Source organism: Triticum urartu, chromosome 4 (genome assembly GCF_003073215.2).
Source record: "Triticum urartu cultivar G1812 chromosome 4, Tu2.1, whole genome shotgun sequence".
NCBI classification, from domain to species: Eukaryota; Viridiplantae; Streptophyta; class Magnoliopsida; order Poales; family Poaceae; genus Triticum; species Triticum urartu.
Genome location: NC_053025.1, coordinates 142,209,864 through 142,354,042, shown reverse-complemented (window position 1 = coordinate 142,354,042; position 144,179 = coordinate 142,209,864).

The window sequence follows — 144,179 nt, the reverse complement described above, 5'->3', positions numbered from 1 at the left end:
TGCCGTCCGAGGATGGGTGGATGGACCCCTCCAGGGAGGCCGCACACTCAGTGGCGATAGAGCCGAATACTGACTTCACCTCCTATGAGACATGTGTTGCCAGACCCTTGGATTCTTCCCCGGCCACAGGCTCCGAACCGCCTGCGTCTGTGCCTATCGAATCTGATCGGGCACCGATCATGGAGTTTAGCTCCGTGGATATCTTTCAGCACTCGCCCTTGGGCAACATGCTACATTCATTGAGGTCTCTCTCCTTGCCAGGAGACCCTTGGCCGAACTATGTCTGGCTTGAGTCGGAAGCGGACGACGAAGAAATTCATTCCCCACCCACCACCCACTTAATAGCCAGTGTCGATGACTTAACCGACATGCTTGATTTCGGCTCCGAAGACATCGACGGTATGGACGACGATGCAGGAGAAGAACAGGAACCACCGCCCATAGGGCGCTGGACTGCCACCTCATCATATGATATATACATGGTGGACACCCCCAAAGAAAGCGATGGCAATAAGGCAACGGAGGATAATCCCCTCGAGAAGCAATCTAAGCACCGGCGTCATCAGCGCTGCTCTAAGCCACGCCGTAGCAAAAGCAGCGATACCGGCACAAGAGGCAATAACACTGCGGATAGTGCCGAAGACGAAGACAATCCCCTCCAGCCAGGCTTCGAGCGGGAGGATGGGCAAGCTAGCCCTAAGGAACAGGCGACAGATGGAGAATCAGGGGATGACAATTACATGCCCCTCTCCGAAGACGAGGTGAGCCTTGGCGACGAAGAATTCAACGTGCCTAAGGATCCCGTCGAGCAGGAGCGCTTCAAGCGCCGGCTTATAGCCACAGCAAAAAGCATGAAGAAAAAGCAGCAGCAGCTTCAAGCTGATCAAGATCTGCTAGCGGATAGATGGTCCGAGATCCTGGCAGCCGAGGAATACGAACCCAAGCTCCCAACCAAAAGTTACCCAAAGCACAGGTTGCTACCCCAACTCGAGGAGGAAGCATTAAAGCCTACACTACCAGCGTATGATGCGGCTGACCGGCCACCTCGTGGCCGAGACAAAGCGGCATATCAGCCCGAAGTCAAGCCCGCACCCCGTCGCCAGTCAAACAAAAACACCAAGGCCCGGGGCTACAGGCAGGACCTGCGAGACGTATTGGAAAACAAAGCAGGACATACAAGATCGATCTTCGGATCACGGGGCGCGCCCGAACGCGTGACGACGACCGTCACGCCGGATATACTAAAAGCAAATCCGGCCGGGTCGAATACAGTTGACAAGACTCGTATGAACTGCGTCGTGATATAGCCCAGCGCAGAGGCGCCGCACACCCCCTATGCTTCACTAACGAAGTAATGGATCACAAATTCCTGGAAGGGTTTAAACCCGTGAACATTGAATCATATGATGGTACAACAGACCCCGCGGTATGGATTGAAGATTTCCTCCTCCACATCCACATGGACTGCGGTGACGATCTACATGCCATCAAGTACCTCCCACTAAAACTCAAAGGGCCGGCTCGGCATTGGCTGAATAGCCTGCCGGCAAACTCCATCGGCGGTTGGGAGAACTTGGAAGCCGCATTCCTTGACAACTTCCAGGGCACTTATGTGCAACCACTGGAAGCTGATGACTTGAGTCACATAACCCAACAGCCCAGGGAATCAGCTAGGAAATTCTGGACTCGGTTCCTAACTAAAAAGAACCAAATTGTCGATTGTTCGGATGCCGAGGCCTTAGCGGCATTTAAGCATAACATCCGCGACGAGTGGCTCGCCTGACACCTCGGCCAAGAGAAGCCGAAGTCCATGGCAGCCCTCATGACACTCATGACCTGCTTTTGTGCGGGCGAGGACAGTTGGCTGGCTCACAGCAACAACACATCAAGAAATACGGGCAATTCAGATGCCAAAGATAGCAACGGCAAGGCACGTCGCAACAGACACAAGCGCCGCAACAACGGTGACAGCGCCGAAGACACGGCAGTCAATGCCGGATTCAGTGGATCTAAATCCGGTCAGCGGAAAAAGCCCTTCAAAAGAAGCAATCCGGGGCTGTCCAGTTTGGACCGCATACTCGATCGCTTGTGCCAAATTCACGGCACCCCCGATAAACCAGCCAACCACACCAACAGAGAATGTTGGTTGTTCAAACAGGCCGTCAAGTTGAATGCCAAAAACAAGGAAAAGGGGCTACATAGCGACGACGAGGAGGAGCCCCGGCCGCCGAACACAGGAGGACAGAAGAAATTTCCTCCCCAAGTGAAAACAGTAAACATGATACACGCAACCCATATTCCCATGCGGGAACAGAAGCATGCACTAAGGGACATCTATGCGATGGAGCAAGTCGCCCCAAAGTTCAACCATGGTCTTCTCGTCCGATCACTTTCGATCGCAGGGACCACCCTACCAGTATCTGTCATGGCGGTTCTGCTGCATTGGTCCTTGACCCCATCATCGACGGATTTCACCTCACTCGAGTCCTCATGGACGATGGCAGCAGCCTGAACCTGCTCTATTCGGATACAGTGTGCAAAATGGGTATCGATCACACTGGAAGTGGTCTTTGGATCCCCAGACAACTTCCGAAGCGAGGAGTTGATCTTCGATATCGTCCCCTTCCGCAGTGGCTATCACGCACTGCCCGGACGAACCGCATTCACCAGATTCAATGTGGTACCGCATTATGCATACCCAAGCTCAAAATGCCAGGACCTCGCGGGGTTATAATAGTTAATGGAAACACAGAACACTCGCTCTGTACGGAGGAGCACACTGCGGCCCTCGCAGCAGAAGTACAAAGCAGCCTTCTGAGGCAAACCGCCAATTCGGCGATAAAGCCCCCGGACACCTTCAAGCGAGTCCGGAGTACCCTGCAACAGGATCGCCTGGCACGTTCAGAGCTCGCCTAGCAATTCGGCCTCCGTCCTAGTCCCAGTCAAGCGGCGAAATTTTTGCCACACGTACATAATTACGCACTCAAAATACCATGGGCATAGGCAGAGGCACGGCTATGGCACGGCCCACAATGCGGCTCAACCGCCTTAGGACCCGTATATCTTTACCATTTTCTTCCTTTCAGGCCCCTATTCTCTGAAGGCCCTCTCCGATAGCCTGATTATCGGACCCATCACGGGAAGGAAACACCAAGGAAGCAAGAAGCTTTGACGTACAAGGGAATACCCAGGTGGTCTCTGATAACGATCACTATACCTGTTTTACATGGCCACACGCAGCTTGCCCTTGGATAGGACATGTCACATAGTCCTATTTTTGCTTATTTACACTACTTTATTACATACGCTTTAACGTATCATTTAAATAACAATGTACAACGTTAGCTTATTATTGCATTTCTTCATCTTTTTTTCCCTATCTTCTTATTTATGACAAATTGCACACGTGCATTCTGGTACGTCCAGTGCACCAGGGGCTTTAGTGTACCCCATAACATGGCACGAAAAGTCCGAACACTTTCGACAGTGCGGCACCCCGAACTTATAGCATTATATGCATCAGCTTCGAATCATGTCTTGGGTCAATAGCTGGGTTTGCCCGGATCCCATGTTTTGGTACCTTACGTTCCGCTATATCGGCTAAGGTAGCACTGGGAGAACTACTCCGATTGTGTCCCGGTTCTTCCGGACGAGCACCTCAGTAGAGAAAGCCGAAAAGTGACTGTCATGATGCGGCGAGAGCTAGTCGCTATTCGAGAGGTCTCAAATCCTTAAAGATTTTTTTCGCTTCGGGCGAGGAATCGGCCTTGTCCGATTTAGGCATATATAGCGCCCCAAGTTCATCCTTCCGAATACTAGGGGCTTCGCCAAAATTTAAAATTGTAGACTTCTATGGCTAAGTGAGAGTGATAAAGCTGTATAGTCCGATTGCCTTGTTCGCTGCGCTAAACACCTCCTTAAAGGACCATTTTTTGGATAAAGAGTGTTTAGGATTTATCCCGAACACCTCACTACTAGTTACATGGGGGCAGAAGCTGACGACTGGCCAACTCTCAGATTTTATAAACGGCCGCACAGAAGGTAATATTTTAAATCAACAAGCGTTATATAGCGCACATGAACTCGTTTTCATATTACAGGATCACATGAGTACATTCATTCGAATATTACATCCTTAGCACATTCCTCCGCCACAAGGCAGGCACCCTATAGGACACTGTCATAATACTTTTCGGGGTGGCGATGCTCCTTGCCCTCCGGTGGCCCCTCCTTCACCAGCTTCTCGGCGTCCATCTTCGCCCAGTGCACTTTCGCACGGGCAAAGGCCCTGCACGCACCTTCAATGCAGAAGGACCGCTTTATGACTTCAAACCATGGGCGGGCATTCACAAGCCGCTTTACCAGGCCAAAGTAGCTGCCAGGCAGGGGCTCGCCAGGCCACATCCGGAGTATGAGACCCTTCATGGCCAGCTCGGCCGCCTTGTGAAGCTCGACCAATTGCTTCAGCTGGTCGCTCAAGGGCACCGGATGTTCGGTCCTAGTATATTTAGACCAGAACAACTTTTCCATCGAGCTCCCTTCCTCGGCCCGGTAGAACTCCGCGGCATCCGATACGCTGCTGGGTAAATCTGCGAACGCTCCTGGAGAGCTTCAAATTCGGGTAAGTAAAAGGAAAGTTTCCTTCACATGCTTGCTTTGCATAATGAATTCCTTACCCGCCGCTATCTTCTTGACCGCCTGAATCTCCTGGAGGGTCTTTTGAGCTTCGGCCTTGGCATTTTGTGCGTTCTCGGCGGCCTTTGCAAGCTTGGACCCTGCGTCTTAGAGTCATGCTCCAAGGACTCGTATTTTTTGACGAAATCATGGAGCTCTTGCTGAACCTCGCCGACTCGGGCCTCTTGCTTCTCGTGCTCGATGCACTCCTTGGCCGCTCTGTCTTCGGCCTTGGACAACGCCTTCTTCAGGGTCGCCACTTCGGTCATGGCCCCTAGCAAAATTCATGATGATCCTATGATCTAACAACCACTTTTTTATTTATCAATATACAGACGGGGTATCACTTACCTTTGTTCTCTTCGAGCTGCCTCTTGGTAAGGCCAAGCTCTTCCTCGGACCGCTCAAGGTCCCGCTTCAATCCGGAGACCTCCGCAGTACGAGCGGCAGCGGCCAGAAGCGAAGCCTGCTTATTCACATAGACAGATTCTGGTTATACTCATGTGATTGTTATTTGATCCTCTGTTCGGCCTTTCTTTGCGAACACCAAACAGAGAATCAGGGGCTATTGTCTATGTTGTGATATTTTCTCATAATTCGATTACTTACCTCAAAGCCTATTAGGAGGCTGGCACGGGCTTCGGTCAATCCGCTTTTGGTGGACCGAACCTTCTCGACCACCGCACTCATGATAGTGCAGTGCTCTTCGTCAATGGAAGCGCCATGAAGCGCTTCCAGCAAGTTGACCGATGCCTCTGGATGGACAAAGGCCATCGGCACAGACGGCTCGCCCCCCTTAGCGAGGGGTCGCCTGACAGGATCCGGGCAAATGGGTGGAGGGGAAATCCCAGTCTGCGGATGAAGTGGGTGAGGAATACAACCCTCTCATGGGTTTCTGGAGTAGGGACGATCTGCCCCACGTCTGGGAGTCGGTGCGCGATGTCTGTGGCCAGGTATCTGGCTTCCCGGAGCTTCGTAATGTTCTCCTCCATTACGGAGGAGACGATCCACTTGCCTCCCACTTCGGACATGTTTGGAATGGCTTTGCGGAAAAGATGAGAACTTGGGCGCTGGAGCTCGAGTGCGCGAGAATGGATGGGAAGGGGGAGAAGAAGGCATGGGTGAAAAAGAGGAATCCTTGTCCCTTTCTAAAGGCGATAGAAACTGTGCGCCTCCCTACTTGCCCCATAAAATCGCTTATTCCCCAAGCGCCGCGATTGATGGCATGGTTGGGTTACCCATATCTGTATTGATGAGAATCCCGTGATAAGGGGAACACAATCTCTGCTTCGACAAGACGTGCCAATAAAACCGCCTCGCAACACGTGCAGTGGCAGGCAGGGAAAAACGGTTCGTAATGACTGGGCCATGGTAGGGTGTCACGTTATAAAAAGTTGTCAACAGATTAGATTTGTGGAATAATATACTCTCTATGATGGTATGTGGAATTTGTTTTGCAGAGCCGGACACGATCCTTGTGTTCAAAATCCTCTATGGAGTATTCGGAGAAGGAACCTGCCTTGCAATGCCGAAGACAATCTACGCGCTAGACTCGTCGTCATTGAAGCCTCGTTCAGGGGCTACTGAGGGAGTCCTGGATTAGGGGGTCCTCGGACAACCGGACTATATACTTTGGTCGGACTGTGGACTATGAAGATACAAGATTGAAGACTTCGTCCCGTGTCCGGATGGGACTCTCTTTTGCGTGGAAGGCAAGCTTGGCAATCGAATATGTAGATCTCCTCCCTTGTAACCGACTCTGTGTAACCCTAGCCCCCTCTGGTGTCTATATAAACCGGAGGGTTTAGTCCGTAGGACAACAACAATCATAATCATGGGCTAGCTTCTAGGGTTTAGCCTCTACGATCTCGTGGTAGATCAACTCTTGTAATACTCATATCATCAAGATCAATCAAGCAGGAAGTAGGGTACCCATCGAGAGGGCCCGAACCTGGGTAAACATTGTGTCCCCCGCCTCCTGTTACCGTCAGCCTTAGACACACAGTTCGGGACTCCCTGCCCGAGATCCGCCGGTTTTGACACCGACATCATGCTTTTTGATTGGCTAGAACCCAAACCCCACGGATCGTACATCTGCACCGTTGGATTCTCCTTGATCAAACGGCAATCCTCATCCCTTTCGACAACACATGTACATGTTTTCAAATAGCCCCTCCCAAAAAATGTTTTCAAATAGCACATGGTTCACACACCAAAGCCGTGTGTCTACCAAACCGTGGCCGATGCCCCCCCTCGATGTGCGCACGATCTGAGTCGTGCGTTCTGATTGGCCAGAACCCAAACCCCACGGATCGTATGTCCGCACCATTGGATGCTCCCAGATCGAACGGCAATCCTCATCCCTTTCGACAGGAAATGCACTCCGGCTAGGAATTGATTTATATGCCAACATGCACGGTAAATGCCAAAAAATGTCTTACATATAGCACACAAGACCTGAAATGCGCCAGCAAATCAAACCCGTGGTAAAATTGTGATTGGTTTACGTGGCAAATTTAGAGGCAAAACGATGAACTCACGTCTTCATTTCAAACAAAATTATTATGTTTGTGCACACGGGTGCTTAGAGGCAACCGTTTGCATAGGCCTTTCCGTGCAAGCGGCGGTCGGGGATATTTTTCACCCTTTTCACCTAGGCCACCAACACCCGGAGTCCCCAACACTCCCCCACCATCTGCCCGCGTTTCACTCAACTAGTCCACCCAATCTCCTTCGCCAGCTCCCCCTCCCACCAAATCTACAGCAGAACCCTCTCCGGCGCAGCCGTGCTCACCCCAGCCGTGTGCCCACTCTTCGGCGTCAAGACTACATCCACTTCTATTCCCAACACGCGGCGGCCCGCGCCTCGCCGTCTTCGTTTGCTAGTCATCCACCCTCGAGCATATCGATGTAGTAACCCTCGCCTCTCCTGTGGTCCGGCCGGGTTTGCATTAGGAATCATGTTAGTTACTGCTCTCCATCATGGTGAGGCACATTTCCTCGCAATCCCTCTTCCAATTTTGTTCTGTATGTTCCCAAATTGGCTATAAAATAACGGAGAGCGTATATATGTTCATTATCTACCTTCCTTACTACATATAAGTTGTATTTGTTCCAATAAGTTACTGCGTATTTATAGATCGCGGGCGCCCGAGTCACACAAACTTAACAAATTAACCGTACATTTTCTAAGTTATTGCATGGCATGTTTAGAAAGCTTGATACCAAGTTGTTAGTTTTATGCTTATCCTCCTTTCCCGAGTTTTGCATGTGTTCTCTGTAGATGACGAGTAGCAGCGACAACACTCATTCAGGCCATGTATCTTCATCTGATTAGGACAACCCTGGGTCTTCAGCAGATTGTGAGGGATCAAGTAGTCCTGAATGGGATAGAGCTGCAGCAATTACCCTTCGGGTCAGGACACAGAGGAATGCTCCAAGGAAGCCACACACCAGCCTAAAGGTGTATATGAAGTAACCAAGATTGATTTAAAGTCCTAGGATCCAACTAAACCAGATAAAGCACGCATGAGGTTCAGGAGTCTGTGTGGATTTGTTGGCAGGGAAAGCCTCAACATTAATCTGCCTGGGTTTCAGAAGGCTGACCCAGAAACACGGCGAAGGATAGTCCGGGAGATCATGGATCACTTCAACGTTCCAGAGCAGTGGAGAATGCAGGTGGAACACGCTGCACTGAAGAAGGCTAGGGATGATTGGAGAAACTGGAAGCACGTGCTGTACAAGAAGTACTTGAGTGAAGGCAAGGACCCAATCCCCGCAAACCCCCAAATTACAAAGGCAGACTGGACAGAATTCAAAAGGGTCAGGGCAATTCCAGAGTTTTCTGAGAAGAGTTTCAAGCAATCGGAACTTCAGAAGAAGAACATACACCCGCACTGAGGGAGTCCTGGATTAGGGGGTCTCCGGACAGCCGGACTATATCCTTTGGCTGGACTGTTGGACTATGAAGATACAAGATTGAAGACTTTGTCTCGTGTCCGGATGGGACTCTACTTGGCATGGAAGGCAAGCTAGGTAGTACGGATATGGATATCTCCTCCTTTGTAACCGACCTTGTGTAACCCTAGCCCCCTCCGGTGTCTATATAAACCGGAGGGTTCTAGTCCGTAGGACAACATACAATCAGACCATAGGCTAGCTTCTAGGGTTTAGCCTCTCCGATCTCATGGTAGATCAACTCTTGTAATACTCATATCATCAAGAATAAATGAAGCAGGATGTAGGGTTTTACCTCCATCAAGAGGGCCCGAACCTGGGTAAAACATCTTGTCCCCTGCCTCCTGTTACCATCCGCCTTAGACGCATAGTTCGGGACCCCCTACCCGAGATCCGCCGGTTTTGACACCGACATTGGTGCTTTCATTGAGAGTTCCTCTGTGTCGTTGCTGTTAGGCTTGATGGCTCCTACTATCATCGATAGCGATGCAGTCCAGGGTGAGACTTTTCTCCCCGGACAGATCTTTGTGTTCGGCGGCTTCGCACTGCGGGCCAACTCGCTTGGCCATCTGGAGCAGATTGAAAGTTACGCCCCTGGCCACCTGGTCAGGTTTGGAAGCTTAAATTACACGGCCGATATCCGCGGAGACTTGAACTTCAACGGATTCGAGCCCCTTCCTTGTGCGCCATGCGGTCACGATGAGTATGATTTAGCTCTACCATCGGACCGTATTCAGGAGATCGCACCGGCAGCCGCTCCGAGCCTCAATTCGGAGCCAGTTGCGCCATCCATGGACGGGTGGATAGACCCCGTCACGGAGGACGTATCCTCAGCAGCGATCGAGCCGAATATCGACCTTACCCTTCACGAGAGCCATGTTGCCAAACTGTCGGATCCTTCTCCGGCCACGGACTCCGAACCGCCTGCGCCCGTTCCTATCGAATCCGATTGGGCGTCGATCATGGAGTTTATCTCCACGGATATTTTTTAGCACTCGCCCTTTGGCGACATACTGAACTCATTAAGGTCTCTCTCCTTGTCAGGAGAGTCTTGGCCGAACTACGTCCGGCAGGATTGGGATGCGGATGACAAAGAAATTCGCGGCCCACCCACCACCCACTTAGTAGCCACTATCGATGACTTAACCGACATGCTCGACTTCGACTCCGAAGGCATCGACGGTATGGACGACGATGCGGGAGGCGAAGAGGAACCACTGCCCACAGGGCACTGGACGCCCACTTCGTCACATGACGTATACATGGTGGACACACCCAAAGAAAACAACGACGAGGAACGGAAGGACGCAGCGAAGGGTTGTTCCCTCGAGAAGCAGTCAAATCGGCGGTGTAAACGCCACTCCAAATCCCGCCTCGGCAGAAATAACAATCATATAGACCCAGCGATAGAGCAGGGTGAACCATCGCCCGACCAGGGCAACACGGGGAATCAAACCGAACAACCCGACTCCGTCGAAGATAACAGTCCGAACGACATCACACCGGACAGGCGCCAGGAGCAACATAATGCCCACCAAAGGCTTGTTGCCACGGTGAGGAGCCTGAAAAAACAGAAGCAAAGGCTCAAGGCTGCACAAGACACACTCAAAATCAAATGGAGTGAAGTACTCAACACTGCAGCGACGTACGGCAATAATCGCCACACCAAGAGCTATCCGAAGCGAAAGTTGCTACCTGAATTTGATGAGGAGGCCATAGATCCTCCACAATTAAAAAATAAAACGGCCATCCGATCGCATAGACAACCTCATAGCCAACATAAAGCGGCAAACGATGCCGCACATAAACCAGTACGCGATCCGCGTAAGGGCTCGCATCAAAAGGACGGCGCAACCAGATCCATCTATGGACCACGCAGGCGTGCTCCAACATACAATGCAACACAACAAGCATCCGAACACCACGGTACGCCCAAATACAGGGGTGCCGCACACCCTCTATGTTTCACCGATGAGGTGCTGGACCATGAATTTCCAGAGGGATTCAAACCCGTAAACATAGAGGCGTACGAAGAAACAACAGACCCTGGGGTCTGGATTGAGGACTACATCCTCCACATCCATATGGCTCAAGGATACAATCTCCACGCCATCAAGTACTTACCCCTCAAGCTCAAAGGGCCAGCTCGGCACTGGCTTAAAAGCCTCCCCGAAAACTCCATCAGAAGATGGGAAGAGCTCGAAGACGCCTTTCGGGCAAATTTTCAAGGGACATATGTCCGACCACCGGATGCAGACGATTTAAGTCATATAACTCAACAGCCCGGTGAGTTAGCCCGAAAACTTTGGAACAGGTTCCTCACTAAAAAGAACCAAATAGTTGACTGTCCGGATGCTGAAGCCTTAGCAGCCTTCAAGCATAGCGTTCGAGACGAATGGCTTGCCAGACACCTCGGTCAAGAAAAGCCGAGAACAATGGCAGCATTAACAAACCTCATGACCCGTTTTTGCGCGGGCGAGGACAGCCGGTTAGCCCGATGCAGCACCAGCGACCCAAGTACATCCGAAGTCAGGGATGGAAACGGGAAATCACGACGCAGCAAGAATAAGCGTCGGAATAAAGAAGACAGCCCAAAGAGCACGGCGGTAAACGTCGGATTTAGAAGCTCTCGGCCAGGGCAGCAGAAGCCGCCCTCCAAAGGCAACAGAGACAAATTGTCCAGCCTAAACAAAATTCTGGACCAAATATGTCAGATCCATAGCACCCCGGATAAACCTGCAAATCATACCCACAGAGAATGTTGGGTCTTCAAACAGTCCGGCAAGCTCAATGCCGAACACAAGGGGCAGGATACACCAAGTGAATACAAGGACGAGCCTTGCAAGCAAAGCATAGGGGAACAGAAGAAATTCCCACCAGAAGTCAAAACAGTCAACGCGTTACACATGATAAAAGGGAGAAACAGAGCGGCACCTTTAGAGGAACATGCCCCAGGGCCTATCACCGCGGAGCTCCGCCACTGGTCGTCCCAACCGATCACCTTCGACCATCGGGATTACTCGGCAAGTATGCGGCGTGCAGGATGGGCTGCCTTCGTATTAGATCCAATAATTGACGAATACCACTTCACCCGAGTCCCGATGGACGGCGGCGGCAGTTCAAATCTGATATATCAGGACACAGTCCGCAAAATGGGGATAGACCCAACAAAATTTGCCGCAGCAATGCTACCTTTAAAGGAGTAATGCCAGGCCCGGAGGCTCACTGCAGGGGCTCCCTACTACTAGAGGTTATATTCGGCTTCCCCGATAACTTCCCCAGCGAAAATTTAACTTTCCACGCCGCTCCGTTCCAAAGTGGCTACAAGCACTACTCGTATGCGAAGCTTTCGATCGCTTTAATGCAATACCGCATTACGCTTCCCTCAATCTCAAGATGACCGGTCCACGTGGCATCATTACAGTAAATGGAAATATTGAGCGCTCCTTGCGCGCCAAAGACGGTGCGGCCGCCTTGGCCGCCGCACACTAAACGGCCTCACCAACTCAAGCATTTGACAGGTCGTTAAGACCACAAACACGGCTAGACGAGTCCGGCTCAGCTATATGTAATGAATACAGGTTTGATGGCTATACCCCTATTACAATACAAGGGGCTGAACGCGCGTGCAAAAGTGGCAATAAGGCTCACCTTTACTCATTTTCAACTATATATTGTTTATTTAGTATAACTTAACTTTTGCACGACAACTTTTCAATTAAGTTCCTCTCTTTTTCAGATGACCATCGTGCTACACCCGTCCAGGATACGGCACAACGAAGACACAGGCGCAGACGTGCAGCAGGGACCCGTTCCAAGGATTCTTTGTAGATTAAGACCCTGCGTAAACCTTTTTTACTGTCTCTTGTTGATTTACATCCCTCAGATTCTCAGTACAACCGAGAAGGATGCTGACGTCTTGGCATGTGGCCATGCCAGAATAATGCACGTACCTGGACACCAGGGGCTTATTACAAAGGGTACTGTTTAGACCCGGTTTACACCATAAAGACCGAATACCTTAGGGAGTGTTCGGCGTCGCGAGTTTGGCCTTATATGCATCAGCTCCGAATCATGTCTTTGGTCAAATGTTGGGTTTGCCTGGCTCCTGTGTTTTGCTGCCTTATGTTCCACTCTATCGGCTAAGGCGGCACCAGGAGAACTACTGCGATTGTGCCCTGGTTCATCCGGACGAGCACCTCAGTAGAGAAAGCCGAAAATTGACTGTCATGATATAGCGTGAGACTGATCAACCACTCGATGACTTATTGGAATCTTCGGGATTCCTCCGCATTAACGAAGGGCCGTTTCCCAGCCAGGCATGTAAGCACCCCGAATCCGAACGAGTGCGGAGCCACCAGGGACTATATAGTAGCCCCATTGTCAAACTCCTATGGCTAAGTGAAAGTGTTAAAGCATTATAGTCCGGTTGCCTAGTTCGTTGTGCTATCACCTCCTTATTAGGACCAAGACGTTGGATTAAGTGTGAATACGCGTCTTCTGCGAACACCCCCCGCATTATATGTGTGGGGGCTGAAGCCGACGACTGCAATCTTTCAGGTTATATATATGTATACATAAATGGTCGCACAGGAGGCATCACAATACTTTCATGCAAAAGTATAAATACAGCCTTGATAAATTCAATAAAACATTGTTTTTACAATGGGAATACATGTCACTCAAATATAACATTCTTCGAGCACTGGGCCTCTATCGAACGAGCGCCCTCAAGAACTTCTTCAAAATAGTGCTCGGCAGCCACTCGGCCTATGGCCGAACCCTGCGCCGCAACAGTGGTGGCATCCATCTCCGCCCAGTATGTTTTGACACGGGCAAGGGCCATCCGCGAGCCTTCTATGCACGCCGACCTCTTCATCGCATTAATGTGTGGCACCGCACCAAGGAACTGCTGCACCAAGCTAAAATAGTTGTTCAGCTTTGGCCTTTTCGGCCACAGATTATCCACGACAGACCTCATGGCAAGTCCGGACAATCTATTGAGTTCGGCCCATTCGGCAAGCTGATCAGTCAATGGAAGCAGACGCTCTGGAACGTTAAATTGCGACCAGAACAGCTTGTCCACTTCACGATCTGTTTGATCTCGGAAGTATTCGGCCGCATCGACAACGCTCGCTGCCAAGTCCAGATATGCGTCGGCCGAACTCCACAGCCGATCCAGAGGGGCATACCGCGGATCGCCGAACTTCCTCTGCAGCATAAAGGGCTTCCCAGCCACAATATCCCCGGCTTCATGCAGTTCCTCCTTCTTTGATCTCATTGCAGAGCGGGTGTCTTTGGTCGCCATTGTGGCCTTTTCGAGGTCCGTAGCCTTCGCCCGGCTTTATTCTTCAAGAAACTGGTAGCGGGCGGCAGTGTCTTTTAACTTCACAGCCATTTTGGCCATTTTCTCTTTGCTCTTGCTATGCGCAGCCTTCTCGGCTCTCAACTCTTCGGCCGCCTTCAAAGTGGCCGCGTTACTACTCCTTGCTTACTCCTTGGCTCGGGCAAGCTCCGCCCGTAGGGCCACCACGGTGGCAGCTCCATCTGCAGTCACAACATATTAAAGTTACTGGCATCACGCTGCTCTTACTACGTGACATTCAGTATAAACATCACCTACCCTGTGCCTCGTCAAGCCGCTTGTTAACAAGATCGATATCAGCATCCGTCGCACCCAGTCGCCGCTTTAGTTCAGCAACCCCATCAGTCCGGCTAGCCACCGGAGCTTCAGACACCTGCACATAATGGCGGTCTGGTTATTACCTGGGACTACGATCCTCTATTCACCGCCGTTTTCGATGACAACTAGAGTCTCAGGGGCTACTATCTACACAGGGCACACCTAAAAATGTGCGGTTCTACCTCAAATGCATATCATTTCACGTACCTCAAAGCCCATCAGTAGACTCATAAAGGCTTCATGCAACCCGCTTTCGGCGGACGAAATCCTTTCAATCACCGTACCCATTAATGTACGGTGCTCTTCTGAGATAGTGGCTCGCCCTAGCAGATCCCTCAGTGCGTCCGACCACATACCAGACGGTGTCGGATTCTTTTGGTTGCTCTCTTCAAGAGCCGGATACTGGGGACTTCGGGCGACCATAGGATTATCTTCAGGCCTCACCGGATCCGGGGTTACCCTCCGCGACGACACTTCAAGGTTGCCCGCTTCTTGAGCTGGGGAGTCCGGGGGAGGCGTTTCGCTCTCCATCATCTCCGAAAGAAGATCTCCCAAAGACGAGCTCTGCTGAGAAGGGCTCAGATCTGAACTGCAAGATCAATGCTTCGGTTATTTTTCTCAGAAGTAAGGTAGTATATCTTCGCTATTAAGTACTTTTTTATTACTTACAGCTCGTTAGAGGGCTGATCCCCGCATGGACTTTGTGCGGCAAGAGCACCCTCCGAGGCAGGACCCTCTGGTGGAGTTTTCTTCTCCCGTTTGGACACCTTGGTTTCTGGATCTTCAGAGGTAGTCCTCTTCCTCCCCCGGGGCGATGGAACGTCAGATTCTTCCCCTTGGTTATCCTCCCTCACGGAGGAGCTCGTTCCCTCGGTTGGAATAGGTAGCAGTGGAGGCCCGCTTTTGCCCCCTTTATTCTCCCCTTCGTCTTCCCTTGAGGGCACTGGGCAAGGTGCTGGCTCGAGCATCTTTTCCAGCACCGGATTGTCCAAGCCTTCGGGAAGGGGAGCCAAACACCGGATCATCTTCGCCATTGTTATCCAGTCCTGGTCAAAGAGCGATTCTTCAGAATGATGTGATGATAAAAGAAAGACAGTGTGTTCGACTAGGGGATTACTTACTTGGGCCGCGGTGCGGTTGCTGCTCAGGCCCACGTCCTCGGTGGTGTCCGGACACTCTATTTGGGGTCCAAAGAACAACTTGTACATCTCCTCGTGCGTCAGGCCAAGGAAATTCTGAATAGCGCGCGGTCCTTCAGGGTTGAATTCCCACAAGCGGAGGGCCCGGCGTTTGCAAGGCTGGACCCGATGAACCAACATAACTTGCACTACCATAATCAAACTAAAATTACCTCGAAGAGGACTCGGATGCGGCTCTATAGTGTGGGCACATCCTTGGCTGGACCCCAGCTCAGCCCCCTGCTGATCCATGACATCAGTTGTGGTGGAGGGCCCAAGCGAAAGGCGGGGGAAGCTACCCACTTGGCACTTCTGGGAGCGGTGACGTAGAACCACTCCCGCTGCCATAATCCGGACACCTCTGGAAAGGAACCCTTTGGCCACGGAGCTCCAACGATATTTCTTATTAATGCACCTCCGCACGCTGCATGCTGCCCCTCAACCGTCTTCGGCTTCACATCAAAGGTCTTGAGCCACAGGCCGAAGTGAGGGGTAATGCGGAGGAAGGCCTCACATACGACAATAAATGCCCAGATGTGGAGAAAGGAATCTGGGGCTAGATCGTGGAAATCAAGCCCGTAATAGAACATGAAACCCCTAAGAAGGGATCCAGAGTGAGGCCTAGTCCTCATAGGAAGTGGGAGATGAACGCGACGTCTTCATTGGGTTCATGAGTAGGGACGACCTGCCCTCGGGCAGGCAGCCGATGCAAAACTTCGGCGGTCAGGTATCTTGCCTCCCTCAACTTCTTGATATCCTCTTCCGTGACGAAGGAGGGCATCCATTGGCCCTGGAGGCTGGATCCGGACATGATTGAAGGTCTGAAGCACCTGACCTGGGCTTTGGGTGTTAGAACTCGAGGCGGGGGAAGGATTTGATTGAGCACGGGAGGAAAAAAGTAAAAGCCTTGTCCCTTTATAAAGAGGGTGAATATCAAGCATCCTCCTCATGGCCGTTTGGGACTTTCCTAAAATCTAGGAGTCCTAGGCACGGTTAGGTTATCCACACCCATATTGATGAGAATCCCATAATAAGGGGGACACGATCTCTGCTTTGACAAGACGTGTCAAGAAACTGCCTCGCGTTATGTGGGGGGCTAGTTAAAAGAAACGGTTCGAATAATCACCAGGCCACGTCATGATGTCATGTTGCCGAAACATGTCAGCAGATTAGATTTGTGGAAATATTATTCTCTCTACGGGGGTATGTGGAACTTATTTTAAAGGGTCGGACACTATCCTTGTATTCAAATTCTTCCGTGGTATATTCAGAGGAGGAACCCGCCTTGCAATGCCAAAGACAACACTGCGCGCCAGACTCATCGTCATTGAAGCCTAGTTCAGGGGCTACTGAGGGAGTCTTGGATTAGGGGGTCTCCGGACAGCCGGACTATATCCTTTGGCTGGACTGTTGGACTATGAAGATACAAGATTGAAGACTTTGTCTCGTGTCCGGATGGGACTCTACTTGCCGTGGAAGGCAAGCTAGGCAGTACGGATATGGATATCTCCTCCTTTGTAACCGACCTTGTGTAACCCTATCCCCCTCTGGTGTCTATATAAACCGGAGGGTTTTAGTCCGTAGGACAACATACAATCAGACCATAGGCTAGCTTCTAGGGTTTAGCCTCTCCGATCTCGTGGTAGATCAACTCTTGTAATAATCATGTCATCAAGAATAAATCAAGCAGGACGTAGGGTTTTACCTCCATCAAGAGGGCCCGAACATGGGTAAAACATCGTGTCCCCCGCCTCCTATTACCATCCGCCTTAGACGCACAGTTCGGGACCCCCTACCCGAGATCCGCCGGTTTTGACACCGACACCCACCATATGGGGGTGGCGGGATACTACGGCATGAAACTGATATGGGAACAGGAGGACAAAGAAGCAGTAGCGGTGGGTGGGAATCCGGCCTTTAGTGAAATCAGGGGCGAACACGCCAGAGACTACTTGCAGGCACGTGCAAAGAGGCGTGATGACGGAACTTATTACTTTGAAGACGCATGTGACGCCTGATACGTCTTTGTCGTATCTAGAATTTTTGATTGTTCCATGCCAATATTATACAACTTTCATATACTTTTGGCAACTTTTTATACTATTTTTGGGACTAACATATTGATCCAGTGCCCAGTGCCAGTTCCTATTTGTTGCATGTTTTTTGTTTCGCAGAAAATCCATATCAAACGGAGTCCAAACGGGATAAAAACTTGCGGAGATTTTTTTGGAATATATGTGATTTTTGGGAAGAAGAATCAACACGAGAAGATGCCCGAGGGGGCCATGAGGCAGGGGCGCGCCCTAGGGGGTGGGCGCGCCCCTGACCCTCATGGCCACCCCGTAAGGAAGTTGGTGCCCTTATTTCGCCGCAAGAAATCCAATATCCGGATACAAATCGTGTTAAAATTTCATCCCAATCGGAGTTACGGATCTCCGGGAATATAAGAAATGGTGAAACGCCAGAATCTGTAGCGCAGAAACAGAAGGAAACAGAGAGACAGATCCAATCTGGGAGGTGCTCTCGCCCCTCTATTGCCATGGAGGCTAGGGACCAGAGGGGAAACCCTTCTTCCATCTAGGGAGAACGTAAAGGAGTAAGAAGAAGAAGGGGGCCCTCTCCCCCTCTCTTTCGGTGGCGCCGGAACACCGCTGGGGCCATCATCATCACCGCTATCTACACCAACACCTCCGTCATCTTCACCAACATCTTCATCACCTTCCCCCATCTATCTACAGTGGTCCAATCTCCCACAACCCGCTGTACCCTCTACTCGAACATGGTGCTTTATGCTTCATATTATTATCCAATGATGTGTTGCCATCCTATGATGTCTGAGTAGATTTTCGTTGTCCTATCGGTAATTGGTGAATTGCTATGATTGGTTTAATTTGCTTGTGGTTATGTTGCTATCCTTTGGTGCCCATCATATGCTCGCGCGCGTGGATCACACCACAGGGTTAGTTGTATGTTTATAGGACTATGTATTGGAGGGCAAGAGTGACAGAAGCTTCAACCTAGCATAGAAACTGATGCATACGGGATTGAAGGGGGACCAATATATCTTAATGTTATGGTTGGGTTTTACCTTAATGAACGTAAATAGTTGCAGATGCTTGCTAATAGTTCCAATCATAAGTGCATAGAATTCCAAGTCAGGGATGACATGCTAGCAGTGGCCTCTCCCACATAAAACTTGCTATCGGTCTAGTAAAGTAGTCAATTGCTTAGGGACAATTTCACAACTCCTACCACCACTTTTCCACACTCGCTATACTAACTTTATTGCTTCTTTACCTAAAACAGCCCCTAGTTTTTATTTACGTGCTCTTTATATTCTTGCAAACCTATCCCGTTACACCTACAAAGTACTTCTAGTTTTATACTTGTTCTAGGTAAAGCGAACGTCAAGCGTGCGTCGAGTTGTATCGGTGGTCGATAAAACTTGAGGGAATATTTGTTCTACCTTTAGCTCCTCGTTGGGTTTGACACTCTTACTTGTCGAAAGAGGCTACAAAGAAAAAATAATACATCTAACATCGGTTAGGTTGTTCCTAACAAGACAAATACAAGACTAATTTTGTACAAAAAATTTAAGTGTCCTCAACAAGAAGCAGGGACCAACCTTTCCGGATACTATGTTTGCAGACACATGATCTCCATCTGCAAATCTGCTGATAGTTGTGACGATCCTCGTGAATTAGTACCAGTATGTCTATCTTAATTGATATATTCTACTCCACTCATATGGCACATTCTGATCTTAAAAATACTGCAGCTCATCTTAAAACCGAGGACCCCTGAACTGCTCCCGGCTGGTGAATTGCTGATGGTTCGGAGATTTATCAGTGACTTCTTACTGGATCACTACATCAATCCCACTAGTGATAATGAAGATTTCAGCATGCGTTCTCCTGAAACATTGAGTAAGAGTTAGACGTTAACATATAGCGCACGTATCCATTGTTTTCCATTTGATGAGGTCTTCGTATTTCGTACACTATGATTAATTATGTAATGCATATATGTGTGGACAAATCATTGGAATTTAGCTACCATATGTTCAATTGCAATTGTTGTGACATCTGATGAATGTTCTTCCTGTGGACACTATTTTTTCCAATGAATATTGTGGCGAATTTGCTTTTTGCGTGTCGATTCAAAATGGGATATTTTTGTTTTAACCTGGCAATTGCTCCGCACACGGTTCAACTAAATGAGTGTGTGTGATCCACATCAAAAAGCATACGTCAATCGTAGCGGAACCGTCGGTGATACACAGCAGATCGCAAATGATTTGCAGCGCTACTACGTGTGCGTAGGTTCTCCGGAACCGTTTGTGATAATTGTGTTATCGCACACGAGAACTGGGAGTAAACCGTGCCCAATGCAAAATACAATCCCAGTCGTAATTTTTTTGGAAACGTGTGGGATCCCAAACGAAAAGCACATGTCACTCTTGCGGCAACCGTCGGTGATACCTAACAAATCACAAACGGTCTGTAGCACTTGTATGTGTGCGAAGGGGCTCCTGAACCGTTTGTGATAGAACATTATTGCAGACGGTAATTGTTGGAAAATGTGTGCGATGAACTCTAGCATGGCAGACGGGTTACACAGAAAACTCATGTGTGATGGGGCACAAATCGCACACAGTTCATATGTTGGCCCGTGTGCCATACATACTATTTCCCAAACGATTCCTTATGACAAACCGTATGGTTTCACTGCGTCATTAGAAACGCTTAATCACCGATACCACATGTGCGAAACAATTTAGTGTGTGCTGCATCACACACGATTACATTTTGGAAGGCCTCTGGATCACTGCTCCATATCCTCGACGGTTTCTGGGTCGTGTGGGAAGGACACCCTATCGCACACACTCACTTGGCGACGGTTGCAAATGTCGTCGCAGAAAGGGGTTAAAAACCGTTTCTTTAGGACCGACGCGTACCAGTGCCTCTTCAGTAAAGTAGGGGTCGCGCATAGCGGCCCTCCGGCGCTGATGGTTCATGGCACACTCCACTTCGGAGTTGGTGACAGATACATTATCCGAATCCTCGGAGAGAGGAAAATCCGGCATTTCTTCCGCGTCAGCTCTAGCCCTGGAGGCAAGGTCCGGGGTCGGATTATTGGGCGTATGTCCGGCACGTCTCCGGATATAGCCCGGCGAACGCTCTTCCTAAAATATGGTGCACTAAGGAACATCACAATTCGGTATGATTGCCATGAGGCATATTAGAAACCATACCTCTTCGATGAAGGCTGGACATTGTCGTCATCCACCCTCCTTTTCGAAGACCCGCCTCGTGCGCTCCCCCCCCCCTTTAAGGGATACCTCTGGTACGGAGTGGCGAGATGAGCGCCGCCCCTTTAAAACACAAGACAGTGCAGTGGGTGAAGCGCAGTGAGAAAACTCTTTTTGAGGAGACGTCTTCACGGTACTTACGTGGGAGGAAGGTAGGAGGCCGGGGTAATCGGCTATAATGGCAACTTCCATGCCAGCGTAACTCGCTTGGTAGAAAACCCCCTCCTTGAGCTCTATGGGTATATCCGGATCCTCTTCAAAACCGGGATCCAGGCCCCTATTATGGTCCTCCGGCTGTGGGGCGGGGCTATAGATCTCTGCGACAACTTTCCTCCATTCCTATCAAGAAATGGTGGGGTTAAGTTCAGTTGGGCACTTCTACCTCTTGAGCTTGCCTTGGATTTCCCCAAAGAGGAAGGGATGATGCAGCAGAGTAGCGTAAGTATTTCCCTCAGTTTTTGAGAACCAAGGTATCAATCCAGTAGGAGGCCACGCTCAAGTCCCTCGTACATGCACAAAACGATAGCTACTCACAACCAACGCAATTAGGGGTTGTCAATCCCTTCACGGTCACTTACGAGAGTGAGATCTGATAGATATAATATTTTTGGTATAGAGATGCAAAGTGAAAAGTAAAAGGCAAAGTAAAAAGCAAAGCAAGATTAAAGTGATGGAAATTGATATGATGAGAATAGACCCGGGGGCCATAGGTTTCACTAGTGGCTTCTCTCAAGAGCATAAGTATTTTGCGGTGGGTGAACAAATTACTATTGAGCAATTGACAGAATTGAGCATAGTTATGAGAATATCTAGGCATGATCATGTATATAAGCTTCACGTCCGTGACAAGTAGACCGAAACGATTTTGCATCTACTACTATTACTCCACTCATCGACCACTATCCAGCATGCATCAGAGTATTAAGTTAAAAACAGAGTAACGCTTTAAGCAAGATGACATGATGTAGAGAGATAAATTCATGCAATATGAAATAAACCCCATCTTGTTATCCTCGATGGCAACGATGCAATACGTGCCTTGCTGCCCCTTCTGTCACTGGGAAAGGACACCGCAAGATCGAACCCAAAGCTAAGCACTTCTCCCATGGCAAGAACTACCAGTCTAGTTGGCCAAACCAAACGGATAATTCGAAGAGACTTGCAAAGATAACCAATCATACATAAAAGAATTCAAAGAAGATTCAAATATTATTCATAGATAGACTTGATCATAAACCCACAATTCATCGGTCTCAACAAACACACCGCAAAAAGAAGAAGATTACATCGAATAGATCTCCACGAGAGAGGGGGAGAACTTTGTATTGAGATCCAAAAAGAGAGAAGAAGCCATCTAGCTAATAAATATGGACCCGAAGGTCTGAGGTAAACTACTCACACTTCATCGGAGAGGCTATGATGATGTAGAAGCCCTCCGTGATGACGGCCCTCTCCGGCGGAGCTCCGGAACAGGCCCCAAGATGGGATCTCGTGGATACAGAAAGTTGCGGTGGTGGAATTAGGTTTTTGGCTCCGTATCTGTTCGTTTGGGGGTACGTAGGTATATATAGGAGGAAGGAGTACGTCGGTGGAGCACCGAGGGGCCCACGAGGCAGGGGGCGCGCCCTAGGGGGGTGGGCGCGCCCCCCACCCTCGTGATCGCCTCTTTGACTCCTTGGAGCAGGGTCCAAGTCTCCTGGATCACGTTCGGTGAGAAAATCACGCTCCCGAAGGTTTTATTCCGTTTGGACTCCGTTTGATATTCTGTTTCTCTGAAATACTGAAATAGGCGAAAAACAGCAATTCTGGGCTGGGCCTCCGTTTAATAGGTTAGTCCCAAAAATAATATAGAAGTGGAAAATAAAGCCCAATATAGTCCAAAACAGTAGATAATATAGCATGGAGCAATCAAAAATTATAGATACGTTGGAGACGTATCAGGCATCACCAAGCTTAATTCCTGCTCGTCCTCGAGTAGGTAAATGAAAAAAAGAGAATTTTTGATGCGGAGTGCTACTTGGCATAATTTCAATGCAAATCTTCTTAATTGTGATATGAATATTCAGATTCGAAAGATTCAAGACAAAAGTTTATATTGACATAAAAATAATAATACTTCAAGCATACTAACAAAGCAATTATGTCTTCTCAAAATAACATGGCCAAAGAAAGTTATCCCTACAAAATGATATAGTCTGGCTATGCTCTATCTTCACCACACAAAGTATTTAAATCATGCACAACCCTGATGACAAGCCAAGCAATTGTTTCATACTCTAACTTTTTCAATCTTCACGCAATACATGAGCGTGAGCCATGGATATAGCACTATAGGTGGAATAGAATGGTGGTTGTGGAGAAGACAAAAAGAGGGGAAGATAGTCTCACATCAACTAGGCGTATCAATGGGCTACGGAGATGCCCATCAATAGATATCAATGTGAGTGAGTAGGGATTGCCATGCAACGGATGCACTAGAGCTATAAGTATATGAAAGCTCATCAAAAGAAACTAAGTGTGTGTGCATCCTACTTGCTTGCTCACGAAGACCTAGGGCATTTTGAGGAAGCCCGTCATTGGAATAAAGAAGCCAAGTTCTATAATGTAAAATTCCCACTAGTATATGAAAGTGACATAACGAGAGACTCTTTATCATGAAAAGCATGGTGCTACTTCTTTTTCTCTCATTTTTTATTTTTTATTTGGGCCTTTTCTTTTTTTTCTTTTCTTATGGCCTCTTTTTTTTCTCTTTTTTTGGGCTTCTTTGGCCTCTTTTATTTTTCGTCCGGAGTCTCATCCCGACTTATGGGGGAATCATAGTCTCCATCATTCTTTCCTCACTTGGGACAATGCTCTAAAAATGATGATCATCACACTTTTATTTTTCTTACAACTCAACAATTACCACTCGATACTTAGAACAAAATATGACTCTATATGAATGCCTCCGGCGGTGTACCGGGATATGCAATATGACAATGATGGAGTGTGTCATAATAAACGGAACGGTGGAAAGTTGCATGGCAATATATCTCGGAATGGCTATGGAAATGCCATAATAGGTAGGTATGGTGGCTGTTTTGAGGAAGGTATATGGTGGGTGTATGATACCGGCAAAAGGTGCACGGTATTAGAGAGGCTAGCAGAGGTGGAAGGGTGAGAGTGTGTATAATCCATGGACTCAACATTAGTCAAAAAGAACTCATATCTTATTGCAAAACTCTAGAAGTTATCAAAGCAAAGTATTACGCGCATGCTCCGAGGGGGATAGATTGGTAGGAAAAGACAATCGCTTGTCCCCGACCGCCACTCATAAGGAAGACAATCAATAAATAAATCATGCTCCGACTTCATCACATAACGGTTCACCATACGTGCATGCTACGGGAATCACAAACTTTAACACAAGTATTCTTTAAATTCACAACTACTCAACTAGCATGACTCTAATATTATCACCTCCATATCTCAAAAAAATTATCATGCTTCAATCTTTTCTTAGTATTCAATGCACTCAAAAGAAAGTTTCACAAATCTTGAATGCCAAGCATGTTATTATTAAGCAAATTACCATGCTATTAAGACTCTCAAAATAATTTAAGTGAAGCATGAGAGATCAATAGTTTCTTTAAAACAAATCCACCACCGTGCTCTAAAAGATCTAAGTGAAGCACATAGAGCAAAATTATAACGCTCAAAAGATATAAGTGAAGCACATAGAGCAAAACTACAAAGCTCAAAAAGATATAAGTGAAGCACATAGAGTATTCTATCAAATTCTAATTCATGTATGGCTCTCTCAAAAGGTGTGTACAGCAAGGATGGTTGTGGCACACTAAAACACAAAGACACAAATAATACAAGACGCTCCAAGCAAAACACATATCATGTTGGTGAATAAAAATATAGCTCCAAGTAAATTACCGATGGAAGTGGACGAAAGAGGGGATGCCTTCCGGGGCATCCCCAAGCTTCGACTTTTTGGTGTCCTTTGATAATCTTGGGGGTTCTATGGGCATCCCCAAGCTTAGGCTCTTGCCACTCCTTGTTCCATATTCCATCAAAAGAATTCACCCAAAACTTGAAAACTTCACAACACAAAACTCAAATAGAAATCTCGTGAGCTCCGTTAGAGAAAGAAAACAAAAGTCCACTTCAAGGTACTTTAATGAACTCATTCTTTATTTATATTGGTGTTAAACCTACTGTATTCCAACTTCTCTATGGATTATAAACTATTTTACTAGCCATAGATTCATCAAAATAAGCAAACAACACACGAAAAACAGAATCTGTCAAAAACAGAACAGTCTGTAGTAATCTGTAACTAACGCAAACTTATGGAACCCCAAAAATTCTAAAATAAATTTCTGGACGTGAGGAATTTATCTATTAATCATCTTAAAAAAGAATTAACTAAATAGCACTTTCCAAATAAAAATGACAGCAGTTCTCGTGAGCACTAAAGTTTCTGTTTTTTACAGCATGTTCAACAAGACTTTCCCCAAGTCTTCCCAATGGTTCTACTTGGCACAAACACTAATTAAACCCAAAAAACACGAAAAAAAGAGAGGCTAAATAATTTATTTATTACTAAACAGGAGCAAAAAGCAAGGAATAAAAATAAAATTGGGTTGCCTCCCAACTAGCGCTATCGTTTAACGCCCCTAGCTAGGCATAAAAGCGAGGATAGATCTAGGTATTGCCATATTTGGTTTTAGAGAAAAAGAGAGCAAACTTGTCATCTATGGAATTAATCTTTCTATTTTTGCAAAGTACATGTCCATTAATGGTAGAAGAAAGATTAAGAATGTTGCAGAAATTGGCATCTAGGCTAGCTTTTATCTCTTTAATAGATTCGTTTTGGCAAGAAAGCAAGAGAGATGTGATTTCAGATTTCTCATTAATGGGGTGCCCAAATATAGTTTTCATCCTCTCATAGGTATCTATGGGGTCCCCTTCAAGAAAACCCCCCTCGAAAATAGAATCTAAAACTTGTTTGAACGAAGCGGGTAGCCCAACATAAAAGCTTTTTAAGTAAACCTCGATTTGATATTGGGGTACATAGCTAGCCCGGATCCTTAATAGCCTATCCCAAGCATCTTTCAAAGATTCATCAAGTAAATAACGAAAAATTCCAGAATCATCTTCATCAAAATTACTAAGGTTCTCATTGATAATTCCGGCAAGTTGTTCCATAGCATTCTGATTTATGAGTTTAGATAAGATAGCAGGATTTTCTAAAGCACTAGAACTTGGAAGAGAATCCCCAATTCTTTTTGGTTCTGACATGGCGAGGGAAAAGAGGCAAACAGAAAAAGATAGGGAGGATAGAGAGAGAGAGGGGGCAAATAAAATGGCAAGCGTGAAGCGGGGGAGAGGAAAACGAGAGGCAAATGGCAAATAATGTAATGCGAGAGATAGGGATTGTGATGGGTACTTGGTATGTTGACTTTCTACGTAGACTCCCCGGCAACGGCGCCAGAAATTCTTCTTGCTACCTCTTGAGCTTGCGTTGGATTACCCCTAAGAGGAAGGGATGATGCAGCAGAGTAGCGTAAGTATTTCCCTCAGTTTTTGAGAACCAAGGTATCAATCCAGTAGGAGGCCACGCTCAAGTCCCTCGTACCTGCACAAAATGATAGCTACTCGCAACCAACGCGATTAGGGGTTGTCAATCACTTCACGGTCACTTACGAGAGTGAGATCTGATAGATATAATATTTTTGGTATTTTTGGTATAGAGATGCAAAGTGAAAAGTAAAAGGCAAAGTAAAAAAGCAAAGCAAGATTAAAGTGATGGAAATTGATATGATGAGAATAGACCCGGGGGCCATAGGTTTCACTAGTGGCTTCTCTCAAGAGCATAAGTATTTTACGGTGGGTGAACAAACTACTGTTGAGCAATTGACAGAATTGAGCATAGTTATGAGAATACCTAGGCATGATCATGTATATAGGCATCACGTCCGTGACAAGTAGACCGAAACGATTCTGCATCTACTACTATTACTCCACTCATCGATCGCTATCCAGCATGCATCTAGAGTATTAAGTTAAAAATAGAGTAATGCTTTAAGCAAGATGACATGATGTAGAGAGATAAATTCATGCAATATGAAATAAACCCAATCTTGTTATCCTCGATGGCAACGATGCAATACGTGCCTTGCTGCCCCTTCTGTCACTGGGAAAGGACACCGCAAGATCGAACCCAAAGCTAAGCACTTCTCCCATGGCAAGAACTACCAATCTAGTTGGCCAAACCAAACGGATAATTCGAAGAGACTTGCAAAGATAACCAATCATACATAAAAGAATTCATAGAAGATTCAAATATTATTCATAGATAGACTTGATCATAAACCCACAATTCATCGGTCTCAACAAACACACCGCAAAAAGAAGAAGATTACATCGAATAGATCTCCACGAGAGAGGGGGAGAACTTTGTATTGAGATCCAGAAAGAGAGAAGAAGCCATCTAGCTAATAACTATGGACCCGAAGGTCTGAGGTAAACTACTCACACTTCATCGGAGAGGCTATGATCATGTAGAAGCCCTCCGTGATGACGGCCCTCTCGGCGGAGCTCCGGAATAGGCCCCAAGATGGGATCTCATGGATACAGAAAGTTGCGGCGGTGGAATTAGGTTTTTGGCTCTGTATATGTTTGTTTGGGGGTACGTAGGTATATATAGGAGGAAGGACTACGTCGGTGGAGCACCGAGGGGCCCACGAGGCAGGGGGCGCGCGCCCTAGGGGGTGGGCGCGCCCCCCACCCTCGTGACCGCCTCTTTGACTCCTTGGAGTAGGGTCCAAGTCTCCTGGATCACGTTCGGTGAGAAAATCACGTTCCCGAAGGTTTTATTCCGTTTGGACTCCGTTTGATATTCTGTTTCTCTGAAAGACTGAAATAGGCAAAAACAGCAATTCTGGGTTGGGCCTCCTATAAAAGTGGAAAATAAAGCCCAATATAGTCCAAAACAGTAGATAATATAGCATGGAGCAATCAAAAATTATAGATACGTTGGAGACGTATCAGGCACGGCTCCAGAGGAGTATTAAGTAGAATTACCGAGCGAAGGCTTAGCCAGCTGGGAGGGTTGTACATGGAAAAGCCATCTCGGCACTTAAGGCGAGTGAATTCCTCTTTCTCCCCCTTAAAAAGATCAGACAGCATGGCGGCCAAGGCGGCGAAGTTGTCCGGACCTTTGCGTCCGCTACGTGATGCGTCGTCTTCTCCGCTGTAATACCACATGGGGAGTCCTCTGGATTGGAGTGGCTGAACACCCCACGTTATTGAAATTGACATTAACTCAATAATGGATAGTCCGGATTGGGCAAGTGCCTTTTTCTTGTCCATTAGCCTCTGAACCTCTGCATTGTCTTCCTCCTCGAGGCTTCGGGGGCGCCAGTTGTGGCGCTTCTTTAATGGAGCATTGGAAAACGCAGGTAGGCCTCGTCGGATTGGGTCGGATAGAAAGGCATCTTCAATATAAAACCTCTCTGATGGACACTCTTCGGATGCCTTCTTTGGAGTGCCGAATAGGTATCCTGTCCTGGCTATACGCCACACTTCGGCGCCGCCCACCTCAAATATGGATCCCTTTTAGGACCGAGGGACGAGGCAGAAAAGCTTCCTCCATAATTGAAAATGGGCCTCACAGCCTAGGAACAACTCGCAAAGGGCGACAAAGCCCGCGATGTGCAGAATGGAGCCTGGCGTAAGGTTGTACAGTTGGAGGCCATAGTACTCCAGGAGACCTCAGAGGAAAGGATGGATAGGAAATCCAACGCCTCTTAATAAAAAGGAAAGAAGCACACCTGCTCCCCTTATGAAGGATTAGGGAAATTTTCTGCCAAGGCTTCGCTAGTAAAAGAGGTTAATCTCGCCCGAATGGGGACTAGATCCGCACGGGGGAGATATCCCTGCATCTGGAGCTTGGTGAGCTGGGCGTGGGATACAGAACAGCTCTCCCAATCGCCTTTTTGCGGGCCGTGGGAGCGGGAAGAAGAACTGGGAGCACTAGCGTGTTTGCGTTGTTTCTTGTGGCAAGCTCTGAGGATTTTCTTCCTCGTATGGAATGGCATCTGAGATTTAATCTCCATAAATAGACGCCTTCCCTGCACGGCCCTAGTGTTATGTGTAAAAATGCTTGGACCCTTCGTATTTGTCTGACACGTGGGAGCTGGAGTGGCGATGGCGCAGAAGACGAGAGATATAACATTTAATGTAAAGTTGAAGACCAAAGACCGAAGATGTAAAACCGAATACAGTCCTTTGGTTCAGATGCTTGGAGATGTGCGGAGGAGGAACCCGCCTTGCAATGCTGAAGACAATTTGCGCGTCGGACACGTCGTCATTGAAGACTGGTTCGGGGCCTACTGAGGGAGTCCTGGATTAGGGGGTCCCCGCGCGTCCGGTCTATGTAACATGGGCCGGACTAATGGGCTGTGAAGATACAAGATAGAAGACTTTCTCCCGTGTCCGGATAGGACTCTCCTTTGCGTGGATGGCAAGCTTAGCGTGCGAATATGAAGATTCCTTCCTCTGTAAACCGACTTTGTACAACCCTAGCCCCCTCTAGTGTCTATATAAACCGGAGGGTTTAGTCCGTAGAGGCAATCATAATCATACAGGCTAGACATCTAGGGTTTAGCCATTACAATCTCGTGGTAGATCAACTCTTGTAACCCTCATACTCATCAAAGTCAATCAAGCAGGACGTAGGGTATTACCTCCATCAAGAGGGCTCGAACCTGGGTAAACATTGTGTCCCTGTCTCCTGTTACCTTCAATCCTTAGACGCATAGTTCGGGACCCCTTACCCGAGATCTGCCGGTTTTGACACCAACAGGTGGCGAGCCACTTCAGGCGAGTTTCCCTAGTCTGTCCGCTATCTGCGCTGATTCAATGCTCCTGGTTTCCACGGCCTCCTAATATGGGCAGTGGAACAGCTTGTTCCATCGCACATTTGGGCAGGAGGAAAATGTTGAGTGGGCTAGACTGCGGGCAGCCCTCCCAACCGTGCCGCCGTGATATCTAGACACCGTTTCTTGGAGCCTCACTCCTTCAGGTGAGTTTTCTGTGAGCTCAGCATATCAGACACTATGTCGTTAGCCCACCATTCCCTAGTTTTCTCCTTTGTGGAAGGCCCCATTGCCCTTGAAGATTAAGATTTTTGTGTTGCAACTATTAGAGAACGCCTACCCTCGAGGACCGAGGTTCTTAAGAGGCACGACCAGGGTAATGGCCTTTGTCCGCTATGCATGGTCCCATAAACCAGGACCTACATCCTATTCTCATGAATGGGAGCACGGGCCCTTTGTACTTTCATACGCGAGGCACTGGGGCCCAAATGGGAGGCACTGCAGAGTTCCTTGAGACCAGAGCTACCCAACCTGAGTGGCATCATCACTTATTTTGGTTAATATTTGTGGCGATGTCGTGGACATTATAGATGACACGTAATAAAATGGTGATTGAGCGGGTCTTTCCATGGCAAGCCTCTTACCCATTCTTCAAATTCCTTATTTTTTTGCAGCACTTGCACCCGCTCTCTAGGTAGCGCGACCACGACCGGCTCGGGATCATACTAGATGCGCTTCTGGCTATTGTGCACCGCTTATCTTCTTCGTAGGACCGCATGTTGGCCACCACTCAGTGTCTTTTTTCTTGTTTCTCTTATGCTTTCTTTGGGCGTTGTTGTGTAGTTGCCCCAGCCATCATATTTGCTATGACATTTGTATGTTAGTTGTATGGATGGTTGCTTTATCTAAAAAGCGGGGCGAAAACCTACTTTGAGGAGGAAGTAAGGTCATCTCCAATGAGACCCGCAAATTTCCTCTGGCATTAGTCCATGGACAGAGAGGGACCAGTCCGAGGACACTCGTGAGGGAGGCCGCCATCCAACGCTGTCCTATATATGTCCGCCAGTAAATTTAAATTCAAAGGCACTCTGATCCACACAGCACGCCAAATCACACCAGTGTCGGATCGCATGCCTGATCACAACCAAAAAGAGGCAAATATGATTATTTTTACATGCCCGAATCTAAAAGAACACCAGTCCGTGCAATTCTGCCCTGTTGGACCAGCAATCCCAGCCGTGTGCTCCCCGATCAAGGTGGTGCCATCGCTGCCGCGTAGGCAGCCTCTGTCTCCGCGTCCGCATACGACTCTGCCGTGTCCTCATTCTTTGTTGCCGCTAACTGATCTTTCTACCACTGCAACATCTAGTGGACGGACTGCACGATGATTCTTGCATCGGCATCCAAAGAGTCCACATTCAAGGTGAACTTCTTGGCGGCCTTCGCATTGGCGGTGATCTTCAACTTCTCTTCCTTGAGCGCGGCCTTCCTTCTTTGATTGCAGTCTCCTCTTTTTGAGCTTGAGTTTATTGTCCATCGCCTCCATCAATAGTTTGAACTTCTCGGCCTTCTTTTCCTCCTTCATGTCTGAGCGCTTCTTGCATGCCTCCTCCTTCTTTGCCAAGATGTCCTCGAACCTATCCCTGAGCTTGGCCGCCACACTTTCTCACTTCGCCCTTTCCTCCTCCCACTTCTTCCCTCGTAAATTTCTTTAAACCTTCTTTGGCGGTTCTTGGGTTGGGTTGGTAGGGTCACTTGTTTATTCCTCGCTGGCTTGGGCGGCGGTCTTAGCTATGAAAAGGTTCCACTTCAGTTGCCCATTCAACTTCAACCAACGATGCATGACAGTGAAGGACTTCTTCTCCAACTTCTTGTACACCACACAAGCATGAGTAGGCTACAAAGTGAAACATTGTCGATAATGCATATCCATCTAGTGAGCAACAAAACAATACATGTGTGACTAGTGATCAACAAAACTAAGGATATCCGACTATTGATCAACTCGCTCGGTGATTTGTGCACCGCTAGGCCACCGTGCGATGAGATGCTTCAAATGCCCACAATACTTGGACACGGCCTCTTAGATGCTTGATACATCTCCTTCATATCTATAATTTTTTATTTTTTTCATGCCAATATTCTAAAACTTTCATATACTTTTGCCAACATTTTCTATTATTTTGGGGACTAACATATTGATCCAGTGCACAATGCCAGTTCCACTTTGTTGCATGTTTTTTGATTCGCAGAATATCCATATCAAACAAAGTCGAAACACGATAAAAATTTACGGGTATTTATTTTTGAATATATGTGGTTTTTGGGAAAAAGAATCAACATGAGAGGCCCACAAGCTCAGATGTCGCGCCCCCTACCCTGGGCGCACTGGATAGGCTTGTGGGGCCCTTTTAAGTTGGTTGGAGGTGTCCTTTGGCTGCAAGAAAGATAATATCTGGATAAAAATCCCCTCAAAATTTCAGCACAATTGAAGTTATGGATCCAGGAATTTAAGAAATGGTTTTCGGCCAGAAAGCAGGGACGCGAAATAGAAGAGAACAAAGAGAGAGATCCAATCTCGGAGTGGCTCCTGCCCTCCGAGAGCCATGGAGTCCATGGACTAGAGGGGAAACTCTCCTCCCATCTAGGGGGGAGGCCAAGCAAGAAGAAGAAGGATGGGAGCTCTGTACCGCTCTCTCCCGGTGGCGCCGAAACGCCACTGGACAATCATCATGACGACGATCCATACCAACAACTTTGCTGCGTCATCACCAACTCCCCCCCCCTCTATGAAGTGGTGTAACACCTCTTCTCCCTGCTGTAATCTCTACTTGAACGTGGTGCTTAACACTATATATTATTATCCAGTGATATGTGGCAATCCTGCGATGTTTGAGTAGATTCGTTTTGTCCTATGGGTTGATTAATGATCGTGATTGGTTTGAGTTGTATGTTTTATTTTGGTGTTGTCCTATGGTGCCTTCCATGCCATGCACACATGGGGGATTCCCGTTGCAGGGTGTTGCGATACGTTCATGATTCGCTTATAGTGGGTTGCGAGAGTAACAAAAATTTAAACCCGAGTAAGGGGGTTGTTGCGTATGGGAGTAAAGAGGACTTGTTACTTAATGCCATGGTTGGGTTTTACCATAATGATCTTTAGTAGTTGCGGATGCTTGCTATACTTCCAATAATACGTGCATATGATCCAAGTACGGAAAGTATGTTAGCTCATGCCTCTCCCTCATATAAAATTGCAATAATGATTACCGGTCCAGTTATCGATAGCCTAGGGACAAATCCTTCTCTTGTGTTACAAAAAGCTTTCACTAAACAAACTAACTTCTATTATCTTGCAAGTTATTCGTAGATTTATTATCGCAAAGTACTCCTAGTTTCATTCTCGCAAACTTATCCTATTATACGTACAAAGTACTTGCAGTTTCATACTTGTTCTAGGTAAAGCAAATGTTAAGTGTGCATAGAGTTGTATCATTGGTTGATGGAACTTGAAGAGAATATAAATTCTACCTTTAGCTCCTCATTGGATTTGACACTCTTACTTATCGAGAAAGGCTAGAATTGACCCCCCCCCCCCTATACTTGTGGGTTATCAATGATGTACCATCGATGGTTGAGGGACTTCCATTCACGGTTGCAGATGACCATGTCAGAGTAGGGCGTGAAATGCTTGTGTTCATGGAACCATATCTGAATGATCCTCTAAAAGGTTGTGCCCTTTTGCTCCGTGCCATGGATCAGATCAATGCTAGTGGCCAACCATTCATCGCACAACAACTTGTCCTCATGCATGTTGAAGCTTCCTCCTCTACCCTTCTTTGGATCGTAGGCTGTATCATTCGGATCATCGTGCTCACCCTCCTCCTCATCCTCTCCATGTCTGGTGGCCCAATGCGGTTGTTGTTGTGTGCCATCGCCGATCCAGGTGTAGGACTGCTGCGTGGACGTCTGGGTGCAGGACTGCTACTGTTGGTAGTTGTCGAACTGGGTGGGATCCGATTCTTCCACCTCTCCGTCCTCATAGGCCCCTCCTACTCCCTTGCCTCCATCGTGGATGATGTCGAGCATCTCCCTATCTACGTCGTACCCTAGCTCCCCCACTCTAGGCATTGCAGCCAACAGCATGCGGGCACCCATCTGCTCCCTGCTCGCCACCAGCACACGGACAAGCTACAGCGAAGAATACTCAAATAATAGTGGTGCAGCATTAACGTTGATGATGTAAGGCACCATATCGGCAGGGGTTCCGAGCTGCTTGGCGGCGTAGTAGTACGGAGGCTTGTAAGGCTCTAGCCACAGCACTGTTTGTATTGTGGGCGCACCCATCTGACGGTGTCCACCATGACCACCTCGTCCATGATGACCTCCACTCCCAACACCACCACTAGGCCCACCAGTGGCCAAAAGCTTCTCGAGCTTCTCCACCTTTGCGGGCTTTGCTTTAACATGGAAATTTTTCCGCATCGCCGAGCTGATCTTTCGGGTGAGCGTGATGCTTAAATCCTCCGGCACCTCCGCTGGCTCCATCTTCGATAGGTTCTCCAACGGTTCCATGCATCGGCGGCAGGAGAAAGGAGAGGGTGGGAGAAAAGAGCGGGAATTGGTGGAGAGCGGCGGGGATGGAAGAAGAGAGTGGGGGATTTTGGCACGGGAAACAATGCCGGATGCTCCAAAAGCATGGGATATGCCTTCTTTTTGTGTGGGCCAGGGATAGAGAGCGATGTTTCGCGTGTCTAGACTCCTCGAAATAGGCTTTTGCCCGCTTTATAGATAAAGCAATGGTCCATACAACCAACATCCAACCTCTGAATCATGAACAATGACTGAGGCAATAACACAACCACTAGCAAAAAGGCCCGTGAATTACAACGGGAGAAAAAAATCCACTCATATCTCTAGCTGGGTCGGTTGGACAAACTATGCGTGGTCGGTTGGCAGGTTATGAGATCGAACCCTCCCATTGGCGATATTTTTTATTTTTCTCTGGACCTGGGCCACAGTGCGCCACCAGATGGGCTTCCTCCGTTGGGCTAAAACAGGTGGCAAGTAAAGAAACCAAATAGCACACGTGAAATTAATTGAAGTGGGACCAAACGAAGCAGACCAAACCAAGAATACCACCTCCCTTTAATAGTAGGTATAGATGTCCAACAAATAGAAGAGAAATAAGAAAAAAACTAGTGGATGCCGACACATGGCACTATGAAGACACAAGTCGACGCGCTGTAGCCAGTAGCGCACCCAGCATGAGCCCCAGACGATCTCGGCCTCGCCACCTAGACAGCAAGTGCTAGTGTCACACGCCTGCCTCGGGAAAACCCACTCAATCACCATTTTATTACGCGTCCTCCATGAAGTCCATGACATTGCCCCAAAGATAAACCAGAATAACCAACGATGATACCCAGGGTGGGTAGCCCTGGTCTGAAGGAACTCCGGAGGTCCTAGGCCTCCCAGTCGGGCCCTAGTGGATCGCGGACGAATGTCCACATGACCCAAGGAACCACACAAGAGAATAGGGTGTGAGTCCCGGTCTCAGGTACTACTCATAAGGGGCGCAAGCCATCACCTGGCCCATTCCTCTTAAGTACCTCGGTCCCTGAAGGGATGCAATCTCGTAGTAGTTGTCACACAAAAATCTTAATCTTGAAAGGTAAAGGCGCCTTCCACAAGGGGGAAAGCCACGCGATTGTAGGTGACTGGCATGATTCCTGATATGTCATGTTCACTGAGAACTCACCCATTGGTGATAGGTGCCAGGACACAGTGTTTGGATATTCTAGCAACACCGATGGAAGGGCAGCCTATAGTCTAGTCCACTCGTCACTCTCTGCCTGCCCAAAAGTACGATGGAACCAAATATCCCATAGGCCAGATCTAGAGGCCGTGGAGACAATTAGAAGTGAGTCCGTGCAAATAGAAAACAGGCCCAAAATGTCACCCTAAGTGGCTTGGTACCCATCCAGGGGTCCAACCAAGACTGAGTCCCATCCTCATTCCCTATAGAGAAAGAAATTCCTAGATAGGGATGACAATTTTATCCATGGATTCGGGTACCCATGGATACCCGACAAGGTTGGGTAAGGGTACGGAGGGCCTTTCTGCTCGTGGATCCATAGGTCTGGATACCCGTGAACAGGTGCATTAGGCATGGTTATATTTATTTTCTGCTCCATGGATATCCAATGGATACCCATATGATATGTGTGCCCATACGTTAGTGACACTAGACTATCCACAAATTAGATTCACAAAAATGCAAAAGCCCAGCCCAAGTTTCCTAATCTTCTACCGTATTAACCTGACCTAATTATATTAAACCTAAACCTAGCCTGACTGCCTCCCGTCCACTCCTATCCCCTGCCCAAAGCCGTTCCATGTGTGGCGGTGCTCTGCGCCACAATCACCACTGTGCCATGCCACGCCGCCTCTTCCTCTCTTCCTAGCCGTTCACCCTCAACCACCATCACTGACAGGCAAGGTGTCGACTGCCCATAGCTGACGGTGTTCTGGGAACCTGGGTACCTAGACTTGCCTGCCTGCAGCCCACGGCATGGCCCTATCGATGGCCTGGTATGGCCCACCTTCAGCACCTTCAAGACAAGACCCTCACGAGGGGCCAAGCCTCGTGAGGCGGATGACATCAAGACCTCCGGAGGGGAGCAGCCTCCTCAGGTTGGCTCCCGAGGAGTGGAGATTCCTATGCAGGTGCCCACCCCATGAGGTTGAGGTGACGCCAACCATGACGACCAAGGCCAGGCGGGCGCCAGCGGGCGCAGAGCAGCAGGGTTCCTCTTTGGTTCTAAGGAGGCAAGCGCAGACGTGGGGTCCCGAGGAATCACCCAAAGGTTTCCATTCCCGTGGAACAAGACCAAGACCGCCAGGACGGCAGGACGGACATCATCACCGAGCCCACCGCGGCGTCACGACCAGAAGCTTTGCAGGTAAAGACCACCTTTCATCAGGATAGGATGTACTTCTTGTCCCCTTCAAAATTGGCCACTATGCAATCCCTTCCCTCCTTCGTTTGAAGAAAGAGGACCAAGGCCACTATAAATATAGCTTAGCCACCACCATAGAAGGGGAGAGACTTCTCTAGCTCACACGCGCACTTGAATAGACCTCATGAGGTTGTTCTTCCTCTATACTAGTTCATCCTCAGCCCCCCGTGAGGCTAATCCACCACAAAGCAGGAGTAGGGGCTTACACCGCAAGGTGGTCCGAACATGGGCAAACTGTTGTGTCTATTTTCTTCCTTGTTCATTGAGCTAGGCCGTGGGAGCGACGAACTCGCTGACTGGTGAGGTTGAGTTCTTCGCACACGCCCCAGAGTTCGAACCTTTCTTGGGTTTGCGGAGCCCTGAATTCGACATTTGGCGCGGCATGTAGGGGTGTGTCGAAGCTTCTCTTCCACCGTTCGTTCCGCCGACGTTCCTATAGCCGGAGCCCGACGTGTCCGCACCGAGCGCCGGGCCGCTCGCGTCGCCCAGACGGCACCTGTGGGTGACCGCGTCCCTCGCCACTCTCCCTCCCCGGTGGCTAACGCCGCCACTGACCCTGCTGCCCATGAGCGGTAGGATTTGTTGCTGCCACTATCCGTGCGGCACGACGGCCGCACCGCAACTTCATCACCCACTCCGGATGCGGCATCGTCTTCTAACGGTCGTCGTGGGCTAGCGAGCGCGCAGCCTGCGTTGCTCATGACGACTGGCTTGCCCGCATCACTGAGCTCGACAACACCGTCGGCGAAGCCCCGGCGCCATCCCGCTCGCCGCGTCCTCCGCCACACCTTGCGGGCGACGTGGGTCACGACGCGCCTCCTCCTCCCATACACGGCATGGGTCCCGAGCCAAGGCGCGAGGCACCCCAGCGCGACCCACCATGTAGGATCGCGGCGTGCGATGAAGAAAGTTGCCTGGTGGTGCAGGAGCCACAGGGGGTGGGGCGGCGCTTCCAGCTCCACCACGTCAAGACCGCACGCCACCAGAGACGGTGGCGCGCGCGCGCCAAAATCAAGCTCCGCCGCTGCATCTGGCCCCTGTGTGTGGGGCGGATTGTCGTGCTTTCACTCCGGAGCTGCGCCACGTCATTTGGCCCGACAAGTTCAAGCCGGATCTGCCTCCGTGCTACGATGGTACTCCTGACCCTGCTGAGTTCCCATGGCGACAAGGTCATGGCGCTCAAGGATGGCACACGCTCGTGGCTCCTGAACCTCCTGGTGGGGTCTATCTCCTCTTGGGACGAGCTGCACGAGCGCTTCATTGCTAACTTCCAGGGCACTCGTGACCGCGCTCCCGCGGCAGGCGACCTGCAGCTCATCAAGCAGCAGACGACGAAACCTTGCACTATTACATACAGCGCTTCACCAACGTTCGCCTCAAGATCCTGAAGGTGTTGGATGAGGCCATTATTTTGGCGTTCACTGATGGCGTCCGGGACGTTAAGATGAAGGAAGGCTCGCCATACACGAAGACCTGTGTTCAGCTCTGGATATGTTCAACATGGCAACCAGGTGCGCGAGGGTAGAGGAAGGTCGCCTCTCCCTCCCGGGCTCCCCAAGGTCGATCCTAAAGACAATAAGGCCAAGGCTAAGGACGCAAAGCGCAAGGGTCCTGCTGTGCTCGCAGCCGAACCTAAGATGAAGCACGGCGACGACCACCCCGAATCCTCCAGGGGCAGCCGCCCTTTCTGCGTCTTCCACAACGTCCACAGTCACAACACCAATGACTGCCAAGAGCTCAATGCCATCCGCGATGGGCACCTTGGCCGCCATCGCGAGCACAACGTCGTGGCTACGGCCGCGGAAGAGGCTACGGTGGAGGCTGCTGGGACAACCGCGACCCCCACCAGGACTGGCACAATCAGCCATGTGAGGACTGCTGGCAAGGTCAGCCTCACGACGGCCCCTGGAGGGACCAGCCTCATGAGGATCGTCCTCAGGGTAACGATGGCCTTCCTCCGATGCCGTCGCCGCCAAGAAGGAACAACGACCACCGCCAAGATGATGGGGTTGGGGGCTTCCAAGAGCCTCACGCCATTGCCTGCATCTTGGGTGGCGCTCAGGCTCCCGCCTCTCATCGCATCTTCAAGCAGTTCACTCGTGAGGTGAACGCGGCCATTCCCAAGCTCGAGGCATCGCGTCCCCTCAGGTGGTCCAAATACGCCATCACGTTCGACTCTGCGGACTAGCTCAAGTGTTCAGCCACCACGAGTGCGCTCCCGATGCTCTGCTCGAGGACCATCAGCAATGTTCTCATCACCAAGACACTCATAAACGGTGGAGCAGGGCTCAACGTCCTCTCTGTTGAGACGTTTGAAAGGCTCCAGGTGCCCTACGACTAGCTCCTCCCCACCACGCCCTTCTTAGGGGTGACCGACGGCTCCACCGTTCCCCTAGGGCAGATTTGTCTCCTTGTCACCTTCGGCAAATGCGACAACTAGCACAGCGAGCTCATCGACTTCGACGTTGCCCACATTCGCCTCCCATACAATGCCATCCTCGGCTATCCGGCCCTCGCCAAGTTTATGGCGGTGACTATACATGGCTATAACGTTCTCAACATGCCAGGAAGAGGCGGCATCATTACAGTCGCTGATGTCTAATATGCAACTTTATTCTTGTAGACACGTGTTGGGCCTCCAAGCGCAGAGTTTTGTAGGACAGTAGCAATTTTCCCTGAAGTGGATGACCTAAGGTTTATGAACCCGTGGGAGGCGTAGGATGAAGATGGTCTCTCTCAAACAACCCTGCAACCAAATAACAAAGAGTCTCTTGTGTCCCCAACACACCCAATACAATGGTAAATTTTATAGGTGCACTAGTTCAGCAAAGAGATGGTGATACAAGTGCAATATGGATAGTGGATATAGGTTTTTGTAATCTGAAAATATAAAACAGCAAGGTAGCAAGTGGTAAAAGTGAACGAAAACGGTATTGCAATGCTTGGAAACAAGGCCTAGGGTTCATACTTTCACTAGTGCAAGTTCTCTCAACAATGATAACATAATTAGATCATATAACAATCCCTCAAATTGCAACAAAGAGTCACTCCAAAGTCACTAATAGCGGAGAACAAACGAAGAGATTATTGTAGGGTACGAAACCACCTCAAAGTTATTCTTTCTGATCGATCTACTAGTTGGGCTATTCCTATAAGTGTCACAAACAGCCCTAGAGTTCGTACTAAAATAACACCTTAAGACACACATCAACCAAAACCCTAATGTCACCTAGATACTCCAATGTAACCACAAGTATCCGCGGGTTTGATTATACGATATGCATCACACAATCTCAGATTCATCTATTCAAACCAACACAAAGAACTTCAAAAAGTGCCCCAAAGTTTCTACCGGAGAGTCAAGATGAAAACATGTGCCAACCCCTATGCATAAGTTCACAAGGTCACAGAACCCGCAAGTTGATTCCCAAAACATACATCAACTAGATCACGTGAATATCCCATTGTCACCACAAATAAGCACATGCAAGACATACATCAAGTGTTCTCAAATCCTTAAAGACTCAATCCGATAAGATAACTTCAAAGGGAAAACTCAGTCCATTGCAAGAAGGTAGAGGGGGAGAAACATCATAAGATCCAACTATAATAGCAAAGCTCGCGGAACATCAAGATCGTGCCAAATCAAGAACACGAGAGAGAGAGAGAGATCAAACACATAGCTACTAGTACATACCCTCAGCCCCGACGGTGAACTACTCCCTCCTCGTCATGGAGAGCGTCGGGATGATGAAGATGACCACCAGTGATGGTTTCCCCCTCCATCAGGGTGCCGGAATGGGTTGCCGATTGTTTTTTCGTGGCTACAGATGTTTGCGGCGGTGGAACTCCCGATCTAGGTTTATTATTGGGGGTTTCTATATTAATAGGAATTTTTGGCATCGGGAACAAGTCAGGGAGGTCCGCAAGTCAACCACAAGGACGGAGGGCACTCCCTCCACCCTTGTGGAGGTCTCGTGGCTCTTCTGCCCAACTCTTTTGCTTCGGGGGCTTCTTCTGGTCCATAAAAAATCACCGTAAATTTTTAGCTCATTTGGACTCCGTTTGATATTCCTTTTCTGCGAAACTCAAAAACAAGGAAAAACACAAACTAGCACGAGGCTCCCCAAATCAATTGAAACATATAATTATTCCGCTATAATTATTCTTTATAACATATATGTCATCACCATAATCATCATAGATAGCAACTTTGTTGTCACAATCAATTGAAACCTCTTCCAAAATAGTGGATTCATCACTAAATAAAGTCATGACCTCTACATATCCACTTTCATCAATATAGTAATCATAAATAGGAGGCATGCTATCATTATAACAAATTTGCACATCAAATCTCGGGGGACTAAAAATATCATCTTCATAAAACATATCATCCCCAAGCTTACGACTTTGCGTATCATTAGCATCATGGCTATTCAAAGAATTCATACTAACAACATTGCAATCATGCTCATCATTTATACCAAACATTCTATTGAATTCTTCTTCTATCAATTGAGCACGATTTTCCTTTCCATCATTTTCACGAAAGATAATATAGAGATGAATAATGTGAGACAACCTTAATTCCATTTTCTTTAGTTTTCTTTTTATAAACCAAACTAGTGATAAAACAAGAAACTAAAAGATTCGATTGCAAGATCTGAAGATATACCTTCAAGCACTCACCTCCCCGGCAACGGTGCCAGAAAAGAGCTTGATGTCTATTACGCAACTTTATTCTTGTAGACACGTGTTGGGCCTCCAAGCGCAGAGTTCTGTAGGAAAGTAGCAATTTTCCCTCAAGTGGATGACCTAAGGTTTATCAATCCGTGGGAGGCATAGGATGAAGATGGTCTGCCTCAAACAACCCTACAACCAAATAATAAAAAGTCTCTTGTGTCCCCAACACACCAAATACAATGGTAATTTGTATAGGTGCACTAGTTCGGCGAAGAGATGGTGATACAAGTGTAATATGGATAGTAGATATTGATTTTTGTAATAAGAACAATAAAAACAGCAAGGTAGCAAATTGATAACACGGAGCACAAACGGTATTGCAATGTTTGAAAATGATTCTTAGAGTCCGTACTTTCGCTAGTGCAATCTCTCAATAATGCTAATCTAATTTGATCATATAACCATCCCTCAAAGTGCGATTAACAATCACTCCAAAGTTCCTATCTAGCGGAGAACATAAGAAGAAATTGTTTGTAGCTATTCTTTCCGATCGATCTATCCAAGAGTTCGTACTAAAATAACACCAAGTTATTCTTTCCGATCGATCTATCAAGAGTTCGTACTAAAATAACACTAAGTTACTCTTTCCGATCGATCTATCAAGAGTTCGTACTAAAATAACACCAAAGCAAATTCATATTCATAATACTCAATCCAACATAAAGAACCTCTAAGAGTCCCCCAAGATTTCTACCGGAGAAACAAAGACGAGAACATGCATCAACCCCTATGCATAGATTACCCCAATGTCACCTAGGGAATCTGTGAGTTGAGTGCCAAAACACATATCAAGTGAATAAATATGATACCCCATTGTCACCATGGGTATTCATATGCAAGACATATATCAAGTGCTCTCAAATCCATAAAAGTATTCAATCCGATAAAATGAAATCTCAAAGGAAAACTCAATTCATCACAACAAGATAGATAGGGAGAAACACCATATGATCCGACTATATTAACAAAGCCCGCGATACATCAAGATCGTGACATCTCAAGAACACAAGAGAGAGAGAGAGAGAGAGATTAAACACATAGCTACTGGTACAAACCCTCAGCCCCGAGGGTGGACTTCTCCCTCATCATCGTGGTGGCTACCAGGATGATGAAGATGGCCAACGGTGATGATTTCCCCCTCCGGCAGGGTGCCGGAACGGGGTCTAGATTGGTTTTCGGTGGCTATATAGCCTTGCGGCGGTGGAACTTCTGATCTAGTTTAATCCAGAGGGTTTTTCGAATATTTGGGATTTTATAGGGCAAAGAGGGGTGCGGGAGGCCACCGAGGTGGGCACAACCCACCTGGGCGCGCCTTGGTGGGTTGTGCCCCCCTGGGCACCCCCAGGTGCTCCTCTGACCCATTGGTGGTCTTCTGGTCCATAAAAAATCCACAAAAAGTTTCATAGTGTTTGGACTCTGTTTGATATTGATTTCCTGTGATTTAGAAAAACAAGCAAAAAACAGCAACTCACACTTGGCACTGGGTCAATAGGTTAGTCCCAAAAAATGATATAAAGTTGCTATAAAATGATTGAAAACATCCAAGAATGATAATATAATAGCATGGAACAATCAAAATTATAGATACATTGGAGACGTATCAGTTGCCTGCGACGAGAAGGATGCGGTGTGCTCCCTCGAGCGTGCCTACCAGGCCGCAGCAGTCGAGAACTCAGACGACGAGGGTGCCATCCATCCACTTGAGGCCGTTCCCAAGAAGAAGAAGAAGCTCCTCCTTAGGGGCCCTTAGGAGGCTGGGGCATCCGACGGTCGTGCCTCGAGCCCCGCGCCCATCGCTAGGGCGCCATCCTCTCTTGCATAGGAAGGCGCGTATGGCACCCCTCTCAGGACGGGCTTGGGGGGTCTCCTCTGGAGGGCCTCTGACCTGGCCAGCGTCACGAGGGAGGTGTTCAGGCACCATGTGGAGGCGTGCTTCAACGTGCACTTCCGTGAATAGGGCACGAGGCATCCGGCGCTCAGGAGTTCATCGCCAAGGCAATCGAAGAGCTTCAGGAGGCGCGAGCCATGCGCGGTGAGTGCCGCCCCGCATCGCTCAGTGCAGCTGCGGCCCCTGACACGGGTGGCGAGCTGCGCGTCTTTCGTCAACATCCCAGGGCTCAATAGGGCCGCTTCTCAGGAGCTCTTCTGGTTGTCCTGCGTTGGACGGAGCGGGGTGATGTCTACTATGCAACCTTATTCTTGTAGACACGTGTTGGGCCTCCAAGCGTAGAGTTTTGTAGGACAGTAGCAATTTTCCCTCAAGTGTATGAAGAGATGGTGATAAAAGTGTAATATGGATGGTAGAAATATTTTTTTTATCTGAATAAATAAAAACAACAAGGTAGCAAATAGTAAACGGGCACAAAAATAGTATTGCAATGTTTGAAAATGAGGCCTAGGGTCCGTACGTTCACTAGTGCAATCTCTCAACAATGCTAATATAATTGGATCACATAACCGTCCCTCAACATGCAACGAAGAATCACTCCAAAGTTCCTATCTAGTGAAGAACATAAGACGAAATTGTTTGTAGGGTATGAAACCACCTCAAAGCTATTCTTTCCGATCATTCTATCCTAGAGTTCGTACTAAAATACCATGAAGCTATTCTTTCCTATTGATCTAACCAAGAGTTCATACTAAAATAACACCAAAGCAAATTCAGATTCATAATATTCAATCCAACACAAACAATTTCAAAGAGTGCCCCAAGATTTCTACTGGAGAAACAAAGACAAGAACGTGCATCAACCCCTATGCATAGATTACTCCAATGTCACCTCGGGAATCCACGAGTTGAGTGCCAAAACATATATCAAGTGAATCAATACGATACCCCATTGTCACCATGAGTATTCAATTGCAAGACATATATCAAGTGTTCTCAAATCCATAAATGTATTCAATCCGATAAAACGAAATCTCAAAGGGAAAACTCAATTCATCACAAGATAGAGAGGGGAAACTCCATATGTTTCGACTATATTAACAAAGCATACGATACATCAAGATCATGACATCTCAAGAACACAAGAGAGAGAGAGAGAGATTAAACACATAGCTACTGGTACAAACCCTCAGCCCCGAGGGTGGACTACTCCCTCCTCATCATGGTGGCTGTCGGGATGATGAATATGGCACCGGAGGTGATTCCCCCTCCGGCGGAGTGCCGGAACGGGGTCTAGATTGGTTTTCAGTGGCTACAGAGCCTTGCGGCGTCGGAACTTCTAATCTAGGTTAACCCTGAGGCTTTCTGAAATTTTTGGGAATTTATAGCGTAAAGAGGGGGTGCGGGAGGCCACTGAGGTGGGCACAACCCACCTGGGCATGCCTGGGCCCCCAGGCGCGCCCTGGTGGGTTGTGCCCCCCTTGGGGCACCCCCAGGTGCTTCTCTGGCCCATCTTGGATGTTCTAGTCCATAAAAATTCTCCAAAAAGTTTTACGGTGTTTGGACTCCGTTTGATATTGATTTTCTGTGTTGTAAAAACAAGCAAAAAACAGCAACTGGCACTTGGCACGGGGTCAATAGGTTAGTCCCAAAAAATGATATGAAGTTGCTATAAAATGATTGTAAAACACCCATCAATGATAATATAACATCATGAATACTTCATAAATTATAGATACATTGGAGACGTATCACGGGGGCTGCCCCCGCAGCTATGTCCTCTTGCCGTCCGGCCTGCTAAACATGGTTGCCACACATCAGCGCTACATGCTGGGCATCTTAGTGGCTCACGAGGCCAGGCGCCAGGAAATCCTGATGGGGGAGGCATTGGACCCTCACGAGCCTCCCGAACCTCTAGAGTCCCCCGAAGCTCAGGAGCCAGATGGCTCGTGAAGAACGACCTCTTCACCGCGCATCTTCAGGTGCCCCAACGCTTCTTCAATGACGGTGCCAGGTTACTTTTTGGTTTGTTCAATCGTGGGTGCCCCTCGGGCTGCATTATCCTCGAGTTATTAGGGCCATTCTCGGCAGCCTGTATCATTTTGCGCATGTATCAGAACTGGCCTTACCCTTTCATGTGTTGCTTTATATTATCACCTGCATGTCTGGTGCCTCGCCACCATGAACCCCGTGCGCCCTCACAAACCCGCCCATGACCGCCTCATGATTAAGGACTGGCACAACGTCTGTGCTCGGGTCTGTCCCTGCGGCATCGCTAAACCCAAGTGGTCGAGCTCTGTCTCACGGGCCAGCTCCCATGTACGTCACCTCCCGTGGTCCTTGGTGCCTTGTTCTCTCATGAGCTAATCGAGAGTGGACGATTCATTTAGGGTTGTTGCATGAGAGACTAGACACGACGTGTGTGCTCAGGTCTGTCCCTATAGCATCGATAAAACCAGTGGCTGAGCTTTGTCTAGTGGATCGGCCCCGTTCACGTCACCTCCTGGGGTAGTTGGTGTTTAGCCTTCTCATGCGATGTCCTCTTGAGATTCACTCGGCCTAGGCCACCTAAACATCTTGCAGGATCCTTACAAATGTTTCGAACCAAAATTCAGGCGTAACCCGCCTTGAGGTAGGGCCTCATGAGTCTCGCGCTGGCTCACGGGCGCCCATACACACCTCCTCCAGTCCTGCCATGCTAGCCATGTGCCAGGACGGGGTTGTACACGCCCCGGAGTCTCCCCTCAGAGGGAGCTCCCACCCACGCACCAGTGGAAGCCCCATGCTCCGCGCTGGCGGATGACACGGTCGAGGAGCGGCTATGCCCATGCAAGAGTGGAAGCACCATGCTCTGCGCTGGTGAATAAACAAATGAGGGCACCCTTGTGGCTGGAGTAACCTCAGGAGGGCCACTAGGCTCGCTGCCCGGCCTCAACGCGCCGCTTTCCCCATGGGAGGGCCGCGCGAGGGGGCTAGGCACAGGGGTTGCGCCCAGGTCACGCCTGGCGCATGCCACCTCACCAGGTCTCTCGCACCCCCTCCCAGCCAAAAACTGGCGAGGAAAGGTATGGGGGCTTCGGATTAACTCAGACGCTGCTCACATTTCCTTCAGGAGGGTTGTTCGTACGTCAAGGGGGACTCTGGAGCATCGCGACTCAGGGGCCTCACTGTCATGTAGCCCCTTACCCCTTGGTCTCGTCCTAGTGATCCGGACGCCCCAATGGCGGTTGAGGTATGCGCGGGGCCGGGCCCTGCCGACGCAGAACGCTAAGGCAAACAGAAAGGAAATCGAGCACGAAAAGGAAATCGCAGAGTCCTAGCAAGTTATTACAAAACATAAATGTCCCATAAATTCAAGTAGAAGTTCTCATGGCTCCACGAGGCACGGTAAATGTTGCATGGTCAAACTAGGAGGAAGCGCCGCCATCGCCTTGGTTGCTGCTGTCGCCCGCCGTGGGGAGCCCGTTGTCGACAATGCCGCAACCATCTTCACCGCTGGCCTTGGTCGCCGTAGCCGCGGGGTCGGGGACGCAGAGGAACTTCTTTAGTAGGGCTTCCACCTTCTCCTTCACGGCCCCGGCGGCAGCATTGCGGGACTCAGGAGCCACGGGCTCAATCAGGGTGCTGAGGTCGAAGCTCAACTCCCGAATGAGGACGTGGCTGAAGACACGCGTCGCGGCCGTGGTGAAGAGCGTGTGGCATTCCCCCTCCACCATGGAGTCCACTCCAGTGGCTACGCCTTCAAGCGCTTCGACAAGCTTGAGGAGAAGCCCAACAAGGCCGTCTTTCGGAGTCGCCAGCGCCCCTCGTACCCGTCCCAGTAAAGGGAACGCGACGCCGTGTTAGACCTCAACTCAAGGGAGACGAAGGCTTCGCGCCCCGTGGCTGCCGCCTCCTCGGTGACGGCGAGGGTCTTCTCCCTGGCCTCCAGCCGGGTCATCTCCTCAGAGACGAGCTTGGCATGGGATGCCTGGGCACTATCCACATCCTCCTTCAGCTTGACCAGGCGGCCCTGCTCCACAGCCTGGTCCTTGGCCGCTTGGGCCAGCTCGGCGTCGCGGTCGGCGAGCACAACCTCCTGGGCCTTGAGCTCCTCCTCCCGCTCTTGGAGCCGATGGGTGTGGGCAGCCTGCTTCTCGTGGAGGGCCTTTAGTCCGGCTTCCGCCGTGTTGCAGCGCTCCTTGGTGGATGCTGCGTCAGCCAGCGCCACGTCGTGAGCCGCCGTGGCCTCGCCGAGCTCCTTCCTACCCTTTGCGGCGGCAGCCTCGACCCGGCCCTAGGCTGCCCTGACAGATGCATCGGCCTGGAGCCACCGAGAGATCGACTCCATGCGCCCCGTCGCCAGGCACCTGTCGATGCCTTGAAGGTCGCTTCGAAGCTGGTCTAGCGCGGCATAGGGTTCCTCCAGAGCACTGGGCCTGGCGAGGGGGCCGCAGTCCACCAAGGCAAGGGCCTGGGGAGGAGGCGGCACCGGTGCCTAGACTGGCGTCGCCATAGCAGCAAGGGCCGCAGGTGGCTCTCGAGACCTCGAACCCCCTGAGGCTCCATCACGATGCTCTGAGGGCCTGTTCCATCACAGGGGAGCGCGAGGCGACCTCCTCCGACTGCGCTAGGGTCCCCATGGCCGCAGTGGGCGGTGTTGGCTCTGGCATCCCGGCTTCCTCCTTCCTCTTCTTCACTGCGGTCTCCACCCTGGTTGCCAGGAGGGGAGTGTTATGGGCATGACATCAAGGATGACAAACAAAGGGTAAAGTAAGATGCTCACTCGTTAGTGGCGATGTACACCCTCTTCCTAACTGGGGCCAAGGCTCCTCCAACCTTCCTAAGTACGGGCTTCGTTGTGCCCTGAGGATTGGCGGGGTGCACGGTGATTGGCCTCGGCGCGGTGGCGATAGACGGCGAGGCTGGGGCGTCGCATCGAAGAGGTGATTCCACCTCGCCCTTCTTCGGAGTCGCTCTGCATAGCCTCTGCAAGGGGGTGGCCCCAGACCTTGTGATGATCCCGGTAGAGCGCGGGGATCCCTCGACTAGGGGGCTCGGTGGCGGCTTCGTCGTCGAAGAGGCCACGGAGACGCTCGCTCAGCAACGGAGGAGAGGTCTCCGCCGCATCATCCACAGTCGCCTCGGAGTCCTTGCTACCTCTTGAGCACTGTGTTGGTTTTCCCTTGAAGAGGAAAGGGTGATGCAGCAAAGTAGCGTAAGTATTTCCCTCGGTTTTTGAGAACCAAGGTATAAATCCAGTAGTAGACTACACGCAAGTCACCTTGCACCTACACAAACAAATAAGAACCTTGCAACCAACGCGATAAAGGGGTTGTCAATCCCTTCACGGCCACTTGCAAAAGTGAGATCTGGTAGAGATAAGAAGATAAATTTTTTTGGTATTTTTATGATATAAATTGAAAGTAAAGATTGCAAAGTAAAATAAATTGGAAACTTATATGATGGAAGATAGACCCGGGGGCCATAGGTTTCAGTAGTGGCTTCTCTCAAGATAGCATAAGTATTACGGTGGGTAAACAAATTATTGTCGAGCAATTGATAGAAAAGTGCATAATTATTAGAATATCTATGCATGGTCATGTATATAGGCATCACGTCCGCGACAAGTAGACCAAAACAATTTTGCATGTACTAATATTTCATAAGAACAGAGTAACACATTAGGCAAGATGACATGATGTAGAGGGATAAACTCAAGCAATATGATATAAACCCCATCTTTTTATCCTCGATGGCAACAATACAATACGTGCCTTGCTGCCCCTGCTGTCGCTAATAAAGGACACCGCAAGATTGAATCCAAAGCTAAGCACTTCTCCCATTGCAAGAAATATCAATCTAGTAGGCCAAACCAAACTGATAATTCGAAGAGACTTGCAAAGGTAACAAATCATACAAAAAAGATTTCAGAGAAGAATCCAATATTGTTCATAGATAATCTTCATCATAAACCCACAATTCATCGGATCTCAACAAACACACCGCAAAAAGAATTACATCGAATAGATCTCCAAGAAGATCGAGGAGAACTTTGTATTGAGATCCAAAGAGATAGAAGAAGCCATCTAGCTAATAACTATGGACCCGAAGGTCTGTGGTAAACTACTCACACATCATCGGAGAGGCTATGGTATTGATGTAGAAGCCCTACGTGATTGATTCCCCCTCCGGTGGAGCTCCGGAAAAGGCCCCAATATGGGATCTCTTGGGTACAGAAGGTTACAGCGGTGGAAATAGGGTTTCGTGGTGCTCTCCGATGTTTTTGGGGTATATGAGTATATATAGGCGAAAGAAGTCGGTCAGGGGAGCCACGAGGGTGGGGGGCCTCCCTGCCTCGTGGCCTCCTCGACGCTTCCTTGACGTCCACTCCAAGTCTCATGGATTGCGTTTGTTCCAAAAATCACTTCCTAAAGGTTTCATTCTGTTTGGATTCCGTTTGATATTCCTTTTCTGTGAAACACTGAAATAGGCAAAAAAAATAGCAATTTGCACTGGGCCTTTGGTTAGTAGGTTAGTCCCAAAAAATAATATAATAAGGTATATTAAAGCCTATTAAACATCCAAAACTGATAATATAATAGCATGGAACAATCAAAAATTATAGATACATTGGAGACGTATAAGCATCCCCAAGCTTAATTCCTGCTCGTCCTCGAGTAGGTAAATGATAAAAACAGAATTTTTGATGTGGAATGCTACCTAGCATAATTCTCAATGTAATTTTCTTTATTGTGGCATGAATGTTCAGATCCGAAAGATTCAAGACAAAAGCCAAGCAATTGTTTCATACTTTTGATGTTCTCAAATTTTTTCAATCTTCACGCAATACATGAGCGTGAGCCATGGACATAGCACTATAGGTGGAATAGAGTGGTGGTTGTGGAGAAGACAAAAAGGAGAAGATACTCTCACATCAACTAGGCATATGAACGGGCTATGGAGATGCCCATCAATAGATATCAATGTGAGTGAGTAGGGATTGCCATGCAACGGATGCACTAGAGCTAAGTATGAAAGCTCAACAAAAGAAACTAAGTGGGTGTGCATCCAACTCGCTTGCTCACGAAGACCTAGGGCATTTTGAGGAACCCATCATTGGAATATACAAGCCAAGTTCTATATTGAAAAATTCCCAGTAGTATATGGAAGTGACAACATAAGAGACTCTCTATCATGAAGATCATGGTGCTACTTTGAAGCACAAGTGTGGTAAAAGGATAGTAACATTGTCCCTTCTCTCTTTTTCTCTCATTTTTTCCTTTTCTCTTTTTTTGGGGCCTTACTATTTTATGGCCTTTCTCCCCTTTTTCGTCCGGAGTCTCATCCTGACTTGTGGGGGAATCATAGTCTCCATCATCCTTTCCTCACATGGGACAATGCTCTAATAATGATGATCATCACACTTTTATTTACTTACAACTCGATACTTAGAACAAAATATGACTCTACGTGAATGCCTCCGGCGATGTACCGGGATGTGCAATGACTCATGAGTGACATGTATGAAAGAATTATGAAGGTGGCTTTGCCACAAATACGATGTCAAGTACATGATCATGCAAAGCAATATGACAATGATGAAGCGTGTCATAATAAATGGAATGGTGGTAAGTTGCATGGCAATATATCTCGTAATGGCTATGGAAATGCCAAAATAGGTAGGTATCATGGCTGTTTTGAGGAAAATATATGGTGGGTTTATGGTACCGGCGAAAGTTGCCTGGTACTAGAGAGGCTAGCAATGGTGTAAGGGTGAGAGTGTTTATAATCCATGGACTCAACATTAGTCATAAAGAACTCACATACTTATTGCAAAAATCTATTAGTTATCGAAAAAAGTACTACGCGCATGCTCCTAGGGGGATAGATTGGTAGGAAAATACCATCGCTCGTCCCCGACCGCCACTCATAAGGAAGACAATCAATAAATAAATCATGATCCGACTTCATCACATAACGGTTCACCATACGTGCATGCTACGGGAATCACAGACTTTAACACAAGTATTTCTTAAATTCACAACTACTCAACTAGCATGACTCTAATATCACCATCTTCATATCTCAAAACAATCATCAAGTATCAAACTTCTCATAGTATTCAATGCACTTTTTATGATAGTTTTTATTATACCCATCTTGGATGCCTATCATATTAGGACTAATTTTATAGCCAAAGCAAATTACCATGCTGTTATAGATGACTCTCAAAATGATATAAGTGAAGCATGAGAGATCAATAATTTCTATAAAATAAAACCACCACCGTGCTCTAAAAAGATATAAGTGAAGCACTAGAGCAAAATTTTCTAGCTCAAAAATTATAAGTGAAGCACAAAGAGTATTCTAATAAATTCTGATTCATGTGTGTCTCTACCAAAAGGTGTGTATAGCAAGGATGATTGTGGTAAAATAAAAATCAAATACTCAAATCATACAATACGCTCTAAGCAAAACACATATCGTGTGGTGAATAAAAATATAGCATCAAGTAAAGTTACCGATGGACGAAGACGAAAGAGGGGATGCCTTCCGAGGCATCCCCAAGCTTAGGCTTTTGGTTGTCCTTGAATTTTACCTTGGGTTGCCTTGGGCATCCCCAAGCTTAGGCTCTTGCCACTCCTTGTACCCAAAACTTGAAAACTTCACAACACAAAACTCAACAGAAAATCTCATGAGCTCCGTTAGTATAGGAAAACAAACCACCACTTAAGGTACTATAATGAACTCATTATTTATTTATATTGGTGTTAAACCTAATGTATTCCAACTTATCTATGGTTCATACCCCCCGATATTAGCCATAGATTCATCAAAATAAGCAAACAACACACAAAAAACAGAATCTGTCAAAAACAGAACAGTATGTAGTAATCTGTGGGTTACGAATACTTATATAACCCCAAAAATTCTGAAATAAATTGGCGTATGTGAGGAATTTGTCTATTAATCATATGCAAAAAGAATCAACCTAATCGCACTCTCCAGTAAAAAATGGCAGCAAATCTCGTGAGCGCTAAAGTTTCTGTTTTTACAGCAAGATCACGAAAACTTCCCCCAAGTCTTCCCAAACTTGGCACAAACACTAATTAAAAGCATAAAAACACATCTAAACAGAATCTAGATTAATTATTTATTACTAAACAGAAACAAAAAACAAGAAACATAAATAAAATTGGGTTTCCTCCCAACAAGCGCTATCGTTTAACGCCCCTAGCTAGGCATTGATAATTTCAATGATGCTCACATGAAAGACAAGAATTTAAGCACAAGAGAGCATCATGAAACACGTGACAAACAAATCTAAGTCTAACATACTTCCTATGCATAGGCATCTTATAGGCAAACAAATTATCATAGCAAGCAAAAACTAGCATATGCAAGGAAGCGGAAAGAAACAATAGCAATCTCAACATAACGAGAGGTAATTTAGTAACATGAAAATTTCTACAATCATATTTTCCTCTCTCATAATAATTACATGTGGGATCATAAGCAAATCCAACAAAATAGCTACCACATAAAATATTTTCAACACGATCCACATGCATGCAAAGTTGACACTCTTCCAAAATAGTGGGATTAACATTAACTAAAGTCATGACCTCTCCAAACCCACTTTTATAAAAAAAATCATAATATTGAACATTCTCCAAATATGTGGGATCTAAAGTTGACACTCTTCCAGACCCACTTTCAATAATATTGCAAACACTATTATCAATCTCATATTCATCATAGGGCTTAAATAAATTTTCAAGATCATAAGAAGAATCACCCCAATCATGATCATTGCAACAAATATTAGTCATAGCAAAACTAGCATCCCCAAGCTTGAGGTTTTGCATATCATTAACACAATTGACATTGAGAGAATTTATAATAACATAATTGCAATCACGCTTTTCATCGAAGGAACTATCAAGTATGGGTGCAATAGCAACGATCTCATGTTTAACATAAGGAACTATAGCAAATTCATCTTAATAAATATTGGTAGCATGGCCACAAGAATAGCAAGCATCATGTTCATCAAGGGATATTTCAATCAAATCATCAGAATCATAATTATCTATAGATTCATGCATATCATTATTTTGTTCTGAAGCAACGGTCCGCGTCATCTTCAGTTCACGATTGAGGCTCAGATGGAGACTGATGAGATACAGGCTCTGGCTAAGGTTGACATCCAGGCTCTGGACAAGCGATAAGAGATACTTTCTGAAGGATCCAGCTAAGAAAATGAAATGGGTTAGTGGGAACAAGCAGCTGCTTGTGTTTCACCTCGCACCTAAGCATCACGTTCCTAGGGACAGAGACATCTGCGCTCGGTCAATGCCTACCTCAAATGTTTGCATCTATAGAGTTACGAATTGCCTAGGGTGAGTGTTCCTTCTGCCCCAATGGTCTACCAAAATTCTTTCAACAAATTCTTTGACATAGACAATATGAGCATAGTTTTCATAGTAATATTTAAGTATGTCAAAATTTTCAGATTCCTAGAGAGTAACATCATACTTTTCAATCAAAGAAGCAACTTCATAAGCACCCTTAAAAGCAACAAATTCTTCAATTTGTTCGATATCATAGTAACTATAAACACCCTTTGCATAAGAAGGTAAGATTTCATTATCATTAGACTCACATAGGTAGGGGAGGTGTTTTTTAGGGTTCTTAGAGCAACAAGTAAAATCATAAATTTCACAAAGATTCCAAGCATAACACAACAATCTGTTTATTTGATCCCATAAGAGTCTCCCTTTTTCAGACAAACGGTGACGCACAAAATGAGCATGCTCATCTAAAGATTTCCCATCAACTAGGCTAGTTGGGGTTTTAGCACGAGCGCATAAGGATCGAAGATGATCCAAGTAGAACACTTTAAGTGGATCCATATCAATAGATTTTTAGCAAGTAAAGATGCAAGTAAATAGAAGGCACATGGAAACACAAATAAAGATACATATGGGAAGAAGGAGAAGAAAAGGCAAAGGTTTTCTAAAATCGTTTTAGAAGTGGGGGAGAGGAAAACAAGAGGCAAATGGCAAATAATGTAATGCAAGGGATAAGAGTTTGTGATGGGTACTTGGTATGTCTTAGCTTGACTTGACTTTGCGTAGATCTCCCCGGCAACGGCGCCAGAAATCCTTCTTGCTACCTCTTGAGCACTGCGTTGGTTTTCCCTTGAAGAGAAAAGGGTGATGCAGCAAAGTAGCGTAAGTATTTCCCTAAGTTTTTGAGAACCAAGGTATCAATCCAGTAGGAGACTACACGCAAGTCACCTTGGACCTACACAAACAAATAAGAACCTTGCAACCAACGCGATAAAGGGGTTGTCAATCCCTTCACAGCCACTTGCAAAAGTGAGATCTGATAGAGATAATAAGATAAATATTTTTGGTATTTTTATGATATAGATTGAAAGTAAAGATTGCAAAGTAAAATAAATTGGAAACTTATATGGTGGAAGATAGACCCGGGGGCCATAGGTTTCACTAGTGGCTTCTCTCAAGATAGCATAAGTATTACGGTGGGTAAACAAATTACTGTCGAGCAATTGATAGAAAAGTGCATAATTATGAGAATATCTAGGCATGATCATGTATATAGGCATCACGTCTGCGACAAGTAGATCGAAACGATTCTGCATCTACTACTATTACTCCACACATCGGCCGCTATCCAGCATGCATCTAGAGTATTAAGTTCATAAGAACAGAGTAACACATTAGGCAAGATGACATGATGTAGAGGGATAAACTCGCAATATGATATAAACCCCATATTTTTATCCTCGATGGCAACAATACAATACATGCCTTGCTGCCCCTGCTGTCACTCGGAAAGGACACCGCAAGATTGAACCCAAAGCTAAGCACTTCTCCCATTGCAAGAAAGATCAATCTAGTAGGCCAAACCAAACTGATAATTCGAAGAGACTTGCAAAGATAAAAAATCATACATAAAACATTTCAAAGAAGAATCAAATATTGTTCATAGATAATCTTGATCATAAACTCACAATTCATTGGATCTCGACAAACACACCGCAAAAAGAATTACATCGAATAGATCTCCAAAAAGATCGAGGAGAACTTTGTATTCAGATCCAAAGAGAGAGAAGAATCCATCTAGCTAATAACTATGGACCCGAAGGTCTATGGTAAACTACTCACACATCATCGGAGAGGCTATGGTATTGATGTAGAAGCCCTCCGTGATCGATTCCCCCTCCGGTGGAGCTCTGAAAAAGGCCCCAGGATGGGATCTCTTGGGTACAGAAGGTTGAGGCGGTGTAAATAGGGTTTCGTGGTGCTCTCGGATGTTTTCGGGGTATATGAGTATATATAGGCGAAAGAAGTCCGTCAGGGGAGCCACGAGGGGCCCACGAGGGTGGCGGGCGCGCCTGCTCCCTGGGCGCGCCTCCCTGCCTCGTGGCCTCCTCGATGCTTCCTTGACATCCACTCCAAGTCTCTTGGATTGCGTTTGTTCCAAAATTCACTCTCCCGAAGGTTTCATTCCGTTTGATATTCCTTTTCTGTGAAACACTGAAATAGGCAAAAAAACAACAATTTGCACTGGGCATTTGGTTAGTAGTTTAGTCCCAAAAATAATATAAAAAGGTATATTAAAGCCCATTAAACATCCAAAACAGATAATATAATAGCATGGAACAATAAAAAATTATAGATACGTTGGAGACGTATCAGTCCTCCTTCCCCTTCTCCTCGACGTCATCACTAGAGAACACCATCACCGGAGAGTTGGGGAGTGCAGGCGGCACAAGCCCCAGCTCGTTGAAGACGGCATCACGGCAACCAGCTCCGCCCCGTCACCACGGTGGTACAGCGGCAGGTAGGCCGCCGGGAGGCTGCCCGGGTCCTTCTCCAGCAGGGTGTGAAGGGCCTTGTCCAGCTCCTCACCTATCAAGCTCTCTAGGCGCAGACGGATGTCGTCCCTCGCGCCCTTGAAATTCCACATGGGATGCGAGTGTGCCTGGAGCGGGGCCAGGCACTGCGTCAGGAACTCCTTGATGAGCATGGCCCCCGTCAGCACCCCGAACTCCATTTCCTCCTTGATCTTCCTCATGACCGACGCTGCCCAGGGGTCGGTGAGCTTATCATGACTCCACTGGTCCAGCTTCTCCGGCAGCTCGGTCAGCAATTCCAGCCGTGCATGGAGGCCCCTGGCATCCATGAATACCCACTAGCGCCAGAAGTTCTCCACCTTCTTCCCGGCCCTCATGAGCGCGTTGCCGGTATGGACCGTGGAGAAGGAGATGCAGGCGGAGCACTGGTTCGGGACGTTCATCCGGAGGTATAAGAAATGGCGGAGGAGCACGCCGGAGGGCATCACGCCCACGAATGCCACGCAGTAGAAGGTGAAGATGGATAGGAGAAGGATGGAGTTGGGCTGCAGATGCAGAGCCTGAATCTGGTAGTGGTCAAGGACGGCGGTGAAGAACTTGGAGAAAGGCAGGACGAGCCCTGCGAAGGCGCTGTGGAGGAAGAAGGGATAGAACCTGGCTCCCAGAGCCCCCCGCTCGGCGGAGCCGGCCAGAAGCACCATCTCCCTCCCCTCGTTGTCGTTGCTCGCCGTCAGCGGGAGCGTGGCGGTGAAGTGCTTCCTCTTGGTGATGGAGGACATATCAAGGGCCGGGGCAGGAGAACAGGAGGAGCTCGCGGCCTGCACGGCCGATTTCGCCTTCCCAGATGCCATCCGCGAAGGACTTGGAGAGAAAAATTCAGTAGATCTGGAGGCGGTCTTGGCAGGAAGAAAGGAGATTTGGAGCAAAGTGAGAAGGCAATGAAGGCTCCAGGGCGGGCGCTAGTCTTTTGTCAGCCAGCGACAGTTGCTGAGGCAGCATGGGGAAGTGGAGATGCCCACGTCCCATCAAGTGCCACGCGTCAGCTGGGACGCAGGCGATTGGGGCCCGCGACGCTTCGCCCTTGCCCGTTGGCTTCGCCTCGAAGCCAAGTCGGAGCGCGCCTTGGGCCCGGGGGCTAATGTCGGCGTTCTGGGAACCAGGGTACCCAGACTTGCCTGCATGTGGCCCACCGCCTGGCCCCATCGACGGCCTGCTACGACCCACCTTCAACACCTTCAAGACAAGACCCTCACGAGGGGCCAAGCCTCGCGAGGCGGACGACATCAAGACCTCCGGAGGAAGCGGCCTCCTCAGGCAGGCTCCCGAGGACCGGAGATTCCTATGCAGGCGCCCACCTCATGAGGTTGAGGTGACGCCACCCATAACGGCAGCACCATCAATGGTGAAGAAGGTCGTATCCGATGCTCTGTCCCTCATGACATGTATGAAATTTTATATGAACTAGCTCCAAGTCATGGGAAGGTTATATCAGTTTAGAGATCACTTGACTAGGAGTTAACTGAATAGGGCTTACAGCTCACTAAGATCCTATAAATAATCTAGCAACATCTAGACTGAAGACTAGAATTAGCCGACTAGGATCTAACTGGATGTACAGTGTACTGAACGTGTGAATGTGTCAATGAACGTGATGAATTAATTTGATGTTTGTAAGGCTTTGCATGGTGATTTTTCTATGCCCATGGAGCTCCATGGGTACCCGGGTATCCAACGGGTTTGGGCACGGGCATAAGTTATGCCCATGGATACTTTGATGGATGGGTAAAGGGCAGGAAGATGGGTCATGGGTTGGATTTGGACCAGCTCCACCCGGTCCAAACCCGACCCATTGCCATCCCTATTCCTAGACGAATGTCTTTTTGATGCTTTGGATAGAACGCCAAAACTGGGATCCTCCCGTATGAGAACAAGCCAGGCTCACCTTTAAGGTATTTTGCCCGAAGAAGCTATGTCTGGACTCCCGCAAATCCACCCAAGTTTGGCTCCGGTTTGCGGGAGAAAACACATCCGAACTGTGCCATGGACCGATACAGGACTGTGTTGGATGGTTTCCGTTATCCTGACAGATGTGGGAGATTTACGGATCAGTGTTGGAGATGCCCTAACATCGGTTAAAATGCTTGAACTTTTTATGACCTGTACGTTTGTGTCTTTAGTGTATGCAACATATCATGAAGAACAAACATGTTGTGTCGTCCAAGTCGTTGCTCATTTGTTGTTCTCACATATGTAGTAATGCCTCCTTTCTATTTTATAGGACTTATCTCAACTTTTTTTTCAATTTGAAGGGCTCATCACCATCTCATTTTTAGTTTCCAAGGCGCATTAAATCTTTGCATGTAAGAATTAAAAAGGAACACACCAACGCATGTAATGTTCGTACTCACCTAGTGGCCAAGTATGCATGCATTACAACTAAATCCAAATTAATGCATGAGTTTAATTGGGTTGTTTTGTAAAGTACGAGATACATCCCTCCACTCAGACTAGCCACAATGGGGAGTAACTTAGAACTATAACATGCCTATGTTACTAGTCTATGTTAGTACCTCTATAGTGGGTAGTAACATATGTGTGATGACATGCAACACTTTATTATTAGGCTATAGACTTATCTTGCCTTGATATGTGTGATGTTCATTATACTAGTAGTAACTAATGGCTATGTTACCACATGCTTTTTCTTATTGCTTATCACATCATCTATTTTATCTAAATATGTGTGATGTTACTTTCTATGTTACTTTCATTATGGGTCGTCTTACAAAATGCCTTGGTCGTTGATGAGGTTTCAGATTTGAGTCCTATAAACCTGAAAGGAGGGAGTAATAATATGGATGTGTGTATCCTGTGATGCAAAGGCCGGGTAATCCTTTTTTTGAAAAGAAAAAAATGAATGGAAATGTATATGTATACATAGGCACGGACATTTGTTTCAGAAAGTTTTTACAATAAAAGCATTATTTAGAAGCACATCCTTCTTGGTGCCAGACATGAATCACCCTGGATAGATACTGCTCCGATGATTATATCTAAAAGAAAAGAGACGAGGATTCCCTCATCTCCTTAATATTAGCGGGTCGTATTAAGTTTCGGAAAAACTTGGCTGTGGCTCCTCCCGTAGAAAAAAGAAAGACAATGTTAGCTGAGACGTAACCATGTGCACGCACAATCAACCATGTTTGCATTCTTTTTTTAAACTAACCATGTTTGCATTTGAGAGGCCTGACCGCGCACCACACTGTAGTACTAGCGCCGTACGGATACAAAGGCCTAGCTGAAGAACAGTGGCGTCCATCACTGCCGTTAGGTGAAGCGTTTATGTCCTCGCGTAGTCGCGTGAGTGCATTTGCTGATCCTCAGAGTGCAGACTGTACTGGTATTACTACGACGCTGGACAACGTAAATGCAGTAGGTCTCCTTTAATCAGTACACCTGCATATGCTGCCACGAGCAGCGCGGTGCGACGAAGAGGAGCATTTTGCAGATTGTAGAATGGGGACTAGAATTGCAGGTGGGAGATCGCTTTGTGAAATTATTGACATTGTAGAATGGGGACTAGAATTCCAGTTGGGAGATCGCTTTGTGAAATTATTGACAAGATTACAAAGGAAATGAGCATGCAAACTGGCAGGGTCGCATTGCCAACAACAGTGCTGCGCATGAGTCCATCCATCCATCCATCCAGGGATCAATGCGGTCACGCGGAGTGTGTGTGTGTCAGTCACAGCGACGCAGAATTGCTTGATGCACGATGCAGCTGGCGGCTAGCCTGCCTAGCTGCTGCGCCGCGGCAGTGGCAGTGGCAGTGGCAGTGGCAGTGGCAGTGGGAACTGGGTAGCGGCGGCAGCTAGCTAGCCACCGGGGAGTGTGGCCGAATAGGGACGAAAGGAGCGGCGAGAGGCCGGGGCCGGGGCAACGACGAATTCCAACGAACCCCGAGGCCGGGCACCGCATGCATGCATGCGCTGAAACGAGGTGGGAAGAGGGGGCAAGAAAAGGCGGGACGCTTTCCACCCCGGCCGGAGTCGATCGGCAGAAACGAGGGGAGGGCGCCACACCTACACATGCATGGACATGCATGCACACGACGGAGGTTGAAGACAGCGAGTGAGTGGCAGAAAGCCCGGTCTCGGGTCCAGTATCCCACAAAGCTAACCTACCTACTCTGCTACCTTTTGCTAATCCACCCCACCCCTCGTTTCTTGCGTAGTAGACTGTAGTAGTACTTAAGTATGTACTCACCCCCTTAGCTGTCAGCCCCAAGAGTCAAAGCTTGAACTCACCGGGAAAAAGCTTCTTCAACAGATTCATCACCGGGTATACTTTTGAGTTTTCTTTTCCTCCTTTTCTGTTTGACTTTCTGCACGAACAGCAGATCGTATTTTTGTACCCATGGATGGAAGGAGAGAGAACAACTGCACGTGAACATCCTAGCCTCGTAGGCAATGATCGCTTGGTCCAAAAGTCTACATGTAAAAATTGTGGATCCTACTCTAGGGGCCTCTTTGATTCAAAGGATTCCTAAAGAAATTTTGGAGTTTTTTTTTCACAATAGCTACATGTGAGTCGTCTGACTTTTAAATTTGGGTTAGTCAATTTTGAATTGAATGGAGAAACATCCGGAGAGGATGAATAAACTCGACAGAAGGAAGAAAGAAGCTCGCCGGCAGGCTACCCCATCATCTATCTTAGGGTGGTGAAGGAGGGGGGAGCAGCACGACGGTGGTGGGGGGCGACAACACAGTGATGGTGCAAGTTCTTCGGGAAAAATCGCCGTCATCGCCAGGGCTAGAGGTATGGCCGGGACGGCGGCAGCACGGCGGTGGGAGGAGGTTCCGGGGAGAGCGGAGCAGCGAGGCTGCACGGGAGCGCCGCCAGCCACAGGCGGTGGTGGCCGACGATTTGGTCGGTGGTCCATGTGGGTGGCTGGAAGAAGACGCGTCGGGAGAAAGAAAACGGTTCACTAATAGGGAAATGCTTATAAGTAGGGCACCAGTAGTAGCGCTGGAAACAAAGCAAGCAATGCGGCTAATTAGCAGTAGCGCTGGTTTGAGACAGCACTACAAGTAATGTTTTAGCAGTAACAATGTAAAAGTAAAAGGTGCTACTACTAAGTGGGACCTAACGAGCCCATCGACGCTAGCTGTAATAGCAGTAGTGCTTTTTTTAGAGCACCGCTACTGCTAATGGGCCCCATTTAATAGTAGCGCTTTTTATGGAAAGTGTTACTACTAAGTAACATAGCAGTAGAGCTTTCAAGAAAACAGCGCTACTGCTAGGCGTGGCTGGTGTCACCTTTTCACCCCCTCCCCCCCCTCCCCCCTTTCCCCTCTCCCCCCTTTTTCCCCTCTCCCCTCATCATTGTTGCCCTTCTCTCTTCCTCCAACCTCTCTTCTCTCCCCATTAATGCCCCCTCCATCATAACTCTCCTTCATAAATGGCCTTCTCATCTCTAGCTCCATAAATGCCTCCTACCTCATTTATTTGGCTCTCCCTCCATTCCATAGATATAGATCTAGCTAGCTCATCTCTCTCCCTCTCCATTAGTTACCTAGAGTCATCTCTCCTCCCCAACAACTAGATCGAGCTAGCTATTTAGCCATCCACACTTTCGATCCCTATAGGTAGCGAAAGGCCTCATCCAGTCGGTCTCTCTTGGGAGATAGGTGAGTAAAAAGTTGTTCATTTTAAGAATAGGAATATGTGTGTTCGGGATATGGAGAGATTTGTGCGAGTGACATGCCCCCGAGTTGCTTATGTTTTGTCGAAATGTCGATTTATTTCCGTTTCGGTGAATTTCGAGCAAATTCGATATGTCCTATTTTTAGGCAAGGTCATGCCAAAATCGATATGTGTTTACTATAGGTTGCTCGTATTTTGCTAATTATGCCTCTTTGTTTTCTTAAGTACATTATATTGCATATTATCGTTCAATTCATCAACTGACGATGTAGGTACATAAATCAGAGATGGCGAAGGACTGCTACGTCATGTTCGTTGGGAGGGTTCCAGGAGTCTACGACCATTGGGAAGACGCTCATGCCCAGGTGGACAAGTACCCGGGTGCTCGCCACAGAGGGTTCAATAGCAGAGCCAAAGTGGAAAGTAGTTACTTGAGGTGGACGCTCCGGCAAGAGCGGGGGCGGAACATCTGTTGCCTCAAGTACTACATAGTCGCGGTCTTGCTCATGCTGATCGCACTTCTCTTCTACATCATGGTTTAGATAGAGATGATGAAACTTGTGTGTGTGCCATGACCATGTGGTTGCACTTATTCGAGACATGACATGACTTGTGCATCGCTATTTCCGAGATGTGATGATATTTGTGTTGAATGATGATGATTATGATTATGATGATGATGGTATGACGAGGCTGCTGCATGTGTATGATATAATGAGAATAGTGTATGTTTATTGTGATATGATGAAACTACTGTATAGAGCATGTACAAATGCATCACAAATACGTAGAGGGGGTACGAATCTGTGAAAGCAGGAATACTAGCAGCAGCATTGGAAGGCATCTAGCAGCAGTGCTGGATTAGCAGCAGCGCTTTTTCTGCAGCGCTACAGATAGTTAGCAGTAGCGCTCGTCAGTATCGCACTACTGCTAACCATACTTACCAGTACCGCTGCACTAACCAGCATTACTGCTACAACTTAGCTGTAGCGTGTTAGTAGTAGCGCTAGACCTTGCACTACAGCTATAGGTATTTCAAGCGCTACTAGTAGGCTTTCTCCTAGTAGTGGTTGGAGGTGGAAGATGACTTGGCGGCCGTTAGATCAGAGATCGAGGGCGGAGAATGATCGACTGTCCCAAATTGGGATTTGAGTTGACTAACACATAGCTAGTCCCATCTTTTTGTATGTAGTTTGTTTGATTCGTAGGATTGTAATTCATATAATTTGTTTCATAGAATTCATCTATACTATTTTTTCTAGGAAATTTTTCAACCACTAAACTCATCTGAAGAACCTATGTTTTATTTGTGCACAATCAAATGATCATACTAAGGCATCCATTGGTTCATGGATAGGAAAATCATATGAAGTGAGATGACATGCTTCTCAATTCCTGCAGCAAAAAAGATGTCATTTGATTCATTGAATAGATTTTTTTCCATTGAGTCTTTTTATGAAAAGGAGGATAACCCCTGACCTCTGCATTGAGCGATGCACACAACCATATACTATTTACTATTCAAATCCAACAGCCGAACAACAACGAACCAGAGAAAAACAAAAAGAAAACCCTAGGCTGCATGCCTTGTGATAGTAATTCCATCAGGCGACCACTAACCCTATGATAAAAGAAAAACTCAAAATGAAAATACACAACTCCTAGGCTATGCCGTCAAGAAGGAATCACCACACGTGCACCGATGATGACGAGGCAAACCAAAGGTTGATCTAAGAATTCTCACCCCAAAGCCAAGCTTCGATCCACCACCTTCAGCAAGGACACGACATAGACGCGCGTCAACATGGCCTAATTAGAGATCTTGTGTTTCCATCGGAGTGCGCAAACTCGTCGTTGGAGCTGTATCTACATTAATCCTTCGTCTGGCTGCCGTCGCCTCAATAATCACATACCTCGGGAGAAGATGTCGGAACACAAATACTTCACATACCAGCTCGCCTCTCGTCCCTGTCACACCACCTTCAATCCAACAACAACGGGCAAAAATATGGCACCTCCGTTAGAGTCACTATATTTTGCAGCTGCTGGCACCAGGCATGACTTGATGTCCCCGCATGAGACATCACGCATGGCACCCGTTGGCGACTACACCTACCAGCGACATGTATGTCTTGATAGCTCCAGAAGAGTTGCATGTGTCACCTACTGAGCTGCATTGAACCCGATCTGTCGGTGGAAGGGGCGTCCCATACCGCCAACTGCCTTAGAGAGTCTGTCATCACCTCGAGACCCAGCCTCCCTGTCGTCCACGCGACCATGGAGGTCGCCGCCGTCGACGATCTAGGGCCACCGCCCCAAGTACCAAAGTCGAGCATCGCCATCGGCACCACAACTGCTGTTGCGCCATGCCGCCCATATTACAAAACCACATGGCCGCCGCCACCAGGGCGCCACAACGAGACCGTTATCGAATACGCCAATAGATCTAGAAGCCTCCCGATATCTATCACGCTCAACCGCGTTCCTATCTCCACAACCCATGTCTACAATAGGGAGAGTCGCCGCCCTAGCCTCTTAGCCGCCACGGCAGGAGCAACGACACCCACAACCCTGCCTTCCAGCAATACCGCAACACCCACCCACCGTCGTGTTGGAAATATGCCCTAGAGGAAATAATAAAGTGGTTATTATTATATTTCCTTGTTCATGATAATTGTCTATTGTTCATGCTATAATTGTATTAATCGGAAACCGTAATACATGTGTGAATACATAGATCGTAATATGTCCCTAGTAAGCCCCTAGTTGACTAGCTCGTTGATCAATAGATGGTCATGGTTTCTTGACCATGGACATTGAATGTCATTGATAATGGGATCACATCATTAGGAGAATGATGTGATGGACAAGACCCAATCCTAAGCATAGCACAAGATTGTGTAGTTCGTTTGCTAAAAGCTTTTCTAATGTCAAGTATCAATTCCTTAGACCATGAGATTGTGCAGCTCCCGGATACCGTAGGAATGATTTGGGTGTACCAAACATCACAACGTAACTGTGTGACTATAAAGGTGCACTACGGGTATCTCCGAAAGTGTCTGTTGGGTTGGCACGAATCAAGACGGGGTTTTGTCACTCCGTACCACGGAGAGGTATCTCTGGGCCCACTCGGTAATGCATCATCATAACGAGCTCAATGTGACTCAGGGGTAGCCACGGGATCATGCATTATGGAACGAGTAAAGAGACTTGCCGGTAACGAGATTGAACGAGGTATGGGGATACCGACGATTGAATCTCGGGCAGGTAACATACCGATGGATAAAGGGAATTGTATACGGGATTGATTGAATCCCCGACATCGTGGTTCATCTGATGAGATCATCATGGAACATGTGGGAGCAAACATGGGTATCTAGATCCCGCTGTTGGTTATTGGCCGGAGAGATGTCTCGGTCATGTATGCATGGTTCCTGAACCCGTAGGGTCTACACACTTAAGGTTCGGTGACGCTAGACTTGTTATGGGAAATAGTATGTGGTTAATGAAGGTTATTCGGAGTCCCGGATGTCACGAGGAGTTCCGGAATGGTCCGAAGGTGAAGATTTATATATGGGAAGTCCAGTTTCAGTCACCGGAATAGTTTCGGGGCTTATCGATATTGTACCGGGACCACCGAAACGTGTCCGGGGGTCCACCGGGTGGGGCCACCTGCCTCGGGGGACTTTAATGGGATGAATACGGGAGGGAACCATCCCCCTAGTGGGCTGGTGTGCCCCCCAAGGGCCCAAGGCGCCCAGGGTTGGAAACCCTAGGGGAGGGGGCGCCTCCCACCTTGCTTGGGGGGCAAGCCTCCCCCTTTGGCCGCCCCCCTCTAGATGCATCTAGGGGGGCGGCCCCTATCCTTTCACCCTATAAATAGAGAGGGTGGGAGGGTAGCCACACCCCTTCCCCTGGCGCAGCCCTTTCCCCTCCAACACCTCTTCCTCCTCCGTAGTGCTTGGCGAAGCCCTGCCAAAGAACCACGAGCTCCACCACCACCACGCCGTCGTGCTACTGGAGTTCTCCCTCAATTTCTCCTCTCCCCTTGCTGGATCAAGAAGGAGGAGACATCCCCGGGCTGTACGTGTGTTGGATGTGGAGGCACCGTTCGCTCGGCACTTGATCGGATCTTCCGCGATTTGAATCGCCGTGAGTACGACTCCATCAACCACGTTCTTGTAACGCTTCCGCTTAGCGATCTTCAAGGGTATGAAGATGCACTCCCTCTCTTTCTCTCGTTGCCAGCATCTCCTAGATTGATCTTGGTGACACGTAGGAAAATTTTGAATTATTACTACGTTCCCCAACACGTCGTGCCTTGATATGTCTCTAACGTCTCTGTAATTTTTTATTGTTTCATGCTATTATATCATCAGTCTTGTATGCTCTATATGACATTTTATATCATTTTTGTGGACTAACCTATTAACTTAGTGCCTAGTGTCAGTTCCCATTTTTTTGCCTATTTGTGTTTCGCAGGAAAACCATACCGAACAAAGTCCAAATACGACGAAACTTTACGGTGACTTTTTATGGACCAGAATAGACCCTAGAAGCTTTGGGGGTGGCCATAAGAGGTTGGAAAACATAGTGGAAAACAAAAATATTGCCCTACGATCACCAAGGAACACTAGGAAGATACAATGAATGGTTTGGATCAGATAGTTACCGACTCTGAGTTGTAGCGGAATATGACGAGTCAGTGTAGATCATACTTGGAGTCCCTCAAACCGTAGATGAACAATCCCGTGAACCGCCCATGAATAGTCCCTCGAACGGAAGACAGAAAGCATGGCCTTTCTACGAGTTGCAAGCGTCCAGTCTTCACGATCTGGCAGCGCTTCACCGTCTAGAGCTAATCATCGCCGGAGAATTAGAGGAAGGAGATTAGAACCACACTGGGCTTCTAGTTATGAGGATTAGAGGATCTAGTTCTAGCTCTAATTGATCAACTATGACCAATTAGAACTAGAGCTAGAGAACTAGAGGAGGCTCCAAAACTTGTGTGTTCAAAAGTGCCCAAGACCTAAAGTATATAGGTTGCGGGGGGAGGGGGCCTACAAGGGGTGAAGGAACTCTCTCCCTTGCGCCGGCAAAATGGAGGAGGAGTCCCCCTTCAATTCGGCCTGCCCCTCCCCTTTCCATGGGGAGAAGAGGATGCCAGCCATTTCGGGCCCAAGTGGCCCTAGTAGTCTTCCACCTCTTTGCCTTTTAAGGCATGTTGATATTAAATTAAATATAAATGCCACCTAACTATTATTAGAGCCTTAATATCAGTATTTATACTAACGAATGCTTATGAACTAATGCCCTTTAATATTGCGACATCAATATAATTAAATCACACGTTTCATATTTAATGATCTACATGAAAGTTGTTATTACATCTCTCTTATATACCTATCATTTTTAGACTAGTCTCATAACCCGTGCACATTACCACTTCCTATTTAAAAGACTCTAAAAACGATTTAAGTGAAGCATGAGAGTGCAATCATTTCTATAAAATATAACCACCACTGTGCTCTAAAGATATAAGTGAAGCACAAGAGCAACTGCATAGCTCATAGAGTATCCTAACAAATCATGATGAATTTGCGTCTCTCTCAAAAGATGTGTCCAACAAACAATGATTGTGGAAAACTAGCAAGCAAACAAAAAAACTATGGCACATGATGCTCCAAGTAAAACTCATATCATGTGATGAATAAAAACAATATAGCTCTAGGTAACATACCGATGAATTGTGGACGAAAGAGGGGATGTCATCCAGGGCATCCCCAAGCTTATATGCTTGGCTCTTCCTTGAATATTACCTTGGGGTTCCTTGGGCATCCCCAAACTTAGGATCTTGCCGCTTCTTATTCCTTCATCCATCATGATCTCCCCCAAAACTTGAAAACTTTAGCACACAAAACTCAACAGAAACTTTGTGAGATCCGTTAGTATAATCGGCAAATCATAAACTTTAGGTACTATAGTAAACTCATTTATAATTATTCTTGCATAATACCTATTGTATTCTAACTTCTCCATGACTTATACCCCCGATATAATCCATAGCATCACTAAAAAATCACACTATGCAATAAAAAACAAAATATGTCTAAAACAGAATAGTTTGTAATGATCTGAACAAAAACTATACTCCTGTAACTCCAAAAAATCCGAGAAAATCATGAAAACATAGATAATTATTATATTAATATTCACTCCTGGAATCAGGATCTTTGCCATCAGCCAGCTGACGGCAAAGAAGGTCTTTGTCATCATCTTATAGAAAAATGATGGCAAAGAAAGAGTTGCCGGCAAAGATCATGTTTGCCGTCAGCCAACTCTTTGTCGTCTGCTAGCTGACGGCATAGAAGCTTTATCATCTGCTAGCAGACGACAAAGAGGGTGGGTGGCCCACTAATGAGAACGACCTAACGGCCACTTTCTTTGCCGTCTGCTAGCAGATGACAAAGAAAGTGGCCGTTTCAACGACCGTCATCTAGGCTCTTTGCCATCTGCTAGCAGATGGCAAAGAGCTGCGACCTAAATAAAAATGGGCCAGCACCCGTGCCCCACCCCTCTCTCTCTCTCTCCCCCACCTCACCTGTGCTGTCGCCCCCCCCCCCCCCCCCCACCGCCCCTGCCGCCCCGGCTCCCCGCCACGCCGCCCCGCCGCCCGCCGCCTCCTCCACCACCGCCGGAGCCAAGGTGAACTTTCTTTCTGTTTTTCTATTGTTCTTTGTTGTTTAGGTTTAGGTGTTATTAATAGGTTTAGGTTAATTAGTGGTTGGATTAGGTTAGTGCTAGGTTTAGGTTTAGATAATTAGAAGAAGAAGAAAGTTGAAAAAAAGAAGAATAAGTAGAAGAAGAGGAAAAAGGAAAAAAGGAAGAGGGTCATGGATCGTCCGTCGCCGAGGGGATAGATGGTGGAGCCAGCGGGTCCAGCCGGTCCCGACGCTGTCGCCCATGCCGAGAATCCCTCGGTCTGAGTGCTGACCCGTCGACCGTGCGTCGCCATACCAAAGGGCGCCCGGGGACGAGCGGGTTAGGGCGTTCCTCGACGTTGATGGAACCCTAAATAGCAAGTATCGTCGGTGCGAGATACATGTGGCCGTCGGTGACAAACACTAGATCCACGTCTCACAAGTGATGCCGGCGTCCGGCGTCCTGCAACAATAGTTCTCAAGGTCGATGGCGGTCGAACACCTATGCAAATTTGTCTTGCAGCCTGTGCGATGACGATTAAAAGCCAACTGTTGAAACTTGAAACACCCAAACTGACTCAAGTCGGTTTGGTTGTTTCAAGTTTCAAAACTTGGCTTTAATCCTCATCGCAGAGGCTGCCACACAAATTCGCCAAGGTGTTTGACCGTCATCGGCCCCCAGAACTATTATTGCGCGCGGGACGCCGGGCGCCGGCGTCACTTGTGGGAGATGGATCTAGTGTTCAACACTGAGCGCCATATGTATCTCGCACCTATGATACTTCATATTTAGGGTTCCATCGACGCCGAGGAACGCCCTAACCAGCTCGTAATGTTGTAAATATTTAGTTAGGTTGACGGGAAAAACAATATTGCTATGTTACTAATCTTTCAATTTAAATGTGCAGTTTTTTCATCACTGCGAGGGTCTAGTGTTTGACGAGGGTCCGCTCCTGCGTTCGTGGGTGAGCACAAATGACATCTCCTCCTCCCCCTTCATTTGCTTTGTTCCAGTCTTCGTGCCGACGAAACTTGCTAGTTATAGGTGTTGAATCATCAGTATGCGTGACCACTATGCGTCTCCCGTTCGAAAGGGTTACATTTATAAATATGCATGCATTTGCATATTTATAACCGTGATTCTTTCGAATTGTCCAATGTTATCCATGGACAGCCGATTATGTGTAGATTGGGTTCGTTTTCCCATATCATCTGCTCCAGATCCGATGCAGAATTTCGTCAGTGCCTCCCTGTTGTTCTTCGGGTACACATCATCTCTGCGCATATTACCTAGACGTGTATCAGGAGAACATCGGGGAGATGTTGCCGAAATTTTGCGTCGGATCCGGAGCAGAGCATGGGAAAACGAACCCAATCTACACATACTCGGGTGGGATTAAGATCTATTGTCGGTGTCAAAACCGGCGGATCTCGGGTAGGGGGTCCCGAACTGTGCGTCTAGGGTTGATGGTAATAGGAGACACGGGACACGATGTTTACCCAGGTTCGGGCCCTCTTTATGGAGGTAATACCCTACTTCCTGCTTGATTGATCTTAATGAATATGAGTATTACAAGAGTTGATCTACCACGAGATCGTAATGACTAAACCCTAGATGTCTAGCCTGTATGATTGTGATTGCCTCTACGGACTAAACCCTCCGGTTTATATAGACACCGGAGGGGCCTAGGGTTGTACAGAGTCGGTTTACAAAGGAAGGAATCTACATATCCGAACGCCAAGCTTGCCATCCACGCAAAGGAGAGTCCCATCCGGACACGGGAGGAAGTCTTCTGTCTTGTATCTTCATAATCCTTAGTCCGGCCCATGTTACATAGTCCGGACGCCCGAGGACCCCTTAATCTAGGACTCCCTCAGTAGCCCCTGAACCAGGCTTCAATGACGATGTGTCCGGCGCGCAGATTGTCTTTGGCATTGCAAGGCGGGTTCCTCCTCCGAATACTCCAAAACAGCCTTCAAACACAGAAAACGTGTCCGGCTCTGCAAAGCGAGTACCAGGCACACACACAGAGAGTATAATATTTTATGAGTCTAATCCACTAACAACTTTTGTAGCGTGACATCACGTCACTACTCGGTCATTATTTCAAACCTTTTTTTAGCCTCCCGCTCCATGTTTCAAGATGTGGTTTTATTGGCACGTCTTGTCAAAGCAGAGATCGTGTCCCCTTATTGCGGGATTCTCATCCATACGGGCGTGGGTAATCCAACCGCGCCGTCTGCACCGCCCTTGGGGAATAGGCGAGTTTGAAGGCGAGTGGGGAGGCGCTTGATATTCGCAGCCTTTATAAAGGGATAAGGATTTCACCTTTCACCCACGCCCTCTTCCTCTCTGCCCATCCATTCTCGAGCTCCAGCGCCTAAGCTTCCATCTCAAAAAAACACTCCAGCCATGTCCGGATCTGGAGCGCAGGGCAAGTGGATGGTTTCCTCCATCAAGGAGAAGGACATCACCAAGCTCCGGGAGGCCGGGTACTTAGCCCAGGAAATCGCCCACCGGCTTCCAGCAATGGGGCAGATCATCCCCACCCCGGAGCCCCATGAGAGGGTGGTCCCATTCGTCCGCGGACTCATGTTCTACCATGGGCTAGATTTCCACGATCTGGCCCCCAACTCCTTCCTCAACATCTCGACATTTATTGTTGTGTGCGATGCCTTCCTCCACATCCCACCCCACTTCGGATTGTGGTTAAAGATCTTCAATGTGAAGCCGAAGGTGGTGGGCGGTTAACACGCAGAGTGCGGAGGCGCCATGGTGAGCAAGATGCCAACCATCTCATGGCCCAAAGGTACCATCGTGGAGACCGTCAAAGGGTGGCAATAGCAGTGGTTCTACGTCACGGAGCCTCGCGACACCACCTGGGCTGCGGCTTCCGAATTCTAGTCCGGAGCCCCGATGCGGCTCACCTCTTGGCTAGAGAAGGGCCTAGACTGGTCTTCGTCGGATGAGCTGACAACGCTTCAGGTGTGCATCAGGAGCATGGTAGACAAGAGCATCAAGCTTGTCAATGTGATCCAGGTGATGCTTGTTCGCCGGATCCTTCCGTGACAAAGCCGAACTTGCCATTTGTGGGAGTTCGATCCAGCCGAGCAGCAGATCTTGCAATAGTTCTTTAGCACTATGCATGAAGACATTTGGAAGGTGCTCTTTAAGGCCAACAAGACGTGGCCGGCGACGACCGAGGACCGCGGGCACGACCTGGCCCATCCTGCCAGTCTGGTAAGTTTTTCATATTTCAAGGTGTATCCTTTACTTGCATACTCAAGGAAGACGCCTAAGCTTCCCCATTTATTTTTTCAGGGCTGGAAAAAGAAGGCGGAGCGGATCTAGTGTCCGGCTCCGCTGCCCGAAAACCCAGCAATCCCTCTTCTGACGAAGATGCTGGTTCTGGCACCCTACCAAGCGTCGGAGAAGAAGGCCAAGAAGAAGGCCAAGGAGACCAGGAGTGGTCTCCGCCGTAAGGGCACTTCGGACGTGACATTCGAACACGCCGAGACCCACTCCTCCCACACCGAGGACGACGAGGAGGAGGAGGAAAGCAACTCTCCCCTGAAGGGGGAGGAAGAAAAGGGCGGCCTCCACGCATCTGGAGGCAGTGGCGTCCAAGAAGGGGAAGGTCTCCCCCGCGGACAACTCCGTGTGGGACATTGATAGAAGCTGCGAGTGGCGCCCCAGGGATAAGCCCCTAGCCGAACCGTAAGTACTCAAAGACGCACACATATATCCAGCTCCTTTTCTTCATGGTTTTAATATGTTGAATTATGCGCTGCAGTCCGGCTCGTTCTGACCTCCAGCGATCCTCATCTTCGGGGAATTCGCTGGATCCAAAGGTGATGGACAGCGGGTCCCTTCTGGCGGCCTCTTCTCCCAAGGACATGGATAACACCGAGGTGCTATCCCGAAGGACCTCCCCAGGCCAGGGAGAGACGCAGGAGGCCGTCAGGGTGGCGCTAGAGGGTGAACCCTCGGCCGTAAGACACACGGGGGAGCAAATCCCCATGGAGACTGGCGATGGGGGCCATATCCAATCCGGCCCCCAGCCGAATACAATTCCGGAGACCTATACGGTTTCGGAATCCGGCAAGCAGCCTCCTTCGAAAGAAGGAGGTGCATCGATTCCACCGGTGACGTCTATCCATCCAGAGGCACCGGATACTCTATTGGAAGCGCCGCGAAGTGCTTCCATTGTTGCAAAAGGAATGTCATAGTATAGCCAGTCCGCAAAGAGGATTCAGTCCGCAAAGAGCGAACTGACCGAAGCCTGCACAAGCCTTCTAACAGGCTTTGAGGTATGAAAACGCAATTTATGCAAAAGGAATGTCATAGTATAGCCAGTAGCCCCTGAGACACTGTCCGGTGTTCAAAAAGAAAAGCCGGACAGAGGATCAACTAATTTTCGCAGGAGACTAACCATATGTGTCTATGTGAATAAGCAGGCGTCTTTGCTGGCTGCAACCTCTCATGCTGCTGAGGTCTCCGGACTGAAGCAGAGTCTGGAGCGGACCGAGGAAGATCTTGGCCGCGTGAAAAAACAGCTGGAGGACCATCAAGGTATGCAATGACCTTGTGTAGATTCAGAAAGGATGAATGATTTGTGTTGACCATAGTGCCATGATATTTTGTAGGAGCGGCGACCGAGGTGGAGACCCTCAAGAAGGCGCTGGCCGGAGCCCAGGAGAGAGTGGCAAAGGAACAAGCTGCTCGCGAAAAACACGAGGCCAGGGGTGGTGAGGTCCAGCAGGAGCTCCAGGACGCCATGAGGAAGAGCGAGTCCTTGGAGCGCAATATTGCGGATCAAGAGTCCGAACTTGCCAAGGCCCGCCAAAGCACACACGATGCCCGGGTTGAAGCCCAGGCGCCCTCCAGGAAATCCAGGAGGCCAAAAAAATCGTGGCGGGTAAGGCCTTTATTATGCAAAGCAAGTATCTGAAGAAAAGGTTCCTCTTACTGACCCAGATTTGGAGTTCTCCAGGGGTGTTTGCGGATCTGCCGCGTAGTGTTGCCGATGCTGCGGAATTCTTCCGAGCCGAAGAGGGGAGCTCAACGGAGAAGCTATTCTGGTCGCAATACCTTGTGCCAGAGCATCTAGTGCCCTTTAGCGATCAGCTGAAACAGCTGACTGAACTACATAGGGTGGCCGAACTGGCCATGAAGGATTTGATAATCCATCTATGACCTACCGAAGCCATACCCAACAGCTACTTCGGGCTCGTGAAGCGACTGATCAATGCCTGCCCTCGACTTGATTCCATCAATCGATCGGTCTGCATTGAAGGTGCGCGGATGGCCTTCGCCCGTGTCAAGGTGCAGTGGGCGAATATGGACGCCATCAAGCTCGCGACCGAGGGACCACCGGTGGGCAAGGAGCACCGCACGCCTGAGCGGTATTTTGATGATGTCCTGAAGGGATCCCGCATTGTAGAGGGCCAGTTTTCAAAAGACATTAGCTTTGAGTGAAGTCATTCATGTTATCCCTTCCTGTATTATCAAACAGAGCCATTATGTAATATAGTGTTTGTTGTTTGAAAATTTTACCTCCTGTGCGACCGTTTTGTTAAATCTGGGAGTTGGCCAGTCGTTGGCTTCATCCCCCACGTAGGTATTACGGGGGTGTTGGGGGTGGAATCTAAACACTCTTGATCCAAGAGTTTGGTCCTTGAAGGAGGTGTTTAGCGCAACGAACCAGGCAATCGGACTATGTGGCTTTATCACTCTCACTTAGCCATAGGACTTTGATAATAGAAATGTAGGTGCATCCCCTAGTTACTATTTAATTCGGACTAGGGGGTTGTAGACACCTGATCGGGTAGAGGCCGATTCATCGCATAATGCAGAAAAAATCGCAAAAGATTTTTAACCTTCGAATAGCTGACCAGCTCTCGCCGTATCATGACAGTCAGTTTTCGGCTTTCTCTACTGAGGTGTTTGCTCGGATAAACCAGAAACACAATCGCAGTAGTTCTCCCTTTACTACCCTAGCCCATAGGATGGAACGTAAGGTAGCAAGCACAGGAGCCGGGCAACCCAACTATTGACCAAAGACATGATTCGGAGCCGATGCATATAATGCTAAAATTCAGGGTGCTAAACTGTATTGTAAAAAGTGTTCGGACTTTGTTGCCGTAGTATGGAGCATAATGAAGCCCCAGGCGAATTAAAGCGTACCAAAGTGTACGGGTGCAATCGATAAGAATAGCGAAATAAAATGAAGTAGTAAGCTAGTGCCACGTAAGTTGGGCCGCAAACTGTTTCCATTATAGTTTGATTAATATGTCAAAGCGTATTTGTACAAATAGTGCGATAAGCAAGCTAGCTTTTTAACATGCCAAGACCAAGGGGGAGTTGCATGCGGGTCCCGAAAACAGGTAGAATGATCATAGCTACCTCTTGAGCACTGCGTTGGTTTTCCCCGAAGAGGAAGGGATGATGCAGCAAAGTAGCGCAAGTATTTCCCTCAGTTTTTGAGAACCAAGGTATCGATCCAATAGGAGGCTATGCGTCAGTCCCTCGTACCTGCACAAAACAAATAAATCCTCGCAACCAACTCGATAAGGGGTTGTCAATCCCTACACGGCCACTTACGAGAGTGAGATTTGATAGATATGATAAGATAATATTTTTGGTATTTTTGTGATAAAGATGCAAAGTAAAATAAAAGCAAAGTAAAAAGCAAAGGAAATAACTAAGTATTGGGAGATTAATATGATGAAGATAGACCTGGGGGCCATAGGTTTCACTAGTGGCTTCTCTCGAGAGCATAAGTATTCTACGGTGGGTGAACAAATTACTGTTGAGCAATTGACAGAATTGAGCATAGTTATGAGAATATCTAGGTATGATCATGTATATAGGAATCACGTTCGAGACAAGTAGACCGACTCCTGCCTGCATCTACTACTATTACTCCACACATCGACCGCTATCCAGCATGCATCTAGAGTATTAAGTTAATGAAAACAGAGTAACGCCTTAAGCAAGATGACATGATGTAGAGGGATAAAGTCATGCAATATGATGAAAACCCCATCTTGTTATCTTCGATGGCAACAATACAATACGTGCCTTGCTGCCCCTACTGTCACTGGGAAAGGACACCGTAAGAATGAACCCAAAGCTAAGCACTTCTCCCATTGCAAGAAAGATCAATCTAGTAGGCCAAACCAAACTGATAATTAGATGAGACTTGCAAAGATAACCAATCATATATAAAAGTATTCAGAGAAGATTCAAATATTGTTCATAGATATACTTGATCATAAACCCACAATTCATCGGTCTCAACAAACACACCGCAAAAATAAGATTACATCGAATAGATCTCCACAAGAGAGGGGGAGAACATTGTATTGAGATCCAGAAAGAGAGAAGAAGCCATCTAGCTACTAACTATGGACCCGTAGGTCTGAGGTAAACTACTCACACTTCATCGGAGGGGCTATGGTGATGATGTAGAAGCCCTCCGTGATCGATGCCCCCTCCGACGGAGCTCCGGAATAGGCCCCAAGATGGGATCTCGTGGATACAGAAAGTTGTGGCGGTGGAATTAGGGTTTTGGCTCCGTATCTGATTGTTTGGGGGTACGTAGGTATATATAGGAGGAAGGAGTACGTCGGTGGAGCAACAGGGGGCCCACGAGGGTGGAGGGTGCGCCTGGGGGGGGGGGGGGGGGGGGGCCCCCCCCCCCCCCGGGGGGGGGGGGGGGGCGGGGGGGGGGGGGGGGGTAGGCGCTCCCCCTACCTCGTGGCCTCCTCTTTTGTGTCTTGACGTAGGGTCCAAGTCTCCTGGGTGTTGTTCGTTGAGAAAATCACGTTCCCTTCCGTTTGGACTCCGTTTGATATTCCTTTTCTTCAAAACCCTAAAACAGGCAAAAATTAGCAATTCTGGGCTGGGCCTCCGGTTAATAGGTTAGTCCCAAAAATAATATAAAAGTGGATAATAAAGCCCAATAATGTCCAAAATAGTAGATAAAATACCATGGAGCAATCAAAAATTATAGATACGTTGGAGACGTATCAATCATCAAGAAGAACATCTAGAGATTACCCCACACGTCTGTACTGCTTGCCGTCTTGGTGTATCTATCCTTCGAGAGGACCGATGATCAGGCCATCGGGAGGGGTCTGTGAAAGAAAAGACTAAAAAATGGTAAAAAGGAAAAGGAAAAGTATGTATGGGAGCCGTATGATGGACCACAATCGAGTTACGCCTCCGTCTATGCCCATGGTATTTTGAGTGCGTAGTTATGTACGCGCGGTATGTACGCCGCCATTTGGTCAGGACTGAGACGGGGGCCGAATTGCTAGTTGAGCTCTTGACGGGCTGGACTGTCCTGCTGCAGAGTAGTCTGGACTCGTTTGACAGTGTCCGGGAGCTTGGCCGCCGAATTAAGGTTCTGCTTGATAAGGCCGCTCTGTACTGCTGCTGCTAGGGCCGCGGTGTGCTCCTGAGTACGGAGGGAGCGCTAAGTGTTTCCATTGACTGTTATGACATCGCGTGGTCCGGACATCTTAAGTTTGAGATAAGCATAGTGTGGCACTGCATTGAATCGAGCAAATGCAGTTTGTCCAAGCAGTGTGTGATAGCCACTGCGGAAGGGGACAATGTCGAAGATCAATTCTTCGCTTCAGAAGTTGTCCGGGGATCCGAAGACAACTTCCAATGTGATTGAACCCATGCAGCGGGCCTCTACACCTGGTATTACTCCTTTAAAGGTAGTTTTTGTGGGCTTGATCCTTGATGGATTGATGCCCATTTTGCGGACTGTATCCTGATAGAGCAGGTTGAGGCTGCTGCCACTGTCCATGAGGACTCGCGTGAGGTGGAATCCATCAATAATTGGGTCAAGGACCAATGTGGCTGAACCACCATGATGGATACTGATCGGATGGTCCCTGCAATCGAAGGTGATCGGGCAGGACGACCATGGGTTGAATTTTGGGGAGACTGGCTCTATCGCATAGACGTCCCTGAGTGCACGTTTGCGCTCCCTCTTGGGGATATGGGTAACGTATATCATGTTCACCACTTTAACCTTGGGGGGGGGGGGCTTCTTCTGTCCCCCTGTGTTCGGTGGACGGGGCTCCTCGTCGTCGTCCTCACTCTGCGACCCCTTCTCCTTGTTTGCGGCATTTAACTTGCCGGCCTGTTTAAAAACCCAACAACTTCTGTTGGTATGATTGGCTGGTTTGTCGGGGGTGCCGTGGATCTGACATGGACGATCAAGTATGCGGTCCAAGTTGGATGATCTTGGATCGTTCCTTTTAAATGGCTTCTTCCATTGCCCGGATTTGGAGCCACTGAATCCGGCGTTGACCGCCATGTCATCGGTATTATGATCGTTGTTTCGACGCTTGTGCATGTTGCGTCGGGGCTTGCCGTTGCTATTTCTGGCTTCGAAGGTGCCAAGTTTGCTTGAACTATTGTTGCTACGGGCTAGCCAGCTATCTTCGCACGCGCAAAAGTGGGTCATGAGTGCCGTGAGGACTGCCATGGACTTCAGCTTTTCCTCGCTGAGGTGTCGGGCGAACCATTCGTCGCGGATGCTATGCTTAAAGGCCGCTAGGGCTTCGGCATTCGGACAGTCGACGATCTGGTTCTTTTTAGTTAGGAACCTAGTCCAGAATTTCCTAGCTAATTCTCCGGGCTGTTGAACTATGTGACTTAAGTCATCGGAACCCAGAGATTAGACGTATGTACCTTGGAAGTTGTCGCGGAAGGCGTCTTCCAAGTCCTCCCAGCAACCAATGGAGTTTTCAGGCAGACTGTTCAACCAGTCCCGAGCTGGTCCCTTGACTTTTAGCGAGAGGTATTTTATGGCATGAAGATCATCATCGCGGGCCATATGAATATGGAGAAGAAAATCCTCAATCCATACCGCGGGATCTGTTGTTCCATCATACGATTCGATATTCACGGGTTTAAACCCTTCTGGGAATTAGTGCTCCATTACTTCATCAGTGAAGTAGAGGGGGTGTGCGGTGCTTCTATATTGGGCCAAGTCGTGACGTAGCTCGGATGGAGTCCGTCTGCGGTTTTCGGCCCGGGCGTGATTATGCTTGTCATGTCTGGCTAGATAGCCGTCACCGCGCATCGAGGCACGCCCCCGCGATCCGTAGATCGATCTGGTCTGACCTGCTCTAATGTCCAGGTGTTGCCGCAGGTCATAGTTATATCCCCAAGCTGTTAGATCTCTACCTTTATGGCGAGGTAGTATGGGTTGGTGTTTGGCTTGAGTTGTCGTTTTGTCCCGGCCACGAGGTGGTCGGTCAGCCGCATTACGTTCTGATGGTGCGGGTTTGAGGGCCTCGTCGTCAAATTGGGGTAGCAGTTTACGCTTTGGGTAATGATACGTCTCCCTCGTATCTACTTTTCCAAACACTTTTGCCCTTGTTTTGGACTCTAACTTGCATGATTTGAATGGAACTAACCCGGACTGACGCTGTTTTCAGCAGAATTGCCATGGTGTTATTTTGGTGCAGAAATAAAAGTTCTTGGAATGACCTGAAAATCAATGGAGATTATTTTTGGAATATATATAAAATACTGGAAGAAGAATCCACGTCAGGGGGCCCACGCCCTGTCCACGAGGGTGGGGGCGCGCATACCCCCTGGGCGCGTCCCCCCAGCCTCGTGGGCCCCCTGACGCTCCACCGACCTCAACTTCAACTCCATATATTCGTGTTTGGGGAGAAAAAAATCAGAGAGAAGGATTCGTCGCGTTTTACGATACGGAGCCGCCACCAAGCCCTAAACTCTCTCAGGAGGCCTGATCTGGAGTCCGTTCGGGGCTCCGGAGAGGGGAATCCGTCGCCATCGTCATCATCAACCTTCCTCCATCACCAATTTCATGATGCTCACCGCCGTGCGTGAGTAATTCCATCGTAGGCTTGCTGGACGGTGATGGGTTGGATGAGATTTATCATGTAATCGAGTTAGTTTTGTTAGGGTTTGATCCCTAGTATCCACTTGTTCTGAGATTGATGTTGGTATGACTTTGCTATGCTTAATGCTTGTCACTAGGGCCCGAGTGCCATGATTTCAGATCTGAACCTATTATGTTTCCATGAATATATGTGAGTTCTTGATCCTGTCTTGCACGTCTATAGTCACCTATTATGTGTTATTACCCGTTAACCCCGAAGTGACAATAATCGGGACCATTACCGATGATGACCGTAGTTTGAGGAGTTCATGTATTCACTATGTGTTAATGCTTTGGTCTGGTATTTATTAAAAGGAGGCCTTAATATCCCTTAGTTTCCAATAGGACCCCGCTGCCACGGGAGGGCAGGACAAAAGATGTCATGCAAGTTCTTTTCCGTAAGCACGTATGACTATATTCGGAATACATGCCTTCATTACATTGATGAACTGGAGCTAGTTCTGTGTCACCCTATGTTATAACTGTTGCATGATCGATCGCATCCGACATAATTCTCCATCACCGATCCAATGCCTACGAGCTTTTCATATATTGTTCTTCGCTTATTTACTTTTCTGTTGCTACTGTTACAATCACTATAAAACCAAAAATATTACTTTTGTTTCCGTTACCACTACTATCATATTACCTTGCTACTAAACACTTTGCAGCAGATATTAAGTTTCCAGGTGTGGTTGAATTGACAACTCAACTGCTAATACTTGAGAATATTCTTTGGCTCCCCTTGTGTCGAATCAATAAATTTGGGTTGAATACTCCACCCTCGAAAACGGTTGCGATCCCCTACACTTGTGGGTTATCAAGGCTATTTTCTGGTGCCGTTGTCGGGGAGCAGAACTCTATTCTTTGAGTCACTAGGGATTTATATCTGCTTATCACTATGAAGAACTTGAAAGATCAAAGAACCAAGATTTTTCCCTCAACTACGACGGGAGGTAAGGAACTGCCATCTAGCTCTACACTTGATTCACCTTCTATTTTGAGTAAACTTGCGACACCTACACCTGCTATTCATTCAGATATGTCGCATGTTATTGATGATGCCATTTCTGCTCTCCATGATACTTATGATGAAACTACTTCTACGCTTGATACTACTGTGCCACTAGGTGAATTTCTTGATGAACAACTTGCTAGGGCTAGAGAGAATGAAATTATTAAACTGATAATATTGATAAAAGTGATGATGAAGATTCACCCCTAGATATGAATTGCCTGTTGTTCCTGAGGGTTAAGTTATGGATGAAGAAACCGCTAGAGACTTATTAGCTTGCAATGATAGATCTGATCTTAAGAAATTATTAGCTAACCTTAAAGAAAAGTCTTTGAATGCTAGAATGAAATATGACCCTGCTTTTGCTACTTCTCCTATCTTTATTAGTGATAAGGATTATTATTTCTCTATCGATCCTGAGATAATTACTTTGGTTGAATCTGATCCTTTCTATGGCTATGAATCTGAAACTGTTGTGGCACATCTTACTAAATTAAATGATATAGCCACCCTCTTTACACATGATGAGAAAACTCGCTATTATTTTATCCTTAAGTTGTTTCCGTTCTCATTAAAGGGTGATGCTAAGACATGGTTTAATTCTCTTGATCTTGGTTGTGTGCGTAGTCCCCAGGATATGATTTATTACTTCTCAGCTAAATATTTTCCCACCCATAAGAAACAAGCTTCTTTAAGGGAAATATATAATTTTGTGCAAATTGAAGAAGAGAGTCTCCCACAAGCTTGGGGAGGCTTCTCTGGTTACTTAATGCTTTGCCTGATCATCCTCTCAAGAAAAATGAAATACTTGGTATCTTTTATAATGGACTAACCGATGCTTCTAGAGATTACCTGGATAGTTGTGTTGGTTGTGTTTTCAGGGAAAGAACTGTTGATCAAGCTGAATTGTTATTGAATAACATGTTGACTAATGAAAAAAATGGACACTTCCTGAACCAACTCCTAAGCCAACTTCGAAGAAAAGGGGTATTCTATTTCTCAATCCTGAAGATATGCAAGAGGCAAAGAAATCTATGAAAGAAAAAGGTATTAAAGCTGTAGATGTTAAGAATTTACCACCTATTGAAGAAATACATGGTCTTGATAACCCGACACAGGTAGTGAAGGTAAATTCTCCCTATAGATTTGATAAATGTGAAATTCCATTTACTAAGTTTGCTGGCCAATGTTTGGATGAGTTTGATGACTTTATGGTTAAACAAGAAAACTTCAATGCTTATGTTGGTAGACAATTGAAACACAATGCTGATATGCTTGAACACTTGAGTGATTATATGTCTAGAGTTAAAGGTGAACTTAAACTTATTAGTAAACATGCTTCTATGGTTACCACTCAAGTAGAACAAGTACTTAAAGCTCAGAATGAGTTGCTCAATGAATTAAATAATAAGAAGAATGATAATGCTGTTAGAGTTATGACTATAGGTGGTAAAATGACTCAGGAACCTTCGTATCATAAGGGCCATCCTAAGAGAATTGAGAAAGATTCTCAGAGAATTAATATTGATTCACCTAGTTCTTCTAAGAGGAAGAAAAATAAAAATGATAGGACTTTGCATGCTTCTAGTGAACCTGTTGTTGACACACCTGAGAATCCCAATGATATTTCTATTTCTGATGCTGAAACACAATCTGGTAATGAACATGAACCTAGTGATAATGTTAATGATGATGTTAATGTTGATGCTCAACCTAGCAATGATAATGATGTAGAGATTGAACCTGTTGTTGATCTTGATAACCCACAATCAAAGAATCAACGTTATGATAAAAGAGACTTTGTTGCTAGGAAGCACGGTAAAGAAAGAGAACCATGGGTTCAGAAACCCATGCATTTTCCTCCCAAACCATCCAAGAAAAAGGATGATGAGGATTTTGAGCGCTTTGCTGAAATGATTAGACCTATCTTTTTGCGTATGCGTTTGACTGATATGCTTAAAATGAACCCTTATGCTAAATACATGAAGGATATTGTTACAAATAAAAGAAAGATACCGGAAGCTGAAATTTCCACCATCTTTGCTAATTACACTTTTAAGGGTGGAATACCAAAGAAACTTGGAGATCCAGGAGTACCAACTATACCATGCTCCATTAAAAGAAATTATGTTAAAACTGCTTTATGTGATCTTGGAGCCGGTGTTAGTGTTATGCCTCTCTCTCTTTATATCGTAGACTTGATTTGAATAAGTTGACACCTACTGATATATCTTTGCAAATGGCTGATAAATCAACTGCTATACCTATCGGTATTTGTGAGGATGTGCCTGTTGTGGTTGCAAACGTTGCTATTTTAACGGACTTTGTTATTCTTGATATTCCCGAGGGCGATAGTATGTCTATTACTCTTGGAAGACCCTTTTTGAATACTGCAAGGGCTGTTATTGATTGCAACAAAGGCAATGTCACTTTTCATGTTAATGGTAATGAGCATACGGTACACTTTCCGAGGAAACAGCCTCAAGTCCACAGTATCAATTCTATTGGAAAAATTTCAACGATTACTATTGGAGGTTTTGAATTTCCTCTTCCTACTGTCAAGAAGAAATATGATATTCTTATTGTTGGGGATGTGCATATCCTCGTTGAGGTAACCTAGTGTTATTAGAAATTTCTCCAGTTCCATGTTATTCGAAATGAGTTTGTTAACAAGACCTGATCAACCTTGTTAATGGATTCCTTTTGATGAGCATGAGATGGATGAAGTTAGAAAGCACAACCCTCTGTACCCTCTTTTTACTTTCTATTATTTATATTAAATAAAGAAAAAATAGTATTTTCCTGTCTGTTTTCTGAATTATCCATGCAATAAAAAATACCCCAATAATAAAAGTTCTCCAAATGCCCTGAAAATTAAATATTTTTTATAGAATATTTGAGAATATCTGGCACTGAGAACACAGCAGGGGGAGTAGCCACGTGCCCACGAGGGTGGAGGGCGTGCCCACCCTGCCTCGTGGACCCCACATGGGTCCCCTCCACTTATTCCAGCCACCACACACTCCTTCTTCCTCCCAAAAAAATCACTAGCTAGCTCAAACCCGAGTTCTTGCTCATCTTGCTGCCATTTTCGATCTCCTTGCTCAAAGCTCCATTCACAAAACTGCTTTGGGGATTGTTCTTTGGTATGTGAGTCCTCCAAATGTCCAATTAGTTTTTGTTCCAGTGCTTTATTCATTGCAATTTTTTTCTGCTTAGGTGACCCTGTTCTTGAGCTTGCATGTCAAATTTATGTGGTCAAAAGTGGTTTTAATGCATGATATAGCCTCTTGGCACTTGTAGGAGTAGTTGCTATTAGTTTTGTTGAGTTTGGTTCACTTTTATTTTAAGTTACTAAAAATTTCAGAAATTTTCAGAAAAAGATGAAGAGATTTTTTAGGGGCTCATCGAGCCGAAGCTCGAAGGATAAGCAAAGTGAAGAGAACAAGAAGCCCAAGTATAATCTCCCTCGTACTACGGAGGTTCATCCATGCGAATGGCCTTGTGATGAGTTCTTGAAAGAGGCCGGGATTCATGAAGATATTTATCATTTGGCTAAGAATGCAGGCCTCACCGCCTTCCTCCACGACCAGCGTGAACAGTATCTCTTACTCACCAATATCTTTGTGCAAAATTTTCATTTCCATGCTAGGAGATCACCACCTTCGGTGGAATTTTATTTATATGATGTGCATAAGGAGATGTCACTTTATGATTTCTGTCGGGTTTGTTTGATACCCTTTGAGGGCAGCATAGAGGAACCACATCATAATGATGTGAAGGATTTATTGATATGATTGCTATAGGGGAAACGAGGAAAGTTTCCGATGCGAGAATCACTAGCATACATTTTCCTGTTCTATGTTACTTCGCAATATTTGCTAGTAGATGCTTAATTGGTCACAGGAACTGTGGGAACCTTAGTGCTCCTGATACTGCTATTTTGCGCCATGCCTTGTTTCATGATACTACTTTCAGCTTAGGCGCTATTGTTGCTAGACGGTTAAATCTGAACCGTACAAAGGGGCCCGTCCTCGGAGGCATCTTTGCCTCGCGCCTTGCTGCACACTTTAACATACCTATCAGGCATTATGAGAAAGAAGAAAAGTTGTTGTCTCCTGTTGCTCTAGGTTATAAGAGTATGGTAGCACATGAATTTATTGTTAAGGATAGAAATAAGACAGTCAAATATAAATTGATATTTAACAAAAAATATTGTGAGTTTATTACCTTGCCTGCGCCCTCTTTGTTTAACATATTTTCAGGCATATACCTTGTGCCGCCGGAGGACATTCTTGCCTACCAGAACTAGATGTCAGCTGCAGAGCCGGAGCCACAATCTGACCCTCACCGTCAGTCAGTTTACCAGTGGAATCTGGAGGAGATCGCCAGCCAGTGGCAATCTGAGGACCCTTCTCAGTACGACCCCAACTACAGTTTTGATCCATGGGCATAGACCAACTTAGGCCAAAAGCCTAAGCTTGGGGGAGTACGTATTTCCCACCGACATTACATTCATGTTCACACACTCATGCCAGTTGTCGGTGCTTATACTTTTTCATTTGTATCATCCATGGTAGTTTATTTTCCTTTTAAGCTTTCTCCTTGTGTGTTTGAAAAACCTTAAGAAAAACCAAAAAAATTAGTTGTAGCTTTTAGCTAGTTTACTTTCCATGCTTGTAGTAGTAGTAATTAAAAAGAAAACCCAAAAATATTTCTCGTTCTTCTTTTGGTTGTTGGGAGCTTTCCCGTGTAAATAGTTTTATTTATTTTGTTTCCTTTGGGGTCGAGAGGAGAAGACCATGATGAAAATGTTGAGTGGCTCTCATATGCATTATTTTTGATCTAACAAAGAGCCCATATTACCTTGTCTTCTACCATGAATTGAATGCTTGCAGATTCTAGCTTAGTCCAATGCACGTGCATTATTATTATTTTCCACACTATTCGGTTGTGCAAGTGAAAGGCAATAATTATGATATATGATGAACTAATTGAGATGAGAAAAGCTGGTATGAACTCGATCTCTCTTGTTTTTGTAAACATGATTAGTCCATCGTTCCTGATTCAGCCTATTATGAAAGAAACATGTTTGCAATGACAATTAGAGATTGTAGTTGTTTATGCCATGCTTAATTAGCTAGGAGTTTATAATGGTTTACCATGCGTGCCAACATGCTATTGAAATGGTTGTGATGTGGTATGATAGGGTGGTATCCTCCTTTGAACGATTCGAGTGGCTTGACTTGGCACATGTTCACTCATGTAGTTGAAACAAAATCAACGTAGCCTCTATGATATTTATGTTCATGGTGCATTGTATCCTACTCATGCTTGCATTCGGTGTTGATTAATTTTAATGCATGTTCATGACTATTGTCGCTCTCTAGCTGGTCACTTCTCAGTCTTTTTCTATCCTTCACTTGTACTAAGCGGGAATACTGCTTGTGCATCCAATTCCATAAACCCCAAAGTTATTCCATATAAGTCCACCATACCTACCTATATACGGTATCTACCTGCTGTTCCAAGTAAATTTGTATGTGCCAAACTCTAAACCTTCAAATAAACATTCTGTTTTGTATGCTCGAATAGCTCATGTATCAACTAGGGTTGTCTGTATCTTCCATGCTAGCGGGTTATTCTCAAGAGGAGTGGACTCCACTCCTCATTCACGAGAAAATGGTTGGTCACCGGGATGCCCAGTCCCATGCTCAAATCAAATCAAAATAATTGCAAACAAAACTCCCCCAGGATTGTTCTTAGTTGGAGGCACCCGTTGTTTCGGGCAAGCCATGGATTGATGCTTGTTGGTGGTGGGGGAGCATAAACTTTACCATTCTGCTTGGGAACCACCTATAATGTGTGTAGCATGGAAGATATCGAGATCTCTTGGTTGTTATGTTGACCATGAAAGTATACCGCTCAAAATATTTTTCATCTCTATTTCAAAATCGAGCTCTGGCACCTCTACAAATCCCTGCTTCCCTCTACGAAGGGCATATCTATTTACTTTTATGTTGAGTCATCATCCTCTTATTAAAAAACACCAGTTAGAGAGCACCGTTGTCATTTGCATCCATTACAATTAGTTTACATTGAGTATGACTTGACTGGATCTCTTTTACCACGAATTACAATGTCTAGTCAATCCTTGATCTTTAAAGGTGCTTCGCATTTATGTTTTGCTGTCTTAGAAAGGGCTAGCGAGATACCATCTTGTTATATTATATTATGATTTTTTTGAGAAAGTGTTGTCATCCGAGATTTATTATTATTGCTCACTAGTTGATTATGCCATTGATATGAGTAAACATGAGACCTAAGCATTATTGTGAATATGGTTAGTTCATAATCTTTGCTGAAAACTTGAATGCTGGCTTTACATATTTACAACAACAAGAGCGAACAGAGTTTGTAAAAGTTTTTCTTTATCACTTTTAGTTTATCAACTAAATTGCTTGAGGACAAGCAAAGGTTTAAGCTTGGGGGGGTCAATACGTCTTCGTCGTATCTACTTTTCCAAACACTTTCCCCCTTGTTTTGGACTCTAACTTGCATGATTTGAATGGAACTAACCCGGACTGACGCTATGTTCAGCAGAATTGCCATGGTGTTATTTTTGTGCAGAAATAAAAGTTCTCAGAATGACCTGAAAATCAACGGAGATTATTTTTGGAATATATAAAAAATACTGGAAGAAGAATCCACGTCAGGGGGCCCACACCCTGTCCACGAGGGTCGGGTGCACGCCCCCTGCCTTGTGGGCCCCCTGATGCCCCACCGACCTCAGCTCCAACTCCATATATTCGTGTTCGGGGAGAAAAAAATCAGAGAGACGGATTCATCGCGTTTTACGATACGGAGCCGCCGCCAAGCCCTAAACTCTCATGGGAGGGATGATCTGGAGTCCGTTCAGGGCTCCGGAGAGGGGAATCCGTCGCCATCGTCATCATCAACCTTCCTCCATCATCAATTTCATGATGCTCACTGCCATGCGTGAGTAATTCCATCGTAGGCTTGCTGGACGGTGATGGGTTGGATGAGATTTATCATGTAATCGAGTTAGTTTTGTTAGGGTTTGATCCCTAGTATCCACTTGTTCTGAGATTGATGTTGTTCTGACTTTGCTATGCTTAATGCTTGTCACTAGGGCCCGAGTGCCATGATTTCAGATCTGAACCTATTATGTTTCCATGAATATATGTGAGTTCTTGATCCTGTCTTGCACGTCTATAGTCACCTATTATGTGTTATGATCCATTAACCCAGAAGTGACAATAATCAGGACCATTACCGGTGATGACCGTAGTTTGAGGAGTTCATGTATTCACTATGTGTTAATGCTTTGGTCTGGTATTTATTAAAAGGAGGCCTTAATATCCCTTAGTTTCCAATAGGACCCCGCTGCCACGGGAGGGCAGGACAAAAGATGTCATGCAAGTTCTTTTCCGTAAGCACGTATGACTATATTCGGAATACATGCCTTCATTACATTGATGAACTGGAGCTAGTTCTGTGTCACCCTATGTTATAACTGTTGCACGATCGATCGCATCCGACATAATTCTCCATCACCGATCCAATGCCTACGAGCTTTTCTTATATTGTTGTTCACTTATTTACTTTTCCGTTGCTACTGTTACAATCACCATAAAACCAAAAATATTACTTTTGTTTCCGTTACCACTACTATCATATTACCTTGCTACTAAACACTTTGTTGCAGATATTAAGTTTCCATCTGTGGTTGAATTGACAACTCAGCTACGAATACTTGAGAATATTCTTTGGCTCCCCTTGTGTTGAATCAATAAATTTGGTTTGGATACTCTACCCTCGAAAACTGTTGCGATCCCCTATACTTGTGGGTTATCTGGTAACTTTTAGTTGGGAATTCAAGGCCGTATTCCTCGGCTGCCAGGACATTAATCCACCTATCATTGATGAGCAGATCTTGATCAGCTTGAAGCTGCTGCTGCTTCTTTTTTAGGCTCCTTGCAGTGGCAATTGGCCAGCGCTTAAAGCGCTCCTGCTCGAGAGGTTCCTCAGGCATGATAAAATCCTCGTTTCCGAGGCTCACCTCATCCTCGGAGAGAGGAAGATAATTGATGTCCTCTGAGTCTTTGTTTTCAGCCCGTTCATCGGGGCTAACTTGCCCATCTTCCTGGTCGTCTTGCTCGGAGGTCGGCTCGACGGGTTCTTCTTTGTCTTCGGCATCGTCCGGAGTGTTGTTGCCTCCTGTGCATGTATCACTGTCTTTTCCACGACGTGATTTAGTGAGGCGCCGCTGATGTCGGCACTTTTGCTATGTCTCAGGAAGTTTATCCTCGACTGGATCTTCTTTATCATCGCCGCTACCCTCTTTGGGTGTGTCCACCATGTACACGTCATACGAAGAGGTGGCCGTCCAGCGTCCGATAAACGGCGGGTTTTCGGCCTGCTGCTCTCCGGCATTGTCATCCATACCGTCGATGTCTTCGGAGCCGTAGTCAAGCATGCCAGTTAAGTCCTCGATAGTGGCTATGAAGTGGGTGGTGGGTGGGACGTAAAATTCCCCGCTTTCAGCCCCTAGTCCGGGCTGGGCGTAGTTCGAACATTGCTCCTCTGTAATGACAAGGGATCGTATCAAGTCCAAAGCCTCGCTTAAAGGCGAGGTTTGACCAGGGGGGAGGAAACCCGTGCAGTACGGCGGGAGGGAAACTCCTTGGTCGGGTTCACACGATGCTGACTCCGAGGGTTCGGAGCCAGTGTCCGGAGAAGAGTACGGCTTCCTAATGGTTGCCAGTGGCACTACTTCCTCCGATTCTCCCGTGCTAGGCTTAGCGGCCGTTTATAGTCCGGCGGGCTCAGCAATCCCGTCTTCGGACCTAGTGATGCGCTCCGGATCTAAGGCCAGAGCGGAGGTAGGGGTCGTGACCCTTGGAAGATCAAGTCTCCTCGGATATCAGCGACATAGTCCAGATTTCGAAAACTACCATCGAACCTTCTGGTGACGACGCAGCGGAACTCTCAATGAAAGCACCAATGTCGGTGTCAAAACCGGCGGATCTCGGGTAGGGGGTCCCGAACTGTGCGTCTAGGGTCGATGGTAACAGGAGACAAGGGACACGATGTTTACCTAGGTTCGGGCCCTCTTCATGGAGGTAATACCCTACTTCTTGCGTGATTGATATTCATGAATATGAGGATTACAAGAGTTGATCTACCATGAGATCGTAATGACTAAATCCTAGATGTCTAGCCTGTATAATTGTGATTGCCTCTACGGACTAAACCCTCCGGTTTATATAGACACCGGAGGGGCCTAGGGTTGTACGGAGTCGGTTTACAAAGGAAGGAATCTACATATCCGAACACCAAGCTTGCCATCCACGCAAAGGAGAGTCCCATCCGGACACGGGAGGAAGTCTTCTGTCTTGTATCTTCATAGCCCATTAGTCCGGCCCATATTGCATAGTCTGGACGCTCGAGGAGCCCTTAATCCAGGACTCCCTCACCTATCTTTACCTATTAGCATCTAGGTTGCATGGACGTAATAAAAGTTACAAACTCCATTAACTAATGAATATATACATGTTGATTTATATATATATAGTTATATATATATATATATATATTTCTTATGTGTCCAGTAGCTAGGTAAGATGAGTGATCGTGCGTGGATGTACACCAGTCACACTAGTTAGAAAGACATGACCATTGAATGGTTAACAAAAACCAAGGGGTTTCTGAGAGCCGCATTTGCAAATGGCCAGAGGACAACCTGGTGCCCCTGTGCTGGGTGCAACAATCGGCACAAGAGGACAAAGGATGAAATGGGAAAACACCTGCAGAAGAGAGGTTTTACACCAGGCTATATGGTGTGGACATTTCATGGCGAGTCTGCCCAACATGCCAGAGCTGAGGCGCTTCATCGTCGCACCGACGAACATGGTACCGGGATGGAAGACATGGTGCAAGAATTTGATGATGCTTGGGACTCGGACGGTGAGATGGAGGAATCTGCAATGGCCTTCAATGAAATGTTGGAGTCTTCAAAACGTCCTCTCCACGAGCACACTGAGCTTTCTCAGCTGGATGCCATCTCACAAATAATGGCTCTGAAGGCTCAATTGAACTTGGGCAGAGAATGTTACGATGCGATGATGAAAGTATTTGGACATTTTCTTCCCAAAGACCATGTACTACCTGCAAACCTGTACTAGTCAGACAAAATCCTCCGTGCTCTTAAGATGCCCTATGAGAAGATACATGCTTGTGAGAAAGGATGTGCCTTATTTAGGCTTAAGTATGCAGACTTGAACTATTGTCCCATTTGCAAGTCATCCAGGTATGTTTTGGTAGACAATGGTATGGGTGGGAAGACGCAGACCAAAATCCCCTTTAATGTTCTTTGGTATATGCCAATCGTACCAATACTTCAACGTCTTTTCATGGTCGAAGAGACGGCCAGACAGATGACATGGCACAAAATGGGCAAAAGAACCCAACTAGATGCGGATGGGAAGCTGATAATGGTGCACACATTGGGCGGTGAAGCGTGGAAGCGCTTCGATACATTACATGATGACAAAGCGGCAGATCCGAGGCATCCTCGAGTCGCCATCAGCATGGATGGGTTCAGTGTGTTTGGTCTGACGGCATCCCAATACAGTTGTTGGCCCGTATTTGTCATTCCACTCAATCTCTCCCCAGACAGATTATGCAAATAAAGAAAATTTTCCTGACGTTGATAATTCCAGGGCCCAACTATCCGGGGAAGAATATGAATGTGTACATGAAGCATCTGAAGGGTGAATTGCAAGAAGCCTGGGATAATGGGTTCAAGACATATGACGACTTTAGCAAACGGAACTTCATAATGCATGTCTGGTACATGTACTCGATGCATGACTTGCTGGCGTATGCGCTATTCGTTGGCTGGTGTGTGCATGGAAGGTTCTCGTGCCGCACATGCAAGGGAGCTCTTCAGTTTCGTTAGCTTCTGGGCGGTCGCATGTTTTCTTGCTTCGACTTGAATAGACAGTTCCTGGATCCTCGCCATAAGTTCAAGAACGACAAGCGGAACTTCATCAAAGGTAGAGTTGTCAAAAACTCTGCACCACCTCCGTTGATAGGCAAAGAGACCCTGGATCAGTTAAACACTCTCGAGCTAGATCTAGAGCATCCAGGGTATTTCAAGGGGTATAGTTCGAAACATGCCTGAACTCACAAGACATGATTGTGGGATCTGCCTTACTTCAAATACCTCCTTTTCCCACACACACCATCGACGTGATGCACATGAGAAGAATATTTCCAAGGCACTTTTTGGTACATTGTTCAGCATAGATGGGAAGACAAAGGATAATACTAAGGCTAGAGTCGATCAGGAGGCGCTATGTCATAGACCATTACAAAACATGCAAGCACCGAAAGGAAAGCAGAACTGGACAAAGCCAAAGGCATGGTTCAATCTTGGAAGGCTAGCTATGAAGTAAATTATCTTGTGGGTGCAAAAGCAGTTGATGTTCCCCGATGGGTATGAAGCGAATCTAAAGAGGGGGGCGAGTCTTGATAAATTAAAGGTATTTGCTCTCAAGAGTCATGATTGGCACATATGGATTGAGCGGGTAATGCCAGTGATGTTGTGTGGCTTCATCCCTGAGGATGAATGGCCAGTACTGGCAGAGCTGAGCTATTTCTTCCGTGTTCTTTGTGCGAAAGAACTATCGCCTGGCTTGCTAGAAGAAATGGAAGAGTTGGCACCGGAGTTGATCTGCAAGTTAGAGAAGATCTTTCTGTCGGGCTTCTTTAATCCAATGTAGCACTTGATTTTGCATCTCCCCACCGAGGCAGGATTGGGGGGACCGTGCAAAATCGTTGGTGCTACACAACTAAGAGGATGCATAAGACGCTTCGAGCAAAATGGAAAAATAAACGTAGAATTGAAGCATCGATGGCCGAGGCATTCAATATTGAGGAGGCGGCAAACTTCGTGACAGCACAATATGAAGCCAAAAATCATCATTTGCATAATCCGAAGCCTCGGTACAATGCTAGCGACCCTAAAAAGGGTGGATCCAACCTCAGCCTATTCAAAGGGGATCTGGCACCAGCTGGTGCTTCTAATTCCTTAACGTTGGATTTCGAAGAATGGCGGACCATTTCGTTGTATATCTTCAACAACCTAACAGAAGTACGTCCGTACATCGAGTAAGTTCTCAGTACATTGTTTCGCAACTTCTAATTCCTTTGAACAACTCTTATTTTCGAATAAATTTGATACAGTCGATACGTCACCAAATTCTCATATGGAGCGGTGATCCAAAATGATTCAGTCAAAGAGTATAAGCTTCTGGGAAAGCATGGAGGCGGTTATCCCGGTGTCATCTCTTGGTTCAAACAAACAGTAATTTCCATTAGACCATTTCATTTCTTTGTCTAATTTGTGGCTAATGTAACAATCCCTTTTGTATTAAACTTGTAGGCTAATTCAGAGTTTATGGACGCCGAATTGAGACAAGTCGCTAATGGTTTTGACTTTAAGGTCCGTTCATTTGACAAATACGACATCAACAGGTATCACTTTAGGACCTATGGCAAAGATCTATCTATGGCCGACCGAAAGTCTACGAATTGTTGTGTCTTTGCTATCGGCGAAGGAGATACCGAGTATTATGGAAGAGTTGAAGCAGTTTATGAACTTCAATTCTATGGTGCAAACCCACCAAACATCGTAGTCTTCAAATGTTCTTGGTTCCAGCCTAAGGAGACTAGAAGGACTCATGAACATATAGGGCTAGTAGAAATCAAACAAAGCACCCATTTGGATGTTCCCGATGTCTATATTATGGCTCAACAGGCAACCCAAGTTTTCTATCTACCGTGGTCCGGTCAAAGTGATCCAAATCTCAATGGTTGGGATGTCGTTCATGAAGCGCCGCCATGTGTTAGACCACCTCCACCCAATGAAGAGGATTATGAACCTCACATTAACCCAGACACATATGAAGGAGAATTCTTCCAAGAAACACGTCTTTCCAAAAAAACATTTCAAGAACCGCTCTACTTCACCCTAGAACAATGAAGTAGACAGCGACAGTGAACCCGACTTCACCCCTGAGCCGGAACAAGAAGAGCCTGAACTAGAAGAGGTTACTGCTGCAGATGACCTATCAATGCTTGACCGATTACGTAATGGTGGCCTTCCACATGATGATGCATTTATTAATGATGATGATGACCACATCATTACTGATAGTGATGATGATGATGCATTTATTGATCCCGGAGCATTTATTGAACCCGACGATCAAGATTATTATTAGGTATTCAATTTTTATGTTGTACTTGATTTATATAGTTACTTGTATGATTGTATGATTTATATAGTTACTTGTATAATGTTCTTACTTTGTATGCTTGTTTGTTATACATAGTGCCATGGTCTTGATATCCGGCCCCATGGGCCCTTGCCCGCTTTATGATACAGATGTGGTAAATTATCTTTTATAACTATTTGTTGCATTTCACATTTATGACAATTATGGCCATCAAGTTGACATAGAGATATTTTAATCTAGGAGGTATGTGAACCGGAAATTGCAACTGACCCTTTTGTCAAGAAGTTAAATTTAGTTGAAGAAGAAAATGAGTATTTGAAAGAAAAAATTAAAAGAACTGAAGAAGAGAAGATGACATTGGAGTTGTATGTTGTCGATGTCGTCGATGATCACAAGATGAAGATGAATGCAATCCGCTTGAAGATGGATGCAATGCGTTTGAAGATTAAGAAGACTAGAAAATATGCCATTGATAATGAGGCTTGATATCATTATGTCGTTGGATCAATTGTTACCTTAGTTGCGATATTCATCTCATTTGTTGTGATGAGGGTAAGTTTTCTCTAGTGTTTTGCTTAACAAATGCATACTTAGCTTATTTTCCTCCTAAATGGCATAATTACCTAAGTTAGATAAAAATGAGCTATACTTACACAAGTTGGCTCAAAAATGGCATAATCACCTAGGTTAGCACAGAAATGACCTATACTTACCTTATTTTCTCCAAATTGACATAATAAGCTTAGTTGACCTATACTTTACCTAGGATAGCTATAAAATGACCTATAGTTAGCATTTTTTCCCCCTCCTAAATGACTTAATATGCTTAGTTAGCTAAAAAATGGCATAACTACCTAGGATAGCTCAATAATGATCTATACTTAGCTTACCTGGTTCATTTTTGACATAATTAGCTTACTTAGGTAAAAATGGCATAACTACATAGGTTAGCTCAAAAATGACATATACTTAGCTTATTTAGTTCATTTATGGCATACATAGCATACTTAGGTCAAAAATGGCATGATAATCTTTGTTACCTCCAAAATGACATAGACTTAGCTTATTTTCCTCGAAAATGACATAATAATCTTACTAAGATCCAAAATGACCTTTTTACATTAGCTCTAAAATGACCTACACTTAGCATTTTTACCTAGCTTAGCTAAAAATGGCATTTTTACCTACCTTAGTTGGAAGAAGAAGAAGAAGATAAAGAAGAGGAGAGGAGAAAAATAAACAGAAGAAAAAAATCTTCTTCTTCTTCTTCTTCTTCTTCTAGCTAGTCTTCTTCTTCTAGTCTTCTTCTTCTTCTAACTTTCTTCTTTCCCAATTTTTAGATTTTCTTTAGATGAGGAAGCTTGCGTTGATGGAGTCTACTCTTCTCCTTGTGGTTCCTTTTTGTTTTGATTGTGTAGGATGAACAGTGTGAAACTTGCTACCTATATATGTATGTATGGATGAAACCATTGTATGCTTGTTGTTGGATATGTTGGCTAGCTATATATGTTACATATGGACTTTTGATTTGGTATGTATATGTGTTGGATGATCATATCCATATGGCAGGGATATGATTTGGTATGTATATGTGTTGTTATGCTTGTTGAAAGTATTTTCAAATGTGTGTGTGTATATATATCTGTGTAATTCTGTGAAATTGAATGAATCTTAGAAAAAACAGAAAAAACAGTGGCTCTACAGGCTCTTTTCCGTCTGCTGCCAGATGGCAAAGAGCTTTGCCATCAGCCAGCAGACGGCAAAGCTGCCACATGGCAGCTACCAGTGCAACCTGGGGGCACTGGGCTGGCCTACATGGTTGCTTTGCCGTCTGCTGGAAGACGACAAAGACCTTTGCATCTTTGTTGTCTGCCAGCAGACGGCATAGCGTGCCACCTAGTAGCTACCTAGGGTGGCATCTGGGCTGGCATATTTGGGTACTTTGCCGTCTGCTAGCAGACGACAAAGATGTAAAGGTCTTTGTTGTCTGCCAGCAGACGGCAAAGCACGCCGTTAACCCCTTAACGACCCTAAGCTTCCATGTGTGCCATCCAGGTCTTTTGCCATCTGCTGGCGAATGACAAAGACCATTGCATCTTTGCCGTCCGCCGGTAGACGGCAAAGTGCCCTTTGCCTTAGTTTGTTCAGCCGGACGTGTTGCCGTCTGCTGGCTGACGGCAAAGGCATTTGCTGTCCGCCAAGTATGCCTTTGTCGTTAGCCATGGTAGACGGCAAAGATCCTCATTCTAGTAGTGATTGTGTAAAAAAACAGAATTTTATCACATTCCATTAAAAACAAAAATTCTTGCACTAATCACAACAGTTTCTATTTTTACCACATAATCAATTCAACTATCATACAAATCATCCCAAATGCTTTACTTGGCAGAAACACTAAATACAATATAAAACACAATCATTACAACAGAAATAATCATGTCACCACACCAAAATAGATATAAAAAGCAAAAAAATAAAATAACTATTGGGTTGCCTCGCAACAAGCGTTATTGTTTTAGGCCCCTACCTAGGCATAATGAATATTGTGAAGTATTATCGCCTTTCAAAGTAACTCCATACATGGCTCTCATGATAGATTCATATGGTGGTTTAATTGTCTTACTTGGGAATTGTTCCATCCCCTTCTTTAATGGAAACTGGAACCCGTTGTGATAGGGCGAACGACACCTGGTTACAATGCTTGTCAGGGCGAACGACACATGGTTACAATGCATGTGTTTGCTATGACAGGACTCCACTGTCATACGCAATACTTAGCAAGATCTGTTACATTGGACACTGTCGTTTCCTTGCCAAGGACACGTCGCGGCCTACAAAATACCGAAGACATGTGTTCAGTGCAAAGCATGAAAACCGTGATGCTGGATGTACCCTATTGAAAGGCGGCTAGGCACTTTCAACGGCTATGTCAAGAACAGAGCTAGACCCGAGGGTTCCATTGCAGAGGCCTACATTGCTACATAAGCGTTGACATTATGCTCAAAATACATTTAAATGGCTGATCAACTTAGCAAAAAGGTGGGTGAAGACAATCCCGGGCTCGATGTTTTCGACTGTTCTGTTTGAGTTACAGGGAAGAGTCGACAAGAGGTCAAACCTAAAGATTTGGACAAAATGGTTTGGTATGTGTTGAATAACTGTCCTGAGATACTACCTTATATCAAGCAAGTGCTAAGTACTACAGCTTATACATCGTAATCTACTAAACTTGCAGCACATTCTTATATATTTATATGTTTGACTGATCACTATGTTGTGCAGCATCTACAGGAGTTACTGCCGCAAAATCCAAGAAACATTGACAAGCCGGTTATGGCAGGATTTGCGAAATGGTTCAAGAGCCATGTAAGATTTTGAATTGCACTGTCAGTTTTTTTAATATATTGAGTACATAAGATGATCAACTTCTATTTTCTAACCATAGGTTAAGAAGATGCGGGAGAATGGGCAGGCAGTTGATGATGCCCTTTTGTAACACCCACGATGCGGCTATATCTCCCACGTGTCGGAGGATGACTTAGAGGCATAACCGCATAGTAGGCATGTGGCAAGAGGGGTAATCTTTACACATCCCATGTACTGAATATGAAAGGGATAAAGAGTTGGCTTACAATCGCCACTTCACACAATACATAAAGATAGCATTACATCATCCAGAATACAATCAAGGTCTGACTACGGAACCAAATAAAGAAAGACCCCCAATGCAAAAGATCCCCGATCGCCCCGACTGGGCTCCACTACTGATTGAAAGGAAACGAAACAACACACGAACACGATCTTCATCGAGCTCCTCCTTGAGCTCGGTTGCGTCACCTGCACGGTATCATCGGCACCTGCAAACTGGTGTTGGAAGTAATCTGTGAGTCACGGGGACTCAGCAATCTCACACCCTCACGATCAAGACTATTTAAGCTTATGGGTAGGAAAAGGTAGTTAGGTGGAGCCGCAACAAGAACTAAGCTTATATGGTGGCTAACTTACGCAAATGAGAGCGAGAAGAGAAGCAAAGCACGGTCGTGAACTCGAAGTGATCAAGAAGTGATCCTGAAACTACTTACGTTCAAGCATAACACGAAAACCGTGTTCACTTCCCAGACTCCGCCGGAAAGAGACCATCACGGCTACACACGGTTGATGCATTTTAATTTAAGTCAAGTGTCAAGTTCTCTACAACCGAATATTAACAAATTCCCATATGCCCATAACCGCGGGCACGGCTTTCGAAAGTTCAAAACCCTGCAGGGGCTTAGCCCATCACAAGCTCTCACAGTCAACGAAGGATATTCCTTCTCCCAGGAAGACCCGATCAGACTCAGAATCCTGGTTACAAGACATTTCGACAAAGGTAAAACAAGACCAACAAAGTCGCCCGATGTGCCGACATCCTGATAGGAGCTGCACATATCTCGTTCTCAGGGCAACACCGGATTGTCCTAGATTCCGGTAGGCCAGCCCAGAGTTGCCCCTCGTGGCCACTGGCTGCTGACAGGTTCGGACCAACACTTAGACAAGCACTGGCCCGGGGGGGTTAAAATAAATATGACCCTTGAGTCTGCAGAACCCAAGGGAAAAAGGCTTAGGTGGCAAATGGTAAAACCAAGGTTGGGCCTTGCTGGAGGAGTTTTATTCACGGTGAACTATCAAGGGGTTCCCATTATAACCCAACCGTATAAGGAACGCAAAATCAAGGAACATAACACCGGTATGACGAAAACTAGGGCGGCAAGAGTGGAACAAAACACCAGGCATAAGGCCGAGCCTTCCACCCTTTACCAAGTATATAGATGCATTAAAGTAAACAAGATATAATAATAATGATATCCCAAATGATATCCATGTTCCAACATGGAACAAACTCCATCTTCACCTGCAACTAACAACGCTATAAGAGGGGCTGAGCAAAGCGGTAACATAGCCAAACAACGGTTTGCTAGGAAAGGTGGGTTAGAGGCTTGACATGGCAATATGGGAGGCATGATATAGCAAGTGGTAGGTATTGCAGCATGGCAATAGAGTGAGCAACTAGCAACAAAGATAGAAGTGATTTCGAGGGTATGGCCATCTTGCCTGAGATCTCGCAAGGAAGAAGAATGAGTCCATGAAGAAGACAAATGGACGAAGTCGATCGAATCCTCACAAACGCAACATTATCGAAACTAACCTGAAGAAGCAACACTGGAAAGAAACAAACAACATAGTAATCAACCATCACATAAGCATGGCATGATGCACAACCAAGTATGATGCATGTCCGGTTTAATGAGGCATGGCATGGCAAAGTGCACAAACAACACTACAAGTTAAGTGGAGCTCAATATGCATCGGGATGCATATTGACAAAACACCACATTCCATTATTTAGTTCAATCTCGTTTAAGTACTCAACAAAATTAAATGTTGATTAACATGGCAAGAGGTTGAAGCATAAGAAAACTATACTATCTAAACAATTTAAATGGGGCCGGATATAACAAACAACAAATCCGGTAAACCCCCATATGCATTTAGCAAATTAGTCCAAACAACAATTTAACATTTAAATGTTATTATCATGACGTGGATGACATGTTCAAGTGTTATGCAATATTTATGAAAAATGTAGATAAGAGCATATTAAGCAGCATTTGTCATCATGGCGGAAATGAAAGGGGTCCCACGGCGACGATAATGAAACGGTGCCACAGCAACATTCCGGTTCCGACAACTCATTGAGACGTCGGTGCAGAAAGTGACGGGAGCGTGTCATGCGACGAACGGTGGGGTGCTCCCGATAACCAGGTTCCCACGGGTTAGTGGCATGGAAACGAGTGACAATACAGACACGGTGCAGACAAAGGGTGCATCTCATACAACACAAGCATTCGTTCACGGGCGGTCGTCTCGGGGTTATACCTTTGTAGCGTGCATTATCGGAGCGGTTTGAGTTCGATGCAGTGTAGGGGAAGTAGACGTTCGTAGTGGAAGAAGTCATACACGGGCGCAGTGGGTAGTAGTGGTACTATCGATCCTCGGCAACGAAAGTGGAAGTAGGGGTACACGGTGACGGTAGTTGTACACGGTTCTTCGGCCACGGTCATAGTCGTGCAACGTTTTCGTAGATGTTCAGGGTCACGGCGAGAAACTTGACGTCCACGGAGTCTTCGAGGGTTGACGGTAGTGGTACTTGGCAAAATGCACGTCGATGGTAGTTGTTCTCGTATCGTCGTGGTACTTGGCGATTTCGGAGACGGGGGAGGACGAACTTGGCGGTCCTCGTAGAACTAGTGCTTGGCGTTATCTCCGGTTTGGTGGTCATTTTATGCGTCGGGCGTCGAGGTAGTTGGCGTAAAACATTGTAGTCGTGTGGGCGGTCTTAGCAGTCCAACACAATGCCATGAAGAAGCATGAGTCATAGGCGGCGTGGTAGCTGTGGAGCAGCCAGGGGCTTGGGTCAGCGGCGCAAGGGCTCGCCGGATCTTCCCGGACCCAGCGCGAGGAGGGCAGGAACGGTCGAACGGTGCAGGACCGAAGCTCCGACGAGCTGGACCCCAATGAGGCAGGGTCGGACGGGGCTTGAGGGGAAGCTGGAAGCGTCGGAGTCCTTTGCTCAAACACAAAGGGGCGATGGCGGCTTGAGGCGTCGATGCATGCGGATCTCGGAGAGGCCACAGTGAGGTGGATGTAGATGTCGAAGCAGGGGAGGCAGGCTTGGCGCTGGAGGAAGAAGCAATGCGGCGCCATGGAGATCCTGCACGGCGGCGGCGCGCCTGCTCACTCCTGGAGCGGCGGAGCGATGGGGACCGGCGAAGTGGCGCCCCGACGGCTGTGCTCGTGAGGATGAGGTCGGAGGAGGGCCGGCAGGGGCGCGGGCAGGTCGGCGGCATAGGCAGTGGGGCGCTCCATGGGGATCGGCGCGAGAGAGGAGCAGGGGAAGGAAGCGAGATCGAGAGGAGAGGGAGGTTCGGGCGCACGGGGATGGGATCGGGCAGCACTCTCCCTGGCGGCGCTGGGTGGAAGGGTACGAGGGAAGAGGGGATCGGGCCAGGGGTTAGGTTTAGGTTAGGTGGGCCTGCGGGGAAGTATGGACCTAGAGAGGCCAGCCGGGGCTGGGCTTCTCTCTCCCTCTCTCTCTCTTCTTTTAAGAGAAAAGAAATAGCGAGAAGAAAAGAAAAGGAGGGTTAAGAAAAGGATTTGTGCAAGGGGGCTATTTTCCCGGACTCATACAAATGAGTTTTATCCAAGGAAAAAAATAGAAGTGGCACGAATGCAAGATTTAAATTCAAACTCATTTGAATATCATTCAAATGGGTCTGAATTGGGGCTAGGTTTTAGAAGTGCTCAAAAAAATGTTGAGATTAAAGAGAGAGCCCCGAAGATGGGAAAAGAATTAGGCAAAGTTAGACAGTCAAAACTTGAAGAAGGAAAGGAAGGGATTTAACATGCATGTGTGTTGCGGTAAATTCCAAACTAATGGAATATTTTATATAGCTCCCTAATAATATTGGGAGGATATGTTATAAAGAGAACTCACCATGTGAATTCCCTCGATTTAAATGGACCAAAGATCCATGCAATTTATTTAGTTGAGTTGCAAAAGATTTATGAGATGATGGCATGATGACATGATGCAATGCAAAAATAAAAGGGCAGGCACAAATGAAACACACGGCGAAACCCGGAACATATGGAAGTCTTCTCGAGCATCGGTCTCGGGGCGTCACACCTTTACACACTAGCAATGGGTCCTGATACTCTTGTAATACATTATGAATCTTGCGTTGTTGGAGATGTTCGCTACAACACCCTTGCACGCGACAAAGGCAGGAAGGCACAAAACAGTGCCATCATGAGCATGGATACATACTGGAGAGAGACAACTGAAATGTATGCTAATATAACAGACATTGTTCAGTTGCAGTATATGTTCAGTTTCGAGGTTCATCGGTGCGTGGTTCTGCTATGTCGTTGCTGGTATAACCTGTTTTCCAGGATCGCAAAACCTAGAGCTAATGATTATTTCAAATCCATCAATGTCAAGGCGGCGTACCATACCAATGAGCTTTTTATTTTGGAAAATCAAGCAACACAGATATTTTTCTTGGAAGACACATTTGCATGTAACGATGACTGGAGAGTATTGCAAAGGTTTGAGCAGAGGAATTCATTTAATGAAGTTGCACAACAAGATGATTCTTACACTGCTCCTGATGTACAAGATTCCATAGATGTTCCTAATATCTTTGAGAACCATCACATCAATGACGCTAGCGAAAAGATTGCGTGTCGTACTGTGGACATACAAGAGTTGATCAAGAAGAAGCCAATGTTCGAGGACATTGAAGATGAAGAAGAAGATGACACTGTGGGGAATTACGATTTAGACTGATACATGTTGGGGAACGCGGTAATTTCAAAATTTTCCTACGCACACGCAAGATCATGGTGATGCACAGCAACGAGAGGGGAGAGTATCGTCTATATACCCTCGTAGACCGTAAGCGGAAGCGTTATGAGAACGCAGTTGATGTAGTCGTACGTCTTCACGATCTGACCGATCCAAGTACCGAACGCATGGCACCTCCGAGTTCAGCACACGTTCAGCTCGATGACGTCCCACGAACTCCGATCCAGCAGAGCTTCATGGGAGAGTTCCATCAGCGCAACGGCGTGATGATGGTGATGATGTTGCTATCGACACAGGGCTTCGCCTAAGCACCGCTACGATATGAACGAGGTGGATTATGGTGGAGGGGGGCACCGCACATAGCTTGGAACAATCAACTTTTGTGTCTATGGGGTGCCCCCTGGCCACATATATAAAGGAGCAAGGGGAGGGGCTGGTGGTCTCATAGGGTGCGCCCTAAGGGGGGAATCCTACTCCTACTAGTAGTAGGTTCCCCCTTTCCAAGTCCAACTAGGAGGGGAAGGAAAGAGGAGGAGAGGAGAAGGAAAGAGGGGGCCGGCCCCCAAAGCCCTAAACCAATTCGGTTTGGGCCTAGGGGGCGCACCCCACACTTCCTTACTGTCCTCTATTTCCTCTAAATCCCATGAAGGCCCATTGACCCTCCCGGTGAATTCCCGTAACTCTCCGGTACTCCGAAAAATACCCGAATCACTCGGAACCTTTCTGATGTCCGAATATAGTCGTCCAATATATCGATCTTTACGTCTCGACCATTTTGAGACTCCTCGTCATGTCACAAATCTCATCCGGGACTCAGAACTACCTTCGGTACATCAAAACACATAAACTCATAATACCGATCGTCACCGAACGTTAAGTGTGCGGATACTATGGGTTTGAGAACTATGTAGACATGACCGAGACTCGTCTCCGGTGAATAACCAATAGCGGAACCTGGATGCTCATATTGGCTCCTACATATTCTACGAAGATCTTTATCGGTCAAACCGCATAACAACATACGTTGTTGCCTTTGTCATCGGTATGTTACTTGCCCGAGATTCGATCGTCGGTATCCTCATACCTAGTTCAATATCATTACTGGCAAGTCTCTTTACTCGTTCCGTAATGCATCATCCCGCAACTAACTCATTTGTCACAATGCTTGCAAGGCTTATAGTGATGTGCATTACCGAGAGGGCCCAGAGATACCTCTCCAACAATCGGAGTGAAAAATCCTAATCTCAATCTATGCCAACTCAAAAAGCACCATCGGAGACACCTGTAGATCACCTTTATAATCACCCAGTTACGATGTTACATTTGGTAGCACACAAAGTGTTCCTCCGGTACTTGGGAGTTGCATAATCTCATAGTCATAGGAACATGTATAAGTCATGAAGAAAGCAGTAGCAACAAACTAAACGATCATCGTGCTAAGCTAACGGAATGGGTCAAGTCAATCACATCATTCTCTAATGATGTGATCCTGTTATTCAAATGACAACTAATGTCTATGGCTAGGAAACTTAACCATCTTTGATTCAATGAGCTAGTCAAGTAGAGGCATACTAGTGACACTCTGTTTGTCTATGTATTCACACATGTACTAAGTTTCCGGTTAATACAATTCTAGCATGAATAATAAATATTTATCATGATATAAGGAAATAAACAATAACTTTATTATTTCCTCTAGGGCATATTTCCTTCAGTCTTCCACTTGCACTAGAGTCAATAATCTAGTTCACATCTTTATGTGATTAGTCCACATCTCCATGTGACTAATACCCAAAGGGTTTACTAGAGTCAATAGTCTAGTTCACATCGCTATGTGATTAACACCCAAAGAGTGATCATGTTTTGCTTGTGAGAGAAGTTTAGTCTACGGGTCTGCAACATTCAGATTCGTATGTATTTCACAAATTTCTATGTCTGCAATGCTCTGCACGGAGCTACTCTAGCTAATTGCTCCCACTTTCAATATGTATCCAGATTGAGACTTAGAGTCATCTAGATCGATGTAAAAAGCTTGCATCGACGTAACTCTTTACGATGAACCCTTTTATCACCTCCATAACCGAGAAATATTTCCTTAGTCCTCTAAGGATAATTTTGACCGCTATCCAGTGATCTACTCCTACATCACTATTGTACTCCCTTGCCAGAATCATGCTAAGGTATATAATAGGACTGGTAAACAGCATAGCATATTTTATAGAACCTATGACCGAGGCATAGGGAATGACTTTTCATACTCTTTCTATTTTCTGCTGTGGTCGGGTTTTGAGTCTTTACTCAACTTCACACCTTGCAACACAGGCAAGAACTCCTTCTTTGACTGTTCCATTTTGAACTACTTCAAAATCTTGTCAAGGTATGTACTCATTGAAAAAACTTATCAAGCGTCTAGATCTATCTCTATAAATCTTGATGCTCAATGTGTAAGCAGCTTCATCGTGGTCTTTCTTTGAAAAATACTTGAATCACTCGGAACCTTTCCGATGTCCGAATATAGTCGTCCAATATATCGATCTTTACGTCTCGACCATTTCGAGACTCCTCGTCATGTCCCCGATCTCATCCGGGACTCAGAACTACCTTCGGTACATCAAAACACATAAACTCAAAATACCGATCGTCACCGAACGTTAAGCGTGCGGACACTACGGGTTTGAGAACTATGTAGACATGACCGAGACTCGTCTCCGGTCAATAACCAATAGCGGAACCTGGATGCTCATATTCTCTCTACATATTCTACGAAGATCTTTATCGGTCAAACCGCATAACAACATACGTTGTTCCCTTTGCCATCGGTATGTTACTTGCCCGAGATTCAATCGTCGGTATCCTCATACCTAGTTCAATGTCATTACCGGAAAGTCTCTTTCCTCGTTCCGTAATGCATCATCCCGCAACTAACTCATTAGTCACAATGCTTGCAAGGCTTATAGTGATGTGCATTACCGAGAGGGCCCAGAGATACCTCTCCGACAATCGGAGTGAAAAATCCTAATCTCGATCTATGCCAACTCAACAAGCACCATCGGAGACACCTGTAGAGCACCTTTATAATCACCCAGTTACATTGTGACGTTTGGTAGCACACAAAGTGTTCCCCCGGTACTCAGGAGTTGCATAATCTCATAGTCATAGGAACATGTATAAATCATGAAGAAAGCAGTAGCAACTAACTAAACGATCATCGTGCTAAGCTAACGGAATGGGTCAAGTCAATCACATCATTCTCTAATGATGTGATCCCATTAATCAAATGACAAATCATGTCTATGCCTAGGAAACTTAACCATCTTTGATTCAACGAGCTAGTCAAGTAGAGGCATACTAGTGACACTCTGTTTGTCTATGTATTCACACATGTACTAAGTTTCCGGTTAATACAATTCTAGCATGAATAATAAACATTTATCATGATATAAGGAAATAAATAATAACTTTATTATTGCCTCTAGGGCATATTTCCTTCAATACACATAGCGAAGATGTTGACGCTGTTCCTACGGATGATGACTAGATTGCTCTTGTCGTATTTGCGTGTCAAAAGTCATATTTTTATCTACTATGTAAAATTTTGTTTGCTACGACAACTGAAACCCGATGAACGTATTGTTTAGTATTTTGCTGTGAGAACATCACTTATTATGTATGTTGATTTGTGTTTGGTGATTGTATGACGACTAAAACATGATGACATTGTTGTTTAGTTGTACTCATATTTGGCTGTGAAACTTGAATTTGATGACATAGTTTGTTGTTGGACTACAATTTGCTTGATGTCTTCGAATGGGAACAAAGCTGACCCGACAGGGCCTCTGCTAATTTATTTATTTATTAGCAAAAGGGCCTCTGCTATTTATTTATTTATGGGAAAAGGGGGATACCCCCGATTTCCGTTAATAGAAATCATTAGATGTTCACAACACTATGCCCAGCCTGCTAAACAAGTTTCATTAATTACTAGTTTCAGCAAAGTGCTCATGTCATAGCCACTGAATACATAACGAGTGCTACATACACTGCAAATAAAGAGACAATCATCCTACAGAGCACATCGATTTTTCCCATTATCTTCACAAGCTCTTTCATCTCCTCATTGCTGTCAAGGTCATTCAACATCTGTTGCTTGTCCATGATCAGAGGAACTGCATCTTTAACCTTCTGCTCTGCATCTTCCTCTTATGCCGTTCCTTTAGTTACTTGTCCAACACCCCAACCTGCTGGTATTGGGATTCCTCGGCTAACCAAATAATCAGCATAGTTGCATTCCCCCACATCAGCAACTTCCTAGAAATACAAATCACATGAATCTTCCCTTTTCTGAACAAATCAAATTGGAAGATTATCAACCAAACTATTAAAAAAATCAACAACTGAAAGCAGCAGAAAAACACTTAAACATATTATTACCCCATGATTCGGGCATTTGTAGAAGAATTGGCTAGGGTTGAGGATTGTGGTTGAGACGCGATAGATGACTCTGCATGATTTGCAGCAGTAACACCACACCAACGGCAGCGGGTTGCGATGAGCAACCGGCTGCGGTGTGTGTGCCGGTGGGGGTGTGATGAGACCCACAGGCGATGGTACGTGTGGTGACTTGGCGCATATCTGGTTGTTGCCCGTTGAAGAGCAGGTGGACGAGAAGCCAGCGGTCATGGTTGCTACGTCCAGAGCTTCTGATGCTAGGCAGAGTAAGTAGAGAAGAGGAGAAGAAAACATTGGATATGTCAGTTTCATTACTTGCAGAGTAGCATAGCACCATATATAGTCATAGTATAGGTTTGGATTCGAACCAGCTACAGGAGCATGTCTCTCTTTTTTCTAAAACTCAGCAACTTCTCTTTACTGGTACACTAGCTTGTTCTGTACGCCTTCTCAAGTCTTTGATTTTCTTTCTTTTTTGCGAGGAAGGAAGAAGGACAAAATTGAGAGTTCCTAGGACTCGAACCCAAGACCTCTCGATTGAAAACCAAGGGTGCTAGTCACTTATGAAGTGGACGTCCCTGGAAGGAGGACGACAGACAAACGCATTTTCCTAGCAGTTTTAGTTGCGACGCGAGATCGAACGGTCGCAGTTTTGGGAATGTTATGAGGCGAACGAGCCCAATTTTTCTTTTCTTCATATATATAAAAGAGTATGCTACTTGGTGTCGACTTAGTCAACAAACGATTGTGCCAACCTTGACCGTTGGATTGGCATTCAACGTCTGTCGTGTTTCTTCAATCTCTTCTTCCTCCAGCCGCCAAAGCCAAACCAGCACCGGTGGGACCGCCTGCACCCGCCTCCCACGGCTCGCTGTGCTGCCGCGCACGCATTGTGGCCACATCGCACCCTAAAACTCTGCGAGTTTTCCCCGGCTCCTGTTCGTTCCCGTGCGAGGCCTCACCATCGTCCTTGGCCTTGGTTCGCTCGCCGCGGCGCCGCCCACCGGTGTTGTCAACATGGTCAACAACCGAGAGGAATAAGGAGATGACTGTACATGGTGAGGATGACAGTAGGGACCCGGCAGCGCGCGTAGTTATTTTGTTTTTTCGGGACGGAGAAGGGTAACAACTGGGTTATGCGGGAGCTATGGCCCGTCTAGCCCAGGCTTTTATTTCATTTGTTTACCACAGGATCAGCCCAGTTTTTTTCCTTTTTGAAAATGGCTAGCCCAGCTATTTGTTTTTTGCAGAATAACCAACATAGGCCTACTTGCTTTTGTACGCCGTGTTGGGCCGGAAATCTTTCAAGACGAGGAGGGATGCATTCGGGCTTGCCCAGAAAATGGGCTATAAGTAATAAGAAATGGGCTGTAAAATGAAAAAATATAGCAAACAGGCAATTAGTTCTGAAATACTTTTTTCTTTCGGATTTTGATATTTTAAATTTCATTGTTTTTGCGCAGGTAAAATTTCATTGGTTTTAAATTATGGTATGTTTAGTTTTTAAATCAATTTGAATCTGTTTAGAAATTTTGGGTTGTATGTTGTTTGGGACATATTTGGAGGCTGGCGTGTGGGTCTACTAGGTTGACGTGTACAAAAGGCTTTGTCAACTTAGTCCACAAATGATTCTAGCAGTTGGATGTTAATCCAACGGCCGTGCTTCTTCTTCAATATCTGCTCTTCTTGCTCCAGCCACCCAAACTAGCGCCGGTGGGACTGCCTGCTTCCGCCTCCCGTGGCCGGTTGTGCTGCCGAACAGGCCGCACCGCCCCTCCCTACTCCATCGCTCTCCAGGCCATTCCTCTACTTACCCACACCTCCTATTATTTTCTGGTGATGGCAGCCGAACCAGTAAACCCTCGTACTCCCCACCGCGTGGGCAACCACTGCCGAGTCTTCCCCGGCTCCGTGTCGTTCCCTTCCTTGGCCTCGCCGTCATCCACCACCCTGGTGCTCTCGATGCGGCGTGGTAAACATGGTCAACGAACAACATCCATCGGGAGTGGACTGTACGTGGAGAGGCTGATAGCTGGGTCCACGGCCGCACACAAGGAAATGCCTCCTTATTATGCGCAAAATAATGATTCCTCCACCTGACAGTTGGGACCCACTAGAAGGGCCTCTGTATTTCGTGAAAAAATGTTCCCCCCGCTGACAGCTCGAACCCACCAGCTATATCTTCACACGCAAGGAAGTGCCTCCTAATTACGCACAAAAAAATGAATACTCCCCCTACTAGCGGGGACCCATCATAGTGGGAGGCTGACTTGTGGGCCTACTAAGTTGACGAGGATGGAGGGCTTTGTCAACTTAGTCAATATGAACGATTCTAGCTTCAGTGACCATACGATGTCCATCCAACAGCCGTAGTGCTTCTTCAACCTCTCGTCTTCTTGCTCCAGCCGCCCAAACCAGCGCTGGTCGTGCTGCCTGCTCCTGCCTCCCGTGGCCGCGTGTGCTACCGCGGAGGCCTCACCGCCCCCTACTACTTCCACCGCTGGCCAAGTCATCCCTCTACTCACTGACACCCCCGATTATTCTGCGGTGACGACAACCTCACACTGCAACCGAACCAGTGAACCCTCGTACTCCTCTCTGCATGGGCATCCACTACAGCGTCTTTCCCGGCTCCGTGTCGTCCTGTAACATCCCAAATTTTCAATTTGGAATGTTATACATAGATCACCCATGCATATCATGATTTATTGCATTCCAGTTCCGCAATCCTCGAAATCCTAAGCAACTCAAGGACCCACGGAGAGAGTTGGGGATTTTTCTGTTTTCATATATGATTTTTATCAAATAATGAAACAAGGATTTTGATTTTAATAATTTTTCTCTTCGAAATATTTCATATTAAATTAAATGAGTGGAGATAATATGACTTCTCCGATATAATTGAAATATTGGAGGAAAAATATTAAAATCATTTATTGGATTTTATTTGGTTTTATTTGGATTTTATTTGCACTAGAAAAATTGCACATTTTCAAAATTGCATTTTAGGGCCAAGAAAATGTTCAACTCGTCCTAAATATTTTATTTAGACGGTGAAAATTTGTTTTGGCATTTTTAGATTTTTATTTATTTTTCTAGGATTTTTCTTCTGTCAGCGGAATTATATAAAAAAATATCTCGCGCCCAACTGGGCCTAAGGCCCAGCCGAGCCGCCACCGCCTCGCGCGCGCGCGCCGCCGCCGCTGACCCGGACTCCAAGTCCGAGCCAGACTCCCCGCCGCCGCCGCTGCCTTGCCCCCTCCCCCAAGCAGCCGCCGCCCACCTCCCCTTTAAATACCGCTGCCCCCCTGGAGCCCAAGTCGCCGCCGCCTGCAGCCGCCGCCGCCTTCCGCCGCCGCCGCCGGAGCCGAGCCAAGGTAGCCGCCGCACAGCCCCGTTTTCCTAAAAAAACCGTTCGGGTTTTTTTAGAAACCCTAGTTTTCGTTTTTTTAATAGATCGGTTTTTCTCCAGTTTATTTATTTAGCGAGCGTTTGCTCGTTCGTTCGTTTTAATGAACGCGTTCTTCGTTTAGATCCAGATAACGAACATTCATTTGTTAATCTGTTCGTCGTTTTTCTTTTTCTCGGATTTATTCCGTGATTTTTCTGGTCGCGATTTCGGATCCGATCTTAATTTCTGTTTTTCTTCTCGCTCGTTTATCGGAATCAGGCGATTCAAGCGCCTGGAGTTTCATCTCGAAACCATCTTTCCGTTTAATCAACTCAAAAAAGTTTTTGTTACTTGAAATTTGGCCTAGTTTCAGATTAGTAAATGAAGCTTATTTCTTTCACCATTTGACTTTCGATGCTCCGTTTAATTTGATTCTTTTTGCGTACTGGAGTTCCTAAGTTGAACTTTCTGGTCAACCTCTCTTAGTTGAGTTTTTATTGTGCTTCGTTGCTTGTTACTTATGTATGTTATTGTTTTCTTGCGATAGAATTCCCGGAGTGCGAAGCGTGTTACTACGAGTCTCTAGGATTCGCGGATCGTCAGCAAGGCAAGTAACACTTTGATCATATCCCACTATTACCCAGTTTTTATGCATTAGTTCCCATCCTCAAACATTGCATGATTAGGATGTCATTAACTTGTGGGTTGGGAAGTAGTTGCTGAGGTAGAACCTATTGTCCTGTTATATTCAAACCCTTGGGAGTTACCTCTTCGTATTGCTTATTGCTATGCTATGCTCGTAGACGAGGTTTGGGTTTGAGTGAAATTCATGACAGATGTGAGATTGTTAATTAATGGTTCAACTTAAGGCGGCAACTTAATCAAACAACTGGGTGGATTGAGGCACCTGGGGAACCCAGTGTTGTCTGTTTTTTTTGGAAATTCCGGGGTACCCATGTGATCTTCCTATGGACCGCCACCCAGGCTCAAAGGGAACTGAGATGATTCATGCTAGAAACTTCCGTGTGCAACCACAAGCTATTATGGGCTCTAGCATAGTTGAGTAAGTTATGTGAAGGTCTTGAAGAGGTAGATCAGCAGGTAGTGGGTTTTGTAGGTTTGGTATGGTCTACCCGGAGTAGAGAGTTAACATTTCTGAAAGACTGTGTCTCGGTCATCCATTTCTCAAACACCATGTAGTGCGAGAAATCCAACGGAGGCGATCGAGTCTTGTGGGGAAAAGTGCGCAAACCTCTGCAGAGTGTACAATCTAATCATGGTTAGCCATGTCCCCGGTTATGGACAATTCTTGAGTATCTAGTACTTGGATTATCACATGTATCTCACCATGTTTAATTAATACTGTTGGGTTGTTAATCACTTTAATTGGGATTGAGTTGGGGGTACCTTCTCAATGATGTTTCAACCACCATGATAGTTAAATTAAAATCTATTCCTTTGTTGTAGGGAAAAATTGGCTTTTCGCAAAAACTATAACCATACAGCTTTCCACCAGCCATATATGCATGTAGTGATAGCATTATTATGTTTCTACTCTACTGTGTTATATTGCCAGTATATTCCATGTGCTGACCCGTTTTCGGGCTGCAACGTATTATGTTGCAGACTTTTCAGACGAGGAGTAAGGTTCGTTAGGTCGTTGCCGTGCAGCTCAGCTATGCCGTTGGAGTTGATGGACTCACCCTATCTTCCAAGCCTTCCGCTGTTATCGCATTAGATGGCCTTAAGCCATATTATTGTAATAAGTCCTCTTTTAGACTTTTCGATGTGATAAGTGTGTGATTGCTACTCTATTATAAATACTCGAGTACTGTGTGTGTCAGCATTACCGATCCAGGGATGACACTAAAGCACAGAGACTTGACCATCTGAGGTTGGGTCGCTACAAGATGGTATCAGAGAACACGCTGAGTGTAGGACACGACCACTAAGATAAACCCTAGGTCACACTTCTCTTCTCATTTCTGACTCCTCTCCATTTTCTACTCTTTAGGATGACGGAGATGAAGAACAAGTTTGCACAACCGGATGAGGATACACCTTTTGGACATCACCTGAAGGAAGTCACTAGGTACTTGAACATTGGAATACCAAGCTTCACCGGGACGTACAACGCCACTTTACCTAAAGAGGAGCGCTGGATGATTCAAGTACAAGTTCCAGGAAGGACGTTCTCGCCAACTTCTAAACCCATAGAATTTTCCTTCGACGCACCAACGTGGAGTTTAGGAAAGAGTATGGCAGCTCACATCACCATGGGACGCATTGGAGAAGTTTACAACAGGGAGCTTAAGGACACTATTTTTCAAATATGTGGGCGCTGAGACGAGCAATGGGAAGTAATCAGCACTAAGAAGGATAGATCCATTGCAGCTTTCATCCAGGAGTTAAACCAGCACATTCGACGTCAGGAGAACCAGATGTGTGTGGACATCATAGACTTGAAGAAGGCGAAGAATAGGATCATCGAGCTGGAGGAAGAACTCAAGTTTACCCGCGATGGATATGAGGAGGAAATCAAGATCCTACTGGAGAAGAATGACGACCTAGTCAAGAAGATCGGAGTATTCATGGGAGGACCAGTACCGATAGAAGAAGAAGAAGAACCCAAGGAAATACGCCCCGAGGACTACATCATCATCGACGACACCGACTCCAACCCTAGTGATGATGACTTTGAAGACGAAGCTGGAGCAGACATCATGGAGTCTTCCACCGATCAAAATTTGTAGATGACTACCATATATTAGTAGTATTTCCCCCATGTATATAGTAGTAGTGAGCACTTTTGCGATAGTTCTAGACCGCTTGTATGCCCTTGCTTGATTGATTGAGTGAAATGATTGTGTTTATCTCATGCGCATATGGGTAGTGTTTTCTCATTAGACCTCTTCTATTCTAAATCTCTCCCATCTAAACCCCTCAGATGCCTCCGAGACGTGACCCCGGTTTTGCCTTCCCGCCAGAGCTCACCCAGTTGATCCAGCAGCAGAATGCCTTGATGCAATTGTTAGTTCAGAACAAGGGCAACAACAACAACAACCCACCGCCAGTGGACAACCTAGCCCATTTTCTAAGGTTACAGCCGCCGGTATTTTCCAGTAGCACCGAGCCTATAGTTGCTGATGATTGGCTACGCCGTATTGGAAGGGAGTTGACCACCGCAGGTTGCACAGATGCTGAGAAGGTGCGCTTTGCCCCACATCAATTGGATGGACCAGCAGCCTCATGGTGGGAGAATTACACAACCACTTTTCCTATAGCTAATGTCACTTGGGACCAGTTTCAGCAATCTTTCCGCACAGCCCATGTCTCCACTGGAGCTATGCAGATGAAGAAGTGGGAGTTCCGCAACCTACGCCAGGGGAACCGTACTGTGGCTCAGTACATGGATGAGTTTAGCAAGTTATCTCGCTACGCCCCTGATGATGTGGCCACAGATGCCGCGAAGCAGGAGAAGTTTATGGAAGGGCTGAATGATGAGATGAGCATGCAGTTGATGGTAGCAACCTTCAACAACTACCAGGAGTTGGTAGATAAGGCTCTTATGATTGAAGGGAAACAACAGCAGATTGAGAGCCACAAGAGAAAGTACGGACAAGGGAAGTATAACTCAGGAGCTCAGCAGAAGCCTCGCCTAACCCCGAACTCGGGAGGACTTGTTCATAACCATGGAGGTCACAACCACACTGGAGGAGGGTTATATAACCACAGTAGTGCTAAGAATGGGAATGGGAACGGAGCTAACAACAATCATAACCGCTCCAACCCGTCCACTCCCGCCAAAAGAGACTTAAGTCAGGTTACCTGTTTTAAGTGCGGGAAGACAGGGCACTATGCCAATGATTGCCCCGAAGGAAGGAATGGAAACGGAAATGGAAGCACTGGGAAGAAGCCCAATCCATTCAACAAAGGACAAGTGAACCACGTTAACGTGGAGGAGGTTGAAGAGCAGCCGGACGCGGTAATAGGTAAGTTTTTGGTTAAGTCATTTACTGCTCTTGTTCTTTTTGATACTGGTGCATCGCATTCATACATATCAAGGGGATTTGTGGATAAGTTTAAACTACCAACCCAAACCCTTAGGACCCCTCTTTTAGTGAGTTCACCCGGAGTGGAGTATATGGCTAGCCGATGGTGTGACCAGATACCCTTAACCATTGGTACATATGTTTTTTCGTCCGACCTAATTATCTTGGAGTCACAAGGATTGGATGTGATATTGGGTATGGACTGGATGTCAAAGTTTGGAGGAAGCATTGACTGTGCTAGTAAGTCGATTTATCTCACCACCCCGGAGGGAAAAAGGATTAAGTATGTGTCTAGGCATGTGCCTAAAAGGAGCCAAGTGAATGCCCTTACGGGAGTTGTTCAGGATGAAGTGCTGGTAGTAAGAGATTACCCGGATGTTTTCCTAGAGGAGTTACCAGGCATGCCACCGGACAGGGATATTGAGTTTTTGATAGAGCTGTTACCAGGAACAGGACCAATATCCAAGAGACCCTATCGGATGCCCGCGAATGATCTGGAGGAAATTAAGAAACATATCAAGGAGTTATTGGAGAAAGGATACATCCGAAGAATTTCATCACCTTGGGGAGCCCCAGTACTTTTGGTTGAGAAGAAGGATAAATCCCTAAGGATGGTTGTTGATTATCGAGCCTTCAATGAAGTGACGATAAAGAACAAGTACCCACTACCGATGATCAACGATCTGTTTGATCAGTTGCAAGGAGCTAAAGTTTTCTCAAAGATCGATTTACGATCAGGGTATCATCAGTTGAAGATACGAGAGAAGGACATACCAAAGACAACGTTCACAACGCGATATGGATTATACGAGTACACGGTCATGTTGTTTGGACTGACTAAACGCCCCTGCCTATTTCATGAGCATGATGAACAAGGTGTTCATGGAGTATTTGGACAAGTTTGTTGTGGTGTTTATTGATGATATCATGGTATACTCGAAGAACGAGGAGGAGCACAAAGAGCATTTGCGTTTAGTTCTCGAGAAGCTCAGGGAACACCAGTTGTATGCTAAGTTTAGCAAATGCAAGTTTTGGCTGAAGGAAGTCGGATTTCTTGGACATGTTATATCAGGAGAAGGTATAGAATTAGACTCCGGTAAGGTTCAGTCAGTCACTAAATGGTTGGCACCCACCTCAGTTAGCAAGATCCGCAGTTTTCTTGGACTCGCAGGATACTACCGGAGATTCATTGATAATTTTTCCAAGATTGCGAAACCAATGACTGAACTGTTGAAGAAGGATACCAAGTTTAAATGGACAAAAGATTGTGAAGCAAGTTTCCAAGAGTTGAAGAAACGTTTGACTATAGCCCCGGTGCTAGTACTGCCAGATATACATAAGGAGTTCCAAGTGTATTGCGATGCCTCTCGCTTAGGACTTGTATGCGTGCTTATGCAGGACGTAAGAGTTGTTTCGTATGCCTCACGACAACTAAAACCTCATGAGTTGAATTATGCTACGCATGATTTGGAGCTAGCAGCCGTAGTGCATGCGTTGAAGACTTGGAGACATTACCTTATTGGAAACCATTGTGATGTGTAGACGGATCACAAGAGTTTGAAGTACATCTTCACCCAGAAGGAGCTGAACCTTAGGCAGAGGAGATGGTTGGAGCTTATAAAGTATTATGACATGAAGCTACACTATCATCTAGGAAAGGCCAATGTCGTAGCAGACGCATTGAGTCGGAAGAGTTATGCTAATATCCTTGAAAGTAAAGGACTGCCGAAGGAATTAGCAAAGGACATCATGGAACTTCGATTAGAGATTGTACCTAGAAGGTTCATTGCCACAATGGAGGTTCAGTCGACATTGCTGGACAAGATTCGGGAAGCTCAGAAAGATGATAAAGAGATTGCCGAGATAAAGGAGAAGATGGGCAAAGGAAAGGCCAAAGGTTTTCGTGAGGATGAGCATGATACCCTATGGTTTGAGGACCGAATCTACGTGCCCAATAATCAGGAGATCAGGAAGTTAATACTTCAAGAGGCCCATGACTCAACATACTCGATACACCCCGGAAACACCAAGATGTATTTGGATTTGAAGGAACGTTTCTGGTGGACTGGTATGAAGAAGGATATTGCCGAGTGTGTAGTCGTATGTGATGTATGTTAGAGAGTTAAGGCAGATCATCAGAAGCCAGCAGGACTGTTGCAGCCTATGCCGATACCCGAATGGAAGTGGGATAAACTTGGCATGGACTTTATTACCGGATTACCCAGGACTAAAGCAGGATATGATTCCATATGGGTAGTAGTTAATCGTTTGACCAAAGTAGCTCACTTCATCCCAGTGAAAACCACCTATACAAGTGCAATGTTGGCCAAGATCTACATGTCCAGGATCGTATGTCTGCATGGAGTTCCGAGGACCATCGTATCGGACCGAGGAACACAGTTTACTTCAAAGTTTTGGCATCAGTTACACCAGACTCTGGGAACGAGATTGGAGTTCAGTACAGCGTTTCACCCACAGACAGACGGACAAACTGAGAGAGTCAATCAAATTTTGGAGGACATGTTGAGAGCCTGTGCGCTAGATTATGCATCTAGTTGGGATGACAATTTGCCATATGCAGAGTTCTCATACAACAATAGCTACCAAGCCAGTTTGAAGATGGCACCGTTTGAAGCCCTGTATGGACGCAGGTGCAGAACACCGTTGATGTGGGATGAGGTAGGAGACCGACAGTTGTTTGGACCAGACCTGATTAAAGAATCTGAGGAGAAGGTAAAGTTGATCCGAGACCGACTGAAGATTGCTCCGTCCAGGCAGAAGAGTTATGCAGACTCAAAACGCAAGGAGGTAACCTACGAAATTGGAGATAGAGCATATCTGCGAGTATCGCCCTTGCGAGGAGTGAAATGTTTTGGAGTTAAAGGAAAGTTAGCCCCGAGATTTGTAGGACCGTATCGCATTTTGGAACGGATGGGAGAAGTTGCCTACAAGTTGGAGTTACCTGAGGGATTGTCAGGAGTCCACGATGTGTTCCACATTTCACAGCTGAAGAAGTGCCATGCTGGGATGGCGGATATACCATTAAGAGATACAGTACCCCTGGAAGCGATTTAGTTGGACAGTGATTTGACTTACGAGGAGAAGCCAATTAGGATTCTTGAGTTTGCCAGCAGAGTCACCCGCAGTAAGGTTATCAAGTTTTGCAAGGTTCAGTGGGGCCACCATACCGAGGATGAAGTCACCTGGGAACGAGAGGATGATCTCCGCAAGGACCACCCATACCTATTTTCTAGCCGACCCGAATCTCGAGGGCGAGATTCATCTTAAGGGGGGTAGGTTTGTAACATCCCAAATTTTCAATTTGGAATGTTATACATAGATCACCCATGCATATCATGATTTATTGCATTCCAGTTCCGCAATCCTCGAAATCCTAAGCAACTCAAGGACCCACGGAGAGAGTTGGGGATTTTTCTATTTTCATATTTGATTTTTATCAAATAATGAAACGAGGATATTGATTTTAATAATTTTTCTCTCCGGAATATTTCATATTAAATTAAATGAGTGGAGATAATATGACTTCTCCGATATAATTGAAATATTGGAGGAAAAATATTAAAATCATTTATTGGATTTTATTTGGTTTTATACGGATTTTATTTGCATTAGAAAAATTGCACGTTTTCAAAATTGCATTTTAGGGCCAAGAAAATGTTCAACTCGTCCTAAATATTTTATTTAGATGGTGAAATTTTGTTTTGGCATTTTTAGATTTTTATTTATTTTTCTAGGATTTTTCTTCTGTCGGTGGAATTATATAAAAAATAAAAAATATCTCGTGCCCGACTGGGCCTAAGGCCCAGCCGAGCCAGGCCGGCCCGAGCCGCCACCGCCTCGCGCGCGCGCGCCGCCGCCGCCGACCCGGTCTCCAAGTCCGAGCTGGACTCCCCGCCGCCGCCGCTGCCTTGCCCCCTCCCCCAAGCAGCCGCCGCCCCTTCCCCGTTAAATACCGCCGCCCCCCCCTGGAGCCCAAGTCGCTGCCGCCTACAGCCGCCCGGGCCGCCGCCAGGAGCCGCCGCCGCCTTCCGCCACCGCCGCCGGAGCCGAACCAAGGTAGCCGCCGCCGCACCGCCCCGGTTTTCTAAAAAAACCGTTCGGGTTTTTTTAAAGACCCTAGTTTTCGTTTTTTTAATAGATCGGTTTTTCTCCAGTTTATTTATTTAGCGAGCGTTTGCTCGTTCGTTCGTTTTAACGAACGCGTTCTTCGTTTAGATCCAGATAATGAACGTTCATTCGTTAATCTGTTCATTGTTTTTCTTTTTCTCGGATTTATTCCGCGATTTTTCGGATCGCGATTGCGGATCCGATCTTAATTTCTGTTTTTCTTCTCGCTCGTTTATCGGAATCAGGCGATTCAAGCGCCTGGAGTTTCATCTCGAAACCCTCTTTCCGTTTAATCAACTCAAACAAGTTTTTGTTACTGTAAAATTTGGCCTAGTTTCAGATTAGTAAATGAAGCTTCTTTCTTTCACCGTTTGACTTTCGGTGCTCCATTTGATTTGATTCTTTTTGCGTACCTGAGTTCTTAAGTTGAACTTTCTGGTCAACCTCTCTTAGTTGAGTTTTGCTTGTGCTTCGTTGCTTGTTACTTATGTATGTTATTGTTTGCTTGCGATAGAATTCCCGGAGTGCGAAGCGTGTTACTACGAGTCTCTAGGATTCGCGGATCGTCAGCAAGGCAAGTAACACTTTGATCATATCCCACTATTACCCAGTTTTTATGCATTAGTTCCCATCCTCAAACATTGCATGATTAGGATGTCATTAACTTGTGGGTTGGGAAGTAGTTGCTAAGGTAGAACCTATTGTCCTGTTATATTCGAACCCTTGGGAGTTACCTCTTCGTATTGCTTATTGCTATGCTATGCTCGTAGACGAGGTTTGGGTTTGAGTGAAATTCATGAAAGATTTGAGATTGTTAATTAATGGTTCAACTTAAGGTGGCAACTTAATCAAACAACTGGGTGGATTGAGGCACCTGGGGAACCCAGTGTTGTCTGTTTTTTTGGAAATCCTGGGGTACCCGTGTGATCTTCCTATGGACCGCCACCCAGACTCAAAGGGAACTGAGATGATTCATGCTAGAAACTTCCGTGTGCAGCCACAAGATATTATGGGCTCTAGCATAGTTGAGTAAGTTACGTGAAGCTCTTGAAGAGGTAGATCAGCAGGTAGTAGGTTTTGTAGGTTTGGTATGGTCTACCCGAAGTAGAGAGTTAACGTTTCTGAAAGACTGTGTCTCAGTCATCCGTTTCTCAAACACCATGTAGTGCGAGAAATCCAACGGAGGCGATCGAGTCTTGTGGGGAAAAGTGCGCAAACCTTTGCAGAGTGTACAATCTAATCATGGTTAGCCGTGTCCCCGGTTATGGACAATTCTTGAGTATCTAGTACTTGGGTTATCACATGTATCTCACCATGTTTAATTAATACTGTTGGGTTGTTAATCACTTTAATTGGGATTGAGTTGGGGGTACCTTCTCAATGATGTTTCAACCACCATGATAGTTAAATTAAAATCTATTCCTTTGTTGTAGGGAAAAATTGGCTTTTTGCAAAAACTATAACCATACAGCTTTCCACCAGCCATATATGCATGTAGTGATAGCATTATTATGTTTCTACTCTACTGTGTTATATTGCCAGTATATTCCATGTGCTGACCCGTTTTCGGGCTACAACGTATTATGTTGCAGACTTTTCAGACGAGGAGTAAGGTTCGTTAGGTCGTTGCCGTGCAGCTCAGCTATGCCGTTGGAGTTGATGGACTCACGCTATCTTCCAAGCCTTCCGCTGTTATTGCATTAGATGGCCTTAAGCCATATTATTGTAATAAGTCCTCTTTTAGACTTTTCGATGTGATAAGTGTGTGATTGCTACTCTGTTATGAATCCTCGATTACTGTGCGTGTCAGCATTACCGATCCAGGGATGACACTGAAGCACAGAGACTTGACCATCTGAGGTCGGGTCGCTACACGTCCCCTTCCTAGGCCTCGCCGTCGTCCACTGCCTTGGTGCTCTCGGCGTGGCGTGTTCAATGTGGTCAAGGAACGACTTCCATCAGAAGATTTCTATACTTGAAGAGGCTGACAGTTGGGTCCATGGCCGCAGCAAGAAAGTGCCTCCTTATTAAGTGGAAAATAATGATTCCTCCACCTCAAAGCAGGGACCCACCGGACGGGCCACCGTGTTTTGTGAAAAAAACATTTCCCCCCTGAATGTCTGGGACCCAGCAGCTACATCTTCTCATGCAAGGAAGTGCCTGCTTATCCTCCCTCACAGTCGGGACCCACCTGGTCGAAGCATATGTAACATTATCATTCTGGTCACAAACGTGTACGTACATATTGGTCGATTGGTCTGTCTGTAGGTTGCAGCTATGAACCGTGGCCGAGTAAGGAAGGGCACGTGTCGTAGTAGAGGCGTGCACGTAGAATGTACATGTACGTACAACCAGGGTGTAAGAAAGTAAATACGGCCACGTACGTACATACAGGCGGGGTCTCGAACGCCTACTCGCGCATACGCACAGCCAGGGCTCGTGTACATGGAGAGGCAGCGATGGCATCCTGTTCATTGGTAGCCAATCGGCTAGGTCGGAATGGAGAAACTACACCGTGTTCATCGGGAGCCAACCGGCTTGGACAGAACAGCCGATCGAAACAAGGCCTGGCGTGCCGTGGAACGGAGGAAACAACCTTCTGTTCATCGGGAGGGGTCTGGCGTACCGCAAAACGGAGGAAACAGGCTTGTGTTCGACTGCCTACGGTCGAAACGGGGTCCTGTTGATCGGGAGAGGTGTGGCGTACCGCAAAATGGAGAAAACGGACTTGTGTTGGAGCGCTACGGTCGAAACGGGGGTCTTGTTCATCGGGATGAGTGTGGCATACCGCAAAACGAGACTCCACGGGCTACTGTTCGTCTCCACCCTCGACCTCCTCCAGCCTCCACGGGCTACTGTTCATCCACCGTCGACCTCCTCCAGCCTCCACCTGTGACAGTTCATCCACGGGCTCCTGTTCACAGCTCCTCCACCGGCTACTGTTCAACCAGCCCTCTCCACGGGGTCCTGTTCAACCACCCCTCCACGGGCTACTGTTCATCCAGCCCTCCACCAGCTACTGTTCAACCAGCCCTCCATGGGGTCCTGTTCATCCAGCCCTCCACGGGGTCCTGTTCATCCACCCCCAACCGGCTCGATCGGGGTCCTGTTCATCTAGCGGCAATGGCCTCTACTACCATGGGGGTCTGTTCATCCAACCCCCCACCGGACTGTTCATCCAACCCCCCCAACAATGCTCACGGTTCATCAAGAGGCAACAGGTTTGATCGGCTTCAGTTAGCAGTAGTAGCGAAGGAATCGCTCGATCGGGTTCAGTTAACAGCCAAGGATCGATCGCTCGGGTTCAGTAACGCGTAGCTTGCAGTGCAATTGCTCGGGTTCAGTAGGCGAACGCCTCGCTCGGGTTCAGTAACGCGTAGCTTGCAGTGCAATTGCTCGGGTTCAGTAGGCGAACGCCTCGCTCGGGTTCAGTTAGAGTGCAATGCCTCACACACACGCACGTATGTGTATGAGAGAAACCTCCATGCATCACTCGGCCCCGACAACCCATCATAACCGGGAACTCTCCAATATTTTCCTCCCCGTCACTTCAACCATGGTTTTTCCCATCATGGACGGCCCAAAGAATGTCATGCAGCTGCATCTCCGGCCTGCCCAGGACGAAAAGCCCATTTTCTGTCATGATTTTTTGTCATAGAAGTAGGAGCCCACCACATCTATGATGATACCGGGTTTTGTCACAATTATTGTCATAGAAGTTTCATAAGCATGACAGAAAAAAATTTGTTTGGCCCAAAATGTCACGGATGTGTCCTTTTTTGTAGTGTTACTTGCAACATGACTTCTCATGTGGCCTCGAGAACAAAGGTAACAACTCACAAATAATATTCATGCTCAAGATAAGAGGCATATTAAATAGCATAATGGATCTGAACATATAATCTTGCACCAAATAAACCATATAGCATCAACTATAAGATGTAATCAACACTACTAGTCACCCACAGGTACCAATCTGAGGTTCTTGTACAAAGATTGAACACAAGAGATGAACTAGGGTTTGAGATGAGATGGTGTTGTTGAAGATTTGCCACCCAAAGATGAGAGGGCTGTTGGTGATGACGATGGCTTCGATTTCCCCTTCCGGGAGGAAAGTTCTCCCGGCGGAATCGCTCTACCGGAGGGCAAAAGTGCTCCTACCCAAGTTCCGCCTCGATCATGATGGGCTAGGGATATTTATTTTAGCGTTGATATTCTGAAAGACATGGTTGCTTGTCGATATGCTTGAGTATTTAAGTCTCATGTCAAACCTAGACTGTTGCTTCGAACCATATAAAAATCCAAATGTCCATGCTATAAAGAAAAGAAAAGGTGATGACATGTTAGGTAGCATTCCACATCAAAAATTCTATTTTTATCATTTACCTACTCGAGGACGAGCAGGAATTAAGCTTGGGGATGCTGATACGTCTCCAAAGTATCTATAATTTTTTATTGTTCCATGTTGTTATATTATCATTCATGGTGTTTGTAATCATTTTAGTCATTTTATATCATTTTTTGGTACTAACCTATTGACATAGTGCCTAGTGCCAGTTGCTATTTTTTGCATGTTTTCACATCGCAAGAAATCTATATAAAACGGAGTCTAAACGCAGCAAAACTTTTTGTGGATTTTTTTGGACCAGAAGACATCTAATGGGCCAGAGAAGCGCTTGGGGGTGCTCCGAGGGGAGCACAACCCACCAGGGAGCGCCTGGAGGCCCAGGCGCGCCCTGGTGGGTTGTGCCCACCTCGGGTGCCTCCCGAACCAACTCTTTGCTCTATAAATACCCCAATATTCCAGAAACTCTATGGGAGTCGACGAAAATCAATTCCAGCCACCGCAAAGTCCAGAACCACCAGATCCAATCTAGACACCATCACGGAGGGGTTCATCATTCCCATTGGTACCTCTCCGATGACGCGTGAGTAGTTCTTTGTAGACCTTTGGGTCCGTAGTTAGTAGCTAGATGGCTTCCTCTCTCTGTTTTGATTCTCAATGCAATGGCCTCTTGGAGATCCATATGATGTAACTATTTTGCGGTGGCGGTGTGTTTGTTGGGATCCGATGAACTTTGAGTTTATGACCAGATCTATGTTTTTATCCATGAAAGTTATTTGAGTCTTCATTGATATCTTGTATGCAAGATTTCTCATAGCCTCGTATTTCTTCTCTGATATTTGGGTTTTGTTTGGCCAACTTGATCTATTTATCTTGCAATGGGAAGAGGTGCTTTGTGATGGGTTTGATCTTACGGTGCTTGATCCAAGTGACAGAAGGGGAACTGACACGTATGTATCATTGCTATTAAGGATAACAAGATGGGGTATATTTCTACATAAATAGATCTTGTCTACAACATCTCATCGTTCTTATTGCATTACTCCGTTTCTCCATGAACTTAATACACTAGATGCATGCTGGATAGCGGTCGATGTGTGGAGTAATACTAGTAGATGCAGGCAGGAGTCAGTCTACTAATCTTGGACGTGATGCCTACATAATGATCATTGCATGGATATCGTTATTTGAAGTTCTATCAATTGCCCAATAGTAATTTGTTCACCCACCATTTGCTATTTTTCTCGAGAGAAGCCACTAGTGAAACCTACGACCCCCGGGTCTCTTCCTTAATATATTTGCCTTTGCGATCTATTTTACTATTGCTTTTATTTTCAGATCTATTAAACCAAAAATACCTTGCTGCAATTTATTTTATCCGAGGTCTATTTATCCTATCTATCATATTTTTATCATGTCTGTTTACCAATTTCTGCCGCCATTGCCTGAAAGGGATTGACAACCCCTTTAACACATCGGGTTGCGAGTATTTGTTATTTGTGTGCAGGTCTTGTTTACATAGTGTTGCTTGGTTCTCCTACTGGTTCGATAACCTTGGTCTCAACACTGAGGGAAATACCTACCATTGTTGTGCTGCATCATCCCTTCCTCTCTGGGGAAATACCGACGTAGTTCTAGCAGACATCAGCGCGCCCCGGTGTCTTGTGGGCACTTGGCTGCCCCCCTCTTGTAGTTCTTTTCTCCAATATTTATTATATATTCCCAAAATAATTCTCCATAAAATCTCAGCTCATTTGGAGATGTGGAGAATAGGTATCTCTGACATTGCTCTTTCAAGGCCAGAATTCCAGCTGCCGGTATTCCCCCTCTTTTGTGTAAACCTTGCATATTATGAGAGAAAAGGCATTAGAATTACTCCATGAAGTGTTGTTATGCATAAAAACATTATAAATATCAGTAGGAAAACATTATGCAAAATGGACGTATCAAATCCCCCAAGCTTGGACCTCGCTTGTCATCAAGCGAAAGCCGATATCAAAAAGCATGTCCACATCTTTAGAGAGAGAGAGGTGTCGATAAAAACAAAATACAAACATAGTAGCATCGTGCTTATTATTATAACAGCAACAAACTTTATCATAGAACTTTATCATATAACTTCTCATGAACAAGTAACAATTCATCACAACATCAAAGTAAAAGGCATAAACTTTATTGAAAACCAACAAACTATGTTCTTAGTCAACTTTGCAATACAATTCATCATATTTTCAGGAAGGGTCTCGTATCGGAGCCTTTTCGCAAGTCCACATACTCAACCATCATTTAGTCTTCTATGATTGCTAACACTCACAACATATACATGAGCAAAAAGTTTTAGCCAGACACATAGAAAGATAGGGGCTTATAGTTTTGCCTCTCAACTTATTCACCTCAAGGGTGATGTCAACAATAATAACTCATGCTCACTCATATCTAGCTGGGTATATGTGCCTAAATCTTTCCCCACCACATGATGTTTGCCAAAGATAAAATAAAAAGGAATAGGGGAAAATACTTTGACTCTTGCATAAAAAGTAAATACATAAAAGTAAAATATAGGCCCTTCGCAGAGGGAAGAAGAGGTTGTCATGCGCTTTTTTGGTTTTGTATGCACATTCTCTTATGCAAAAGAATGTCATGCTATATTACCCCTTAAGATAACTACCTTTATTATGCAGTCTGTCGTTTTTATTACTTTGCCATCACAAGTTCGTACAATGCTTAATTTCTCTTACACTAAAGGATCAAACACATTTAGAAGCAAATTTTATTGCCTTTTTGCACCAATGACAACTTACTTGAAGGATCTTTCTCAATCCATAGGTTGGTATGGTTGATTCTCAAAACATGAGTTTGGGTTTGAGGTTTTTGGATGCACAAGTAGTATCTCTACTTAGTGCGGAATTTTGGCTAGCAAAGACATTGAGCAAGCACCACATGTCGAAGGATCTATGACAATATAACTTCTATGTGAATATGAGCAAACATAAATCATTACGTTGTCTTCCTTGTCTAACATCAACAGTTTGGCATAAGATATTTAGTGGGGGCTCACAATCACAAAATATGTCCATGATAATGTATTCGCATATGAATCTTCTCTTCCCTTATTAATTCTTTCATGAATTGCATCATTGACCAATGTTATGTTTGTCAACCTTCAACAAATTTTACCACTTATACTTTTCCTTATGTGATGTCATTACTTACCATAAGATTAGCATATGATCTTTTTCATTATTTTCTTTTATTTTGATTGAAACATGAAAGTAAAGAAGCAAACACTCAAACTAAACTTCATTATATAACTCCCACTCTATTACATAGATAGATATATCACGAAACTAGCACTCAAAAATAGATCATACTAAACTTTTATTCAGCTAAGTCACGAAATAGCTAAGGATCGAACTAAGATAGGTAAAGGTAATAAAAGTGATGGTGATGCGATACTGGGGCATCTCCCCCAAGCTTGGCACAAGCCAAGGGGAGTGCCCATACCCGTGTACTCAAGTCTCCTTCGGTGATGAAGATTATGGTGGTGGTGATGAGGTAGTAGGAAACTTATCCTCTGATTTCCATGGCAGGGGCTCACCATCATAAGAGGATGCACGAGTCTCCGGAGTCCTGCAACTGGTAGCTAAACTCATACCTTTAAATCTTGCCTCATACTCAAAAACTTGATTTTGAAGATCATAGATTTGGCTTTGCAGAAAATTGATTTGCTCGTTGAAGGTGAAGATGATGTCCTTCATAGACCGGCCATCCACCTTGTGATCACAGGTGAATTCCGTGATCATGAGGTGATTGGCACTGAGTCTACGCTCCACCATCCCTTGGCACTTGAAGATTTGTTGCTCCACCACCTCGAGCCTGGCCTCCATGGTTCCCGTCTTCTTGGTCCCTTGAACATCCCGGATGCGGAGCACCCCCTCATGCATCTGAATGGCTTGAGGGTGCTTCATCACCTCCGACAAGTAGGGATTGATAACCCTCTCGAAGAACTTGTCCTTGGAGGAGCTTAGTGCGGCCATGGCGATCTAGGTCTGTCTGAAAAACAGCACGAAACAAGAACAAAGGACTTCTCCATGATACGATGGTAAAATCATCCGAGAGTATATATAAATATTTTTTATCTTGCGAAACAAGCATATGGAAGGAAAACGGAGTCGGGCTTCTTCTGCGTTTTCAGCTCTCTTTTGCAATGCGGTTTTCTCTATGCCCCAATCCGCCCGTTCATTCTTAAAAGTTTCCTTCAGCTACTCCATGGCCGCTAAGGCACTGGTCAGTTCCTCTTTTGCTTTGGAGGTTTCTGCTTGCTGGGATTTGATATTTTCTTGAAGATCAGTCGTTTGGGCTTCCATTTTGCTCAGCTCAGCCTACACGAGACAGACATATCATGAGTCGGCAGTACATATTTGAAGTACCAAGCACATAACAAGTTATACACTTGGCACTTGGGGGCTAATGCCTATTTACTGGATTATCAGGAAAAAAAATTACAAGTCCCAAGTACAATACAAGTATTATTCTTGGCACTTGGGGGCTAATGTACATTTGCCCAAAGTAGCATTGGTCAAAGTACCGGTTCAGCTTGGAAAGGTAAACCGGCCCTTGGAGGATAAGCATGCAGAGTTGAGATATTACAAAGTCCCGGTTTAGATTGACATCATAAATCGACCCTTGGGGGCTACTAGAGTTGGTACTTGAAATTGGACATAAGAGTGAAATAGTTATGTAGTTACCTCGTATCGCTCCTTCATCAGATTCACTAAACCGGCTTCGTAGTCGCGGTTTGTGTACAGACGGTTTTAAAAAAACCAGAATGAAGTTCTTGGGCGTAGAGGTGGGCGTAGCTTGACAAGTCTGTGCTCCACTTGCCTTTGCCCATAGCAGAAAGTTCCTCCTTGGCACTATGCTTTGATAACGCAACAGGATTGCCAGGGGTGGTGTGGCCAACGCCAGTAATTATAATATCATCTTGCTTGTCACCAACAGCCTTTACTGGAGTTGACGATTTATCAGCAGCCTTAGCTGGACTTGGCGGTTTATCATCAGTTCGGACCGGGCTTGTCGGTGTATCAGCATGGCCTGTTGCAACAACTTCTACCTGTTCAACAACAAAGTCATGATTTGGAGGTGGCGGATCATCAAGCATGGCGTCAGCATTTGTTCCTTCCGGTTCTGGATTTCTTTCTGGTTCAATAACCACATTGTCATCAGACGGTTTATTTACCCGAGCTTTCTTGCTGGGTCTGGCCTTGGCTCTGAAAGGGAAAAATATAAAGGTTAGTATAAAATGCAAGTATAAAGCGTCAAAGATTAAAGGTTAAAGTGTTTACCCAGGAACAGTCTTAAGAGGAGGGAGTTGTGGGGCCGTTGATTCGCCAGATGATGAATGAGGTGCTCCCTGATAATTTGAATCGGACGGATTAAGAGGTTGTCGGAAATAACCTGCCTTGGGATAAGAAGGATCGGAAGTGTGTGAGACCTCATATTGACGTTTCCGAACCGGAGTGTTCGGTAAACCGGCTGAAGTGACTACTTGGCCACTGTGCCGGGTTGTGCGGCGAGCTTCATGTTGCTACTTCTTCAAAAGAAAGTGTGGGCCCAAGTGAGCTAGGGGGTGAGAAAATCTTACTTTTTGGATTGCTTGACGGATTTCTTGTGTTGGCAGAGGGTCTGAACCGGAGGAAAGGATAATTACCTCTGCGTCATCGGCTTGGCTGCCTTCAGCGTCATCCTAATAATAATCAGTGTCAATGAGGTGCATGAAAAACGAACCAAGAGAGTCAATTCTACCTCTGAGTCCGGATTATCTGGATCATCATCAACGTTTGGTTCAGAGGGTTCAGCAGTTTTCTTCTTGGGAGCTGTAGGATCGAAAGTATGTCTAGAGGGGGGTGATTAGACTACTTGACCAAATAAAACTTATCCTCTTCCCAATTTTAGTTCTTGGCAGATTTTAGCAAGTTTGGACAAGTCAAGCAATCTTAACACAATTCAAGCAAGCATGCAAAGAGTATATGAGCAGCGGAAAGTAAAGCATGCAACTTGCAAGAATGTAAAGGGAAGGGTTTGGAGGATTCAAACGCAATAGGAGACACGGATGTTTTTGTCGTGGTTCTGATAGGTGGTGCTATCGTACATCCACGTTGATGGAGACTTCAACCCACGTAGGGTAATGACTGTGTGAGTCCACGGAGGGCTCCACCCACGAAGGGTTCATGAAGAAGCAACCTTGTCTATCCCACCATGGTCGTCGCCCACGAAGGACTTGCCTCACTAGGGTAGATCTTCATGAAGTAGGCGATCTCCTTGCCCTTACAAACTCCTTGGTTCGACTCCACAATCTTGTTGGAGGCTCCCAAGTGACACCTAGCCAATCTAGGAGACACCACTCTCCAATAAGTAACAAATGGTGTGTTGATGATGAACTCCTTGCTCTTGTGCTTCAAATGATAGTCTCCCCAACACTCAACTCTCTCTCACAGGATATGAATTTGGTGGAAAGAAGATTTGAGTGGAAAGCAACTTGGGAAGGCTAGAGATCAAGATTCATATGGTAAGAATGGAATATCTTGGCCTCAACACAAGTGTAGGTGGTTCTCTCTCAGAAAAGGTAAGTTGGAAGTGTAGGTTCATTCTGATGGTTCTCTCTATGAATGAAGAGGAGGTGGAGGGGTATATATAGCCTCGACACAAAATCTAACCGTTACACACAACTTGCCAATCTCGGTGGGACCGAATTGATAAACTCGGTCGGACCGATTCAGCAAATCTAGCGACCGTTAGGATTTTTGGTGGGAGCGACATGCAACTAGGTAGGACCAATATGGTTAGGGTTAGGGCATAACCTAATCTCGGTGAGACCGATTACACAAACTCGGTGAGACCGATTTTGGTAATAAGCTAACCAGAGAGTTGGTCAGGTAAACTCGGTGGGACCGATTCACTCATTTCGGTGAGACTGAAATGTTACGAAAGGGAAACAGAGAGTTTACATTGCAATCTCGGTGGGACCGATCACTCATCTCGGTGGGACCGAAACGTTACGAAGGGAAACAGAGAGATTACAATCCCATCTCAGTGAGACCGAGATCCCTATCGGTGAGACCGATTTGCCTAGGGTTTGTGGTAGTGGCTATGACATCTGAACTCGGTGGCGCCGGATAGAAAGAATCGGTGGGGACGAGTTTGACTTTTGGTTTAGGTCATATGTGGATGTGAGAAAGTAGTTGAGGGCTTTGGAGCATATCACTATGCATTTTGAGCAAGAGCCTCATTAAGCAACACCTCATCCCTCCTTGATAGTATTGGCTTTTCCTATAGACTCAATGTGATCTTGGATCACTAAAATAGAAAATGTAGAGTCTTGAGCTTTGAGCTTGAGCCAATCCTTTTGTCCTTAGCATTTTGAGGGGTCCACTTTTCTCATCCATGCCATGCCAATCATTGAGCTTTCCTGAAATATTAATCTTGAAATAGCATTAGCTCAATGAGCTATATGTTGTTAGGAATTACCAAAACCACCTAGGGATAGTTGCACTTTCAGCAGCTCTTTTAGTAACCCTGGTCTTGGGGCGAGGTGTCTTGGCCGGTTTATCCTGTGGTTTCCTCTTCCAGAATGGATCATCACCCTATCAAAGAGGGACAAAATTTTGAAAGAATATTCAAAGGGATCAAGACAAAACAAAAGGTTATATGATTCTTACAGTTGGCGGTTTGTTGGAAACACAGAAAGGACTTAACCCGGTCTTGCTGCAGACGGCCTCCGATTCATTCAATATTTTCTTAACAGACTCAGTAACTTAAGCCTCTGTTAACTGAATATCAATATGTTGTTGAGGATCTTTTAAGTCCCCTGTGTACTCACACATTAAACCGGGGCGACGTCTTAACAGTAAGATACTCCAAGATATCCAGCAACAAGCAAAATCGACTCCTGTCAAACCATTAGCCACAAAATCTCTGCGCTTGGCGAGTTGTGGCACATATGTGGCCCGTTCCTTGGAAGACAACCGTTGCGGAAATGGATGTGTGTTGGTAAGCCGGTGAGCACGATAACCCTACAGAGGGTTCTCGTCATCAGGGGAAGTTTCCTTACAGTAGAACCAAGTCTCATTCTAGTCTTTAGGATGACTGTGAAGTTTGGCGTGAGGAAAGTTGATGTCCTTCCTTTTCTGAATGGAAACGCCGCCAAGTTCAGTGTTGGGCCCGTCTACAAATTCAGTACAACGGTTCAAGTAGAAAAAATCCCTGAACAGTTCAACAGTCGGCTCCTCTTGCAGATAGGCCTCACAAAACACTTGAAAGTGGCAAATATTGGACACAGAGTTAGGTCCAATATCTTGAGGGTGGATCTGGAAGCTGGCAAGCACATCACGAAAAAACTTGGATCCGGGCGGTTTAAAACCACGGCTCATATGATCAACAAATACCACCACCTCGTCGTCTTTGGGGGTAGGAGGATTTTCTGGACCGGGAACTCGCCAGCGGATTTCACTTTGTTTTGGTATAGCGCCAGTTCTGATGCATCCATCTAATTGCTCTTCAGTAACCCAGGAAGGGACCCAGTTACAAGCATAAAATTGTTTGGCCATTTCAAATGAAAAGCTGAAAAAAGATCAATGCCGATTTAAAGTTTATGACAGACAAGCATAAAGCATAGCAGGTTAAGGGAAAGGTATTCAAGCAGGCAAGATTGTTAAACCGGAGGTTGATGCTATTATAAATGATAAAGCGGTTGGCGGTTTACAAGGGGACTAATGGTATATGACAGATTATTTTCTGAAGGATAAACCGCCTACGCAGACAATGAAAGTACAGATCTGAAGCAAAAAGGATGACTAAGTGAGGAAAAACAAGTTTCACATTGGAATTTTGGATCTACCACATGTCAAGAAAAGGAAAAGATTTAGACCTAAAAGTTGGTGCTTGAGCAGTTCGCGAAGTTCTAGATCGGTTTTTATACACAAAAGGCATGGTGTGATAGGCAAAATAGGGATTTTCATTGCTACCGCATGGAAGTACATCAAGTTTGAAGGCTGTCATATAGGATCTAATGAAGAACAAGGGTAGAACACCATGAAGCTTCTATGAACTCGCGAGAACCCTAGTGGATCTACAGAGGAAAAGAATAGGAACTCACCGAAGCTGTCGAAGCAGAGGAGGCGCGCCACGTTTCTCTCGAACATTCAGGATGATGCAGCGACCGGAGATGAAGACGAGGGCAGAGCTTGATGACGAGGCTACGCGTGAGGGTCGGGTCGGCGCAAGGAAGAAGAAGCAATGAGGCAAGAGGGGGAAAATGAAAAGGACCCCCCAATCTTATTTATAAGGAGAAGGGATAAGTGACAAGCGCGAAAATCAAGGAGCCCAAAAGTTGGATATGTGACAGAGTTGTCGCCTCGATTGTCGGAGGCTCATTAATGAAGGTGAGATATATCCAATTTTTAATAACAAGTGACGTCATGGCGGTTTATTACAAACCTGGAAGATGACGTCATGGCGGTTTACAAGATTTATGCGGAGGTGCTGAAGGAGGAATTTTTCTAAGTGTTGAAGATTGGCATGAACAAGTTCAAATCAATCTGGGGCCTAATGTTGGGGATATTACTACTAAGTATAAACCGGCAATGAGGGGCTGGGTTATGCCCACAATGAGTTAGTCATGTTTGAAGCCCATGAAGACAAGAAGTATGTCGCTTTACAGAGAAGATCTAAACACGAAGGCCCATGACCCAAAGGCGGATTAGGGCCCGTAGATAGAAACCGCCATATGATATGTAACTTATGTTGTAAGGCAAGGAAAGGTAGAAACTGAGCCAGGCACGTTTATGAGCCGGCCTCGAGATTCTGTAAACCGCCGGGCGTCAACCTGTGTATATAAAGGGATGACCCGGTGGCGGTTTAGGGACAACAAACAATAACTCGAGAACCAGGCAAAGCGGATTCGCTCCCTGGTCATCGAAACCCTAGCAATTCCATCACAATTGGAGTAGGTGTCGTGGTTCTAACTCTGACAGTGATGTAGGGGGTGAGTATGGAGAGGCTAGATCCTAGCTATTGGGAAGTTGTTACACGCGAGGTTTACGAGTTCAGGCCCTTCTCGGAGGAAGTAACAGCCCTACGTCTCGGAGCCCGGAGGCGGTCGACTAGATTATGCGTGTATGGATTACAGGGGTGCGAACCCTTCCTACTGAGGAGGAGGGTGGCTTATATAGAGTTCGCCGGCCCCCTCCTGCCCTCAGTAATGCAGGGTTTAAAGTACATTTAAGATGGGGCGTTACTGGTAACGCCTCTAATAAAGTGCTATAATGACCATGAAGACTACTTAATAGCTGACCGTTTGCCTTCGGAGTGACTGTAGGTCTCCTGGCAGTCGAGTGATTAGCTTCATGGTCAAGTGGTAGCTTCTTGGTCGAGTGTCTTGAACCCGTCGAGTGGAGTACCTTCAAGTCGATTGATAGGTGATTTCTTCTAGGGATGTCCTTGGGTAGGACTCTTTGGGACGGGTCCGTGCCCCTACCCCAGGTACATAGCTTCATCATTAGCCCCCGAATGGATCGAGGTTAGAGTGGGGGAAGAGTTGGGGATCCTTTCCGACTGGTTCTTTGGGGCTGTATGAGTGCCTCGTTTAGGGTCAGTTGTCGTGGATGACGTCACCAACCTCTTTCAGTTGCCTTGATCCATTCCAGGCCCTTTGTCGAGTGAATATCCTTGCTTGCGATATGTTGAGTGTTGGTGCGAGCGGGATACTCTGTTTTTGGCAAGCGGTTCTGCGGCCCGTGGATCTCACGGGATTTGGATTTTGGGAAGCGCGCGGGAAGGGAGCAGCCGCAGTAATCGGAAGTGATAAAGCGAAAACTCCTCGATCCTCGTGTCGCCTTTTTCGCCACGTACTGCGCGCGCGTCCGCTGCGGGATTTGACTGGTCCGCCTGGGCCTACCGGTCAGCCACTCGGGAGCAGCCCCTTATAAGTTGCCGGCTCGGGGTTTCCAAGCTGCGCGCTTCTCTTCTTCTTCCTTCTTTCTCCCTCTCTCTTTTCGCCAGCCCTCCCGCGACCCTCGGCCGTACCCTAGCGCCGTTAGCCCGTGCGAGACCTCGCCGGCGACGATGGTGAAGGGCAAGACCACTGCTTTGGAGCGCGCGAAGAAGGCGGCGGCGGCGGGGAAAGGAAAGAAGTCTTCGCGAGGTGGATCTTCCTCCCGGACCACCCTGCCCAAGGGTTGGATTCAGGGCGACTGGATGCCATCGGTGCTCCGGCAGGAAGATCTCGACGACATGGATGAGGGAGGAGCCATTCCCCACGAGGCCGCGCGTCTCCCGGGGAGGGAGATCGAGCCGCAACCCCGAGTGCGTGCTCCTCGCCACCCACATCGACCGAGGGTTTTCTCTGCCTCCCCATCCATTCTTACGGAGCTTCTTGAATTTTTTCGGAGCGCAGCTCCATCACTTTACCCCCAACTCCATAGTCTATCTTGCCGCGTTCATTTCCATGTGCGAGGCCTTCCTGGGTTGCCGTCCGCATTGGGGGCTTTTCAAGCATATTTTCACTTGCCGCTCCCAGTCGGTTAAAAATGCCAAGTCGAGTGATGAGAAGACGCAAGTGATCCAGCTGTGCGGGGGCCTTGCGATCCAGACGAGGGGGAAGAGCTGTTTCCCCTCTATCACCTTCCCGGAGTCGGTCCACGACTGGCAGTCGACCTGGTTCTACTGCCAGGACCAGGCGACCCCAGGACAGTCGACTGGTCTTCCTCCTTTTTCTCTCGACCGAGCCGAGAAGCCCGTCTCTCTGAAGGTCACGCCGGAGGAAAGTGCTCAAGTCAAGGTATTGGCGGGTCGAGTGGTTGAGCTTGTCCGTGAGGGAGTGACTGGGATGGATCTGTTAGAGGTCTTTCTCCAGAGGCGTATACAGCCGCTCCAGGCGCGAGACCACCCGATGTGGCTATATTCTGGCCCTGACGACACCACTCGGATCCACCCGGAGGAGGTCACCGACGAGATGCTGGAGGGGTGGTTGTCAAGTATCATGGGGAACAAAGACAACCCTCGAGGAGCCAGAAGGGTAATTCCACTCGACAACTCATATGAAGTGGATCAGGTATGTCTTTGTGTCGGATATCTGGCCCTCTGTATTAGCCTTCTTTGGATAAGTCGATTGACTTTTGTCTTGTCTGTTGTCTTCCAGGCTACCACTGAGATGTACTCGACGCCCAATGGGGCACAAGGGTCGACTGAGGAAGGTGAGGGGAGCGGAGGCGAGAGCGGGGACGACCAGGTCGAGTGGGAGTCCGACGGCGAGGGAGAGGACGGCGACGACATCTTCTCCAGCGAAGAGGAGGTGGAGGCTGAACCCTCCCGCCCGGAGGGACGGTCCAAGCTCGCCCACGATCCAGCGCAAGATCGTGGCAAGGTGACTGCTCCTGTTGGGCAGTCGTCGAAACGCCCTCGGACTTCTTCTCCTCCGCCGGCCGGGAAGGCTCCCAAGCACCCACGAACGACGCCATCCAAGCCGCCCAAGGCCTTGCCCAAGATGAAGATAGTTGTTCCCACCATTTCGGGGTAACAATAACACTTGCTTTCTTTTGTCGACTGTGGACGGATCCTTGGTCGATTCACTGGGCCAACTGACTAACTTTCGAGATTTGCAGTGGCGCAACTTCTGAGGTCTCCGCCAGGAACGACGACCAAGAGATGGAGGACGCTGTCACCTCCAACCCTGGTACGATCACTGACGTCCTGCTTACGAGTCGACTGAAGCGTTGGTCGATTGAATGTTTTCCTTGTAGCTCCTCCTCATGTTATTGACCTCCCGGACGACGACGACAACGCACCACTAAGGGTGAAGAGGAAGAAGAAGGCGTTGGCTGGCAAGACTCCGCAATCCACTCCGGCGCCTGAGGCCGAAGTTCGGGATGATAGCGAACCCACTCGGGCTTCCGTGACTTTCGCTGTTCCTCTGACGAGTGTGCGGCCTTCAGCGTCGACTGCAGATCCGTCTTCGCTTTTTGCTGCATACCCCGTCCCTGAGGACCAAGCGGCTGCTGCGAAGGAGGCAATGCGCCAGGCTGGAGTCATGATGGAACAGGTCAAAGTGGCTCGGGAGGCTTGCCAGGCGGCTTATGACGCAAGCTCGGCACTTCAGTGCAATGTCCAGGTCAGTCGACTTCAACACTTGGTCTGTTTTGGTATGTCCTTTGAAGAATCTCTTTTCTGAAGATTTTTAAGTTTGTACACCCACTGGGTGTGTTTGCCAGTTTTTGGGCGAGTGGGGGCACGCTAAGTGCACCCACTGGGTGTAGTCCCCGAGACTACGGTCGACTGCTGGCAGTCGACTGTAGTCTTTAAATTGAGTTGTAGTTGAGTTTCTTCGCTCTGTCTGATCGGGCTATGTCACATGGAACGGTATCCCGTCGACTGTGGGCAGTCGACGTCTTTCTCTCTTTTTTTTACTGGGTGTAGGCTATTGTCTTAGAAACTCCATTATTGTCTCTTAGCTGCTCGGAAGCAACTTGTCTTTGACTCGACTTCAGGGGTCGGTCGGGTGGGATAGGAACCGGTGGGGGCACGCTAAGTGCACCCACTGGGTGTAGTCCCCGAGACTATGGTGGAGTGCTGGCAGTCGACCGTAGTCTTAGTATTTATTGCCTTTGTTGCTCTCTTTTTTACTGAGATTGCAACTCCTCCCCTTCGACTTCAGAAGTCTTGTGATCTTGGAACCCGCTTGGCTGACCTGGAGAAGCAGCAAATTCAAATGAACCTCGATCTGGAGCTGGCCAGGATGGAGCTGCAGAAGGTCAGAGACGGCGCCGCAGGTAAGACGCCTTTGTCGACTGGTTAGTTTTCAGGCTTGAATATCTCTTCGCTTTCTCCGACTCAATCATCATTTTTGCAGAAAAACTGAAAGAAGCTCTGGCGAAGAAGGATCAGGACTTGGTTGCTGCCCGTAAGGAGGCTGATGACAAGACCGCTCTGGCTGCGCAGAAGCTGGCTTCGGTCGACCAATTAGAAGGGGAGAACACCAAGTTGAAGACCGCTCTGAAGGAAGCCAACAGGGAGTGTTCGCGTTGGAAGAAGGAGCACCTCACCCTGAGCGAGAAGATGGAAAGCATCGCTCGCAGGAGAGACGACCTGGAGAGCTACTTGAGGAGCTTTGCCAAGAAGCTGTACATCAAGCTCGAAGGTGCACAATCAGTTCCGACTGGTTCTTTTTTTGTGTTGACCCGGTTTTATGAAATTTGACTTATCTTTGGGTCGTGCATGCAGAACTTTGCCAGAACTTCGAAGAGGAGACCGGGCGGATCGAAACAGGTTTGGATCCAATCAATTCTCCGGTGCAAGACGAAGCTGCCATGAACCTGCTCCGACTGGAATCCCGTGTTGACTGTGTCATGGATTACTTGGCTCGACTGAAGGTCGCCATGACGCAGATCGACCCGACGCTTTGGCCAGAGTCCACGCTCCAGAATGATCTCGAGTCTCTGATGACTCGACTCAATGGAATCCCTGACCGAGTGCAAGAGTGGAAGAAGTCCTCAGCTCGGTGTGGTGCTGACGTGGCTCTGTCTCTGGTCCGCGTCCATTGCAAGGAGGTGCGGGAGGAGAAGTTGGCCGCCATCCAAGTCGCCAACACGAGGAAGCACAACTTCCAAGACTTCATGGAGACATTTATTGCTGCTGCTACCCGCATCGCAGATGGGATCGACTTGGATGAGTTTGTCGCCCCTGCCAGCCCTCCTCCTCCTGAGGAGTGAAAAAACTTGCCTCGGAATGCCGAGTGTATTTTGTAATCCGTTAAACTCTGCTTTAAATTGGCCTCGGAATGCCGAGTGGGAGTGTAACAGTTAAACTCCGCCGAGCTGGGAGCTCGAGTACTTTGATCTGAGGTCTCTGGGACCTTTTAGGCTTTATTTAAACTTGATTTGTCGTTGAATCCCTTCATGGATGACCCGTCGAGTGGTATATGATCTTCACTCGAAATAACTTTGTGTCTGTGGTGCAGCTCCGAAGGAGAGGGTGGCAGTTGACCTGCCCCTCGTCGTCCTTGGGAAATGAGAAGTGTTTCATACTTAGGCGAGTGCGGGACTGCAGCTAAGCCTCCGAGTGGGAGGTTTGCTCTCCACTCGGCAGGATTTTCAAACTTAGGCGAGTGCTGACCGCAGCTAAGTCTCTTCGTAGGAGAACTTAAGCGAGTGCTGGACTGCAGCTAAGACCCCGAGTGGGAGTTTTGCTCTCCACTCGGTAGGATTTTTCAAACTTAGGCGAGTGCTGACTGCAGCTAAGTCTCTTCGTAGGAGAACTTAGGCGAGTGCTGGACTGCAGCTAAGCCCTCGAGTGGGAGGTTTGCTCTCCACTCGGTAGGATATTTCAAACTTAGGTGAGTGCTGACTGCAGCTAAGTCTCTTTGTAGGAGAACTTAGGCGAGTGCTGGACTGCAGCTAAGCCCCCGAGTGGGAGGATTGCTCTCCACTCGGTAGGATTTTTCAAACTTAGGCGAGTGCTGACCGCAGCTAAGTCTCTTCGTAGGAGAACTTAGGCGAGTACTGGACTGCAGCTAAGCCCCCGAGTAGGAGGTTTGCTCTCCACTCAGTAGGATTTTTCAAACTTAGGCGAGTGCTGACTGCAGCTAAGTCTCTTCGTAGGAGAACTTAGGCGAGTGCTGGACTGCAGCTAAGCCCCCGAGTGGGAGGTTTGCTCTCCACTCGGTAGGATTTTTCAAACTTAGGCGAGTGCTGACTGCAGCTAAGTCTCTTCGTAGGAGAACTTAGGCGAGTGCTGGACTGCAGCTAAGCCCCCGAGTGGGAGGTTTGCTCTCCACTCGGTAGGATTTTTCAAACTTAGGCGAGTGCTGACTGCAGCTAAGTCTCTTCGTAGGAGAACTTAGGCGAGTGCTGGACTGCAGCTAAGCCCCCGAGTGGGAGGTTTGCTCTCCACTCGGTAGGATTTTTTTTTGAACTTAGGCGAAACAGATTCGCGGCTAAGTCACCCACTGGGGGTTTTCGTATGTAAACAAAAGTGACAGCAATCATTGGAACACTCTTGTCTTTGATAAAAATGAACTGCGGAAGTTTCTTTTATTACATCTTTATAGGAAGGAAATTAAGTGTAAAAGTGGCGGAGCAGCTCTGCGTTCCAAGCTCGCGGCTCGTCGATCTGGCGATCAACATTGTAGAGGTGATATGCTCCGTTGTTGAGGACTCTGGTGATGATGAAGGGGCCTTCCCAAGTAGGAGCAAGCTTGTGTGGTTTCTATTGATCCACTCGGAGGACCAAATCTCCTTCTTGGAAGGCTCGACTCTTCACATGCCGGGCATGGAATCGACGCAAGTCTTGCTGATAAATGGTCGATCTGATCATGGCCATCTCTCTTTCTTCTTCCAGGAGGTCTACTGCATCTTGCCGAGCCTGTTCTGCTTCATCCTCGGTGTAAAGCTTGACTCGGGGAGCGTTGTGAAGGAGATCACTTGGCAGAACAGCTTCGGCTCCATAAACAAGAAAGAATGGGGTTCTTCCAGTCGACCGGTTAGGGGTGGTTCTTAATCCCCACAGAACTGATGGAAGCTCGTCGACCCAGGCACCTGCCGCGTGCTTGAGGTCACGCATTAGTCGGGGTTTTAGTCCTTTGAGGATCAGACCATTTGCTCTTTCAGCTTGTCCATTTGACTGGGGATGGGCGACTGATGCGTAGTCGACTCGAGTGCCTTGAGAGGCGCAAAAGGCTCTGAACTGGTCCGAATCGAAGTTTGACCCATTGTCAGTGATGATGCTGTGAGGGACTCCATATCTGAATGTTAGTCCTCTGACGAAACTAATAGCAGTGCCAGCGTCGAGGTTCTTGATGGGTTTAGCTTCAATCCACTTGGTAAACTTGTCGACTGCCACAAGCACATGGGTGAAACCGCTCCTGCCTGTTCTCAGAGGACCGACCATGTCCAGTCCCCAGACAGCGAAGGGCCAGACGAGAGGAATGGTCTTCAGGGCTGATGCAGGCTTGTGTGACATGTTGGAGTAGAACTGGCAGCCTCCACACTTGTCGACTATCTCTTTTGCCATCTCATTTGCTCTTGGCCAGTAAAATCCCGCTCGATATGCTTTGGCCACAATGGTCCGAGAGGACGCATGGTGGCCACAGGTTCCCGAGTGGATATCATCAAGGATTATCCGACCTTCTTCTGGTGCTATGCACTTCTGACCGATTCCAGTCGCGCTTTCTCTATACAACTGCCCCTTTATGACTGTGAAGGCCTTGGATCGGCAGACGATCTGTCGAGCCTCTTCCTCGTCCTCTGGGAGCTCTTTCCTTAGGTTATACGCGATGTATGGTATCGTCCAGTCGGGAGTGATTGCCAAGACTTCCATGATCAGGTCGACCACAGCAGGGACTTCGACTTCAGTCGGATCTGTGGCACTTTTCGTTTGTGGGGCTTCTTCTGTGAAAGGATCCTCCTGGACTGACGGCGAGCGGATGTGCTCCAAAAACACATTGCTGGGAATGGCTTCTCTCTTGGAGCCTATCTTTGCCAGATCATCGGCTGCTTGATTTTTGAGTCGGGGGATGTGATGAAGCTCTAACCCCTCGAATTTCTTTTCTAGCTTTCTCACTGCGTTGCAATAACCAGTCATAGCCGGACTTCTGACGTCCCACTCCTTCATCACCTGATTAACCACCAAATCTGAGTCGCCGTAGACCATGAGGCGACGGACGCCGAGTGAAATGGCCATGCGCAACCCATACAGAAGTGCTTCATACTCTGCTTCATTGTTGGAGGAATCGAAGTGAATCTGGAGGACGTATCTGAGCTTATCTCCTCGGGGGGAGACTAGAACTACCCCAGCACCAGAACCATTCAGCATCTTAGATCCATCGAAGAACATGGTCCAGTGCTCCGAGTGAACTTCAGTCAGAAGCTGCTGTTCAACCCACTCGGCGACGAAATCTGCGATTGCTTGGGACTTAATAGCCTTCTTTGCTTCAAACCTGATATCTAAGGGAAGGAGTTAAATCGCCCACTTGGCCACTCGACCAGTTGCATCTCTGTTATGCAGTATCTCTGATAGGGGGGCGTCGCTGACGACTGTAATGGAGTGGTCAGAGAAGTTATGTGCAACCTTCTTCGTGGTCATGTAAATCCCATATACAAGCTTCTGGTAGTGAGGGTATCTTTGTTTTGAAGGGGTCAAAACTTCAGATAGATAATAGACTGGGCGCTGAACTCTGAAGGCCTTTCCTTCTTCTTCCCGCTCGACCGTGAGTACTGTACTGAGAACTTGTCCCGTGGCCGCAATGTACAGCAGCAGAGGCTCTTTGCTGATTGGGGCAGCAAGCACCGGCTGGGTGGAGAGCAGAGCTTTGAGTTCTGCAAACGCTGCGTCAGCTTCTGGAGTCCACTCAAACTAGTCAGACTTCTTCATCAATCGGTAGAGAGGCAACGCCTTTTCACCGAGACGAGAAATGAATCGACTTAAAATGGCCAAGCAGCCTGTAAGCTTTTGGACATCGTGCACGCGTACGGGACGCTTCATCCGGAGTATGGTGCCAATTTTCTCAGGATTGGCGTCGATCCCTCGTTCGGAAACGAGAAAACCGAGTAACTTTCCGCCTGGAACTCCGAATGTGCATTTTGATGGATTGAGCTTGATATCGTACCTCCTGAGGTTGGCAAAGGTTTCGCCAAGGTCAGCTCGCAGGTCGGAACCTTTGCGTGACTTGACCACAATATCATCCATGTATGCCTCCACATTCCGACTGATTTGAGTGAGTAAACACTTCTGAATCATTCTCATGAACGTGGCTCCGGCGTTCTTGAGGCCGAACGGCATAGTGACATAACAGAAGCATCCGAATGGAGTGATGAAAGCTGTTTTGATTTCGTCGGGTCCATACAGACGGATCTGATGGTACCCGGAATATGCATCTAGAAAAGACAATCTCTCGCACCCCGCAGTCGAGTCGACTATTTGGTCGATGCGAGGGAGAGGAAAATGATCTTTCGGGCAGGCCCGATTGATATGTTTGAAATCAATGCACATGCGAAGTGACTTGTCCTTCTTGGGGACCATGACGACATTGGCGAGCCACTCGGAGTGGTAAATTTCTCGGATGAACTCTGCTGCTAAGAGCCGAGCCACCTCCTCGCCAATGGCTTGCTTCTTCTGGACGGCGGACCGTCGAAGATGTTCCTTCACAGGCTTGAATTTTGGGTCGACCCGTAGACGGTGCTCAGCCAGCCCCCTGGGAACTCCAGGCATGTCGGAGGGTTTCCATGCGAAGATGTCCCAGTTCTCACGGAGGAGCTGGACGAGCGCTTCTTCCTATTTGGAGTCAAGCGTCGTTGAGATGTGAGTCGGGGCAGCATCGTGGTCGGTCGGGTGAATGTCGACCGTCTTTGTTTCACCGGACGACTGAAAAGCTGATTCTGAAGCAGGCTTCTTGGCTCGTAGCAACTCGCTTGGATCGGCAGTCTTTTGGTACTCTTGCAGCTCGACCAATACCATCTGAGCATCTGCAATCTTTGAGCCCTTCTGAAAGCACTCTTCCGCCTTCTTCCGATTGACTGTGACAGTGATCACACCTTTGGGGCCAGGCATCTTTAGTTTGAGGTACACGTAACATGGCCGGGCCATGAAGCGTGCGTAAGCTGGCCTCCCCAAAATGGCGTGATAAGCACTCTGGAAGCCCACAACCTCGAATGTCAACTTTTCCTTGCGGTAATTCTTTGAATCACCGAAAACCACATCAAGAGCGATCTGGCCGAGTGATTGGGCTTTCTTCCCAGGAATGACTCCGTGGAAACTCATGTTACTGGTGCTGAGTCTGGACATCGGAATGCCCATTCCTTTCAATGTTTCAGCATACAGTATGTTCAGGCCACTGCCTCCATCCATCAGGACTTTAGTCAGTCGAGTGCCTTCAACAATTGGGTCGACTACCAAAGCTTGCCTCCCAGGGGTGGCAATGTGCGTCGGGTGATCAGACTGGTCGAATGTGATGGCAGTCTGAGACCACTTCAGGTAACTGGGTGTTGCCAGGGCAACCGTGTTCACCTCTCGGTTAATGACTTTCAGTCGACTTTTGCTTTCGACATCGGCAAAAATCATCAGGGTGGAATTGACTTGGGGGTATCCATCGTCACTGTCTTCCTTGTCCTCGACTCTGTCCGACTCTTTTTCCTTATCCTTGGACTGCTTTCCTTGGAACTGCTGGATCAGGAGCCGGCACTGTCGAGTGGTATGCTTTGGGTAAATAAAATTACCTTCTTCATCCTTCTTGGTGTGGATGTGACATGGCAGATCCAAAACATCATTTCCGTCTTGATCCTTGACTTCCTTGGGCTTCCAGGTCCCCTTGGATTTTCCCTTGAAGTTTCCCTGGGCTACGGCCAGGGCCTCCCAAGGAGCGGCCGGCTCGGCCTTCCGCTTCTGCTTCCGACTGGAATTGCCTCCGGTTTCCTGGGCGACTGCTTTCTGCTTGCCACTCTGGAGTCGATCTTCATCTTCTCCGTTAGCATACTTGGTGGCAATCTCCATCATCCGATTCAGAGACATCTCTCCAGTTCGACCGAACTTCAGATTTAACTCTCTGTATTTAACACCTTCCTTGAAGGCACAAACTGCTTGATGGTCTGGTACATTCTCAACCGAGTGATGCAGCATGATCCACCTCTGGATGTATTCCCTCAGGGTTTCATTCGGCTTCTGCATGCAAGACCGTAACTCCGTAAGGCCTGCGGGTCGCTTGCATGTTCCTTCAAAGGTTGTGATAAACACTCGGGAGAGGTCCTCCCAAGTGTAAATGCTGCTGGGGGCCAACTAATTTAGCCACGCTCTGGCCGAGCCCTCTAACATGAGAGGCAAATGTTTCATGGCCACCTCATCATTGCCACCGCCAATCTGTATAGCCACTCGGTAATCTTCGAGCCAGGTGTCAGGCTTAGATTCACCGGTGAACTTGCTGATTCCAGTCGCCAGCCTGAAATTGGGAGGAATCACTGCGGCCCTGATGGCTCGACTAAAACACTCTGGCCCTGAAACACGTACTCCGCTGCTGCTGGCGGGCGCATCTCTAATGTGGCCCTCTCGATGAGCCCTGTTCCTGTCGACCAAACCTTGAACGAGGATAGACCTTGCATCAAAGCCTGGGTCTCTGGGGTCGACTGGAATCCTCTGCCCAACACTGTGAGGGCGTCTGTCATCTTGCCGTCGAGGCGCATATGACCCGCTCCTGGGGGGAGGGGTTGGCACTCGACGTCGATCATCTCGATCGAATCGACGATCACGCTGCTCATTCCTCCGGTACTGATCATGCCGGTCATCACGTCCCTCACGCCTCGGGGGCGATCTCGGGCTGTGGGCCGACTGAACTGTGTCTGCTGCAACGGATCGACTGTGGATCCTATCTCGCGACTGAGAAACGGCGGAATTCTGGTTTCCTGCCGCCCGGAGCAATGCTCTGATCTGCAACAAGCCCCTGCCTGCCTCTGACTGGGATGGCTGAATTGATTCT